The sequence below is a fragment of the Harmonia axyridis genome, chromosome 4 (assembly GCF_914767665.1).
Source record: "Harmonia axyridis chromosome 4, icHarAxyr1.1, whole genome shotgun sequence".
In the NCBI taxonomy this organism is placed as follows: Eukaryota; Metazoa; Arthropoda; class Insecta; order Coleoptera; family Coccinellidae; genus Harmonia; species Harmonia axyridis.
In genome coordinates this window covers 34,240,235-34,384,413 of record NC_059504.1, presented here as the reverse complement: position 1 = coordinate 34,384,413, position 144,179 = coordinate 34,240,235, and the positions used below count along the sequence as shown (strand labels likewise).

Genomic DNA, 144,179 nt, shown 5'->3' with positions numbered 1-144,179 from the left:
TGGTTCACCTCGTTGAAATGTCGTCCATGTAGGGGCTTTTTTCTTCATCTTTGCAGTTTTTCTTGGATTGTCTGGTGGTTGTTGACAATTGCCCCTTATGCAGTTGTAAAGGTGTTGATTCGTCTGCTTCACACAGAATGAAGATTATTTTTATTATTACCATTGCATTGTGGGCATCTCGGGCTGACTTAAATACTATATTATTAAACGGGTCAATCATAATGTTATAGTCATTATACTACTTTTTTGCAAGAGTTGGCACCAAACGTTCCACATTGTCTTCACTGTTGCTTCTTTATATTCGATCCCGTCTTTCTTTATCATATTGACCAACAATCTTTCAGTATCAACGTCTATTCTTCTATGCTACTATGTTCATTCAATTCATATTTTCATTTGCAGCAAAATTCCATAAGTATATCCCAAATATATTTGGGAATATATTCTGTACTTTTGTGAATTTTTTTGTTTAGCGCATTTATACTTTGTAATACTTTGAACATACGCATTGCCAAAACGTAACATTCTGAAATTTATTTGGAATGATGTTGTCTAACCCAATCGTCTTGTCATAGTGATTGATAATTGCATTGATTGCAATTATCAGTGTAATGTTGACATGATTGAGTGAAATTTGTTCCATATGACACAAAATAACGATATTTGATTGATGATTGATCGTTAGAACTGTCAAAATATTTTCAGTGTAATGTTGAAATGATTGGGTGAATTGGTTTCATATGACACAAGATGACAAAATTTGACTGGTTGTTAGAACTATCAAAAAATTTTTCAGTGAATATTCTGAGGTTGAATAATCACACAAGACTATGACGAATAGCCCACTATTATTTTCGGATTAATTTTATCGAAAGTATCTTGCATGTCTAGACAATTTGATGGGACCATGTGAACATTAATATTTCGAAATATTTTGAAATTATTTTGAAATATTTTTTGATTATTATATTATTTTAATTAGATTTGATCAAAGGATCAGGAACGATTTTGGCAAATCGTCTGTAATTTCATCTTCAAAAGGAGCTATTTAGAAAATTCTGCCTTCATATCCTGAATAATCCAAAAAAATAAAAACTAATTGGGTTCAAAGAATAACCAATACAGAACTAATTAACTAATACAGAAACAAGTAAGAGCCTTGAATAAAAAATTTTTACAGAAATTTCGTTGTGGTTTCGTATTCATTTCATTGTTATGCGCTATTATTAGAAATTAAGTATTTGGAATGGAAAGAAGACCTGTAGAATATATAAAAAGTTTCATCAGCAAACTAATCAGCACGTAGTTCGCAGACTGTTCCTAATTCCCATAAAGTCGTTTTCTTTTGAACAAGTCGAAAATAATACCCTACCATCCTTATAGGTGATGATTTCGGAGCACTCTCGTAAACAAATCTTCCACTGCTTTTCTTTCAGGAAACCGAAAACCTACTTCAAAGTAGAATTCTATTATTAGGGCCTCTCAACTCCTCCAATGCGAAATCCCGAGTAATACGTTTCCAAATAACTACGTCTGAGATATTTAGGTCAATTTAACTGCTCAAAGATTCTCCCTTCATTTCCAATTTCGTCTCTTCATTTTGCGATAGAAAATTCATGACACAAAGAAAATTGTTGAGGGCCATTTTTGACGGTATTGAAAGATTCCGATACAACATTTAAGGGAGTGTAGAGTTTCTCGTGAATATTCACGATCGAGAGATAGTTTTTCAGGTTCTCCATACTTTCCTTACACTTTGTCTTCTACTCTTTTTCCTACAAACTTCCTAGCAACTTTTATAACCTGGTTTAGTTCAAATGAAAAATTAGATTGCTTTTCATTTTTACCAAACGAAGAGTTTGATGTTGCAAAGAATTTCCTATTTTTATCGAATAAACTAATTACCAATATCAATACAATTCAAAATTCATCAATCCTGAGAATAAGTAATACTCTACGATGATGATCTGGCTTTCGCAGGTTTGTACAATACTACTACAATAGGTATTGCCTTTTCATCATACTCCCGATTATCCTTAGAATTCTCGGAAATCGATGAACTGTCATCGAATGAAATTTCCGTTTTCAATATTTGTTTTCTTTAACTGATGTTGAAATGTTGTTATAACAATTTTTTTGAGTAAATGAAGTAGCACTTCAACAGCGAGGGTGGATTAAATGTTTCAACTTTTTTTAATCAATCAAATTCACAAATTCAAACATATCAATTCGAATGATTAACAACAAGTGTATTTTTTCACGCTCCGTACATAAAACGCGGAAATACTGAACACTCCGCAAAAACCAGAATGTGAAATTCGTTCCACATTTGTTGACAGATTAATTCATATATCTAGTAACGGAGCAACACGGTTCCAATTTTTGTGCTAAAAATAACAATTTTCATTGAAATTTTATTTTTCACTTGAATTTGAAGCCTTGCTAAAAAAAAAGTTGTATTGTACACGACAATAAAATCTGTTCTCTAAGATATAATACAAATTTATAGATTTTCACAATGAATAACAATTTTTTGCCCACATACGTGCTTAACGACTGCTTTAGCATATAATACGCGTTTTATTGGTGCTCCACAATTCTTTCAAATAATCATTCCTTGTTTATTAAAATCAGTTATGAATAATTGTCACATTGGAACAGAAAATTTGAGTTTATTTTCCTGGAATATTTAAGAATAATAATTATTTACGATTGAACGGATATCTTGAATTGTTCTCACTTATAAGATTTGCATACATCTGTTTCTTTTAATCGATAGGCGTTGCGAACTTCCTTATCAAAATATCTTACCTGTTTATTCACATCTTCATTTTCCGTGATCTTCCCTGTATTACATCAATTTTTGATATCATCCCATGAAAGTGAAGTTTTTTCAATTCCTCTATTTCCCATCCCTTATTCTTGCGAATTATAACTCTTTTCTTTTGTTTCTACAAACCATTCAGTTCGAAAATGGCCAATATTTCAATGTGTGCTCTGGGAAAACGAACTTTAGACGCTTAGACGATCATTTCTTGCCCATGTTGCCTGAGAATATATCATTTACAATGTGTTAACATCAACATGAACCTGAGCGATCTTGAATATCTCAGAGACAATAACAAGTCACTTGTTCGGGTTGCAAATCACGCAGAAAATTGAAAAGCCCTTCTTCCTCAAGCGTTTCTCGCACTCAGGCTATTGCGGATGGTAAAGATGCCCCAGGCGAAGCTATACAACTAAACATTTTGAACAGATGCTCTTAAGAATATATGAGACATCAGGTGCGAATTCGTCCCTCAGTACGAATTGAAAAATTGTCCGGTGACATTATAGACAATGAGTCCCAGTACAATATTCTTATGAAATTAGCTAACTATCATTCTCTATTAAAAGAACATACATCGACTTTAAGTGATCATCAGACTGTGTGATAGTGGATCACACCAACCCAGACACCAACAGACTAGAAAAATTGGAAATGCAGTCGAGGATGAGCTGCGTCATTGGAGTTCGTCTTCAATCTCACTTGGTTCACAATATCGCGATTCAACAGAAATGAACGAAAAACTACACATCTCATGATATGATGCTAGGCAATAAACAAGTCCCTTCTGATCTCACTCGGGAAACGATAACAGCTGTAATTAAATATTTTGATGCAAGAGCAGAAACCGGAAAGTGTAGTACTGGACCAGTCCAGGACATTTTTTCTCACTTTTCTAAACTACCAGTCATTCACAAAAAAAAAGTTCTGGCGGAAATAAAAGATAAAATAGATAAAATAAATAAAAAATAGATAAAATATCACCCTGTAGATTCGCATTAAAAGTAAGAATATCACATCATGAAAACTTTAAATTGGAATAACTATGCCAAATTAAAGTTGAAGGGAAGGTGCTATGAGAAAATCGTTCACCCATGGGTGAACGATTTTCTCAAATAGAAATAAATTCCTTTAATATGTTATAGGAATTTATTTCTTATATTGATCCGAAAAATCTATTATATTCGTTTGTACCTCCGATTTAGGAACACCCTGTATAGTAAATTGAAAACTGGTGTCTCCTCAAATAAATTGCAATTTGAATGAAACATATTAAATTGTAAAACACAGCATAGACAATACTAGAGAGTATTAAAATTTGGTGACCAAAATGATACAAAGAAGCCGAAAACAACGGGTTAGTGTATACCGATTACGAATGCAAAAATTACACATGGCAAAACAAGGGTGATACCTATAAAATGGATAGATAAAGGAAAATAATAAACCTCGGTCATAGACGTGCTCGTTGTGCAATAAAACTAATCATCTTGAAAGCGATAATAAAAACATAAACCATAAAAGGGTCCGATTTTTTGCTGTTCTGTCGATTTTAAACAAAAGTAAATAGATTATTGGTTCATTTTATGGAAAAATTTTTGTTCTTCGTCTTTGAGCATTCTGAAATTTTATTTTGGAAATATTGGGGAGGCAGGGTAAGTACCCCCAATCCCCCAAACCATTTCGACGCCCTTGCATTGCAAAAGCTTCGTACAATGAAAATCACTTGAAACAATAACTCATAATATGCCTATTGTTCCATATAAACAACATTCAACATTATGTGGATAGTACCATAAACCAACATTATTCCAAAATTAACAAAAAATTAAATATAATATAAAAATTTATCATTAAATATTCGCACTTATCTTGAATACTGCATTCCGTGTTTTATCATTTTTCAAGATATATTGAATTCAAATGTTATTTATTCTCCGAATGGCATCTGCAACGAGACCAGTGCTGTTCTAGACATGAACCGACAAGATTTGGGCATCCTATATGTAGGTCGATAAGCATAAATGGGTTCGGATCACAGATTCGTTCTGTACGTTTTTGTCGAGTTGAATTTTTTGGCGTAGATGTGTTGACCATATCCCCCTAAGAAGCCATCTTTGATGGAGTGATATTATGAGTATTTACAGCTACTGCCAAAGGACTCAATAGGAATATGGATATTTAGTTATTGTTTCCGACTTTCGCTTGTGTCATAACCGCGAGAAATGAGTCTACTGCTCGACAAAAGTTAAGGGAGCTAAAAAAATTTTGAGACTGTTTCAAAAGTTCCCTTTTTGTTCCACCAAATCTGAATCTGAAGGTTTACTCACTTATCTAACTCATTCTTCTTCCCATTCATTTGTAAGTATGACAGTTTCAGGTGAAAATTTATTTTAACTATTTGTAGGACAAAATTAGTTAATTCAAAAAATTGCAAAATGAAGTTCAGTAAAAAGTATGACCTTCTTGAATATCAACTACAGCCTGAAAACGTTTTTGCATACTTTCAATTAGATTGTTTAGTTCTTGGAGTGTATTTGGAGGTGATTGATGAGAATTCAAATACCTTCATAGCTGATTCCGAGCGTGTTCAATAGGATAGGTCTGGAGATTGAGAAGGCAGGGCTAAATGTAGAATTACATGGATTTCCAAAGCTTTATCGACAATTCTCTTACGATGGGTATCCTGAGACGAGCCGTAAATGCACCATGGTTTGTCAGCAACGTAAGGATACATGAAGCTGCAAATACCATTCCTAGACGATCATATAATAGACCTAAGCTCGGACCTAAGTGTGAAAACCAAACATCGTCGGGCACAGATATTGTGTAATAATTTTACATAAATACTTTTATTGGCAAATTGCCAACTGCTAGAGCAGAAAACAATAATTCCCCCATAGGTTACAATGAGAAGAAGCAGTAACTGACTGCAAAAGAGAAATGGAAGGAGTGACTTCTTATACATCAAAACCAAGGAATTAGCACCAATAGCAACATGAAACAAAGGAATAATACTGTCAGTGTCATTCTCTATGTAAATCTGTGCATTCATGTTAGCATCAATCAGCAACAATTCTGTATTTCCGTTGAAACAAATACTTCTCAAGAATAATTGATGTATTTCAACATTTTATAATAACGGCAAGATCTTTTATTCATTTTTTGTTACCGCGATTTTTCTCCACGTTTTTTTTTCGTGAAATAATATACCAAAAAATCTACAGCCAACCAATACCAGCCTGTCACTCTGCAAATTACCTCAGCACATCGAGAGGTGACAAAACGTATTGATCCCATTGAGAAAGAAAGGAAGACAGGAATAAATATGATTTACAATTTCCACTCAGGAGGAATCTCCTTCTACAAAAGGGAGAAACGGCATCGTAACATGGAGACATATGTGAACATTAATGATGTACACGGCAGGATCTGACGTTTCGGGGGGATCCATATATATACCTATATTCAGTAGGAACGAAGATTAATCACTTATGGGCCGTTTCTGTCGATCCGGCTGAAAGCAGAATTGATATAGAGGTTACCGCCGGGAGAGCAAAATGTAGAACGCGGCAAATCTTTTCTCAACTTCGTATTTTCTGCATGAGCGAGTGGAAAATATTGTCGAGAGCCATCTTCAGGGATTGAAGGTTAGGATTCTACCCGCCGAGTTCATTGATGGACATTCTTTGTGCCCTCTTGACAAAAGGCGTGATGGCTCATTCCAGAAAATTATTCTTCCACGATATTTAGAATTCGATCTGAAAACATTTTCACAGTGAAATTGGGATTTCACACCAACTTTTCAATTATGTAAAAAAAACTGTCGAAAATATTCACCATCCAACAACAATTTTCCTGTGTGAGTTATTAAGTATATCAAAATCATCTCTTTAGGAAATTTTTCGATTCTATTATAACTGACTTTTTATTTAGTTCGCTATATTCAAAAATCAGCATAAAACAGAAAGGATTTTTAGGGATAGATCTGCTTTCACTTATCTATCACAACATATGAATTATAGGTACTGGGTGTCCCGGGAGAAACTGTGCCTACCCTTTTCGGAGGTAGAGTACGACTAGGTGATTACGGATTATTATTATTATTATTAATCATACAATTGAATACCGAGTAGAGCCTGCCAAGCCTATAAAACTCACCAAAAAATACTTATATACATACACATAATTCAAGAAATAACCAAACAACAGAAGCAATATACTAAAACTAAAAAAAAGCAGTAAAGAGCACAAAAATTAATCAACACCGATACATTTCACTAAAAGTTAACCTTCTCACATATTTATAACATCACTGGTATTGCAAACAATAGAGTGAGGTTCAGCAGAGATAAAATCAAGTGGATTGAGTCACAACAGAGCTCTTGTAAGAGGCCACTCGACGTCACTCATGTTGAAATCACCAGCGATAAATATATTATTTGCATTAGATTTTTTTTTGCCGAGAGAGAAGCCAGGTGTACAAGATTGTCCATTCCTCGAAGTGAGCTACAAGCTCCTCGATGAAGAAACACCAAGAGAAGAAACGATGGAGGGCTCGCCATTTTTATATTTAATTGTGATATTCTTTTCACCTTTAGCGAACCGCTTTTTGAGTTCTTCACGAATTCGGTTGACTTTTTCAACTTGCTCGCGTGATTTATCATCAGAAATATGGTACTTCTTACGGGGCAGGACAACCTAAAATCAATCTTCTATTTTTCAGCACTTTGAAGGGTGTATGACAATTCCTGAAGCAGACCTTAACTGGTCGACGGTTAATACTAGCTCTACCGATTCTGGTAACTGAAACAACAGTATCACATGCATAATTATCGATAGCATTCAAGATTTCTTTAACCACCTAAACGTCATCAGCATCATTGCCTTCAGAGATGTTCTTAAATATGATATTGTAGGATCTCTTAGGCCTTTCCAAGATTTCTGCCGAACTAACACCATCAGAACTACCTGAAGCAACTCCACTCACAGAGTTACTCGCAGTGACAACCATATTGCCAATTTCTCCAACCTTTGACTTTAGGGATGACATTTCCCCCAAAGCAGAATTGTTAGTTGTGTGCAAATCTGTTATACTCTGCTGACACTCGGAAATAGCGGAATCATGCTCACGCAGTAAACTGGAATTTCTCTCGATCTGTTCGGAACATTTCTTTATCTGTTCACATAGGTCAGTTTGAGTATTTTTTATTAATTTGATGTCTTCCGCGATTTTATCAAGCTTTGAAAGTTTTTTAATCATCCGACATACTAGCTTTTTCAGCAGCAGAAACGCCACCAGAATTACAAGAGTAGCTACGCAACTTTCTCACCGTATTCCGACACGAGGGGCAAGAAAATCCTTCTCCCGACTTGTATTCTATGTCCTCAGACTTCAGGTTGACACAATTTTCATGAATATTTCCCTCCTGTCAAAAATTCTATGTATATGGAGAACAATTATCGAAAATTACAGCGACTATTTCCCTCGTCGTAATTTGCACCAATCAGAAACGCGCAATTTTGAATTACAAATGGTTTCTAGGTGGAAAAACTGTTTGGCAGGACCTGTCAGCAGTTTATTCGCGTTTACCCGCGGCAAAACTTGACAGTTGTTGTCACCAAAATTACAATACATAGGTAATGCATGCAGAATAATCTGTTACTCAGGAAATAGTCTTGTCAAATACCATTCGGGCATCTAATTTTTCCTGTGAAAAAAATCGAAAAAACACATTGCAAAGTAATATTTTTTGACAAAAAGCATTCGTGCAGGTGCAAAAATCCTCGTCTTCGACTCGGATTTTTGTTGCCACCAGCACTCGTGCTTCTTGTCAAAATATTACTTAGCAACGTGTTTTTTCGATTCTTTTCGGAAAAATTAGATGCCCTTATGATATTACTTACGATAATTGCATTGTAGGAAGAACAGCCCTGCGATAATTGCACTGTTCATAGATGCATAGTTTCTATGCATCTTACACAGTTCGAATCTATGGCAATTTCATGTAATGTAACAGTTTATTCGGGATATATTCCCCCGAATTACACTCGTGCATCAAAATGACCGGATAATTTCGGATTCCAGCGTGTTGTCTTTGAAAAACTGCATTCGGTCATTTTCATTTTTGGAGAAAGAGCCCGACACCGAAGGTGGAGGGTTTATTCTCTTCGGTTCATACATTTTTGAAGCAAGTTGGTCATGAAACAGGCATTTTGAGTGAATTCGCTGATGTTCGGATAGAGATAGACAGGGAAAAAACACTTTTCACTTTCTGAGGCCGACCAGAAAGACTTCGATCAGAGGAACACAGGTAGGCCTAGGAAAAAGCAAGGTTACCCCACAAAGGAAAATAACAAAGTTATAATACAATAATATTTAAATCAATGGAATTTATGTTCAGCTAGAAAATGAAAAAACATTAACTTGTATGTTCTTCCTTAATAACCGGGCATCGACATGCTTATCAGAAAAAGGCAGATGACTGGGTACATATGGATATTATTTACGTTCTACTTACCAGGAAAAATGAAATTGAGTTGTTTATAATTAATAATTATAAGCAGTAAATTGAAACATATTACCACACAGAACAACTCTGAAACTCACGTGAACACCCCTATAATAATAATAATAATAATAATAAAATGGTTTATTCTGTAAGCTACAGGGTATAAACATTTAGTCACAGAGGCGTGAGCCTGTACGTGACTTCTAAATAAACAAAATATAATGCAGTAGCCAGTATTCAAATAAATTCACAAATCAAGATCAAATTCTTTTAACATATTTCAATAAAAATATAAAAATCAACAAAAACTCAATAGCACAGTAATGATCATGGATAAGTGCCCATTCTATACATACAATTATATACATATATTATATCATAAACTCAGGGGCGCACTCATTCGGTCATGTCTACTATCAGCTACTCGGTCATCAAACAACACTGCATCAAAAAGCTCATTCTCAATTTCAAGTTACATCAATATACTTATATGGAGGAAGGTTGAATCCAGTAAGTAATTTATTCATTTCTCTTCTAGCAAAAATCAGTGAAAAATGGTGAGCGTTATTGGGGATTTATTATTGAATTAAAATATCTTCTGCCCTTGTCAATTACCCAATTTTTCAATCTTTTTCTCTTCTTAATGAGTGTTGTGATGTTCTTCAATTCTTTTGGAACAGCGGCATATATTCTTGGGGCCAGATAGGCAAAGCATCTTTGGCCTATACGTTTTCCTGCTCTTGGAGTAAGGTATTGATTCGTCTTGTTCCGTGTTTCATATTCACACTTAGTTAATTGGAGTTGAATCTTCTTTTCACTTATGCCATTTAAAATCTGCTGTACAAATAATTGGTGGGGATTCATGACCCTGGAGACAGTAAACAATTCATCTGATGGATACAGAAGAGGCTTTCCGTAGATAATTCGTAGCAACCATTTCTGGATCACCTCAACCCTCCTCATATGACAACTATACGCTCCACCCCAACCTATTATCCCATATGCCATTTGGGATTGACATAAAGCTGAGTATACCATCATCAAGCTTTTTGTATCCAAGTACTTCCTGAGATATCTAAACTTGGTAAGTAAACATCTCAGTTTGATCACCAAGATATCTATATGCTTGTCCCATTTTAGATGTCGATCAATTGTAACTCCTAGATATTTTATATATTCAGTTTCGGGAATTGATGTTTCGTTGTCAACGTCCAAATTGCCCATATGTGGAAGTCCTGATTGATAAGCAACAAATGGTAAATATTTTGTTTTCTGCAAATTTATTGTTAATTTATTCTCTCTGAACCATTGCTTTATAATTGAAAGATCTCCCTCTGCTTCTTTTTTCAGTTTTTTCCAAGTACTATCTTCGTACATTATGACAGTGTCATCTGCGAAACTGATAATTTCTCCTTTTCTTTTCATTAGTAATAAGCTGTTCATGTATATAATGAACAAAATTGGTCCCAATACTGTCCCCTGTGGAACCCCATATTCAACAGCTTTCCCTTTACTCGTATGTTCATCTATCTTCACAAATTGGGTCCTATCTGATAAATAGCTTTCCATTAATTTGAGTGCTTTGCCCCGAAAGCCATTGAGGTAAAGTTTTCGCAATAGTTTTTTGTGCGATACGGTGTCGAAGGCCTTTGCAAGGTCGATAAATACGCACAGACCTACCTTGTTTCCATCCAACCATTGGTAAATTTTCTCCACTACATTTTTTATTGCATCCTGTGTAGATTTGCCCTTCCTGAAGCCGTATTGATTATCAGATAAAATTTTATTCTTCTCCAAAAAATTAACTATACGCACCTTTAATAATTTTTCCACTATTTTAGACAAATTAGATGTTAAGCAGATTGGTCTATAATTTGATAAAGAGGTTTTATCTCCCGACTTGAACAATGGCTTGATCACACCCACCTTGAAAATGTTCGGAAATTCAGCCGTCTCAAAACACATATGTGTCACCTAAATACAGAAACCAAAAAATCCCCAATAAATTACTCCAAATATCACAAGAATACTGCACAATACAAAAATACGTGTATGGATTGACTGCAAAAAATTAATATTTGACTTTCCTAAGAAAGTTACAGGGTGTGTTCACATATTCATGGAAATAATGAAACCATTATCCTCGCCATTATCAGAACCAAACTTATCGGTGGAATTTACTGAAACTTGTACTTACTTACTTTTTCAACATTCTTTATTAGTTAAATTAACAATATTATCAAAAATACTTAAATTACTAAAAAAATAATTTCCCAAAAAACTAGACTACTATGTTTTTTTTTTAATTGATAAGAAATAATTTCTTTCATATTCTGTCTGCTAGACCACAAGTAGGTAACAAACATGTTTAGAAATAGCTCATTTTTATTAATCTAAAAATGAAACAAACTACAGGGTGTTACATTCAAACCAATTGCCGCTAGACAATAAGTATTTTTGATAATATTGTTAATTTAAGTAATAAAGAATGTTACGCGTTACTTTATGAGCTCACACAAAACTATTGTATTTTTGTCCACCCTGTACCAATTGGAATCAACATGTGATACATTTTTGGAATCAGCTAAGCTAGAGTAATCCGAAAATTGAGACAAAAATATGACGGTGACGTCATTACTCGAAAGTAATTCACCCTGTATATTAGATTATTATTTTAAAATACGGTAAATTAAAATAAAAAATAGATGTGTTTCAGGATTATTCCTTAAAATGGTCTGTTCAGCTAAAAATGAATTTGTTCCATACTTTACGGACACAGTGCATATTAATTATCCTGATTCAATTTAACTCACCTATCAATTTGATAATACTTGAATATTTCTAAAAATATTTAAGAATTATCAAGTTGATAGGTGAGATGAATAAAACTTACTACCTTATAAGTTGAATTCAACCCAATGATTTCCTTATTTTAGTACATTTAGGTCCGTTTTTTAACTACCTTTTGATGTCGGTTTTTGTACTCGTGGAATTATAGTAAGATATGCGTTCCTTTGAAAGCATTATCAAGGAGGCTTCAAAATCTGAGAACAATGGTCTGCTTGTATGTAGGTACCATTAAATCCTGATTCTCGACGAACAAATATAAGGCATATTTACTCTATAATTCTAAAAGTACACGGGTAATTTCATAATGATTACAAATAAATATTTTCAAATTCGAACTACTCGTTGGTTAAAGATAAAAAGAATATAAGTACGTTGCAACACCGCTTTTCAAACAGCTGATAGCATTTGACCTTGGATTAAATTCGATCCGTAAACACTGTCGATTTTCATTGTTTTTTATGAAATTAAGCAATTTTTCGCAAAAAAAAAATACTCGAAATATGGAATATGTGTTATATTGAACGAGTACAAATGAAAAAATCCCCAGGAGAAGGTCTATTTTAATAGATATCCTCACCTACGAGGTGCAAACTTTGTGAATTTTTTTCTCAAAAACTAATGAAATTATAGGAATGCGAATAACATTTTCGTGATCTGGGACTCAAAAATAGTAAGCACATATTTTTTTTCGTAAGCTTTTATCAGTTCTTTTTCTCCCTTAGTATTACCCGTTCGACATAATTATGTAATTACTTAATGCGAATTTACGAGTAAAATATGACTATGAAATATCAAATCGAGAAATGCTTTTCAGGAAGAGGATTGGATAGATAATATGGACAGACTCACTTTTTTGACGACTTGAAATGAAACGTTGTTCTTCAAACCCTGCTTTGTTTGATTCAAGATGGCTGTTGCGTCTGACTGGCGTCTACTTTTCGTGTGTAGATGAAATGCTGATTACTGCTTGATTCGTGTGGATGAACTGTTGATTTCTGCTTGATATTCACTGATTGAGACTTTGTAACGAGAACTGTACGAGATTAGTAGGTACACCTTTCTTTATGTTAACGAGAACTCAACTATCGATTATGAATTTCTGGCACTTAATCCGGTTCGATTAGGACCAATTTGTTACTTGGTTTGCTTTGAAGGACCATCCTTTGCTAGGGATTGAAATAAAACGAGGGTTGAACTGTATACTAACTAATGATTTTAACTTTCAGTAGTTGGTGGACGAGCGTGAATTCGTAACTGAACTTACTGAACTACGCGAGTACGCGACCCCTTTTGTGCAACTATGATCTTTTTTTTTCCAGCGGCGTCGACAGCGTGGTCATTTTGCCGCGTTCTATTTTTATTTTATTTAGTTTTTTAAACATTATTTCATGTACCTACGTCCTATATCCTGTGGTTCATTCCAATTATCCTCAGGTATTTTATAATTGCATCGGTGTCCTTCAGTGCCTCTTTAATATTATCCGGAATTTTTAGTTGTTCGCGTATAGGTTTGGGACGTTCGCATCTAAATAAGTGATCGGTCGTCAGGGTAGTGTTGCAGTGTTTGCAGTTCGGTGGTGTCAATCTATTGAATAAGTGTGAATGTGTAAGATGAGTGTGACCGAGTCGTAGGCGGCATAACACGGTCTGTTCCCGCCTATCATGCCTTCTTCGATAAGGCCATTTTTGCACTGTGGGTTGGATTTCGCGAAGTTGCCCATTATATGTTTCCCAATATTCTTGCCAAGCAGCGTATATTGTGTTCGTAATGGTAGTTTTGACATCTGCGTAGGGTATCGTGGTTCCCTCGTCTACTTGTCCAGATATAGCTTCTTTGGCAGCGTTATCTGCAAGCTCGTTTCCGGGGATCCCTACGTGGGCTGGGATCCAAAGAAATATTATCTCTCTGCCTGTGTTCTCAATCTCCACCGACACGTCACGCACCCTGCTGATTCTCTCATCAGTGTTGAAAGAGTTCTGAAGAGCTTCAAGGGAACTCATAGAGTCTGTACAAATTAAGTTTCGTCTGCTCGACGTCAGAAGGCAGTACAGAGTTGCCTGCCAGATGGCGTACATTTCCGATGTGTAGACACTACATCGTTTGTCGAGCGTCCAAGAGTGTGCTGTATCACCAATGACTATGGAGGCGCCCACGCCCTCGTCCGTCTTAGAACCGTCAGTGTAGATAATGAGATCTGGGTCTATCGCATTGATTTCGTTGGCAGTTAGTTTTCTTAGAGAGCTATTTGTTAAATTATGTTTTCCCCATTTATGAAGGGATGAGTTAATTTTGAGGTTTCTGCTCATCCATGGTGGTGGTGGGGAAGGATATGTTGTACTTCTCCATAAGTTCAAGGTGCCTTATTCTCAATGGTCTCGTACGTGTCGGCTCAGATGAGAAATTGTTTGCTTCGTGGAATAGGTCATTGTTTACATGCTCTGGAGTTGTGGCCGTTTTTGGAGGTTGTAATAATGTGTGCATCTCTCGGCGAAAAGTCAGAGGAAATGTGTTCGCATCCACGCGAAGTGCGATAGTTGGGCTCGTTCTTAATGCACCTGTTGCTATTCTTAGAGCTTGGTTCCCTATTGTATCTAGTTGGCTTAGGCATGTGCGTCTAGCTGATGCGTATACTACATCACCGTAGCTGATTCGAGCTAAGATCAGGGAATTGTATTTCTGGAGTAAGTTTTCTCTGCTTGCACCCCATCTGATATTAGACAAGCACTTCAGCAAGTTCATTGCCTTTGTGCTCCTTTGCCGTAGGTATTGTATGTGATCTAACCATTGAAGCTTTATGACCTTAGGATCTACTTTTCTTTGGGTTAAGCCCTTTGAGAGCTGGCGTAGTACCGCTCGATAGTTCGTACATGCAATATAGGCATCTGAAAATCTCAGAGCATTAATAAGAGGAATGGAAATCGGCTCTCAACATTGTTGGCATCAAAACAAGAAGCTACGAATATTGGCCCAACATTCGTAGCGTAGCTCCTTGTCTGACGGTCGTCCATAGCAGTGACGTAACGTATTTTGATTTCTTTCGAAATAATCAATTGATGCTCAAAAATAGTTCAGAGTGTGATTTATTTATGGAAATTCTTTCGTAATTAGAAAAGGTGAATTTTTTTCTCAGTTTTATGATTTAGCCATTATGAAGTTAAGAAAAAAAGATTTCTGATAATTATTTTTCACTGTACGAATTTCAATTTAATTCTCAAATTATTATTTCACATTTTTAAAGAGGTGAAGGGCAGTAGGAATTCGCAGAATTTTTTTTTTGTTGCATTTTCTCATATAAAATATTTTCTGTAAATCTCTCGAGGATCTGATTTCACGATTTATTCAACAATGGATGGTGGGTTCGGCTGGTGGATTTGAATTGGGTTCTTTCAACTCTTTCAAAACATAATGAACTAGTGAAAACTATTTTTCATGAACAATGATTTACTGAAAAATTGTAGGTAAATTGTCTTAGGCCCCATTTTGTATTTTCAGAAGAAATATTTGATTAAGCACTAGATTAACTACTGAAATAAGAGAAGAAAAATAATAAGAGCAGTCTCTCACAGAGAAGGGAAATAATATTTTTACTGTTGAGAATTTGTGGAACAGGGGCCAACGCATATACAAGGTCCTGCAATAGTGCGTTAGGCTTCCATAGCTGCCAAACCAGACGTTTTAGGAATTCACATGAAAAGCATTCCCTTTGTACTTTCAATTCTGAATCTCTGGAAATTATTTTCTGATATACAGGGTGTTCCCAAATAAAATTATTGGTATTCCCAAATAAAATTATTCAACGAATGAGTGATTTTTCAAATGGAACACCCCTTATATTCTTGCATATTTTCAATGCCCTTCAATACCTCCATCATGATGCAAAATATTAGGGATATTTTCTCAACGGTACGGATCTTATTCAGAAAAAAACTGCAAAATTTCGACGAAACAGTAGTTCGGTAAAAGCCCTTTACCGATTTCCAGAAGCGATAGAAATATAAATTTGATCAGAATTTCTTTCAACTTGAGCATTTGCCTAGTCATCATTCCTAAATGATCAACCAGCAGGCACGAAAAATGACATTCCAACCAAAAATTTCAGGAATAACGAACATAATAACTAACGAATATTTCAAAAGAGTCACACAATGAAACCAAACTGAATGACCCATTATTGAAATTTGAATTTGAAACCTATTTATCCAATTATATTATGGTTAGGCTAAGGAAAATTTAATCGAATAATTTCATAAAATGTGATAAAAAAGTATCATCAGTATACCCTGAAATAAAATATAAAGAATTTCAAAGTACATGTTCAAATATTTCTAAAGAATTTTACCAATATTGGGTAAAGGTACCTTAGTTTTGAATATTTCAAAATGATAAATTCAGTATGATTTTTTGATTGTCTATTATAGATTTTTTGAAAAATCAATTTATGAACAACTTGTCCATTTGCTGCATACTAATTGGAAAATTTTATTTATTTTTATTTATTTAATAATTACACCATTCTACAGCCTAGGCCAATTACAGAACAGAAAAATAAATTTACATGAAATGAAACTTAAAACTTATACACTGAAAACAAAGAACATAATAATACCCAAAACAAATTGAATGGAGCAAGGCTTGAGCGAAAAAAAACCCATTGAGAATAAGCTCATGCCTTTTTTTTTTTTCAATATTTTCTTATATTATGAAATGACCATATTTTGTCTTGAATGTAGATTACTCATGAAATAAACATTATAACTATTACTATTACTATTACTTATTACCCACAGTGAAGCTGTGATCCCAGAACAGCCCTCCTTATATCAGATTGATTACAATGAAGAATATCAACAATATCCTGGATGATCATGTAGTCATGACATATACGATACAGAGGCGAAAAAAGGAGGACGTTAGAGCGTGGAAAAGGTAGATAAAATGTAGTTGGGCTGCGTACAGGCAGTCTAGGAACATGAAGATCAACTAGTGATAGCAAATAGTCACAGTCAACTAATGAATGATTTAGATTTCTAAGAAATAGTATACTTAAGTAGGTACGACGCCGCTCTAGAGAATAAACTTGGAATCTACTCAACAGCTGATCATGTGGTATACCACGGTTTGGATAAACACCATCGAGTATAAAACTAACGTACTTCAAGAATGGCCTCTGTATATTTTCTGAGCCTCTGATATGTACATTATACCCGGGGCTCCAAACTACTCATCCATACCCAAACTTTGACCTCACAAGCGCATTGAATAAAACAAAATATGTCCCTATATCCCGGAACCATCCAAAATTTTTCATTATGAAACCCAGAGTCTTTAAATGTTGTATTTCATTATTTTTAAATAATCTTAATCCTTCAAAACATTTTGGCATGTTTTTCTGTATTTCAGGAAAATCTGGAAATGTTATAACGAAACTTAGAACTCTACTTAAAATGAGTAGCATTTAATGAATGTATCTTTGGCACAATTTTTGTGAAATGCAAAAAAACGAGATAATGTCACATATGTAGGATCACATATCAATTTGGTCAGTACTAAAACTATACACTGATGGTTGGACGATGTGATCTTTGATCACTGTGAACAGATTGTACTGCTCCTACTATTGTATCAAATAGTTTTATTGAGCAACAAGTTTTTTTTGTTGATACTTCTTTGTCTCAATCTTTCAGATCTACAACTAGAACATTCAGGTTCTTTCTTCGTAGTAGAAAATCCAACAGGAATATTTCTGGAAGGCACAGCATTCTTTTTCAAAAACTTTGTGTAGAACTGGAATCTGTAAACGATTGCCCCCATAAATATAACCCAAAATTTCATGTGTAATCCGTACTTACCTCGATAAATGAACGGTTCATTCATTTTTATTGTCACTGGTTTACCCATTTTGAGTTTCAGTTGCCATGCTTTTTGCACAATATACTATACGAACGCCACAGCTGACAAATCACAGGCATTATAGTGAAATGGAGAATTTTCACAATTTCACAGTTCAAGTTCACATTTTACCAGAAAATAAAAGGAAATGAAAAACAATAAATTTAAACTAACATTCCCTCTTCAAGAACAATCCATAAGTAATGTTTTTTTGTTTTTAATAAATGCCTACAAAATAATTGGAAATAGTATCTAAATATTTAGCATTAAATTTACTTGACCTGTCAAGTAAATAAGGTAAAAAATATAATTATATAAAATTAAAAACCAATTTAAACGTGTTACGGTTGTTCATGTGAATACCATCAATTACACAATTATCAATCATAACATATTTTTCCATCGATACCGTTTGCAATCCCAATCATCGAAATTAGATAGTTCAAAAAACACTGAACAGTGCAAATTTGACATGAACTGGAATATCAAGTAAACTCTATTGAAGCAACATAAAACACAATAAAAAAGTATTTTAATAAATATTCTCTATCAGGTGGTTCAAATATCTCAATATTGTTCAAAATTAAATTTCCCAAACAACGAATGTAACGTACAACACAATATCACAAAGCACAATAAATTATTCTTCTCTGCATACAGCAAATGAAAAATTATTATGATGGCAGTCTTTAGGGTTTCCACCTTTGTGTTCATCAACAGACGCCATTGATGTGCATTCCATGTACCTATATATCTTCTTTCATTACAACTTTTTCAACAAAGGCTTCGGGTATCAGAGGTCTCGGATGAAAAATAGAAGCGGAGCTCTTGATGTAATTACCTGAGTGCAATCATTAGTCGTCACTTATTCTACCGGTTTCAGCGAGTTCGCTAAAAAAAAGATTTTTTGAGTAATCTGAAAATAGGTATCGAATCATGGACTTTATTGATATTAATGTTTGGGTAATGTAAGGAACATAGTAGAAGGAAGAAACTATTTCCTCATCGATGTTGCGTATTTCATTGATATAATGCATTAGACTTTAATACAGGGAGACTCAATAGTGCCCGATCTGTCCGTTCAAATTTTGACGGAATCGACAGTACTTAGCGTGTAAGCTTAAATTATTTTTGACTACAGACTGGTCTAAAAGAGCTAGAACAATATACCACCCTGTTTTTTTTTTAATGCTAATCTCAATTTTTTATATCATACTTATAATTTCCATAAAATTATGATTTCTAGAAACGCCACTTGTCAACATTTATTTGTGTTCCTTTTTGACGGAGACACTTTTTTTTCTGAAAATGTCATATCTTGAAAACCATTCGATATAATTTCTTTATTGAATTCCCAAAAAGTTTTCAAGTCTTCTGCACTGCTATTTCTCAAAAATGACCTATAGAAAATGCCAAAAAGTACTTTTCTTCAAATGGTACGCTTTGAATATTTTTTGCCTGTCAGCCTAGTCAGTATTCTTCATTTTTTTGTCAGACAACTATTTATTCAGGTGAGGATTAGTGGATACTGATTTTTATATAGTGTAGAATTTAGTAGGGAAGACTGGGAAGGGTTGATACAAGGGGAGGTTTGATACATGTTCGAATTTCTCGTCTCGGTCCTTCGAAGAAGGCGTAATCGCGTGAAGTGCTCGAGGAAGTGCCTTTATGAGTGTGAAAATAGTGTCAGTAACAAATCTATCAACGATCGCTTCACAAACAAGAGTTTTTAAGCTTAAAATGTGTTTCCTACATATTCGATGTAAAAATTTGCATTACACTACTGCAGTAGTACAGATCTTCAATTTGATATAATAATATATTCACGTCCTATATTTTCTAAATTTGTTTTCTAGGGATGTTTGAAACAGTTAATCCCACCTCAAAAGAAAAGTTTTAAACAGAAATGCAAAAACAAAAAAAAGGTGTTTGATGATTTGGATACTGAGGACGAAAATGAAAAAGATTCATTTTCTGATGAACGCCGACAATAATGAATTGCAGTAGATACAAGCTGGATCGTCAGCTTCATCAAAAAATGGAGTGCCATTCAGCCTGTGCAAGTGTCAGTAGTAAAATATAAATTTTTAATTCGAATCATGTACGAATTAGGTAGTGTTATGATAATAACAGATTGATTTCTTATTGTATCAAACCTCCCTTTTAGTGTATCAAGCCTTCCATATATAGGGAGGTTTGAGCTCGGGTTTGAGACACTTTGCATCGACAATTTCAAAAACTCATAATCAAGATCGAAATTTCCATTTTCAGTTATTAAATATTGCTGAACGTTCAAGCGAAGTCCTCAAATTTCGCTCTAACATAAATGGATTGGTAAATGTTAAACACAAATTTTATATTAACCATTTTGTAGAAAATGTATCAACCCTCCCCAGTCTCCCCTATAGAATCTTGAAAAAAATATTAAGTAGAGGTAATCAGCACAAATCTATTTGTTCATTTGATGAAATTTGTTTTTATGATTTCTAGAGTTCAATTGGTCGAGTCTTAAGTTTTTGTATTCAATGGGTCAAATTTGAAATTATGTCCTGTATCTAAAAAATGCCGTGTTCCTTGAATTTTATCCGAAATCGTTTTCCAACATATTCTTTTGGACAAGTACCACTACTTGTTATTAGATGTATTGTCTTTCTCATTCGCAGGGTATTTCTGAAAAACAACTGTTCCAAATATTTCGTGATATCTTGGTTTCTATTCAAGATTCTAAAACATTTATTTGAATAATTTTTATGGTTTATGGGTTTTATTCTTCAAGGAGAAATCGGAAAACCAATAAGGAAACAGGTAATTGAAAAATCACGATAGGGTTGGGACCGCACAAAAACATCTAAATGCAGCATTAGGAAAAAATTATTGTTATTATATTAAATTTTGAGAAAATCCCACAAGAAATTTAGAATTCCTTTCACATTTTTGACTAGAGATTTGCAAGACACTGTATATGGGTTCAAACTATTCGAGCACAATTTCGATGCTTATTTCCTTTAAGGAGTGTAAGATATAATTCTAGTAATAATAAACGGAGTAAATGCAGTTTTTATAGTTTTATTATTTTTAAGATTTTTGTGGAATAATGAACCCTTTGAGAATTGTACAGATATTGATGACCACTCATCTACTAATACTAAAAATAAACTTATTAATCCTATAATTATACAACAAAATATTAAACATTCAAGAATCAAAAATATAATTTTTATGTACAATTTTTACATGATACATTTGATGAAAGTAATGAACTCACAAGAAACTAAAAATGATTGTTATGTACAATTTTTCATGGGAATTATCTTCTTCAGTCACTTTTAAATAATTCTTCAATCTCTTCATCTTCTTCCTGACAACCTTCGAATAAAGCTCTTCCAGGTGTGGTGTGCATGAAACTGCGATGTCTTGGAGTAGATCGATTCACCTCATAATTACATAATTCAGCTACAATTGATTGCGTAGCTCTCAAGCCGGCATATCCTTTAATAAATTTTTCAAGGACATTCTTCACTGATATGGCATTTTCTAGTTTCTTTTGGAGCACTTTTGTTTTTTTAGTTTCATCACATTTCTTCTTTTCCAAATCGGATCTACATATTTCGCCATTTTTCTCTTTTCTTTTCATTTCTTCTGAAATTTTTCTCTCCAATTCCGAAATTTGCAGTGATTTTCTTGTATCCTTTAGTAGTTTAGCTCGTTTTTGCTTCATAACAATTAACTGGTGTAATTTTTCAATATCCATATTCACAGATATTTTATAATGTAGAAATATTATTGTTAGCGAAACTTCCAGGAGTACAATAACCGTACTAGCCTCTCTTCGATATCTATTTGCTAGATCAGCTTTTATTATTCTGATAAATAGAAAGTAGTGAATGTTCAATTTGAGAACGCAGGTAGGGATGGTTCTATAGAATGTTATTCTTCTTCTTCTCATGATTAACTACTCTTTACCACATTTAACAAAATTGTCATCATGATAAATGATGAATAAACAAAATGATTGTTCGGATTGATTTATAATTGAAAAAATATAAATTTCTGAATTAATTCTATCGAATGGATCTTTCTGGGACGAGTATAACATATATTGGGACAGATCAATAATAATTATTCAATTGCTGTCTAAATTTGATTTCTCGAGTATGCATCAAGAAAAAGCTGTTTCATGTTGAAGCATTGGATTTCTCCATATGATGTATGATATACTCGATGAAATACGTAGGACGTTCAATTGTGCATTTCATTGAATAGATAATGTAATAGGCTTTCTATGAGAAATAAGAAAAATTCGGCAAATTTCCATTCACAGTGTAGATTTCTTTTGAATACCTTCTAATGTTTATGATACTCATAACAGATCATGAAACTTTTCATCGTTTTAGAGATATATGTAGAGGAGATTGAGCGACTTTCAAATGAGCAACCCTATTTATGACTTGATTACAATTATGAAATAGACACAAATTAATTATATCTTGAAATAAATGCAAAATTTTTATTTATGAGGTGTCTCATCAACAGAATGAAGCCAAAAACTCAATCTCTCTCAAACGGATGATATTTTGGAAAAACTGGTATCGAGATTCTCTTATACAAATCTGCGGCTAAAGAAACCTCGTTGAAAAATATTCAATTTAAAAATTGCTTACTCTCCTCCATATCTCTACAACGATCATTGATTTCTTTTGAGTATTACCAGTGTTTTCCTGATTGTAATTGTTATTATTATTATTGTGAATGAAGTTGTTATTATTATATAAACCATAAAAATTACTGAAGGAAAATATTTTGTAATTGTTCGAATATCTCGAAGATAAACCAAGATTTAGCGAAATAATTGAAACAGTTATTTTTCATAAACGCCCTGTAACTCGAGAACGAATCAAGATAGCTATGATCTGCTTTCTGATACCTTATTATTTAGGCCAATTGAAAAGTCCCTGGTCTGATGCACAGATGACGGCGCTAGTGTAAAACCATATTATTTTTAGTTAGTACCATCCTTCAAACGATACGTGTCAAAATTTGACAGCAGTTGTGAGTGTAGCAACTTTTGTATTTTGAGAAGAGATGGACAAATGAAAAATTCGTGTGCGTATAAAACATTGCTTTTTGAAGGGAAAAAATACAGTTGAAGCCAAATCTTGGCGTGAACGGTTTTGGGGTTTGGCCAATGAAGTGGATAGTCAGGTGAAAAAATCCGCAAGAATATCAGGCTGTTTGCGTGATGTAATATGGAAAAATGAGTACATGTCCACTGAAAGTAAGACACGAATATACTCACTTACGCGGCTGAAACGAGAGCAGAGACAGCAGAAACCATGAGAAAAATGAGAACGACTGAAATGAAAGTATTGCGAACAATAAGAGGGATAACGCTGAGAGACAGAATACGCAACACGGATACTCTACGAGAGTTGGGAGTACAGGATGTTGTAAGATGGGTGACAGAAAGGCGCCGCTTTTGAAGGGATCACGTGGATAGGATGGGTCCAGATCGAATTGCAAAGTGGACCAAAACACAGAAACCAGGGACTTGGTAGGCCCCCAAAACGTTGGTACGATAGCTGGACGTCAACATGGCAGTAGGCTGGATGACAGAATTGACAGGACTCCGTCCTATTTCAAGAGGAAGAAGGAGAAGAATGAAGGGTTTCCAGGGTCGGCACCAGAAAAATCAACCATCATTGATTGGTATGCTGAGTGTAAATGTGGTGAAATGAGCACCGAAGAGGGCTAACGCAGTGGACGCCCAAAAGAGGTTGCCACCGACAAAAAAAAATCAAAAATGTTCAAAAAATAATTTTGAATGAGCTTTAAGTGAAGTTGATCGAGATAGCAAACATTATTTGAGAAAGCTGTGTGCAAAATGAGTGCCGCGCGAGCTCACAATCAATCGAAAGCAACAACGTGTTAATGATTCTGAGCAGTGTTTGAAGCTGTTTAAGTGCAATTAACTTGAATTTTTGCGTCGATATGTTAGAATAGATGAAACATGGCTCTATCATTTCATTCCGGACTCTAATTGACAGTCAGCTAAGTAGAATGCACACGGTGAACCGAATCCAAAGCGAGAAAAAACACAACAGTCAGCTGGCAAGGTTATGGCATCAGTATACTGAAATGCGCAAGGTATATTATTTATTGATTACCTCCAAAATGGCCAGAGCAACAACAGCGATCATTATATAGCGTTATTAGATTGTTGGATTGGATTGAAGAAAAAAAAAAGCAGTTTCATCAAGACATTGCGCCGTGTCACATGAAAACAATGGCAAAATTGCATGAATTGGGCTTGGAATTGCTTTTGCATCCACCGAATTCGCCAGATCTGGCGACTTTTTTCTGTTCTCAGACCTCGAAAGAATGCTCGCTGGAAAGAAATTCAGCGCCAATGAAGAAGTAATCGCCGAAACTGAGGCATATTTCTAAGCGAAAGTCAAATCGTACCACAAAAATGGTATCGAAAAGTTGGAAGAACTCTAAAATCGCTGTATCGCCCTCGAAGGCAACTATGTTGAATAATTAAATCGAAATTTGCCAAAAAAAATTGTGTTTTACTATGATAGACCGGAAACTTCTCAATTGGCCATATCATCAATTATTTCGCGAAAAACGAAAAGTTACCGAAGATAAAATTTTTTCCTCGTCAAATTGAAAAATATTGAATTACAACAATGTGGATTATTGTGTAGGTATAGAAATTATGCGAGAACAGCATAAAAATTGGTGATTCATAAAAAAATATCTATATCTTTATCACAAAATGAATATTTAGAATTGGATGTGACGTCAATCCACTGCATCAATAAAAATTGCAGGCCAAAAAACACTTATTCTCAATAAAGATAAAGAAGAGAATCGAAATTTATCTTCATACCAAAAAGACATGTTTTCTGATTGGAACATAAAGTCGAGCTCACACCATTACAAAAAAAAATTGAACAATTCTGAAGAACCAACATACTGTAATCTACCACATCAGTAACATTTCCCGCACAATTCCGATTCAAATTTCTTTAATAACACAACAACGCTCAACGGAAAAATGTAAATTTTCTCGCGTAAACTGAATGATGTTATCCGTAATCTTTATGGTCGGGACAATTAAGGGAGATTAATATTGTCGCTTGGCGCTTGTTGTCTGAATGTGGAGTCTCCCTAATTAAAGACCAGCCGTAGCCTGTGAGAATTGAGGTCCCCATTTTCCTTAAGAGCGCTTTTCAAATATTGAAGCGCTCCATGATGAAACCCCTCCTTGTTCGTCATTCACTGCAACTTTATTTTTCGGGAGAAAATTTGAATAAGAAAGGAGTAGACATAAAGGACTACATAGGTTCTACATTTAATATAAAGCTTGCAAAATCCCAAGCTCTTTTTAGCGAAATAGTATCAACATCCGTGTATACAAGTATGCAGACTCGAGTCTTTATGTTTTCATTCAACATCGGTTTATTGTTTCGAATAAAAGCGAAAACCTGAAAAAACTAGGTACGATTATTATATTTCAGTTACTTCATCTAGAGGAAAAAGTGTTGTATATATCATTCCTAAACTTATACAATTCAGTGTCGGTTTGATATATGTTTGGAAAACTGAGCTGCATGTCAAACATGAAATGCAATAGGTAATCGAAAATAAAATGACAGTTATTATTTTTCCTTTCTCAATCTATGTCACTTCTAAGAATTACAATTAATTCAATGCACAGTCTCTTCTTCAAATTTCACATATTTAATAACTAGAAATCGAAATTTGTGTAGCAACTGTGTAGCGAAAAAATTGTAATGTATATTTGAAAAACTGGGAATATCATAATTGTCTTAAAATTAAATCTTCTATAGTATGTTCTATGATCGATTAAGTAGAAATTCAAAAATTTGAAAAGAAACTCAAATCATTATACAGGGTGTTTCCTAAACATGCGGCAAAAATTCAGGGGGTTGTTCCTTGGACTATTCTAAGCATGTTTTGTCCTTGGATGATTTTTGAAAAACCTCTTTGTTTCGAAGATACAGGGCGAACAACATTTTTCATATTTTTAAAATTAATAATAGTTTAAATAAAAATGCGTACTGCACTGTGTTTACTAAGTAGGTACAATTTATTTTTAAATTTGTTTAACAACATTCCAATTACTAAAAACGGCCAGTTTTTTGACTAAAAATTGATAAGTGCAGATGGTAAAGGAATACAGATTAAACACGGTTTTCATTTGAATTCGTTTTGTGATGTATTAGCAATTAACATTTCATCTTTGACTATTATGAAGGGTTCGGCAGTCAATGAGGAGAAGATTGGATGCTTGTATACTGGCTAGAGGTGGTCATTTTCAACAGTTTTTGTATGTTGAGTTGAATTTTCATGTAATTTTTCATAATAAAATGTTATTATCTGAAATTTTGTTTCCCCTATATCTTCGAAACAAATAGGTTTTTCAAAAATCATCAAAGGACAAAATATTCTTAGAATAGTCCAAGGAACAACCCCCTGAATTTTTGCCGCATGTTTAGGAAACACCCTGTATATTCTTAGGCGATCCATTTCGAATTATTATTATTCCATGATCAGGCCACCTGAAAATATACATTAACATATATAAGATTTTTCAACATTATATTCAATATTCTTTTTTAAGGATTGATCTTTTTTATTTTTTTTTCATAAGTTGCATACTCTTAACCTTAAAAATAAAAAAGATCAATCGATAAAAAGAATATTGAATATAATGTTGAAAAATCTTATATATATATTAATGTGTATTTTCAGCTGGCCTGATGATTGAATAATAATAATTATCCGAAATTGATCGCCTAAGAATATAAAATTAAGTGTGTTTTCTTTTTTTTAATTTTAATTTCTACTTAATCGATCATAATTATCGTTTCATATTCGTAAGAATCTACATCTAATTTCTTCGACAAAAATCGAAAAAATACGTTGCTTAGTAATATTTCAATAAGAATGACAGCTAGTAGTAACAAAAAATCGAATCGGAGACGGATTTTTGCACGTGTACGAATACTTTTTATTTAAAACGCCATGGTTCATGATCAATTGGCTTTAGTTCTTATGTCAACCGAATTTTATAAGGATAGATATGGATATGCAAATCCGGTACCAAAATACACCATACCATATTGTGTGCGTTGAAGAATGGATAAATTAGGATCTTCTTCAACAATTCTCTCCAGGAAATCTGTTACACTTTCCTATTCTAAGTCTCAGCTAATTTGTTGATATCCTAAGATTCCCGGTATATCAATTGTAGCCAATGAAATTTTACATATGGATGAGATTACTCACCAAAGAACGAATGGATTAATTCACTCATAATTTTTTGATATATTTCGAATTTCGATGAACTGAAACCTTTGTAGAATAATATTGTTAGAAGAATGGTAGACCCTTCAAAAACTATAAAAATATAGTTCAATATAGGTGATAAAAAACAAAGGATCATCTTTCTGTAACACTGAATTATTAATAACCTACCGAAAAACCAATACTGGATAATGAGCCCTATTTTGTAATTCGAATAGAAATGAATTGGATCGTAATCTGAGAAATCGGTGTGTTTCACTTCTATCGTGTCCAACTTTGGTATTCTGTATCCAATTCGCCTTCTAACGCCAAATGTAATTCGTAATTGATATACAATTCCATAGTAATTCCACTTGAGTTACCTATCGAATACAAATTCGAAACTATTCCGATGAATTCATATTCGATCTATACCATCTCTATTCGATTTGAAGTTATAGAATAGGGCCGAAAACGCGAATAAAACTTGCATTATTGTCTAGTGACTGTCGAAAGTGTAAGTAAAGTAATTTTTCTTTATACTTACTGAATATATCTAAGGGGTTGTCCATGAATCACGTGAGGCTTGAAAGGGGGGGGAGGGGTTTGATAAAAATCACAAAAATATCACAAGGGGGAGGGGGGGGGTGTAGTAAGATATCACGTGTATTTATTTTTTCGTCAAACGCGCGATTTTTAAACAAATATTAAGCGGCACGGCGCGGCGTGTAGTGACCTTGACTACATTAAATATATTCATGTACTAGTACAATACATGTTTTTCCTATGATTACACTCTTCGTTTATTATTATTGTTATGGCAATCAAAAAAAACTTGCAACCTAGTGTAGACATTTTTATTATGGTCCTTAATTTCAGAAGAAAGATTATAGTTTATACCTGTATTTAAATGAAGATAATATTCAGAAAATTTTAAGATTCGTTGTAGTTACTAAAAATACACGTGATGTTGAGAAGGGGGAGGGGGGTGGTCTTAAACCTCACTACGTATCACCAATGGGGGAGGGGGGTTAAAAAATGCTAAAAAAAGATCACGTGATTAATGGACAACCCCTAACCTAAAAGTTTTTCGAAATGAACATGTTAGTCCAGTTTTCACAAATACTAATAATTATGAAACGAAACGAAACGTAAAAAACTGTGACTAAGTGAATTTTCGATGGAATTAATTCATGCACCATGAAGAACCGAGAGATAGATAGAACAGAGGTCGCTTTCATCCTAATTCCTCATTTTCCTTCACGTTCTTGAAAAAACAGAAGCTATTGCACCCTTTTGGAGGTGAAATGAGTTAGTCCTTGTATTTTCCAACCTATGTCAAATGCTCAGTCGTGGATGTTATGCTGAATATGTATTAATTTTCCTCTCAGTAGAGCGTCTTTGGCCACGTCATGATAATTTACTAATGTACCTAGCGCTAAACGTGTAGTATTTTGATTTGATTTCATTATACACTTCTCAGGACGTATCTGAAGTACCTATGTCCGGATATTTAATGTACAGGATAGACTCGAAAGCTAAAATGAAAATTTGTGAGGCCGATCTGCACTTTTTTGGTGTGGTTGATATATTCAGTTTGATGGCCTGAAATGACATTAACAACCAAATTTGAATTAAACTCGTAACGGTTCGGGAGTAATATCTGAAACAGAGTTCTGTTAAAATCAATAAATCACTCTGTATCTCAAAGATGAAGTGCCATGCGTTTCTCGTAAAACTAGAGATGTGTCAAAAAATTGAAAACCTTGAATTATGACTCATTATCGTCGAATCTGCAATGGATGGAGAAGTTTTGGGGATGCAATGGACAGGGTGTTGAATGAGTCATACGAAAGTTATTAATTGAGAAGAAATCGGTCGAATCGTACAGGGTCGTACAGTCGTGCAGGGTCTTAATTGAAACCCCCAAACTCAAAAAAAAATTATTTTGAAACTGCCTTGACTAGTAAAAACTTCTCTTAAAATCTGACTGTCTTCTCCGGTATCACCCTGACATATACAGGAAGATCGATAACGTTGAGATTATTATGAAAATTGAAGAATTGAAAAACAGATTGCCTTTTTCAGAAATCTTTATGAATAATCAAGGCTTTCATTGCAGATGCAGGACATTTTGGGAAGTCTAAATCAATGTTCGGAATATGTCTCAAATATACCTATACATATTCGTTCACGATATATTAGGCCAATTGAAAAGTGCCCGGTCTGATGCACAGATGGCGGTGCTAATATTAAATTTATATGATTTTTAGTTAGTACCAACCTTCAAACGATACATGTCAAAATTTGACAGCAGTCCGACCATTAGTGTGAGATATTGTGTTGTGAGTGAATCTACTTTTGTTATTTGAAAAACGATGGAAAATAAAGAATTTCGTGTGCTGATAAAATATTGCTTTGAGAAGAAAAAAATTCAGTTGAAGAAACATCTTGGCTGTATGAAGAGTTTCCGGGGTCTGCACCAGGAAAATCAACCATCATTGATTGGTATGCTAAGTTTAAACATGGTGAAATGAGCACCGAAGACGGCGAACGCAGTAAACGTCCAAAAGAGGCTATCACCGACGAAAAAATCAAAAAAGTTCATAAAATAATTTTGAATGACCGTAAAGTGAGGTTGATCGAGATAGCAGACATTGTGAAGATATCATCTGAACGTGTACATCATATAATTTACGAATATTTGTACATGAGAAAGCTGTATGCAAAATGAGTGCCGCACGAGCTCACAATAGATCAAAACCAACAACGTGTTAATGATTCTGTGCAGTGTTCGGAGCTGTTAAATTGCACTAAACTTGAATTTTTGCGTCGATATGTGACAATGGACGAAACATGGCTTCATCATTTCACTCCGGAGTCTGCTGAGTGGACTGCACACGATGAACCGAATACAAAGGAAAAACACAACAGTCAGCTGGCAAGGTTATGGCATCAGTATTCTGGAATGCGGAAGGAATAATATTCATTGATTACCTCCAAAAGGGCCAGACCATCAACAGCGATTATTATATAGCGTTATTGGATCGTTTGAAAGATGAAATCGTTAAAAAACGTCCCTATTTGGAGAAAAAAAGGTGCTGTTTCATCAAGACAATGCGCCTTGTCACAAATCAATGAAAACTATGGCAAAATTGCATGAATTGTGCTTCTGCATCGACCGTATTCGCAAGATCTGGTCCCCAGCGACTTTTTCTTGTTCTCAGAATTCGAAAAAATGCTCGCTGAAAAGAAATTTAGCCACAATCAAGAAGTAATCGGCGAAACTAAGGTCTATTTTTAAGCGATAGACAAATTGTACTACAATAAGGGTATCGAAAAGTTGCAAGATCGTTATAATCGCTATATCTGATTTTATTATTCATCATGCCTTGTTAAATAATAAAAATCGAATTTTGCCAAAAAAAATTTTACTATGATAGATCAGGGACTTTTCAATTGGCATGTTAGAGGCTGTTTCATATATTTTATCTTGAACTTTTAATCGGCATTAATTTTGTACGCCTCTATGGATTTTCATGAAAATCTCAGTGAAGTCCAGTATTTACTTCAAGTGACTTGCAAAACCTGTAGGTACATCTAATTTTCAAAATGCGAACTTATCCTCAAAACTAAATGAAATACGCTATAAAACAAGGCTACTGGCAATACTCCTTATCATTATCATAACAGGCGAACCTCTAGTGAGCCTCTGTTCATCGTGTTTATTTGCAATAATTATTAGAATATTATATTAGGTTGTGTTGAGAGCAAATAAACTTTATTATTAATACTCCTTATCATTATTTTATATACAATTGAATATCGGGTTCAATTCACAATAAACACGAACCTGTGAATCTCCGAATATTAATAATGAATAATAATAAATCGATCCATTGAATTACTTTATAGAATTCTATGGAAATTTCAAGATACGAGTTTAAGGCAATGGCCAATATTCGCCTCTATAGTGACTTATCGATAGCGCAGATCTGGACTGAGAAAAGTATATTTCTTTATGTTACATCAAGCTTCTTGTTGAGACTTACCTTATGAAAATGAACAATTTTTTGTGCAATCTTCAACTCTCAGGTAATCAAACAGTACCTACATTACGGTCGGATAAACAATGTTCATGATTTTAACGATATTTTCGACAATTGGCCTTCAAAGCGTTAACTATCTTCGACATCGAAATTACCGGAATCAACGAAACCAAAATTGCGTGTGATTGGCTATTACAATATCGGGATCAAAAATATTATTTACATTTTCATTTTTATCGAAGAAAAACTGTAACTGGATTTATATAACGCGGAAAACAAACAACTGTAACTTCTATTGGAAAAATAATGGATTTCTTTCTACTGTACCATATAGGACGTTTATTCGTGAAACACCGTGTATATATATGGAATTGGAATGAATTGGTAAGTTGTCAAAAGGAGCAATCAATCTAATACGATCTCTAGACTGTTATTTGACACCACGAACTTTTTCACCGCGCTGGAAGCTAACAGGTTGTTTTGGAAAAACAGTAAGTCATGATAAAATAAATGATATTTGATAATCTTATTTACTTAACATTCCATTTCTTGCAGGCATTCATCACTCCTCTCACAAAATTCACATTCCAATTTTATATTGAAAGTATGTTGTTTTATTTTAAAATTTATAAGAGTTTGTAATAATTTCTGAATAAACTTTCTTTCTTATGTTGGCACGAAATCGTGTAGGAAAAACTACTCTTATCAATTAATCTTCAAATTAATTTAAATGAGATATGATTACTTCAAACATAATTTGAATAGGTAAGGAGAATTTTCGACCAATATGAACAACTATTCAATGATTCATCAATGCAGTCAATTTGGATTTCAATAAAGCTAAGAGTTCGGGACCCCTGTATATGTTTGTAATGTCAAAGCGTAATATAATCAATTCAATCGACTAGTTCTGAAACAAACCAGAGGCAAACAAGGGATGTATCAGATTCGTCAGTTAAACACCTCCGTTGGCTTAATTATGTTCCACTTGGACGATGTTCGGGGAATAGTTCATTAGGTGCGTCCGTTATCATCTAGTTAGTTTTGACTTCATATTGTGAAACTGGGTTGCTCAATTTTCCATTTCGTAAAAGGCAGAGTGACGATGTCTCCGGAATTTAATAAATCGCTTCCAATTTATATGGATCGACTTTATGAAGCAGCAACCAATTATCGTCTGCCTGATTTTTCCTCTTCCTTTTTTGTTACCTGCTATTACGAGGTCTGGCTATTGAATAACGAGACTAGTTACGAAAAAGGGTTTTTTTATTTAAATTATTCTACATTCGAATGCCCCCCTTCAATATACTCCTCTTTCCTCGCCACACACCTTTCCATACGTTTTTTCCATTGATCGAGAAGCAGTGCTGAAAGTCTTCTTTGGTGAGGGCCTTCAGGAGCTCTGTCATTTTTTGGTTTACCGCTTCCATCGACTCAAATCGGGTCCCTTTCAAAGCAGATTTTATCTTCGGAAACAAAAAACAGTCGCAAATACTGCTTCACATATAGCTCGTTATAGGCAGCAGGGCCGCCGCCAGACATTTTGACGCCCCGGCAAAATAAAATTTCGCCGCCCTGCTTTGCCTTATTTATCTGAACTTTCTTCAAAGGAGCCTCTATTATTTCCCTCAAGGCATTTTTTCAATTTAATTCGAAATAGTATTTTTAACTTAAAATCACCTTGTCAAATTTATCAAAGGACATTTTGCCGATTTCATCAAAAAAAGTCCTGAATTGTTTGAAAGTACGAAGCTCTATAAGTCTATAGAAAAAAAGACGACGTACTTCTTGAAGGTGCATTTTAGTAACTGTTGGTATTTCCATAACTCTAGTTGAGAGCACCTATTGATTTGAAAAAAAAATGGCTCTTGGTAATTTTATTATTTTACTACAAAAGGTGGTATTTTCAATAAGAAAAAATTTGGTGTCACGAAATATGTCTTGTTTTATTAACTGACTGCGCCCCTAAAATTTGGCGCCCCGGCAAAATATCCGGTTTGCCGGTACTGGCGGCGGCACTAATGGGCAGGTGCGTTGTCCTGGTGCAAAATCCACGAGTTGTTCTTCCACAACTCAGGCCGTTTCTTATGAACTCGTTCTCGGAGTATTGCCAAAACTGACGAATAGTAAGTATGATGGACAGTCAGACCCTCTGGAACCCATTTAATTATCACGATACCGTTAATGTCGAAAAAAAAGATCAACATTACCGTGAATTTTGATTTGGACATCCTTGCTTCTTTGATTCTAGGCAATTCAGGCGTTTTCCAAAGTATCGATTGCCACATTGTTTCAACATCGTATTGAGTAATTCAATTGTTTTTTTAAAGCAGGGGGAATCCATTTACAGACGAACCTTATCCAAAGGAACAAGTGTGAGGGTTCTGGCTGATCAAGAGCGAGAATACTTACTAAACCTAACCTGCTGCTTCTTAGGTTTCGGGCATAAAGCCTATAAACCATTTATCTCTTGGTCGGATAAATTTCTACTTGCACACTATTGTGCTGAGTTATTCGGGAGTCATTTTTATTCGGATTGTTGCTTCAATTTGATGTATTTTCTTGAGTTTCCTATATATTTAGGTCATCGTTTCGCAATTGATCCCTGGGTCTTTTGCGGTAGGTATTCATTCTTCTTGCATCTTCGGCAGGGTCTAAGGGTAATCAATTAATCTTCTCAATTCTTCGTTGGGATGTTCTATAAATTTTTCGAATATTCTTTCGGCTTTTTTCTTCATGAAGTCAGTTATATTGTCCCATTTTAGGTCTCTGTGGATTTGGATGTTTCTAACAAACCAAGGGGCATCCATTGCCCATCTTAGATATTTATCTTCCGTTGATTGAATTCTCTTGATGTGGTTCTTTGCCGCGTATCCCCAAGCCACTGAGCCTTACGTGAGTTGGGGTCTGGCAACAGCTTTAATTATCCTGAGTTTGGTGTTTATGTCCATTCGGCTTCTTCTTCCGATGATTGGGTATAGACGGCTCATCGCTTTGTTGCTTTTATCCACCGCATACTTAACATGTTGTTTTCACGTTAGTCCCGTATCCATGATCACACCTAGGTATTTTGCTTCTTTTTGCCATTCAACTTCGTTGCCGTCAATTTATAATTTTTCCTCCATTTGTAATCTTCTCTTTTGTAGTAGTATAGCTTGGCTTTTCTGTCCATTCATTTCAAATTTTCCATTTAATGCACCATTTGGTTATTTCATCTGCTGCTTCTTGTAATCTTTGGTGTAGGATATTTGCTCTTCTGTGTTTGACTGCTATTCCTGTGTCATCCGCATAAAGGGTAAGCAAATTTCTCGGATTCCTTGGTATATCATGGATGTATATATTATACAGGAGAGGTCCTAATACTGAGCCTTGTGGGACTCCTGCTCCTAAGTGTCTTAGCGTTCATTTTTCATCTTCTAATTAACGTAGAAATTTATATCCCTCAAAAAATTTCTGATGATTCAGCACATCTTAATTGAGTATTCGACTGTTCTCATCTTATAGGCTAGTCCTTCCTGCCATACTCTGTCAAATGCTCTTGTTACATTTAGTAGTAGCAGCCTAGTAGCTTGTTTGTTTTGAAAGCCTTGGGTGATATACTCTGTTAGTCGGAGAAGTTGTTGTTCAGTTGAATGTTTATCTCTGAATCCGAATTGTTCTGTTGGTAGAATATTCAGATTTTCGGTTTCTTCTTCGAGTCTCTTAGCAACTACTCTTTCTATTATCTTTCCTAGGGCTGATAAAAGACTAATCGGCCTGCAGTTTTGCGGGAATTTTCTATTCTCCCCAAGTTTATTGAATACAATCACTTCGGCTGTTTTCTATTGGTTTGGAAAGTTATATGTTCTCATTACTGCGTTTGCAATGTTAGTTACTGCAGCTATCCCTTTTTTGGGCGAATTCTTCAGCATGGTGTTTGTGATTTTATCTTTTCCTGGCGCTTTCCTTTTTTCCAGTTTCCTGATCAATTCTTTGATTTCTGTAGGAGAGGTTGGATTCGTCATTGTCTCTTCTGATAGTGATCAGACCGAAATCTTTTTTAACCTTTCAAAGATTATAAAAGGATTACGGAATTTGAATTTGAATCGTACGTTTCGAATTTTGAAATGATATATCATATAAACACGCAATGAATTCGTGAATTATGTCTGACGAAATCGATTCAACACCACCAGAATTAAGAGAAATTGCGAAAAATGTTGCAAATCATTTCACTATATCCAAATTATATTATATTGACAATTGACGTGTGCAGAAATTAGATAGCATTGGAAGTCGGTGAAGAACACCATAAAACGTAAAATATAACTGAAAACTGCAATGAGTTCATTACAGCACTATTTCTAGTACTGTAATGAACTCATTAGGATACTGAAATACGGGAAATTTATTTCTCTAATTCTGTGGTTATTCCGTTCATTCTTCCACATCTTGTAGAACAAAATCGTGCGAGAATATATCAGAAGCGCACAGTTTTCATGGTTATATTTTATTATTCTATGTTGGCACTCGGAACTTTCCGCTACGGCTTTATCTGTCAATTCATCACATTGCCTTAAAGAAATCAGTTCTGCCAACCAACATTTTTCAATGCAAAAATCACTAAATTATATTTATGGAAATATTTCATTAATTTCAATGAAAATGCAATGAATTAGAGAAAATAATGTATAATACTCGTACAGAAGGCTCATTCTACCACTCGTTCATTCCAAAACTCGCCACTTCGTGGCTCGTTTTTGAATTTTGAACTCGTGGAAGAATATCAATGCCTTCTGCACTTGTATTATAAATAACTATTAATGCATTCGCTCCTTACTTGGCATAATCATCATGTATTACATTCTGAAAAGATTTCTATTGGAAAATCTGAAAAAAGAATCTAAACTTACCTATGTATGTAAGACTTTTGCAGTCATCCTGTGAGTTCCTATTAAAAATGAATTGCTTTTGATTGTGCCTGAAATATCAGAAGGCAGTCTTCTTCAGTTCTTTTCGAAGTATTATTCAAATTCGTTAAAAATTTATACATTTCGGACCAAATTTGATGTTTATGTTCTGCATGGATAACTTTTTTTGACAATAATATTTATATTTTCTTGAATCTAGGAATCTGTTGTAGGTGAGAGGAATCATTTCGTATAATTTTCAGAATGAAGTCTGAACCAGAAGGTTCACATTTGTCAAAATGGAAGTACTCCGAAGTTACTCATTTTTATTTGAATATAAAAGCTCCTAAATTTAAATTGTATAGCTGGAATGTTTAGGTATTACCAGAAAAAAATAAAAATACCTTTTGGAACGAATAATTTACTGATCCCAACGTAAAACAATGAAATAACTTATCCTATATTACCATAATGAATTTTAACGATATTTTAATTTGACTTTATCACTGATATATCCATTTAAATCTTATATCATTAAACCTTCGATAACGAAGAAAAGTTTAGAAAACCATTCATATCACATTCTTCTTCATAACGCTTTGAACTTTCACTCACGTAACTGTACAAACTTTTGATTAAACTCCACCTCTTTGCACATAATCCCAATTCCATCAATAGATGAAACATAACATCACTATGAACATCAATAGACTGGAATTCTGAATTCGAGAAGATGCCCCGAAGAATCCGTACAGCTTCTGGTTGTTTATCAAGGGTTCCTCAGTTAGGGCGATAATCTTGGTTGTGTTTCGGAATAGAGAAGCTGCAGCAGCAGTCATGTCTGATGATTGTAAGCAAGCCAACTCGAGGTATGTTATAGTTTTATTTCCAATGATCTTCTTGTCTAGCGGCAGGCGAAGTTGTACAGTTGTGCTTTCGAGCTTCACTTCGCCATCTTTTTGGTAGTATGGAGTTGGACGCTGGGTCAATTCTCGGATGAAATTTTTTTCCACCTGGAATTAAAAGAGTGATTCATTTTTGATATCCATAAGAAACTAGAGGATTATTCATTTTGTTGTTCCGAAAGCAAACCTGAATGAAAAATTAAATTAGAATAACGATCAGATGTTTATTTCAATATACACACATCGTCAAATGTCTTGACCCCCCTAGATTTCTCAAAGAATAAACAATCTATTGATGGAATTGAATGTTTTCCTCTACTTCAACTGCAATATATTTGATAGAAAATCTTCGTTTGTTACTCTCTGCTTTTTGCAGGATGAGACAAAATAGGAATAATGAGAAAAAATCTAAATTTATCGATTATTTATTCCTGATTGATAGATTTATTCCACAACTTTATCCAAATTCAATAGTCCGTATTACCACCTCTTCTTTCAATCAACTGCCCAATACGCCTAGGCATCCCACGAATCAAGTCATTAATGAAATTTTCAGGAATTTCGTCCATTCTCGCTGAAGGGCTAAATTCAATTCCTGAAAAGTTGAAGGTGGGTTTTGGCGATTGGATATTGCTCAACCTAAGTAATCCCAAAGTGCTCAATTGGATTCATATCTGGTGAGTTTGCGGGCCAGTTCATTCTCTGGATATTGCTCTATTGAAGAATGTTTTGAACCTTTCGTGTACCGTGTGGTGGAGCGTTATTATCTTGATAAATGAAGTTATTCCCAAATTTGTTGCGCAGAGAAAAAAAATGATGTTTTCTACGTAGATGGTTACAGTCATTGTTCGTTCAACGATAATAAGACGGGTACGGCCAACGAACATTACACCCCCAACACATTATTGATCCGCCATGAAAGGGCTCAACTCCCATGCGAAATTGAGTCACTCTAGTCTATCTGGACCACTACAAACCCTTTCTCGTCGACTATCACTTTGTAAACCGAATCGTAACTTGTCCGAAAAAAGTATGTTGCGCCATTGTGGTAAAACCCAGTCTTAGTGGTCTTCTGACCATTGCCGACGGGTAGCTCTAAGTCAAAGTGATAGCCCTGGAACCTGGAACTCTTAAGGGTGTTCAATACCTTGTTCATACCACTGCTATTTCAGTGCTAATTTCAGTGCATTCCAATTCCAAAGTACAGGTCGGATTCATTTCATTTTTTGAGTGAACAATGACGTGATATAGTGAACTTGAAGATCCCGTCTCGATTTCCAAAAAAAAAATCGATAGTATTCCGCAAATCGAACTTTGAAATTGAACACTTTCTTTAAATGACTATTCAGCTTCAGAGAGACTTCTCATTTCAAGTAACTCATCCACAAATGTTCAGTGATATTATGTGTTTTGAATTGGTGCAAAAATTTTTTTAAAATTGCTTGATTTGCTCTAATTGTAGATGTTTTTCATATGGAATTATGCTTTTTGGAACGCCTCCCAAAGGTTTACGCCTTTTTGCAACATGAACGCCAATAGAATCTTGGACTGTATTTTATGGCTCGAGATGAATGACACTTTTATGATTTACGAGGGTAGGGTTTCTCTGATTGGCTAAAATTGTGTACATTACTAGTTTATGACAATATTGCACTGAAGAATAGGGAAAGGTAGAAAACTTGTTATGAAATCATTGTTAGAATTAGAAACGATACTGTTCCTAAAATATATACCTATGCTAGCTGATTTTATTCGTAATGATGTCTGGAGAAGTACATTTTGAGCGCTTAGTATCATAAAGAAAATTTCAAAAGTCATAAAGAAATTAAGATGAAAAAAAGGTATCTGGATTTTTGCCGAAATATGGAAAATTATTAATATTTCAGAAATCTGACAAAAAATTCTCAAAAAAAAAAAATTCTTTTGAAAAACTCCCTATTCCCGAAACTCTATCTACAATATTTACTATTTAAATTTAACCCTGAAAATAGGCAATTCTTGATTAAGAAAATTTTATCGTGCTTTTCTTGGGAAATAGACGAAACAACGGATGTTAAATATTTTTGTCAGATGTCAGTAATTTTCCGCTTCGTTCGAGAAGGTAAAATATCCGAACGATTTTGGGGTTTTTTCGACACACAAGGATCTTTGGTTTCTTCTTGGATTAGTGTTTGAAACACTTTTATCCTTGGGCTTGGTGTATTCCCCATAGGATGGGGGGAGTTTTGTGGGCGTTACTACTTTATTTTTTCGCCTTCAGTGGTGGAATTAACTATGATCTCCCTCTTCGTTTAGCGCTAATTTTGGCCGCTTTATTTTTGATGACTCCTCTGGGTCGTAATTTAAGGCCTGTGCCAAAGTGGGGTTGGTGTGGGACTCGAATTTTTCCAAAAGTTTCTTGTTACGTCGTCTTATTTGTTTAGAAACTGTGTCAATTTTTAGATCTTTTCTGATGTCATTATTCCGGATGAACCAAGGGGCGTCTGTAATTTTTCTGAGGGTTTTGCTTTGAATTACTTCAAGTTTTGATTTATGACATTTGGCAGCTTGCCCCCAAGCAGTGGAGCAGTATAGTATCGACGGGACGATTACCATTTTGTACAACCTCAACTTGTTGTCAAGGCTGAGTGTGCTCTTTCTCGCCATCAGAGGATGTAGTTGTATATTTTTCAGCGTAGTTTTTCTTTTGATTTCTTCGATGTGATCCTTCCACGTAAGCTTACGGTCAAAGATCACACCAAGGTATTTAACTTTGTTACTCCAAGGGATTTCTTCACCATTTATTTCGAGTTGATCGCTCGGTAGAGCGGCTTTTCTGCTGAAAACGATTGCTTGCGTTTTCTTTGGATTTACTTTGATTTTCCATTTCTCCATCCACTCCAGAATTGAATCAGTCGCTGATTGGAGGTATCTTCTTCCCAGATTCAAATTTCTGGAGTGGGCAAGCACAGCGGTATCGTCAGCATAGGTGAAGATTTTCGCATTTCCGAAAACCTTTGGAATATCCGATGAATAAATATTATACAACTTCGGCGAGAGAACACCTCCTTGGGGAACCCCCGCTGTTATTGGGGTTTTAGCTGATCTGCAAGAGCCAATTTTGACTTGAAATGTCCGGGATTTGAGGTAGCTGTTAATAAGTCTTGTGACTGCTAGGGTAGTGCCAGCTTGGTTCATTTTGACAATCAGACCTTGGTGCCACACTTTATCGAACGCCTTGGATATGTCGAAAAATGCGGCCGCACTGATGTGTCTCATATTTATGTTATTGATCACGTTTTCCGTTAGTCTAAGTACTTGCTGTTCAGTCGAGTGTTCTGCTCTGAAGCCGTATTGTTCATCAGGGATGGTATTGTTGCTTTGAAGTTCTTCTTCGAGTCTTCTAAGCACAATACGTTCAGTGAGTTTCCCCATGGTGCAGAGGAGACTAATAGGACGGTGACTTTGAGGAAATAAAGGGTCTTCACCTTGTTTAGGTATTAGAATTACTATTGCATTCTTCCATGCTTCAGGGAAGTGCTGAAGGCGTAAAATGCCGTTTATTAAATTAACGATATTCTTAGTAAATTCTATGGGGCAGTTTTTCAAATGAGAATTTGTGATACCGTCTTCGCCAGGAGAGCTTCTTTTCTTGAGATACTTTATCTCTTCAAGAACTTCCTCTGCGTTGGTTGAACGGATCGTTGCGTCGGATTGTTGGCGGATGATTCTTCTTGCCTTTCTTTCAATTGATTCCTCAAAGTCAATGTCGTCGTCGGGGCTGCGGTTTGGGGAGAACTGTAATTGAAGTCTGTCTGCGAAGACATCAACTTTTTCATGGTCTGTATGAACAATACGGCCTGGTCCATGTAATGGTGGAGATCTATTTGTCTTGTTTTTGAGCCTCTTGTTCAGGTTCCACATGGGTTTGTAGTGGGCGTTGCTATCGTTGCAGTCTTCATTGATTGTTTCCAGAAATTCCTGCCAACTATCATTTTTGAACTTCTGGATCTCATATTTGACTTTGTTGGTCAAACGATTAGCTTCCCTCTTGTCCCTTGGGTCCAGAGTTCGTTGGGCTTTTCTCAGAGCTCTGTTCTTGAGTTGAATCAGCTGTTTGATTTCCGGAGGTAAGCTGTTCTTATCCGGGGAGTTTTTGATTTTTATTTTTGTCGCTTCAGAAATGGCTGCTTGAATGTCCACTGTCAGTCTTCTTGTGGCACTGTTAATTTCCATCACGGTCTTGGGCTCTTCTAGGGGTTGGGTGTTCTTGAGCAGGTCAGTGAACTTTCTCCAATTTATTTGCTTCTCCGAGTGTTGAACTGGGATGTCGTGCCAGTCTTCCAGCTCTAGAATTATCGGGTTGTGATCTGAACTCAGGACTGTCTGCGTATGTACTGTGGAAGAGTATTCTATATTATTGAGGAGAAAAACGTCCAGCACATCGGGTCTCCCTGTCCCGTAGTGCGTTGGTTGATCCGGACCAACAACCGAGTAGTTGTTGGAGGCTGCATGCGCGGCAAGAGTTCTGCCTCGTGTCGTCGTGGTCCTCGAGTTCCATAGACGGTTTTTAGCGTTAAGATCACCACCAAGGATTATTCTGTCAGATGAGGGGAATATCTGGCTCAAATCAGAAGCAAGGAGGGGTTTACTCGGAGAGTTGTAGGCGGCTATAATTGTGATGGGCCTGTTGTCGGACATCAGGATGTTCACTGCTGCGTGCTCTAGATTTACAATGTTGAAATTGGGAATCCGTTCGTGATGGATATTTTTCTTCACTAGGACAGCGACTCCACCGTTTCTTCCTGTGAGGCGGTCACTTCGGTAGATGTGGTAGTTAGGGACCGACAATGTGTTGGCTGGCTTCAGGAACGTTTCGCATAAGAGAACGACGTCAAATTTTTCTTCTGCAACGTAGTCCCTGAACTCCGGGAGCCTGTTCACGATGGAATTTGAATTCCACGCAAGCACTTTTAGAGAGTGCGGCTTCATATTTATTGAGGCTACTGGCAATCTTGGTTAATAAAGATGTGACTTGGGCCAGCATCTCCGTCATGTTTGGTTCTTTGGTTATGATCTTGTTTTCAGTCTTTTTCGGGGCCACTTTGGAACTGTAGGACACGCCCTCTACAACTTTGTTAGAGTTGAACTTCCTTTCCTGAGTTTTGGGCTTCTTTGAGTTGCCCGGGTAGTTCTTGCAGCCTCGATAATTGGCTGGGTGGGGTAGGCGGCAGTTGGCGCACACGGCAGGAGTAGTTTTTGGTTTCGGACATTCGAATGACCAGTGTTCCTCGCTACATTTCACGCATCTTGGTTTCAAGTGACATGTAGACTGAGTGTGGCCAAAGCTTTGGCATCTGAAACATTGTTTGAATGTTTGCCTTGTTCTTTGGGATTCTACTTGGATTTTGAAGAAACCTAGATGGGACAGGTTGAAAATTTCTTTACTGGCTTCGGTGCGGGGAAGTTTCACCAACATCAATGGGAAATAGTGTTTCCCGCCTTCCACTCTCCTGTATAGTTGGGTTGTTTCGAAAACTTCGAAGCCCCGTTTCTCTAATTTTTCTTTGATCGATTTCTCGGTTTCATGTCCGGGAATGCCGCGAATCACAACGCGGAGTAGCTTGTCATCAGGCAATGTATAGGAAAAATACTCCTGATCGTGTTCTTTCAGACCTGAGGTCAGTTTTCGATGGTCGTCAGCAGTCTCAGGGAAAATTTGCAACCCTTGATTGGTCTTTTTTGCAAATTTTATTTTTATTTGACGTTCGTCTGCCATCTTTTCAATTGACGGGAATGAATTAGAGTTCCTCACCTTGATTGGAGGAATTCTTGGGGGGGCTTTGGTTGGGATTGGTTTTAGTGCTTCGGTGAGGGGCACTGATTTCCTTGGCATTGGCGGAAATTCTATTTTATTCAGTCGGGGGTTACGGGGGGAACGATTTTCGGTTTGAGTCTCTGGTTGGATTACTTCCATTTCTTTATCCTCGAGGATTGAAAATCGGTTTCTTATTGAAGTCGTATTGTTCTCTTCTTTTTGGCCTCTGAATGACGAACCTTTGGGGGCGTGGTTGTTTTGGGTGTTCCTCTGGGTGGGGGTTGCTGATGTGCTGCCATCTTTACCGGTTTCGCTGTTGGGGGCGTGGTCAATTTGAGAGTCTTCATCGTCTGAGACCATGGAGACGTCATCAAGTTTTTCGTTGACTTCAAGGTCTGAAAGGATTTCAAACCTGTTTTTTGTCTGAATTGGGGAATTCTCATTAGATTTTGGGAGTGTTTTCTGCCTTTTCGATTTCCTTGACCTCCTTTCGGGAGTTTCACCCGTTGGGATACCTAATTTTTCGCCTAATCTGATAAATAATGTTCTCAAAATTTTTTCGTCGGAAGCAAAGTAGTCCAAAATTGTCTCTACTTGATCTGCTGTCGGCTTGACCGGGGAATTACTCGTCGTCGCATCCATGACTGTCTCACTCGCGTTAGAGACGGTGGAATAGATCAGGGTTCTGATCGAACCCGCTCCTAAGAGCGTTTTTCAATGGGCCTGTTTGCTTTACAACAATCACACTTGAACAACACAGTACACTGAAATTACAACATACACAATCACAAAAAATAACTCACCAGTGGGCTGGGAAATCACTACTCACTGCTGACACGTCTTACTCTGTCGACTAATCTCACTCGACACTCACTCACTAATGTCTCCTGGGGTTTTTTTCGAATGATATTTTCAATACCTTGTTGGACAATTTTAAAGATTTCAATTTAGCGACTAAATTAGTAGGTCAAACATATGACGGGGCAGCTGTGATGGCGGGGGAAATTAATGGGTTACAAGCGCGAATAAAAACAATTGCTCCTCAAGCACTATTCACGCACTGTTATGCACATAAATTGAATTTAGTGTTACAAGATTCGACCAAGAAAATCAATGAGTGTCGCGTGTTTTTTTCGAATCTTTCAGGATTTTCGTCGTTTTTCACTAAATCAAGTAAACGCACTAATATTCTAGAGGAAATTTGCAAAAAAAGATTACCCTCTAGCTCGGAAACTCGTTGGAATTTCAAATCTCGCGCTGTAAAAACAATATTCGATAAGAGAGAAGAATTAATTGAAGTTTTTCATCATATCAGCGACAATTTAGATGAATGGGATGATATTACAATACGTGAAGCTACCGGTCTGAAGAAAATGTTGAATGATTTCGAATTTTTGTTCATTCTCCACTCTTTTAATTTGATTTTTACATACACAGATCCCGTTTTTTCTATAATCCAGCATAAGTTATCAGATATAACTTATTGCAACGCCAGAATCACTTCTTTATTATTGACTCTGAAAAAATTTCGCACAGAAGATGAGTATTTCATTCGCTTATATTCAGAAGTAGAAAAACTCCCAGAAGTAATGCCACCGAGTGCTAGACGTCGAAAACGTAAAATAGATTCCGAAATTCAGCTCACGGATAATTCCTCAATGAAACGGCTTTTTTGTGAAATTCTGGATTTAATTATAAGTCAAATTGAAATAAGGTTTAAAAACATTTCATCACTTCATTTTTTGGAACTAATGAATTTTAATAAATTTGATATATATGTTCGTAATTTTACGGAGTGTGGCCGACCCACATCTCGAGGGCACGAGCCGTCACTGGTCAAATGTCAAATAATCATTTTGAATTTCAGTAAAATATCAGAAATTCTCATCCAAATAAACAAACCGACAACAATAACCTAATAAATCACATGTCTTATATTCCTATACCCACTTTTGTGGTCTCCAAAGGCGCATAAAATGAGAACTCAAAAGCTTCTCGAATTTTTCATTCTAGAAATCTCAATATGCACTATTTATGATTTTCTCTGTGAAATCATACACTCAGAGATAATCATATATTTTTTTCTATTATCCATATTCGATATACGTCCATGACAGTGGTTCATTGTCATTTCTGTATTCACAATATTTACAGTAATTATATTATTTAGTAATATATAACTAAACAAATATAACAAATTTTCCTTCTTTTGAAGAAGTTTTCCAAAGAATTTTGCTTACTCATAATAAGATTGTGATATATAAGGTTGTTACATATAATGGATATTCCTTCTGGGGGGTATATATCCCCCTTATCCCTCCCCTAGGATACGCCACTGTATCTTAACTGAACTGAATTTCTAAAGTTTACAGAAACACAAATTTACTCTTTGCTGGGCTTCATCGAGAGTTGAGATTTTATTAGGGGCAATAAATACCAAACAGGCGGTTCTTCAACTTGAATGGGTGTGCCAGGTACAAATCTACCAAAAATTTTCGGGTAGCTCCATCTAGCGGAATTGCAGTTTCAGCGCAAAGTAGTCTACAACCTTAAAGGTCTACTTGCCCTTGAATTTGAGGAATGCAACCGTCCTTTTATGGTACTGGTTGAGATTACCTGTCTAGAGGTCCTCAAAAAATGACTTCGAAAGGCTGTTACAAATAACATTCGATTCCTTCTAGTGAAATTTGCGATATAATGTTCTTCCCTTGTAGATGTTACTCTGGGTCGACCAGGCAGCAGTCTCCGGGCAACGCTGCCTTTTTGAAGTCTGTGGAAACTTTATGCAATCTGGTGGTTCGACAAAGCTTCTTGATGTAAGGCTACTATTTTTGCCCGGTCAAACTGGGAAATTGTCCAGGCATTTTCCATGGAATATTCTCAATATTACAACTCTCGTTATTCGTTGAACACTGATAAACTGTACAGTAAAACTGTAAAAAGTATAGGCCAATCACTCAACCACGCCAAATTGCACAAAATATAAAGACTTTTTGTGGATGTATTGGTCTCATAACAAGAGGATTTTCACTACCACATATTCGACATATTTCTTGTTTACATAGCTACCGAGTGAAAAGTATGTTGGACGGTTATGTCGATCATAATATGAATGTAATGCACGAAGGTACTCACTACAGAATGACAATTTTCCTCAGATTGACAGCAAATATTGATTTTGCAGACAGATATCAATCAAAGTATTACTTTTTCTGTCTAGGCAGCAAAGTGATCATTCTCAATAGTAATAAAACATTCGGCGTTTTCTGACAATCAATATTTTCTGCCATCTCCCTTATTTCTAAAAGAGTATTTTCATTATTATCATTTGAACTGGGGTCGTTTATTTCGGTAAGCCTTCCGGGAACTGCGACCATGCAGATCTTTTGTTCACTTCTAGAAGAGTAAGTACTTCTGACTCGCTATCAATGTCCATAATATGAATTTATCCGATTTTGTCAAAAAAACTGTCAAATATTCCATAAGTTATCAAATTATAATTATTATGGACATATACATTTTCGTAAGTAATTGCACAAGTGCATCAAAATTACCGATAATTTTGCATGACAGCGTGTTGTCATAAAAACTGCATGAGTTCATTTTCATTTTTGGAGAAAGAGCCCGACACCGAAGGTGGAGGGCTCTTTCTCCAAAAATGAAAATGACCGAATGCAGTTTTTCAAGGAAAACACGCTGGAATGCGAAATTATCAGGTCATTTTGATGCACGAGTGCAATTCGGGGGAATATTTCCCGAATAAACTGTTACATCACTTGTCAAACTGATGTAGAATGGAATTGCCATAGATTCGAACTGTGTAAGATGCATAGAAACTATGCATCTATGAACAGAACAATTATCGCAGTGCAGTTTCGCTTCCTACAATGCAATTATCGCTGTAATTTTCGATAATTGTTCTCCAGATACATAGCATTTTTGACAGGAGGGAAATATTCATAGTAACTAACCATTCCAACAATTGACATTTCTATCAAATTTCGTTTCAGTTTATCACTACAGGAAAAATAGAAAGATTGTGAGAATTGTTATAATTTGCAAAAACAATATGCTACATATATCATTATAAAAAATCGGAGGAACTATTTTTTTTCGGCAACCGTCCGGGAAGTGCTCACTTCCCGGACGCTTTTTCTCTGAGAAAGTAGCATTTCCCGGCCTAGTCCGGAAAGTACGTACTTCCCGGACTAGGCCGGAAAAAAATCATAGAATCCATAGAAACCGAGATAACGGCTGACAGTTCATATGAAATTAGTTGTCAAAAATTTGCATGTTTTTTTATCGCAATCGCAATAAAATATGGAAAGCAGCAGCGATAGTGTTATTTTACATGGTTGCCGAAAAAATATTGTACGCAACACGCCCGAAAATGTTTTTTTTTGGACTCACAGACTTCCGAATTTTGTCTATTCGTCCAAAAAAACCCTATTTTCCGGACTTGTTACGTAAATTACTATTGTTCAACTCGGCAGCAAAGTAGATTAACTGCTTGAATATGAACTATCAACCGCAGCAGTCAATATACTACTTTGCCGCCTAGTAAAGCAAATAACTGTTATAGTAAGTTTTCACAATTCTCACAAGTTCAGCAGTTGATAAACGATTCATATTGTTAAATGGCTAACATTGAACTAAACATGACGTTCAGATGACAGTTCTGTTTGACATATTATGTCATTGAAACAGTCTGTGAAATCCGAACCACGACATGGATAACCCAGAATCATTAGAAGTGAACATAAAACTCACAATCAATTTTTGACTTACTGGTTTATTGTTCAGGTACCAAGAAATGATCGGCTTGGGATCTCCCAAACCTGATGTGCAGGAGCCCTCCAGATAGTCTCCAACTACGTATCTATCTTTCATGCCTTCTATTGTGGGGTTGTTCCTCGGAATTACTGAAAAAAAAATATAGAGTTTATTTTCGATCAGACATAACATAAGTTTTTTGGGGGATCAATTTGAATGAAGGAATTCGAAAACGGCATCAGCTGTTATATATGTGGAAAAAATATCATGATCGAAATAATATTCTGTAATTATCAAATTCAATTTATACGAATAACAAAGAAAAAATGCTGAAAGTGTTCAATCTATATTGGCGAGGCGTTTTCGTATTTCGAAGTTGCTCCCTCTCTCTGAATATTGCAATGTATTACCCTATGTCCTACGTGAGCGACTAATGTTACGACGCGAGCGACGCCAATTTTATGTACTACGCGAGCGAAGTGAGCAGCGCGACTTTTTTTGTCCTACGTTGAAATCTACAAACGCGACACGACGCGACATAAATATAGTAGGGTTGGGATTGTGCATTGCGGAAGATCAGTCCGTTGTCATACGCTTGTAGAGAAACAGTTATAATGAGGTGGTCAAGAAAACGTAAATTATTCATATGTGAAAATGTGGCTTTGAAAATGCTAATTGTAAGACGCAGAAAAATGGGAAGATAGAGAAATCCAACAAATAAAATTTTTTTGGAACGAATGAATTTTGGAGAGTTTCACCACTTATATAAACAATTTAGGACTTCCACAGTTATCGTAGATTGCTTCCTACAACATTTGACTATATAGAAACAGTAAAAAAAAATCTAAGAAATACGTTAACCTTTACTGAATTGAAATATTTTTTTCAATCTGCATGGATACATATTACATATAAATAAGATTTATTTATTATTACTCATTGATATATTAACCTCAACTATATTTATTTCCTTCAAATGGATATTTCTTCAGCATCATTAATATAAGTTATGCGTAAATAAATGAAGTGGAATAATAAATGATGATTATTGGTGGAATTTCAAATAAATTATTTATTTCCATGAAACTAATATTTGTTTGACCATAGATCCAATAAATGATTCATTAACTATAATGTATTTTCGATAATATCAAATAAACACTTCTCTCAGTGTATATAACACTATAGTTAATTCGTCAATCTTACTTGTTTCACCCAGTTCATCGGCAATTCTACTCCATTCTCTATCCACCAACAGTCGATTATGATATCTTTTATCAGTCTTGTCCCAGAGTATACTGGAATTTCTAGCAGCCAGTATTAAAACTTCGTTTAAATCATTCATTGTAGAGCGGTCATCATCAAGAACTACTGAAGTTCGCGCGAATTCCACTTGGAAATATCAAATAATTTGATCGCCGACAGAGCGCGAAACAGTTTTACGACCGATACGACTGCACGTAGGACAGCGCTATTATATTCCAAGGTTTGATATATCGCGTTTGGTCGCGTCGCTCTAATCGCTCGCATTAATTCGCTCACGTAGGACACAGCGTTAGTTCCGGAAGCACTAATGGAATCATCAGTAAGGTATTCAGTGTTCATTGCCTTTTACTCTTTCAAATTCATAATGGACTTTGCCGAAGAACGGTTGGGTTTCATCCCAATGATTCGATCTTCCGAGGGATGTACAACGCACGATGCCATCTCTAGGGCGTCAGTCTAGGGCAAAGAGTCATTACTATGAAATAACCAAAAGATAGAAAAAATTATACGTATGGGGTTGATTTGCATAGCATGCTAGACTTCGCCCTGTATGTCATGATTGCCAAACATATTTTAATCCTGCTTTTCTGAATAAAGACGTATTTTTTCATTTATGGTTTATTAAGCAGATCATCGAATTAGAAGCGAAGATGTCGCGAGTACGTGGTATAAGTTGCTTCCGTTGTTTAAATAAAATTGATCGATATGACGATACAATTTTGTGCCAGAAATGTGAAAATAGTTTTCATATCAAATGTGTGAATATTTCTATCGAAGTATTCAATGAAATGCGTGAAAATGGATCTGGTGGAAGTTGGATCTGTGAAAAATGTTCACTGCCAAGTAATTCGAGTTCTTCCTTCACTGATGACCGGGAGGAAATTGGGAAAGCAAAAAATCCGATTGAGAATGCTGTTCTGGAGGCTTTGGAAAGAATAGTTTCTCCCTTGTATTCCGAAATTGTTGAGTTGAAAAGTTTGATTATTTCTCAAAATAAACAAATAAACGATCTTATCGAGGAAATCCACATATTAAAGGAATATAAAAACAATTATCTGGTAAATGAAACATCTGAAGGGAATACCGTCAACGATTCGAATGAACACCGTACGGATTATTCTATAGACCGAGTATCTCCAGTGATCCCACCTACAGCACGGGAAACTTCTGACGTTCCTGAGTCAACCGATGACTCGAGAAAAGATTCTATAGACCGAGTATCTCCAATGATCCAACCTACAGAGCGGGTAACTTCTTACGTTCCTGTATCGGCCGGACCAATGCCGGTCGTACACGTCGATGGGGGACTGGAGTCAACTCAGGCTTCTTCTGGTGCAGGAGATTGGAAGATCGTCAATTATGGAAGGAAATCTAATTCTAAAATAAAAAGTAAGGAGAGAACTGCTGCTAAAACAGAACTGAAAGATCGAACATCAAAAAAATTGAACAAACCAATTATTGGCTCCTTGAATTCGAGTGCACTTGTAGGTGTTCCGAAGAGGAGATTGTCCCATATTCATGTCTCCCGGCTGAGTCCCTCAACGACAGTTGAGGACTTGATAAAATTTTTCAATAATGGTATTCCTGATCTGTCGTGTGAAAAATTGAATTCTAAACAGCCCGAAATTTATGCATCATTCAAGCTATCATTTCCAGCTGAATTCCTAACACAGATTATGGCACCATCCTTTTGGCCGGAGGGTATCATGGTGAACAATTTTTTCGTCGATCCAACCAAACAGCAGTTAAAATTTACGAAAAACAATGTTAAATCTGGCCTTAGTGTTAGTACAAATCTGAAGATCATCCAAATAAATGCCCAAAGCATTGCTAATAAAGTGGCTCGTCTTGAGGTCTTTGTTGATTCTATTCGGCCGGATTGTGTGAGTTTAGTGGAGCATTGGTGTTCGAGTGAGAGGATAGGTTTTATGGCTCCGGTTGGATATCGAATTGCTGCCCATTACTGCAGGCCCAATCGAGAGCATGGTGGAAGTTCTTTGTTTGTACGATCCAGTCTCCAGATGCTACCCCTAAATGTGGACAGATTCTCCATCGAAATGCATTGCGAAGTGTGCGGAATCAAGATAAGATCTGGTGAGCTCCTCTTCATTGTGCTCAGTGTATATAGACCACCTTCAGGTGACTACCATTTATTTCTGAAAACTATAGAGTATGTTCTAAATTACTGTGCTACTATCTCTGATGTTATCTTTCTTTGTGGCGATCTGAATGTAGATTATCTTGTTGATGATACCAGGAAGAAGCTCTTGAAAGATTTGTTTTTAAGCTTTAATTTAAATGTAGAATCTCTTGAGCCCACAAGGGTATTTACTGATAAATGGGGTAATACATCGTCCACTAAGGTGGACTACATTGTTAATAATTCTTTACAGGGAAATGTCTGTGTAGATGTCAGGGAATCGTTTATCAGTGACCACAGAGCTGTGATTCTTGACTATTGCTCACAAAGCGGGTTCGACCTTGATAATGACTGTGCCAGGGTCTCCAGATGTGTCTCGCCGGACAACCTAGAGTACCTTTCTTTGCTTGTTGGGCAGGCAGATTTTGGGATCATATATGGTCACCAATCGATTGACACTAAGTTTGAACATTTTGTTTATATACTTAAAACGCTTATTGACTTAGCTTGTCCTTTAAGGAGGAATCATTATTCAGTTTGTAAGAGACCCACATGGATAAATCTCGATGTTCTGGAGGCCAGGGAGCGCCTGAAAAACCTTCACTGGCTCACTAAAAATTTGAGAACATCAGATTCGAGAGAAGTCTACAAAACTGCAAAATCCGAATATTCCCAGTTAATAAGAAGAACTAAATCGAATTTTTACAAAAACATCATTCTCACATCCGAGAATTTAAACAAAACTGTTTGGCATATGGTTGGTCATGAGCTTGGAAGAGATAGTGGAAAAATCAAATCTTTATCCATCATTCAGAATGGAGAACGCGTTTCGTGCCCAAAGCTTCTGGCAGAAGCATTTGGAAAATATTTCACAGAAGTTAATAAACAGTCCATTCTTGACTTCTACGGGAACGATATCTCGAAAAATTGTACCACTCAGAAATTGCTCAACTGTAGCTTTTATTTCTTTCCGGTGACAGCGGATGAGGTACTGTCAATTATAAGAAGTCTCAAGAACAGCAAAAGCCCAGGGCTAGATTATATCTCGGCGAGAATTCTCAAATCAGTGGAGCATTCCATCTCGGAACATGTGGCACATCTTATAAATTCGTCTGTGTCGGCTGGAATATTCCCATCTATACTGAAGCAGGCCAAGGTCATTCCTGTACACAAGAAAAACGCCGAGGACAACATTGCTAACTATCGACCTATATCCATTTTGAGTCAATTATCGAAAGTTTTTGAAAGAATAATGCACCATCGTATGAGTGAATTCCTGTCTAGATTTGCAGTGCTGTCTGGGAGACAACATGGCTTTAGAGTTGGTAGGTCCACCCAGACGGCATGCACTGAATTCGTAGAATTTGTGTACGGTAGTCTGGATGGGGGTGCTCATGTCGCGGGGATCTTTTTTGATCTTTCACGTGCGTTCGACTGTCTTCAACATAAATTCATCGCTGATAAATTATACCAAATAGGTTTTAGAGGCTGGATTGGATTCTGAGCTACCTCTCTAATCGTTCCATATATGTCCATGTAGGGGAACACGTTTCTACCGAGTATGAGAACAATCTTGGTGTCCCTCAGGGATCAATTCTTGGGCCACTTATTTTTATTCTATTCATGAATGACTTGCCTGAATATCTTGTTGAATATCTTGTAGAGTGCATTCTGATTCTCTTCGCGGATGACACCTCTTTTGCTATCAAGGCTAATAGCCTAATCGAATTAATATCTAAATGTGAGATGGTGATCCATCTCTTCAATAGGTGGTGCAGAACTAATTCACTCATCATGAATGTGGATAAGACTCAAGTGATCCGATTTCGCTTACGGGATTCGTCATCAGTTTCGCCGTTGGTTCTCAGTACTCAGGGGGGAGCTCTGAGATCTCTCGAATGCATCAGATTCCTTGGGTTGTATGTAGACGAGTTTCTGAGATGGAATTTCCATATTGAACATCTAGCAAAAAAATTGAACCGGTCTTTTTACGCCATTCATCGTCTAAAACACTCACTACCCTTGGATGCATTAATAAATATATACTACGGTATGGTAAACTGTCACCTCTGTTATAATATAGTTTTATGGGGAGGGTCTTCTGGTAGCGACCGAGTTTTCATTGCCCAGAAGAAGATCATAAGATTAATTTTCAATCTGCGTCCTCAAGAGTCCTGTAGACCGACATTTAAGAATTTTGGAATACTGACATTTCCATCTCTTTACATCTTGAACTGTCTCCTGCATGTAAAATGTAACATCAATAACCTTATGAAATGTTCTGACTTTCACGAATATCAGACAAGACATAGTAGCATCGTCTGCATACCACGACATAACACAAGCAAATATGAGACCTCCCCTACTTTTGCAGGAATCAAGTTTTACAATCATCTTCCGAACGAGCTGAAATCGCTAGATATCAAAACTTTCAAAAAAAAGATCAGATGTATATTAGCTGATAAATGCTTTTACAGCACTCAGGAGTTTCTTTCTGACTCATTGATTTAATCCTTTATATTGTTTCTTGTAATGTCAAATTTTGCATCTCAAAGTTTGTAACTATGCTATTTTTTTTCCTGATGTTGACTTGTCCTATACATTATTCTGTGTCTTAGGGATCAATAAAGAATTGAATTGAATTGAATTGAATCACTAAATGTTGATTTTGATATTGTTTATTAATTGAAGGAGGACATTTTTGTCAATACAAAATGATTTGAGTAAAAATGTTTCCCTCAACTAAAATACCTGCTATTTTTTTATGGTAATCATACAAAGAAATTCGTTGACTTATTATTTATGGAATATGATCACAAAATAATCAAATTAATATATAAATGGAACGTTCCAATGAAGAAAATAAATGTACAGCAGATGCTACACTTAGGCACTTGATCATCACAAATGTAACGTGTAATTCTTTTCCACTGATTTTCCGAACAATCAACACACTTTTTTGAATAGGCCCTTTGATGTTCGACAAACAGCTCAATTTCTTGACGTAATTTATTCTAAATAGACTCTCTTTTGAGAGAGGCCCTGAAAAAGGGTTCAAAAGATCAGCATTCTTTTGAATTCTGTTGGATTCATCCCAATATTGAAGAAAATTGATTTTAATCTGAAAAAATTAACCGAATCAAAAATTGAAGTCTTGTAAAATCATATTCTCAAGGAGATATAAATATAAATTATAAATATGAATTTGTTAATTCTGAAATTTATCTCAGGATCAAGTCAGTATTATTTTGGGAGGTGATAATTAACCATACAACTCCCTAAAATGACATCCTTGACTTCGCTCAAGGAACATGCTTATCGATATTTTTAATGAATTCATTCTGATTAGTTTCTTTCCAGTGGATATACCTGAAGTCAATAAAAATTTCATATCGAAGGGATAACTTCCGCAGATTTTAATTATGTGAATATTGGAGTGGATGTAATTAATTGTTAACCTTAGTGTAATTAAATAGAATTTCACTAATAAGTTTTCTCTAAAATCAGTAATTCTCATCGTATAATTTGCATCAGAGTGGTTGCCGAGAAAACTCTTGAGTCTTTCAACTTCTTGAGTTTAAAACACAAGAGGAGTAAAATTAATCATTCATTGATGGAATCTAGCAGTGAACCTTTCAATAAGAATTGAATATTCTCTTTTTCTGAGAAACTAACAAGAGTACTACTCATTTTTGGCCACATTCTTTTGTTTTCCAGTTATAAGCGAAAATTGGAAAAATGGCGATATCGAAAAAAAGTTATATATATCTCCGCTAATATTGATGATAGAGCTTTTTTACGTAGAATCCAGTGGAGTGCTCGATTTTTTAACAGGATTTTCAATTACAATTCTATGACCCAAAGTTATATTCTTTCAAATGGAAACACTTGATTTCTATGCCATTTTTTGAGAGCACAATTTTTCCTGATTCCAAAATTATATATCATTGTATTGGTTGAATCAATATGAATAAAAGAAAATGGTCAAAATCCCTCTTTTCATCTAAGACTTTCAATATTTCTATGGTAGGTATCAATTGTTGATGAGCACAGAAAAATTTAATATCGTATAATTACCACAGTTGCCTTCTATAGTCTTTTCATTTTCATGCTTTTTACTTACTTTATTTTAAGGCTCATTTTCACGATGAAAGTGACGATCACGATAAAGTGATAGTGACAGTAATTTCCGCAACAACTTTCATCATGTAAATTACTCGATAGTTACCTACTACCGAGAGTGCTGTCGCACTATAATCGCTCTATTTTTCTGTCCTCATCAACAGATGAAACCATAGAAATATTGAGACTCTTAGATGAAAAGAGGGGTTTTTGACCATTTTTTATTATTCATATTGATACAAACCATACAACGTTATATATTTTTGAAATGAGGAAAAATTAAGTTTTAAAAAATGACACAAAAATCTAGTGTTCCCATTTGAAAAAACATTACTTTGTAAATTGAAATCCTGTTGAAATAACGAGCACGCCACTGGATTTTACGTAGAAAAGTGCCTCTATAATATTTTAATTCCAAAGTTCTTGCATCAATTGTAGTGGAGATAAATTTTTTTCAATATCGCCATTTTTCCAATTTTCGCTTAGGTATAACTCGAAAACAAAAGAAGGTAGCCAAAAATGAGTAGTACTCTCGTTAGTTTCTCAGAGAAAGAGAACGAGAATGGGGTATCAGATTTTGTCTTTCTCCTCTTGTTTAAAAGTTGTAGTGCTAAAACATCGAAATTTGCCCACACTGTACAAATGTCCTTATTCAAAACAATATTTTTTTATTGAATGATATTTTTCTACCCAAAAACACCTTCAATCCCTTCTGAATACAAGATACTGTATAATATATATCAAACATTTTACTCAGAATGTATACATGCGCTTCGCGACGGTGGAATAACTAGAAATCCAATTACCCTGTAGCTGAAACGTGCAAAAAAAAACTCGTAATGTAATAAACTAGAGAACAAACAGTGTTACTGCCATTTAACTAAAGGTCCTGGGTATAGGGGTACGCTGGAACGATTCCGACAACGACCCAAGATCTCCGAGTCTGTGCAACGCTAGTCCCAAGAAGCAAACATCATCACAATTGCAGATGATTTCAGTGTTCGGGTCCCTATAACTTAATCCAATTCCAGACAGGGCAATGTAGGATGCACGCTTCGGAAATTTTACGTGGTGAACACCCACCCCAAATGAAATAATTCAAGCCGATGAATATATAGGGTTGAGGAAAACTGCTGAACCCTGAGAACGAATTATAATTCATGATTTATTATTTCGTTATTCAGTGGTTCCCTTAGAAAGCGGGATATATTCATTGACTGTGCTTTCTCACATCCTCAGACACTTGGCGTGTGATACATCAGCGAAAATGTTTTCCGTTTCATTGGTAATGCTCGCCTCCGGATATGTCATTGTTGATAAAGATAACAGATATTTATGGTCAGGAAACAAATTCCTGTGAATTCTTTTTGTGGCGCTTCACGAGGTTTTTAGGGAGGAATAAAATTGAATAGATGTTCGATACCCTTGAGCTATTTAGATAAAGGGTGTTCCGGAGCAGTTTCCGGCTGTTTATTGTTTATATTTCTCGTAATGCATTCCGTTAGGTATTCGTGTTATCAACAGCGTTCGGAATAACAACAAAAAACCGTGATGTGTCAATTTGCTACATATTTGTTATATCATCTCTATAATAATCGCTTTATACAAAAATACAAGTTATTTTCATTATAATATTTCTATCGATTCTTTTAATTCAGATAAATATCCTTGAAGTGACAATTCAAAACGAAGGGTTATAAAGATAAAAATTAGAAATTGTTGATGGCATGAGCTGGCATTATTTCCGTGAAAGATGACAATATTTATGAAATCAAATAAATTAATTTTATGAAGTTCCTAGTTTATTCATGATGAAAGATATGATAAATTAAGAAACTTCCAAGAAGACTTCAGAAAACCTTGAAAGGAACAGGAAAAGTTTATAAAACGTATGAAGTCGGAAACATTTCGAATATCTTTATTCTGAACCTACTTACTATACAGGATGTTCCTGAATTAAAGGAACAAAATGAGACATTCCTTGCTAAAAAAAAATCCTATCAACATGGGCCCGCAAACGCTCTGTTTTAGAGGTACATGATTTTTTTTGAAGTCCTCCTTTTTTTGGGATAATTGAACGAGTGCATCAATCTTTATGAACCATTGCAATAAATCCGTAAAATAAGCACTAAAACTAATGATTGATTCACTCATCACAACTTACCGACTGGATTTCTATAATAATTTAATTTCTTCAAATTTTTTCATCGAAATTAGTGGAAGATACGATGAAACTTGTTGGGAGCACGAAGTTATTGAACTGCGATGTTATAGAGAATTATTGGTATTTGTAGGAGATAAATGAGATAATTTTCAACAATTTTTGTCAATTATGATATTGCACTTCTAAGCCAATTCTCTCAACTCTAAGAAATTAAGTGCCAAATTGACATATACGCTGAAGAAACCATTGAAGATGCTCACCGCAATTTGAGCCGAAACGTTAGATGAAAAACATAAGAAAACGACTAGGAAGCACGAAATCATCTAACTGCAGTGTTGGAAAAAATTTGATGGAAATAAATCATTTTTTGAACATAAGGAATATATATTTCTAAAAAAAAATTCAATTCAGAGTATGTAGACGATAGCATCAGAACAACTTCTTTCCTTTCATTATTTTTCCATGTTCCTAAATAAGAACGTTTTTTTTTTCATTTTGTTGGTCTTCAAATTCCAAGACGATCGTATACTATTGTTCCTTTTATTTCTCGAATTCAATTCGAAGTTTATATTCCTTGTAACATACCAAAAACCCATGAATTTCAGCAAGTAGTTTCGAAATAAGGATTGGAATAATGATCCATAAAACCTATCGTTGGAAATTACTCTTCAGCAGCTTGTGTTCTGGAAATTGGGGAATTCTTGATTTGCGATACATTCGGCATGAGGAATATTTTTGATTTATTCGAACTCAGTTCTTTGAGTTGTTCATTGAAATTGAGTCCGAAGAAAATATTATAAAATCCATTTACATTATGAAATATCGAATTGAGATATCGGTAAACTATAACGGAACATTTATAAAGAAATATACATTTACTCGAGCTTTTAGGTGGCTAATACCTTATTTATTCTATTTATTTTCAATATTTAACTGAGACCAGTGGGGTTGTTATGACAACTTATAACTCTGAGAATTCTATTTCCCACCATGAACATGTTTTAAATAGTCATGTTATATTTTTCTATTGGAAATTCTCGATTATGATATTTTAGTTGATGTGGAAATCATTCAATGGATAAATTACAGGAATTGAATTAAAGTCAAATAGAATCAAATTACCTATGCAATATAGCGATGAACGAAAAAATTAGGGTAGTAGAGGTGAAGAATAGTGATATTTTTTCTTAATAGTAGGAGTAGATAGTGAATATTAGGATGAATTAACTGATGAATGAAGTGACATTAAAAAATTTCAAAATGAAATATATGAAGGTCTCTTGTGTAGACAAAGGTCAATTGGCAAATTCTGAGTATTTTAAACGTTTGTCTGATGGAGGAGTCTGATTAAGATTTAAAATCGTCAGGAGAGTTCATCAATTGAAAGTGTTCATTTTTCAAACGGATTTACCTACTCCTGATAAATTAGTGCAAGAATGTTGACAGCAGCATTTCATTCAAATTTTTTAAGCTTGTTACAGAAATTGGTGGTAAAAACCCTGAATAAGTTTTTCGTAAAAGCTCTAATCCTTAGAGAGTTCTCATAGAGTTATAGGAGAGTCGAAATAAAAACATGAAATAATAAACAAAAAATATATTCCCCACAACTTTTAAAGAACAAAGCGATACAATTATTGCACCTTTCAATACATATGATCAATTGATAATATCAAAAACTGGCTCGTACTTCAAGTATTTATTTTTAATTTTGATAAGTCCTTGTAAAGTTTTCGGCTAGAGAGCAATCTTCAGTACCATCGTCCAAAATACGTTATTTTCATCATCGAAGCAAATCCACATAGCATAAGTGCTCAAAATGCTGATAGCGAAAGATGGAAAAACAATGACAATATTCAACTTAAGAAATGAATATTCCAAACATCTTCAGTTGAGTTCCTCCTAATGCGACAGGATCGATAGACACAGATCATATTTTGTACCTATATAACATCCATTAGGAATGAGGTAAAGGTAAGTACATGACTTGCTGATAATTAAGGCTGTCAAAGGTATTTCCTTAGTCATCAACATATCCACCTCCATAGAAAAAACTGTGAATTTTTCTCAAACAAACAATTTCAGGACGTTGGATTCGTTCCCCCAACCAGCATTCATCAGAAAATTCAAAGTCTACATTAAGGTTTACGATGAATTCCTATCTGACTCTCAGGCCTTAAGAACCTCATCTCAAGCAACCCTAATGTACCAATGTTAATGAGAAATCAGTGCAATTTCACACCTGGATATACCTAGAACTCCATTCAATTTATCGAAAGACTGAAGGACACGAAATTGAGCAGAGATTGTTTGATGATCGCGCTCGATGTTACCAATCTGTACACATCTATCCCTAGAGATGATCATGTGAAAATTGTTGAGCGATTACTTAAAGAACACCATGTTCCCGATAAAGTCCACGTTGATTTTCCCATTCTTTTGAATTTCTGCCTGTCACATGATTATTTTCTATTCAACAACAGATTATACAAACAAAGAGATGGTTTGGCAATGTGTAATCCTCTTTCCTCGCTGATGCCTTCATGGATCATGTAGAACAAGGGATCCTAACATCGTTCGGACACGGGATCCTACATTGGTCAAGATATAATGACGATTCTTCCATTATATTCAGAAAATCGCATGATGAATTATTGAACGATATCAATAAGATACATCCCAACGTTACTTTTACCTTGGAGCTAGAAAACTCAGGTTCCATTAACTTTCTTGGCTTGACCATTTCTAGAGATGATGGTTGGTTATCCTTCAAAATTTACCATAAACCGATGGGAAAGGACAGCATGATACATTCGGCCTCCAATCTCCCAATTTCCCATAAAATCTCCGCTTTCATTTCCTTTACTACTGTACTCCTATCCATCCCCTTGAGTGAATCAGATTTCAATATACAGGGTGAGTCAAAAATGTGTACAGAGTTGTTTGGGGGTGATAGTTCATTGAAAAAAGTATAGTTTGATGAATAAACTTATTGTCCAAAATGCATATTAAGGGAGATATATCCTTCCAAAGTTGATAAAATTTAAAGAATTTCTCCGCATAACTTCTCAACGGTGAATGCCACCAAATTGAAATTTCATGCATAATGTATGTTGTTAAAATACTTTTATTATTACATTTCTGATATCTGAATTTTCTTCGCTTCATGATATGGTTCTATTTTCCACCCAAACTAATAAAACGAAAGAAGTTGTTTGAAAAAAATCATGACTCGCCCTCTAAAAACACTTTTTATAACAATATCAGAAATGTGGAAGTGTAATAAAAAAATGTATTTTAACAACATAAATGTATGCATGAAATTTCAATCTGGTGGTATTCACCGTTTAGAAGTTATTAAAAATTTTTTTTTTCAATTTCATCAACTTTGGAAGGATATAATCTTCCTCAATATGCATTTTGGATCATAAGTTTATTCATCAAACTATACTTATTTTTCAATGAACTCAATCGACCCCAGAAAGCTGGTTACACATTTTTGACACACCCTGTAGAACTAAACATTATAAAACAATTCGGCCACAACAATAGTTTCAACCCCAAAACCATCGACACCTTGGTTATTGAAGCGAAGAAATTTATTGAATTCTACATACCTTTCTGTTGCTGAAGGCGATTCCACCAAAAAAATCATCTCCCTTCTTTTTATTGATTACAAAATCTGAATTGGATCAGCAATGATTTTGAGGTGAACTTGCCCGGACCCTCGAAGATAGGGTCATATTTAATTTTAAGTCTGATACTTGCACTGCTTCATACATTGGTAGGACTAACAGACCACTCGAAACAAGAATACAGGAACACCTGAGATACCCAAACAAATATACTTTTGGACACCACATTTCGTTCAGCGGACATTAGTCCAGCCCACATGAGAATGCGAGAATTTTGCTGCAGACACGAAGAATTATACAACAGCTAAAATTCTAGGAGAATGAACAGAGTGAAGATGAAATATTGGTGAATGCTTGAACATACATACAAACTTAAATTTGAACAAAAATTACATCCCTTGCAAGAGGTTATGATCGCTTTTGTGTGCAGCCTACCTCTTTGTTATGCTTTTTTCCTTGTTTCTAGTGCCTTCATTTTGTGATTTTTATGACTACACTTTATGTTCCTATTCTTTAACATGTCCGATTCATACATCGTTCCATATTTTATAATTCTTTGTTGTTGTTTTGTTTTATTTATATTCGGCTGATTACACTATTCTCAGACTGAGGACATTCTTCGCGTAGGTCATATTCCTTTGTGTTATTGCTTTCAACTTGGTTGAATGTTTGATTGTCAATGTTCTTCCATCTTTCGCTGTCAGCATTTCGAGAACTTATGATATGTCGTTTGGCTTCGATACTGGAAATAACGTATTTTTGACGAGTAAGAAGCTGGCATACCGAGGTCTTAAGTTGTTGCTCGAGTCAACTCCACTCTCAACTCAACAACTATTTTTATTTTTAGTGGTACTGAAGATGGCTGTCTAGCCGAAAACTTAATACCGCGTAATTAAAATTAAAAACTTAAAGTACAAACCATTTCTTAGTATTATCATCACATACTCAACTACACGGCCGAAATATCCAAGAAATATGATCAATTCACCGACACATTGCGACTGGTGCGACGGAGTTTCGAATTTATTACTTTTTGCGTGATGAAAACTTGTATATTTCAGTCCTACTCCAGCTCAAGTATGTTCAATGAGCTTGAGGTCGAAGAGAGCAAACCAGAAACTTAAAATGTAATTTCGCAGCAATCGCAAATTTTGAATTGTTTCCTTTTTCGAGGACGGGTGCAATATATAACCGTAAAGTAATTTCGAGGTATGAATGGTTATTTTTCGACTTAGACCTGTTATTTCTAGAGGATTGAAAATAATTCGAATTATCGGAGATTTAGCGTTAACGAGGTTCCAGTTAACCAGAGTCCACTGTATAGGCTTCCTAGTTGTTCGTTTCTCAAAAACCATTCTTCCACATTAATTTATATTCGGTATTGTAATACTCTATCCGCCGAAAAGGTCATATTCACGCGAGAGCAACGCACACCGTAAAATTAGAAACGGTAAAATTCCTTTGCAATGTTCAATGTCCTATCCTGAGTACACATATTCCCCCAAATCAAGGAAGTAGAACGAGAAATATTGAGGTATTTCACGCTTCTGAATGAACAACGCTAAACGTCAATTCATACCAATTTTCATCAGCATCCGAGTAATAGAACGTGAAATATGGAAATGCTCATGTTCAACGCAAACCCTTCATCTAGAAAAGTTGCATTTTACATAGGACTATCTATAAAACTATATATCTGTAATTTTAGAAACCCTGTAGATGCAATAAATAAATTGCGAAAGCTTGGTAAAGAAAAAAGAGTACACTTTTTACCCAGATGATATCTGAGTCTTAATACCATTAAACAAATACACTGATCAACAATTGCTAGGGATCACTTACGAACTTCTCTTCATTTGTATTTTTTTCAAGTTATCTCGTGAATATCTGTACATTATATGTTCTCTAAGGAAAAAGTAAGATTATAAAAGTTTAATGAGTCTACTTGATGAAGGATATTTAATATAAATCAAATAATTTGACAACTATTGTGTCTAATCCTTCACAATAATATATCTATATGATATATTTATTTTAATTTATTTTAATTAGTTAACCGTTTACTTAATTGATACATTTTTAGTAATTTTGAATTTTCTTTTGGTTGATTATTAAATTTGTCATTTAAAATTGGAATATCATTCCAAGACAAAAATAAACTAAATATATCATATAGATATATTATTGTGAAGGATTAGACACAATAGTTGTCAAATTATTTGATTTATAAAAAGTAAGATGTTTTGAGATGATTATATCAAAGTCTTCCTCACTTCATCGGCTCTTGTTCACAAAATCGATTATTATCTGTAGGCTGTTACAGGTGGAGTGAAAAGCAATGTGGTATTTGTTATTAAATCTGTTTTTTTCTCTCGTTCAAACACATAAGGTGACAATAATTGAAGAAATGAGAACAATATCAGCTTATCAGTCATGCCGAGAAGACGTTTGGCTCCTGTGCAACTGGACCAAATCATACGGTGGATACAGGAAGGTTTGTCCCAGCGAGAAGTGTCCCGGCGGTTGAATGTTTCGCAAAGTGTCGTGAGTCGGGCTTGGAATAGGTTCATCCAAAACGACTCAGTAGCTTATGTTCATGGGGGAGGTCGGCAGCGCAGTACAACAGCTGCTCAAGATCGTCTTTTGTTCCTCAATGCTAGGAGAAATCACACTTACCCGGCGTCGCGGCTTAATAGATCACTGAGAGTAGTAACAGGAGTTCTAATTTCGAACCAGACTGTAAGACGACGACTACATGTTCGTGGTTTGAGAGCACGTAGGAGGGTACAACATCCCCGTTTGAATAGGGAACACCGGGTTCATCGACGGCTATGGGCTGAGGAGCACCGCAATTCGACACTTGAAGATTGGAGCCGATATTTATTTACGGATGAGTCTAGATTTCGTTTGGTCAACTCCGATGGACGTATTCTTGCTTGGAGGGAAAGAGATCGAAGGTATGCAGAACAGTTTATGGTACCCACAACAGCTTTTGGCGAAGGTTCTATATGTGTATGGGGAGGCATTTGTTTGAACCAACGCACAGAGTTGGTTGTTCTGCTGAACACCACCATGACCAGCCAGAGATATCACGATATGATTATTGAACCCATAATTGTTCCGTTTGCGGCTGCCGTGGGCGAGAATTTCATTTTAATTGACGATAATGCCCGTCCACACCGTAGTCGTCTGGTTAATGAAGCGCTAGAAACTCATGCTATTGATAGGATGGACTGGCCAGCTCGCTCTCCGGACATGAATTGCATCGAACATGTCTGGTCTGAGATGTCTAGACAATTGACAACCTTAGAACAACCGATCAATAACCTGGAGGACCTTTCTAACGCTTTACGGGATATTTGGACTAATTTGTCCCAAAATTATATAAATCGTTTGATCGAAAGTATGCCTCGTAGGGTAGAATGCTTGAGACGAGCTTGTGGGGGACCAACTAGGTACTAGCTTAACCGAAACTTCAGCCTTCTTGTGGTTTCATCATAAAATTTTTATGTTATTCAAACACAGAATTTTGAGTGTTCCTAATAAAGTCTTTTTTTCTCTCCAACTTTCCATTTTTTCATTCTTTTCTCAAGTGAACCATATTATCAACTGAAAATACTCTGATATCTGACTAAATTTATAATCTTGGAGCGAATATTTCTGAAATAAATTTAGAAGAAGTAAGTGATCCCTATCAATTATTGAGCAGTGTATTTATACATATATCTTAATATCTATAGTATATCAAACTGAATGTTTCCATCGATTTTCATAGAAGAGTTAAGGCTGTTTCAAGGATGTGAGGTCGTGAGACAAACCAGAAGTATGAAACGCATTTTTCGAGTGGAAATCTGGGATCTTAATTTGTTTTCATTCTATGAAAGTATTCACACAGTGATTTCCTAATGTGTTTGATATTATTTTTGAAATTTTCATGATTCTGAAGACACCAACTTTTTCTTTTCAGAATTGTTATGCTAAATTTCCAGAATGTATTATGAGTAGGTAGGAATATATATTTCAACTATAGACTCTTGAGCCCAAAATTTGAAGATTTAACCCAAATCGGCCAAGTCAACCAGATGAATGTTCTTCCTAAAACAGTGTTCCGTGCATGATTTAGTTCATTTGAATCTCTTTCTTTTCTGCAGCAAAAAAACATGAGAAGGATTCCATTATGAATATTAGTAAATTTCCGATTCAATTTTTGATCATTAGATCTATTAGATTAAGTGTATCTGTAATCAATATCCCAAATAGAGTCGAATAAGAATGGCCACTAAAAATTTAGATCATCGTGGGTTAGAGTGGTAGTCGATGATGAAAGTGCTTAAAATTAGGACCTAATTATGTCGTTAGTACAAGATCTGGAATTTATAGATGTAATTTGGATTACTATTACCAAGAAAACTACTACAAAATGAGACTTTGCTTAGTGGAAACACTGAGACACCCTATCAATTCCTATAGACAAATTTTAAGGTTATTTTACATCATTAATATAAAAGTTGAAATAGAAATTTATATAAGTTATTTGAATAATTCATATAAGGTGTTTTTCGAAATGGTGGGCATTTTGCATGGCGGAACCACTTGCTTAAAGTTAAGTTATAGTTAATTCACGTTAGTGAACAAAAGATCTGCATGGTCGCAGTTCCCGGAAGGCTCACCGAAGCAAAACGACCCCAGTTCAAATTCACGTTTTGAGTATAGAAGCTCAAATTTACATACAATTATTGACTAGAGAAAGCATTCCACCAGACAATGTTGAGTAACTAAATATTCAGAGTTGGTACTCAGAATTCTCCTGTCACGAATTCATCAATTATTTGTCAAATTTGATACACATAAAACATTAATGTTCTGGGAACCCAGATTTTTTAATGAAGAAATCACTAAACAGTAGGAGAGATAGGAACGATAGATGAAGAACAAAATATTATTGAATCAATTTGAACACGTGAGTCTCGGAATAACAGTACATAATCTTAGTAAACTTTTTTTTCTCTCCAGTTAATATAATCAATAATTTTATGCCGAGTATTCAAAGTGAACCATTAAATGCTCAACAGAAACCAGAATTTAATAAAGCTATTTACCTGCAACTGTGATGTTATGGGTCTGCGATGCCAACCTAAACGTTGGCGCCTCTGTGGATACCTCACATCTATAAGCTCCCGAGCTGAACGTTCTGGATAAATCATTAAGTACCAGATTGCAAGATGTCATAGAACACTTCGTTCTGGATACGTCAACATGCACGCCAAGAACTTGGAATTGAAGCAACTGTTGTTGACCTGCTGGGCTGTATCTGAAAAACTCGTGGTCATCTTTGTACCATTTTACGGCATAAAGATCTTCTCCACCCATATCGAATTCACAGAAGAGGTTCATGTTCTCCCTTGGATCTTGGATCAAAGGTGCCGTCATGTTCGTGAGACGTAGGGAGAGACATTCTGGAAAAAAAAATTATTCAGATATGTCTTCATAATGTCCGTGATGAAAAGAGAAGACATCGGTAGTGACTTTGGAAAAGAAATAATTTATTATATCAACAATTTCACGTCCTTCGCAATGTATATAATAAACAAGGATAATGGGAAGTACGACAGAAAATGAAACAAAACTTTTTAACTGAGCGACGTTTCGTCTGTATATTCAGACTTCTTCACAGCAAGAATACAATAATAAACCATTACAGAATTTTTGAAAAACTTTAGGCGGTGACTCACCCTTAGTTAATTGTTGTCGTCTAACGTCTAACAAAACATTGAACACACGGTGTATACATAAAATTTTGTCAAGAATTAACAATTTAAAATAATAAATTAGAACAGAAAAAGACATCACCTTTGAAAATATGAAATGGAAAATTCACATTTCAAATGGCAACTTCAACTTATGAGCAGATGTATGATGACACAAAAACAATAACAATACAGGTTGAAAGCGAAACAAGGTACACATGTTCATGTTATTCTTTCTCTCGGTTGGTCTCTATTCAATTTGTACAAATTCAAAATATTGGAATAAATAAAACTCAAGTTTTGGGTATCATTTCTGTCATTTACAGTGGGGTTAATATTTATATATATATAGCATCTCACTGATGCACCTTTTATAATGATCACCCTCATTTCTGAATATACAGAGGAAACGTAGCTCAGTTAAAAAGTTGTGTTTCACTGGCTGTCCGACTTCCTATTATCTTTATTATATAATTTATTATACTAATTATTCCTGGTGTCTCACAGAATGTCCTTAGTATAGATTGCAGAGATTATATGCTCAAGTGTCCTTAAAGATACCACTCATTTTTTTCGAAAATGAAGATTTTTTTTGCCTTCGCTAGTAACTCGTCAGTAACTATTTGTAACACCGAAATTTTCGTTTGTACCTCAAGGATACTGGTAGAAAATTATCGCATTCCGCTGGGGTGCTAACATCACGATATTTTTCGATTTTTCTCGTGACAAAAATTCAGTCCATAGACAGTATTATAATTATTTGTAACACAAAAATTTCCGTTTGTTACCTAACCTAAAATGGAAAAATTTAGCAACCACTTTTCAAAAATTCCAATTTTTTTTGGCTTCCGATAGTACCTACTTCGCTTGTAACTATTTGTTATACAAATTACTTCGTTGGTAACTTTAACTATATGAAGAAATTAAATTGTGAATTGTGGAGTTATCACCCGTTTTCTCAATAATTTCTTATTTTTCTTTTGCTTCCGATAGTACTTCGTTAGTAACTATTTGTAATGAAAAACATTTTGTTTCTTCATTCTACATTTTCGAAAAAGCGCTATCTTTGCTGCCAATCTTTTTATACCAAATTTAAAATTCAGAAATGGAAGGAGGTCACCCTGTATACCAGGATATGGAACTATTCAACAAAATCAGTACCGAAATTGAAAATTATAAATAGGTAGACATTTTCATATCTAGATTGAGTAAAATTTCATTAGATGAATGTAATTATAGTTTGAATGAATGTCTGCTGAAGTAAAGTTTTCCATATTTCTTCAATGTTAGAATGAGGTTTGTTCTTAATTTGTAGGCCTGTAGCTTTCGCTGATGTTTAGAAAACACATTCTGAGTTTTTTCCTATCACTATTCCCAACAGGAAAATAGTCTCATAATTAAGCTATATAAGTGCCATCTGCAGGCACAATTATTAATCACCACTTTCTCTCAGTTTCTTAGACGTAAAAGGCTTAAGTAAGTTTGATCTCTGAATTGGTGTGTCTACTCATGTACCGGTGACCAAAAGATCAGAACCCTTGATTTGAAGACATACTGAAAATCTGAAATCTGATGATACTCGTACATGATCTGATAGCAATCTTGTAGTTTTCACTACAAACATTTCAATTATCAGATCTTCTATCTGTAAGAAAGGAGAAATTTTGAAAAACAAAAAACCTGCGGTTAGATTGTGGTCAGATTTTGAAAGCTCCTCTGAAATAGCGCCTCCGGGAAAGACTGGATCAAAATATGTTTCAATTGTAAGTTTTCAGTGTTTTCATTCAATGTAAGCTTGGGATTTGCCTTCAAGATCATTTCAAAGTAAAGTACATTTTTTGAATAGAGAATATACATTTTTCTCTGCAGAATATTCTCAGAAAATCGGGAATATTTTGTTTTTTCCGTTTCATCAAATGAATTTCTCTGGAGATGTGAAGTATATTATGTTTAAGATGATCAGGATGAAGTGATTCAAAGTTGATTCTCATAAAATCATCCTTTTTGTATTCCGTATGAACAAATTCAAAAATTGAAACAATTTTGTTGTTCTGATTTTATTTTACCGCACCGCGATAATAAAAACTCACCGCATGCCGAATGTTGAAATTGATACCACTGCAAGAAGATGTTTCAGAATGTGCGTAATTGCATACCTACAATTTTTTTAGTTTATTCTTGATATTAATTTCTTTGTACTTATAATCTTTTCTCGATAATTGATGCTTTTATCAACTATCTGAGACTTCTAACAGAGGATAGAACTGTGCATTGCTAATCATAAGAAAAACTTTTGAAGGTGAAATGTGCTAATTTAATTTTTGCTCGATTCTTCCAATAACAAATGAATTTTCGGATGTGTTATTTGTCTTAATAGATACTCACTTCCTCAAATATGCTCAGTAGATCGTGTGTAGAAGATTTTCATCATAACCATTCTGACCATAAAACACTGCATTTCTCCCTAATTGTTCATTTTATGGCGAAACGTTATTACACAAACAATGAGATTATCATCTAAAGAAAAAAGTGTAAGTTTATATCCTATTCAAAAAATCTACTTGACCTTGAAATGTCCTTGATATCAAACTATAACGTCACATTAAATTCCAATATTTGATGTACTCCTGAAGACTAAGATATTTCACTAGAATAGTTATTTATAATACAAGTGCAGAAGGCATTGATATTCTTCCACGAGTTCAAAATTCAAAAACGAGCCACGAAGTGGCGAGTTTTGGAATGAACGAGTGGTAGAATGAGCCTTCTGTACGAGTATTATACATTATTTTCTCTAATTCATTGCATTTTCATTGAAATTAATGAAATATTTCCATAAATATAATTTAGTGAATTTTGCATTGAAAAATGTTGGTTGGCAGAACTGATTTCTTTAAGGCAAATTGATGAATTGACAGATAAAGCCGTGGCGGAAAGTTCGGAGTACCAACATAGAATAATAAAATATAACCATGAAAACTGTGCGTTTCTGATATATTCTCGCACGATTTCGTTCTACAAGATGTGGAAGAATGAACGGAATAACCATAGAATTAGAGAATAGTTATTTATAATACAAGTGCAGAAGGCATTGATATTCTTCCACGAGTTCAAAATTCAAAAACGAGCCACGAAGTGGCGAGTTTTGGAATGAACGAGTGGTAGAATGAGCCTTCTGTACGAGTATTATACATTATTTTCTCTAATTCATTGCATTTTTATTGGAATTAATGAAATATTTCCATAAATATCATGTAGTGATTTCTGCATTGAAAAATGTTGGTTGGCAGAACTGATTTCTTTAAGGCAAATTGATGAATTGACAGATAAAGCCGTGGCGGAAAGTTCGGAGTGCCAACATAGAATAATGAAATATAACCATGAAAACTGTGCGTTTCTGATATATTCTCGCACGATTTTGTTCTACAAGATGTGGAAGAATGAACGAAATAACCACAGAATTAGAGAAACATATTTTTTGAGTTATTTAAGTGTATCTTTCAAAATGGGTTACCCTGTCAAGGTCGGTTTTTCGCCACTCACGTGTGTTTAGAGAATATTCGATACAGAAAGACTCGACGTGAAGATTACCGTGAGTAGTGCAGGAAAAACTGTTCTGCGAAACGACAATTCTTATCGTCAGGTAGCCGGTATTTGAGTAGGCACGTTTAGATAGGAATAATCTGGAATGCATTCCCAAATGGAGGCGTTACCACATGGGAATAACAGAACATTAACGACGGATGGCTTCCTGGTGGCTCCATTTAACTTGGCTAGGTTTACATATTATCTGAATACTGTAGAGTGTAATGTCTTCTTGTCTTTCATTTCGATATTCGTTCGAAATAAGTTGCTCTCGACCACAGGGTATTTCATTATAAACTGGACAATATACAGGGTGTATCATTCAAAAGTTTCCACTCTCAATAATTCAACGTATCATTCAACATTGAATTCAATGAATCAGAATTTGTGAAAACACTCCAACAGGTCGATTTTTGATGACAGGGGTACATGATATGGGATACAAAGCTTGCTTCTACTAGCAACCCCCTGGAGAGGGTTGCAACCCCATCAGGAATTTGAAAAGGGGAAAGTAGGTAATTTTGTAGCACAAATGTATGCATGGATTCGAATTTGTATGAACCTGCAGTTTGTATTCTATAAAATGATTATTTACAAAGCTGCAGGGTGTTTTTCTATGGAATTATGGTACCGATAAAACTAAATGAAACAGAGATGTTCTAACTGCTCGTATAGTTACTATTACTCCGTTGAGTTGCTGAGTAAGCTAGATTTTCTCGTACCTCGCCCGAATGCTAGAACCAGATACCTTTTCTATGTTAGTACACCAAGAACTAATTTGCTTTTGCAGTCACCACTTAGATATGCTTGTTCCGTTGTTAATTCTATAGCGGAAAGATGTGATCTGCATTATCAATCTCTAGATTATATCTGTAATTTATATTTAAATGAAAACATCTGAAGTTAAGATGATCACACATGACATTGTATTGTATATGATTTCCATTTCTTTCTTGTCTTTTATTTTTTTTTTCCGCGAGGCCTGAAAACTGTCTGTTGGGGTGTATATGAGTTGTTTATCTATTAATTGTCATTGTTTTATTGGATTACGTTCATGATATAGCTTATTTTTTTCTTTATAAATTGTTATTAATTTCATATTGATTATTGTTTTTGTATTTCCTGTAATTGGGTACTAACCTGTAGGAAATAAAGACTTATTATTATTATTATTATTGAAAGAAAAATAGCGATGCATACGTTTTCGATTCTTCATATCACTAATTGTCCCATCAGCTAAAATTTTTTCACCAGTTTCGCTATGATCGGCCGAGAAGGTGCTTCACAACGACCGTAGAGTGCTTTAGTCTTTCAAACTGTGAATGCAAAATATTCACAATGTAGTAAATTTTAACAATTTCCATGCGTTCCTGAAGCGAGTTTTCATTTTTACCAATGGAGTAGTTCTCACTGGTCAAATGGCAAAAGTGACAACTGCCCAGATAGTGGACTATTCAAAGTTTAGTTCACTAATCGAAAGCAATAACATAGACATTGAATTTTTAGGTTTTTCCCCCACCACCGCTTAAAGTACCGGGTGAGAATACGAAAACTCAGAATGGCCATCATTACAAAGCTTTCAAGCTGTTAAGTTAATTCAGGAATTATGTTTAGTGAAATGTTCTTGCTGCCGTACTGAGAATATTCTAAGATAAGCTACTTAATTATATTCATCATAGAGACCACTCCTCAATAGGAAGTATAGAAGATGCATTAAATTTTTGGTTTGCAATTAAACCTGAGATATCTTATTTTACAATATTTCTTTATTTTTCTTCTGTGATTTAACCCGGAATTCATGGTTCAAATCCAAATGAAAAAATTGTTTTATCTATATATTTCCTTAAAATTGCATAAATAATTCGTTCTTGAAATTTATTTGGTTGAAGGTGATCGACTTTGCATTTTATCATTATTAGCAATATTATTCACGGAGTATAAGCATTTATGAGAATGTGAGGAGCATCTCTGCGTATCTCGTATTTTACACTCCTACGTGCATATTGATCCGAGTTACTCCTGAGAGAAATGATATTATTCCCTTTCCATTGATATTGAAGGATTCCTAATGGAATTTTGTTCTTTATGATATGGGGGAAAATATTTTCTCAGCTAAGGAAATTAGAGGTACATCAGAATCTACTTACCTGGAATTGTGAAGATGATCAGGGTGAGCAGGACCGTGCCAGGCTTCAACCATGAGATATATCTGTTATTAGGTTCTAACATCTTGGCAGGAGGTTTTCACGTTGTTCAATAATTAAACACTGACTTGGATGATACAATTCCCCCTGATGATATGGTGAATATTTCTAGAGTTTATTTTAGGAATCACTTCTGAGAATTAGTTGAAATTATTGTCCAACTTGAGTTACATAACTGTTGTTATTTCTTCTATTCTGTCGTTTATGGAGTCACTTTGCTGTAAAAAAAAAATCTCATGTACAAAAAAATGATAATATCCAGATGGATCAGAATATGATATAAGAAGAATGAAACTTTCAGTTTCAGCCACGAATATAAAAATCGAATGAAAACAATTTAAATTGAATCGATTTTAGTCTGATTTTGGCATACCGTTTTTATTTTGTTTATTATTTTATAATATTTCTTATTGTCAAAGATGGCTGTGAATGAGATAGCTATACGAGAGTTAAATTTACTCACAAAGAGCAAATTAATAGAGATAATTTTAACAAAGATGTTACCTGATATAAAAGTATGTGAATCCACTCGAAATCTAATTGAATCCACATTAGACATTTTCCAAGTCGAATCTGATGAAACAAATAAGGAACAGCAAGATATAACCTATAAGTTAGTTAGCACCGAAAAGGACCTCAAAGGTGCAAATGTTGAAATTGAATATCAAAAACGACTCATTACAGAAATGGAGAGATCAATCAAAAATCAACAATTAACTATTTCATCACAGGAATATTTAATTAGAACATTTAAAGACAGTGAAAACGTTGAAAATTGCGACATTGCCATTATTCCCGTAAATTCGCAATATTCAAAGAGTCGAGCGGACAATATTGAAGGTACATCACATAAAAAAGAGATTTCTTCAGAAAATGTTAACCAGTATGGCAACACATGAAATAATATTGTACTACAAAAGGAGGATGGCAAACATCCTGATTAAAGATCAAGGTTCTCACATAAGGAGGCTCCCGCTGTACAAAATCGCGTCGATAAACAGCCAGATAATATTTCCAAACATAAACAAATGGTAACCTCCAATATTTCGCAAGTATTGAATGAGTCTACATCCAATGCACAAAACGAATGGAAATTAGTGAATGATAATCGCAAACGGAAACCTCGGAAGACTGCGATTTGCACTGGGATTAATGCCCCAAAACCAGGAAATACATCAATAATTACTGGTGCACCTAGAAAACGCTGGTTATACCTTGGTAAAATTGCAGGCAACATTTCAGAAGAGGCAGTTTCGGCATACATTGGTAATTTAGGAACTACGGCTAAAATTATTGTAAAGAAATTGAATACAGTAGGATCCAACTCAGCTTTCAGTTTAGGCGTCCGAATGATGAAGTTTTTAAGTCATTGAATGATAAAGATTTTTAATTCCCAAATTTTTTTTCAGAGGGGGACAAAAAATGCAAAGACTTAAAAGAGGAACATAATAAATTCAGTATTCTCCATATTAATGTTCAATGTCTCCGTAATAAAATTGAACAGATTGAATCTGCAAATATTGATAAAGATATAATCTTATTTAAGTGAACATTGGTTGGCAAATAACGAATTGGAGCAGATTAAAATAAATAATTATAGTATTATTTCTCATTATGCGCGTAAGTATCATATTCATGTGGCAGCCGCTGTTAAAGATTTTCATGCGGGTCTTTTTACACCGAACAATGATATAAATTCAATGTCTGTAGAAATGGAACTCGAGGTGTGTGCAATACAGTCAAAAAAATTGAAACTAATAATAATAACTATGTATCGTGCTCCACTGGGTAGCATTGAAAAATTTATTGATTTGACTTCGAACATTTTAGAGAGGGTAAATGTCCGTGATTCTAATGTTTTTGTATTGGGAGACTTTAATATCAACTTTTTAACAAACTATCCAAACAGATCTGAGATGACTGACCTTTTTTCTACATATGGGCTTCATAGCATTGTAATGTCATCGACTAGAGAAATTGCATGTTTGGACAATATTTTTACTAATATTTTTGAGTCCTCGGGATATGTTGTTGATCTTGGTTTCTCTGATCACTTTGCTGTAGAAACAAGTTATGTTTTCGGGGAAAAAATAAATAGAGCCAGTGATCTGTGTAAACCTATTACTCAGTTGGGTTCGAATATGATTCATCTCCTAGTGAGAGATATATGTTGGGATTTCATTGATAATAGTGATATCTGCATTGATGAGAAGTTCAAGATGTTCGTCATTCTCTTGAAAAACTGTGCAGATCTAGCATTCTCGCAAAAGAAGTATAAGCATTGTGTTGATATGATGCCAGTTTGTTGGTTCAATGATGATTTAAGGTAAATGAGAAAGATATTACATTTTTATAGAGATATTGCTGCAGTTGATGGGTCAACTAGCGTTAAAAAAAATATAAAGACTATCTGAAGCTATATCGATCTGAGCTCAAAAAGGCAAAAAAAGAATACAATGATAATTACCTTCGAGAACGGAACTTTAGTCCTAAAGCGATTTGGGACGTGGTAAAAGAAAGTACAAACCTATTGAAAAGGCGTAGACAAATTGGTAGCAAGTTAACACCTAATGACTTCAATAATTCTTTTTTACAGTCCCTGAAGAAATTATTGGCAAAATTCCTCCTTCTAAAAAATCATCTGCGGATTTCATTCGAGATTACTGCAATTCTAGAGGATCTGGGTTGGATGGTATTCGGTTTGCTTTTTCTCCGGTATCTGAGATCAAAGTAAGAGATGTAATAATGTCACTAAAAAATAAAAGTAGTCGTGACTTACACGGATTCAACAGTAAAATACTCAAGAGTTTAGCTAGTGAGATCATTAACCCGCTAACAAAATTAATAAATTTCTGTATAAGAGATAACTTATTCCCAAATATACTTAAATTGGCCAGAGTAGTCCCTGTGCACAAAAAGGGTCCCGATGACTTGGTAGATAATTACAGACCGGTTTCAGTTATATCTGTTTTCTCGAAGGTTTTGGAAAAAGTAATGCAACAGCAGTTAACAACATTTTTTGAGAATAACCACATCTTTAATAAATCTCAATTTGGTTTTAGAAAAGATCTCTCTACAACAACTGCTATTGCTGAACTCATGAGAGTAGTGAATGAGAGTTCAATGAGGGCGAATACATAGGGGCACTGTTTTGTGATCTGAGCAAAGCTTTCGATTGTCTTTCCAGGGAAAAGCTTCTTGACAAATTAATGTTCTATAATATTGATCGGAGTGAAATAAATCATATTAATTCCTTTCTCATAAATAGGAAACAGTGTGTAGATCGCAGTGGTAGTATGTCTGATATGTGTGATGTTAAATGTGGTGTACCTCAGGGATCTGTCCTTGGGCCACTTCTTTTTATTATTTACATGAACGATCTTGTAAACAGTGATGAGGGCGCCGATTTCGTCATTTTTGCCGATGACACAACGGTATTGAAAAAAGCAAAATCTAAGGAACTTTTGGTTATTAACATTAACGAAGCATTTTATGTAGTTTCGGATTGGTTTCATAGCAACCAGCTCAATTTGAACGTAACTAAAACAAAGTTTATGTATTTTTCAATGAGAGATATGGAGGGAATTGCTTCAACTGAACCGGGTGTCTATATAGATAGCAAATTATCTTGGAATGCTCACATGGATAGCGTTTGTCAGCATGTATCATCTTGTGTTTATGCATTGAGAACATTGTCTGGTGTAGATTCGAATACAGTGTTAAGGAATGTCTATCATGCTTTATTGAATCAAAGATGTCGTATGGTATATTGTGTTGGGGGTCATGATGCAAATGTAAAGCGTCTGTCTATTCAGTCTACAGAGGAAAGCTATCAGGGTAATAAGCCTGCTCGGTTTCAGAGATGATTGTAGGAATGCTTTTGAACAAAATAAAATTCTTACTGTCCCTTGTTTATACATGTTGAAATGTTTGTTATATGTGAAGTATCATGTGGTTGAATATAGGACAAACCAAGTTGTGCATGATCACGGTACATGTCGAAGAAGGCATATTTATACCGATTTCCATCGAATCAACAAAATGAAGTGTGGAGTAACATATTACGGGCCTAAACTTTACAATAGGCTGCCAACCGCTATGAAGATGACTACCATTGAAAAGTTTAAAGTTTCAGTCAAAAATGTTTCTATTCCAAAGATGAATACTTCTCTTGTGATTTTTCTGATTTTCAGGAGTGATACTTTTGTATATTTTTCTTTTTGATTTGTAGTTTGACGTATGTAAGCATTTTTGTAATGTATTAGCATGAATAAACTATTACTATTACTATAACTATTGATGAATTATAATGAATCCGTTTTTTCTCGTCCATGTTTTCTTCAATTTTTTTTTCAAATTGTCTAGGAATGGTGAAGATTCTATACCTTTGTGACACTGTTCATTGATATGATAGTATCATACCATGGTGCATTCAGTATCTGTTTGTTTTTCGATGTGCTTACCAGCATGGTAAGTCATCATCGTCTGTAGTTAACTCCTCCACATACAGGGTAATTTACCAGGATGACCTATTAGACGTTTATGAAAAACTAATTGTAATTTTGAGCGGAAAATTCGCATATTGAGGTTCGAGACAATAATCTTTCTCCCTCAAATATTTTCAGATCTCTAACACTTCCTGTTTTACCGGAAACAGACAACCACTTCCTTGTTTCAAATGGCACACCTAGAATATCTGGCGGCGGCTCTGCCAATACGTAGTATTGAAATACTGTTTGAGGTTTGGACCAGAAACGTATAATGTGTTTATAAAAAGATCATAAACTTGGACAGCTCAATTTCATCAAAACTCAATATTTTCAAAATTTAACCTATTTTTTTTATTATTTCAGTCGATTCTACGTACAAAACTTGTGGGGGTCGAAATTGTCATCAAAAAAGCTATTTAATGATACAATAATATACTGGGTGTGTCAGTTGAAATGAGAAATAGTAGTCTGTTTCCGATTTAACCGAAAGTTGTAGAGATCTGAAAATTTTTTAGGGAAAAGAATAATTTTCTCAAACCGCAATATGCCAATTTTTATCTCAAAGTTTTGATTAGTTTTCCATAAATGTCTAATAGGCCATCTCGGTGAATCACCTTGTATATGAGGTAGAGAATCGGCCCAATTATTGATCCTTGGGGGAGTCCTGTTCTCATTAGTCTTTCTGTTGATTCAGTTCCGATTCATGTTCATTATTAATGTTCTATTTGTCATGTAGGATTCTATGGTGAGTTCCATATTGTTGGTTATTCCCATTTTGTATATAAGGAATTCATGCTAGACTTTATCGAAATCTTCGGGAAAGTCAGTGAACACTTCATCTACTTTCTTCCTTTTTTTTCATTAATTAATTATGTATGACTTTCCGTACTGGTTAGTCGTCGAGTGTCCGGATTTGACTCCAAATTTTTCTATCAAAAATTATAAACATGAATCAGTTATTTTGCCTTATTGGCAGTCTTCAAATTTGGTTGAACCTGTGAGTTCAAAATATTCCGAAAAGAGTTCGAAATTAATGGGGAGGCAATTCACAAATTATTTTGCCAAATAATAACATCTCAAAGATTTTTCGTTCGTCAAAAAAAAAGATCAAAACATTCTTCCAATGAATCAAAAGATAATTTGTAGCAGGTAATTGGATGAAAAATTGAACATCCATAGATAATAGAAATTAAACTATAAAAATTCTACTCATCAGAGGGAAACCCCCATTTGGTACTGCAAAATATGAAAATTAAAAGAAGTAAACAGGAAAAACTTCCCTGGAAACTTATCCAGTCCGGACATATTTCATATCAAAATTGATCAAGGGCCCTGGACTCATTTCCATATAGACGACTTGGTTAATAATCAAAATATTAGATGCTGAAACCCGAAATCCCGGTCATCCATCAAAGAGGTTCATCCTGTCGAAGATTCGTTTGGAAGGGAAGCTACGTTCTAGCCGAAGAACTTTCGCATCCCAATAAGCTTTATACCAACTCATTGTGGAATATCTGAAGTGAAAATCCTATTCTTTTAAGACGTGAGTTATGGAGATTTAGCTTTAGATAATCGAGGTTAGGCTGTAGTAGCAAATAATCAGTTATAATATTTGAAAAATTCATCAACACCTCCCAAATTATTTAGAGATGAATATCGAAATTATAACACCATTGTACCAAAACCTTCACTATCTTTTTTTGTTATATCCTTTTTTGTTCAAAATGGAATTCCAAAAAATATCCGAAACCAACCAGAAGAAAACTCAATTATGGGAAATTTTACAAATTGAGTGAACGTTAATGAATTGAATAATTAAATCAGCATAACGACATACGTATTTTTCGGATTTTTTCAATTTTTTATTACAAGTTTTTTTAGTTAGTGCCTCGCAGTTCAAAAAAAAAATTACTGAATATACAAACTTCCATATTCATTTCATTATCTTGCATGTGGGATAACCTTAGGTGGCTAACTGAAAGAAAATATTTCTAATTCAAAGTGATCAAATATTGATTAAAGTCAACATCAACCACAAAATATTAAATTGTTATTTCAATAGTGGATGTTGATTTGCATATTCATTTCACAGTAGAGTTAGAAAGAAATCAATGACCTAACCTGTTGAGATTGCTATCTCTGTATATCCTAGCAGGGAAACTTTTTCTTTTAGGTAGCCTACGATGTTCTGGAAGGCAAGTTGAAAATTAATATACATTGTGAATTCAGTAAGTTTCTTGAACTATAGGACACTGACTATAAGAAGAATTGAAATAAAAAATTCAAAATTCCGAAACGTATACTTTATCAAGTAGACACATTTCCTTCCTTATTCAGTGATGTTTATCTAGTACCTACATGAATAGTGGATATTTTCATTTTGCATAAATATTTCACAAAAAACTACCATCAAATAAGTAAAATTCAAAAAAGAAACAAGAACACAATTCTATCAGCATAACAGCATAGCACAATCGAGTATATTTTTTTGTTTCAAGCCTTTCTTTCTCCGAGTTAATTTTGCTTTTCAAATCATGGGAAGAACTTTTTGTTTCGAAAAATTTTATATGGGAAAAAAAGAAGGAATCCCTGACATGAAGTCAGTATTCCGTGCGCTCAATCATCCAAACACAAATTCCACTTTGGTGACAACAGAATTTTTGATAGGTAGATTTAGTCTCAAACATCGCTCTTGAATGAACGAGCGCTCCTGACTTCACGTCAATGTTATCCTTTTTCATTATTATTATCATTTATTGTAGATTCGAGCAATAGCTTGAATTCACAATGGTTCTGAAGTAGCTATTGACAGGATATTTGCATAATGTTTGGAATTGTTATTCTAATTATAGACGCAACTTCATATCGTTCGGACCTGATCGTCGCTGAAAGCTTGAAATTGTAATCTTGACTGGTTCGGTTTTGTAGTCATAGAAAATTTTTTATTCCGATTGAATCTGAAGATTTAATTTCCTGTAACGAAATGATCAATAGTTAAGTGATACAATACGATATATCTAATATGATTCAATTATTCCATTAATTTATTTTCACAAATATCAATTTTTATAATTATGTGCAATAATAGTATATTCTGAAACAAGTTGCAGCATTTTCTTATATTTATTTTGATACAAACCATACGATGTTATATATTTTTGAAATAAAAAAAAATTAAGCTTTCAAAAAATGGTACAGAAATCTAGTGTTTCCAAACAAAACTTTGGGTCATAGCTTCGTAGTTAAAAACCCTTATGAAAATACGAGCACGCCACTGGATTCTACGTGAAAAAGTGCGTGTATAATGTTTTTATTTCAGAGCTCCTAGCATCAGTATTAGCGGAGATATAAATGTTTTTCGATGTCTCCTTTTTTCCAATTTTCGCTTATAACTCGGAAACAAAAGAAGGTGGCCAAAAATGAATACTACCCTTGTTAGTTTCTTAGAAAAAGAGACCTAGAATGGGGTTTCAGATTTTGTCTATTTCCTCTGGTTTAAAAGTTTTAGACCTAAAAAATCGAAATTTGCCACCCTGTACATCTGATCAAACTCCCAACTTTTCATTCGACCCACTCACGCTACAGTTTTTCAGAACGACTGGCGCCGAAAAGAGACGCCTTGCAATTAAATCAAGCAGTTCCAACGGAGGATCTTCTTCGCGTACATCAGAGACGTCCCCTCATTTGATCTTTTCTGGATGTCGTTCCGCAATACACCCCAACTTCCTCCACCTTAACGAACGCAAAAACGCATTAGGGAAACATTTCGGTCTGAACGTTGCGGAGATCAACCTCAGGAGAATGTCAAGCCCCGGGACCTCGTTGAAATTTCATCAATTTTTCGAGGTAAGCCTGCATGACGAGGTCAAGAGCTCTGATCCGTCCCGTGCACCGTCCACGTCTGAGATTCATTCCATATTCAGTCCGCATGTGGGAAATATAGCGGACAAAATGCGTTAAACATTACCGCTGTTCGTCTTCACGCTACAATGATTCGGCGTGTCGTAGATGGCCTTATTGTGTTTTTCCTATTGAAAATTCCGGCTACGCGGAATTCTGGCTGTTCCGGCAGTGAAATGAAATATTTTAGCATACGTATATTTTCCTGTACTATAGCGGAAAGAATTACAGGGCCGCGTTAGTATTCAGAATATTAATCAAAAGCAGTACCTAACGTAACATACAGTAATAATAAGGGGTGAATATTTTAGATAAATTCGAAACAACAAACAGTTATTCTTCTTATTCTTATGATTTGAGGATGCTGACGAAATGCTTTCAATTGAATTAGCTCACCTTGAACTGCCAGAAAACAAAATATTTATTATTATTTGAACTGGGGTCGTTGTGGCTCGATAAGCCTTCCGGGAACAAAATATTTAACCTTTTCCTCCAACAAGTTGGGACAACCAAGGCTAGGAAAACAAATCAATGATGAACTGCTCATCCCACCAAAACAATCAACTAAATATTTAGGAATTCTTATTTATGAGCACCTTAAATGGGATATGCATGTATCCTATCTAACAAAAAACTGAGGGATATTCTATGTAAATTTAGGTACACAAGGAAAAGTATAAGCTCTGAAAGACACATGCATATACTATACCACGCATTGCTTCAGTCGCAACTTACGTATGGTATTATTGGATGGGGTGGTATTTTGGATGTTCATAAGATAAGCATGGATACTCTACAAAAATGTATATTGAAAGCGATGCATGGAAAAAATAACATTTTTGAGTTCTCGAATATATGAAATTTTCAAGGTACTTGATATAAGACAAATTTATACCCAAAAGATTATTTTAAATATCTACCAGAACAAAATAGGTACCCATCGAAATGAGATAACACAAACATAATACTAGAACTAGAAATAATTATGCAAGCTAAAGAGTGGAAAAAAGGATTGGCCAAAGTTGTTGTACACATATAGCTTCAAGAATTTATCCAATTGTACCGCAGAAAATCAGGGAACTGAGAAGTGTGAACAAATTCAGAAAAGAAATCAAAACATGGCTTATAACATGTTCCATAGAGTGATCAATTCTAGTTGAGATTTAATTGGGCAAATCTATGTAGACTGGAATCACCCGAATGCAGATATCACCGGCTGAGTTAGGTTTCTTCATAAATTCCTGAACGTGTACCATAGTATAAGGAATTCCTTATACTATGCGTGTACCTACCATCGTTGAAGACGATACACACCCGATATTGGGAGAAAAAAATACGGATGATGACCAAGAAAATGATGATTTGAATAAGAATTGAAAAGGAATAGATGGTGAAATTGTTTATTTTAGTTTTCTCTTAAAGTGAATTCAATTTTGATTTAAAAAATCTGTACACAGTTGTCATTGAATAACTCATCAGTATTTACTTAAGTTTATTTGCAGTTTTTGATCCAATAAATCTTATATTATATAATTTGACCCTATTTAGTTATTATAAACATAAGCTTCTCTTCGTCTATTATACCAGATGAAGGGAAACTCTTGACAGTTATCCTATTGTTGAAGGTTGGTGATCCTTTATATACCACAAAGGAGTGTGAAGACTGAATTTGACGGGTCATCCTAGAAGGGACCGCCAAAGGACTGTTGATTTTTCAGAAGAGCATCGCCTTCGAAAATATCTATAAAATAGAGACAGATCGCTAACTTTTCTACGGTGCTCCAGGGTAGTGAGAGAGATAGTAAGCGAAGCATCACCGACGAGACGAATTTCCCTTTTTTGGACAGAATCACACAGCTCCAGAATATGTTTAGGTGCCCCACTCCAAATATTGGAACAGAATTCCAAGACAGTTCGGATCTGTACCTTATAAATCACATGTACCAATGCAATTATTAAAATTTTGTAAGTTATTCTTATGGAAATAATAGAATTTCTTCGAGATTTCTTCACAATGAGAACAAACCATGTGGTTCATTTCTATTCAATTTCAAAATTGTACAACGAGAAAAAAATTTTTTGAATGCTAAATTTCAGTACATTTTTTACAGTCCTCCAAATATTACCAAATCAACAGAAAACGCTTTTATAAAATAACCTTATATTATGTATTCTCAAAAATTGAAATATTGAAGATAACAATAACGAAAAATCATCTATTTCAACATTGGAAAAATCCAAAATTGGAAGCAGTGAATTTCTCAAATATTATGCCTATAATTTTTTCAAATTTAACTAGCAGAAGTCGGCTTATGACAAATTTGCAACGATTTGATGTCTTCCTTTCAATTCTGGGTAGAAAACTCTAACATGTTATTCTTTTTTCATTTTTCCATTTCTGTCATCCCCGAAAATTTCAATATTTTCTTCTTCTGCCCATTAGAGTTAGATACTTTCGAAGTCTGGATCACCAAATTGAACTCTTTTGTATGTAGATGGTATACCACTGCTTATAAGAGTTCAAAACGTATGAACTATAATCACCAGAGTCCAAAAATTGCCCCCCGAATGTAAGGAGAACACAATTTGACTACAGACACAAACACCGTAGTCCGGTCTCACACATTGCTCCATCATTTCAGATCTTATTTTCTTGCAAACCGTTACTAACAGAATATTCTCCTTGCACACAGAAGATGAGACCATTTCAAAGTAATGAAGAGATTTTTATAACAGATTGAAATGGGGATTAGTTGGAACGAATTGAATTTTTGCTGTCTCACAGACCGCACTACGGCGGTTAAGGGTTAAAAGAACGTCGACTTTTTAGAGGAAATGAACTCATCAATCCAATCAGTTCAAGTTTAGAGGGGACAAAAGTACCAATTACTCTGTTTTAGAACTAATTAATCAATTTCACAACAATTGACAGAATAATAAAACCTTGGCTGTATTTCTAGATCTTGAAAAAGCATTAGATACGGTATCTCATTTGAAGCTATCAGAAATATCTGAAAGAATTGGCATAAGAGGGAAAGGATATAAAACTATTCATCAAAGAGAAAACCAATGACAAAAATCATACAGCTCTTACCTCATGTTGAGAGCCGGTGAGCCTCAAATTATGGTTTTGGAACCGATTCTCTTCTTCATATACATACAGGGTGTCCCGTAAAGATCACGTCAAACGGAGGGAGAATGTAGATCAAAGGATAACCCACCTACTATGACAAAATTCCCATTATAAAAGTCTTCCGTTTTCGGGATTTTTTTTTTTTTGAAAATAATGAATTTTTGCCCCTTTCAATAGTTTTGTCCTTACGGTTGGTACAATTTTACATCTTTTTGGTTAATTCTTTCAGTAAAATATTGCTGAAGAATGCTTTTAACGTTTACGTTAAAAACATCCTCCGAACATTTTAAAGGGGGGCTATGAGAAATATTTTTATTGGAAATTTTGGTAGTGGATTATTTTGTTCATGAAGTTCAGCCCATCGTAGTGGAAAAAAATGTACCGAGCTACTGCTGCACATTACACCAATAAATTGTCTATTTCATAGTGATTTCAAAGAGGTATCACACAAGTCATTTGTTATTCAAAGAAAAAAGATATGGCTGTTTTTATCCAAATGGGTACGTTTCTAACAAAATCAAGTTTGTCAATTCTGTTAATAAATCTTCGATATTGCATTACTTAAACGGTAAGACTTTTATAATGAGAATTTTGTCATAGCAGGTAGGTTATCCTTTGATCTACATTCTCCCTCGGTTTGATGTGGTCTTTACGGGACAACCTGTATATCAATGAAATTCATCAAGTGATGAAGTTCTCATATTTAGGGTTCATTCGTGATTTTTTCGATTACTCCTGCTGATCAACCAGATGTTGGAAACCTTGAAATTCCCTCAGCCCAGGTCCATCGCTAGTCAAACTGCCGCTCTAGACAGAGTCCCAATTTACCGCCCTTACAGAAGCTAACTTACAGAATGCTAAAAATTAATATTGGATAATGGGGGTCCAAGGCACCTTCTAGCGTTTCTGGCAAAAATACAAGTCAATTCCTTGCAGGGGGTTTGGTTGGATTGGTGAATTTGTATTCATAGATTCAGTGTGGAAAACTCCACACTTTTTATGAGAAGTTTTCTAGAAGAGAAAAAATGTATTTCATATGTAATCATTTTTTATGGATTCAAATTTGAATAGAAAAAATGATTAAGGAAACGCGAACAATAATAAACAATAAACGTGGCCAACTAAATACTTATGAATTAATGATGAAAAATATTAATCGAATTCAGGTTTCAGATTCTTCTGCTGAGTTTTGACGTCATACAACGCTCGAACATTTCTTTTTTTTCTTTGATATGATTAAATACATTTAAAACAACCGAATGATGCAGATGAACCATTCCTTTTAATTAGAATTGATGTTAAAGACATTCTCGTCTCTCGATGCAAAGATGTTTAAAGTAAGTGAATTTGATAAAAAAAATCATCCGTGAAATTTGTTGGACTGAAAAAAAAAAAATAGGTATTTACTAAATTCTTTAAGAAATCAAGATCACTCCAATAAAGTGGATAATGCCGCCTTTAATTATTTGCCGCCCTCCATTATTTGCCGCCCCTCTAGAGTTTCGATTTTATAGAAAGCTTGAACATTTTGTTTTTTTTTTCCTTAAGATTATCGAGTGAAACGATCTGATGCGGTTGAACCTTTATTATAAATTCGAATGTCATCACGCCCTTAACTAGTTAATCTGATATGAAAAATATAATATTAAATATTATAATGGAATGTGGTGTGAAATAATAAAACTTCTTATATATCTTATGAAGGATAAGTTGGAAATGGTGGAATGGAATCATTCCGCGTATATTTTGCATTCCATTTCGAAAATAAACATACTGATCTGAGGATTGAAAAGAAAAATGATCCAGAAGCCGCCCCAAGTGGCAATAAAATACGGCAACGTTTAGTGAAGCAAACACCGACAACTCTGATGCATGTGTCTTTTTTTATCGTCAATTACTCGTAAACAACACTATAAGGGAATTACGCAACATCTCGATATTTATGAGTATAATGCGGCACCAGTGATGGTTTTTGATGTTAATTACATTTGTCGTTATTCCTTCCTGTTGTTGTTGACCGAATTAAGTCTCATTCGATACAATGACTTTCTACACATGTGTTTTTTGTTGATTAATTTTGAAAGGCCACTTTTGAAATTTGCCGCCCAGGTATGAGTATCAAAAATCCGGAAGAATAAAATATTCAGGAGTTATTGTAGATTGACATTAAAGATGTAACCACATCATCAATTTGCTATGCGGCAACGTGAGGAAATTATATTATAAATTTCATATCCTCAGAGACCTCAATTGAAATGTAAATGCCCAATTTGAAATACTGTAGGTATTCCAAGTGCCTTTATTTCATGAGTATGATAGTGCCTAGAAAAGGAACAATGCTGATAGCTATCCGACAAACATTTTCGTTATACAATAAGGCTAGGAGAAATTTATATTACAACTAAAAAATTAATTGACTTAAATGGTTTTGAATTACAGTTCAGAATTTGATCTTTTTCCCCCTATTTATCTTAGACATATTCCTGGTTATGAAGTTCGACAAATTTCTCTCAATGGAACACAATGAGTATCCATATTGATTTATTTTTACTTTAAACCACTCAGAAATTATATAAGTGATATAACTTTAATTTTCATGATAATATTATATTATTTATTCAAGTTCAAGTATGAGATGAAGTCAACCAGCGTTTTTATTCTATACCTTTGAACATACTATTTTATCCGCAATTTGTAATCCTTATTGATCACAAAAATACAAAATCTACAAAAATAGATTAAAATATGTATTAAATCTATTTTATAAATGAGGTTTTCGTTTCCAATGATAAATTTTGAAATCCTTCAAAAATTTATTTTATGCAATCGTTCTATTTGAAATTGATTTTCATGGAGAAAACAACTATTGCCGAAAAATTTGGCACAAAAACCCATTTAACCTCAAGAAGCCGATCTATAAATCAAAGGAGTACTTTGAAGAATTTGTTCATTATTTTCATTTTTTTTCTGAAAGATAATTATCTTTCAGAAAAATAATGAAAATAATACTTAAATCAGTGCAAAAAAACGTGGTAAATTCAACTAGAGATGTAAGATTATAATCTTACATCTCTAGTTGAATTTACCACGTTTTTTTTGCACTGATTTAAGCATTACATCCGAAGGTATTTGTTCTATTGTGAAAATCTTGTCGAATAAATGATATCTTTGCCCATAGATCGTATGAGCCGATTTTCAACAATCTCCATAACATACCGATGGGATGTGACCTATTCCTTTTCGGACATTGATTTTTAGGAATTGTAGTATTCTTCGACAAGATACGAAGGAACTATTTGAGATCGGCATGAAAAAGTAATTCGCCGTAAAAACAGGATTATGTGCTGCATAATATAAGCCTGAAATATGCATTTTAAAGACATTGAAGTCTTTTGTCACATCATCAGTAACATAAAACCACCAAAAAACTTGTCACGGTTTATTAGCTTTATTGGCAAAAACCGACTAGGTGTTCTGTAAAAATGGCCCTGTCAAATTTGTTTTCCTGTTAATTTCGAAACTGCAGTTTCGATCGATATGAAAATTCGAATTTTGATGAAGAATGATTTTTTCTTGCCTAGCGCATAATTTCAAATTAATGATTTGACCGTATTCCGAAAATTCATAAAACAGATATTTTTGTGACTACAGAACCTATTAAGTTGAAAATTGTATTTTCATATGAAATAACAATTTAGGGCTGTGTGATTAATTCCAAGCTAATCACATTATCAGAACCATAGTCAATTTGAAAGGAATATTGGAAAAAGATATAACCAATATTTCCGTTAATATAAATCTGATCGGGTTGCGATTTGGATATACATATAAATAGAATAATAATTTCAAGCTTCGCTCAAAATATCATTTTGATAGCTTCATGAGGACCATAGAAAACTCATACAGAATATCGCATTAAATTACTCAATAATTCCATAACAGCAGATCGAGTTTTGATTGTGCACTTGAATATAAAATAACAATTTTTTGTCAAGCTTACCCTCAGACAAAATTTTATATTTTCTGCGTCATCATAATTATGGAACATTCAATGAGAATATCGAAAAAAATTAGGAAAGCAAAAACATTAGGGGCTATTGAGCGTTTGTTAATTCATAAACCGATTGCACCCTTGAAAATCACATAAGGTAAAAGCACCAGTTATAGTCAGTTTAAGCCAATTCACAGATTGATATTTCTAGTAAATCTACATCACGATCACAAAAGATTTCAAAATTTTGATATATTCTCCTCAGAATCTTCATTTTATGAAGGATACAAACTTTATCCAATAAAATTATGTTAAACCAAAGAAATAATCAAAATAATAAAATGATAGGATTTTACCCGGTAATCGTCATACCCAACTTAGACCTATCCTAGTATTCGTCACAGCAATGTCGGAATGACCGTCAGTCAGAAAGGATAAGGAAATTGAATCAATAAACTATATGAAAAACAGACAATCATCGCAAAAACGTACTATTCTAATTTTTCTTTATTTGCAAAGTGAACAATTAAACTTCTCAGGACTCTTAGAAACTCCAGCGCATATTTCATGGATCCAACATTTGCAGGATAAACATTGTATCATATCTTTCTCAGGTTCCTCTTCACATATTTTGCAATATCATCTTGAAGAAACATTTGTTTTTCTCTTCGTATCCTTACACAGCTTCTTTTTTCCTGCTATTTTCTTCTCATGTTTTTTGTTTGCAGTTTCTTCTCTTTTTTTTTTCTTCAATTTTTCTAATTTTGTCTTCTTTTTCTTGTTCTTTCTTGGAAAAATACTGTTGCCATTCCATGGAAGTTGCCACGGCAGGCACCTTTTCTTTATTTTTTTTTCTTTGAGGATTCGAACTTGTGGTAGATGTGGAAGGCCAATATAAAGTTTTTTTAAAAGGTGTTGGAAATTCTTCCATTGTAGATTCTTTTATAACGGCTTCTGATGGTGGTGACTCGCATGTTGGTAGTTTCCTTAATTTCTCTTGTGAAGGCTGGTTGTATAGTGTTGCAGAAAAATCACTTTCCTCTCGATTTTCCTGTTTTTCCAAGTTGGGTTCTGCCATTTGGAAATTTGTTTTGCTTTCCTAATTGTTTTGATAATATTTGAACGCTATCTAGAAGTTGTTCTTTAGTTACTGGAAAACGAACAGATGCTAGATGAAGAATCCATTTTTCCAATAACATTTCCTCTTCGCTGGATAAAATGGAAGGAGGTCTCATTTTTCTTATAATGGGTGTTTTTCCTCTTAATTTGTCTGATAATGTCATTCTTGGTACTTTGAAAGCCTTCGCGGCTAAATATGTAGGATTTCACATGAGAAGCAGCCACAAATAGATAGACATTCCATTTTCAACAGCCAAAAGAGCTAAATGCATATCATTTTCCGAATATCTGAACCGCTTTGATTCCATTTTTCTTGCGTATATCTGAAAAAATCAGAGTTCGTCAGGTATAAGTTCCTATAATCGTCATAAGATTTTAAGCTTTTCAATTCGACAAGTCTTTCATAAAACACTATGACGATTACTGATCCTCGTAAACTTTGGAATTTCAGCATAATTATATGAATAAGAGCTAAGTTATTGTGTTTGAACAAAGTTGTTTTATGCAACTTTGATCTTAACGATAAATGTCCCAGTATTCGTCAACTTCGACGGTTACTAAGACATATTCTATCTGTGATGTACCTGTGTTCGTCACACTAGAATTACTATGTTTTTCGGTAGCTTACTTCCGAATTTCATTAGCAATAACGTTATTTGTTACTTTATTCCCGAAATAATCAATAAAAACTTCATTTTACGGTATTGGGAATCTATAGTAGCAATAATAACCCCATCTTTCAGATCATCTTGCCATAACCTGCAGATTCAACATGATAGGAGATGTAACAACTAAATACAAAATTATAACAAAACGTAATGTGAACGAACAATCACTTGAAAAATTTGGCATAGAACTAAGTAATATTGACTGGTCGGAATTATATCAATTTACTGATAATGAGGTGGATGGTAAGTGGAGGTTTTTTTCCACAATTTACAACAACCTATTTGAAAAACATTTTCCACACATCAATATAAAAATAAGCTCATCACAAAAAATTCCATATAAAAATGATAAGAAAATCCAGGCAATAAAAATGAATTTAGATATATTATACACAGCATCTAGAACAAAACCAGAACTAATGAACACCTATAAAAAAGTTAAGAAGGAATATGACAACAATATAAAGGAATACAAGCAAAAATACCTCTCAGACAAAATCAATTTCTCAGACAACAAAACAAAAACTACATGGCAAATAATAAAGAACCTAACAACAGAAAATAAGGATGAAACCTATCCAGCCATACAACAAGGGGATCCCATCAGACTTGCTAATGACTTCAACAAGTTCTATGTAAATATGACTCCAAACAACACAACAAATCAGCTGGTTGAAGAAAAGAAGTCCACAATAATCAAGAGGGTAGAGAAGTCGATGTTTATATTCCAAGTGACACCTGAAGAAATTATAAAGACCATAAAAACAATAAAAACAAATTTTTCCAAAGGTTACGATGAAATTCCCATGTATGTCATCAAGAAAACAATACATCTAATCTCGGAAGTAATTGCACATATAATGAATAAATCATTCATAGAAGGTGTATTTCCGGAAGCAATGAAGATGGCAATAGTTAAGCCAATTTATAAAAAAGGAGATAAGGATGATCTAGGAAATTACCGTCCAATAAGCATGTTATCATCATGGTCAAAAATATTCGAGAAGGTATTAGCAAATAGGTTATTATCTTTCTTCAACAAAAATAAAGTATTATCTGCTCATCAACACGGATTCATAAATAAAAAAAGTACGGAAACAGCAATATATGAAGTAACTCTTGGAATTATGACCGCTGTTGACAATGGCCATATACCACTAGCCCTATTTCTTGATCTGACCAAAGCATTTGACAGTGTGGACCATACGATACTACTGGAAAAATTAGAAAATTATGGCATTCGAAATAATCAGCTGAAACTCATGAAAAGTTATTTGCAAAATAGAAAGCAAAAGATCCTACTGAAAACAAATGAGTACACATGCACATCCAAGGAACTAGAAGTATCGATGGGAGTAACACAGGGAAGTATTTTGGGACCACTGCTTTTTATAGTGTACATAAATGATCTTCCAGAAATATGCACAGAAAAAATTCAACCAGGCGTCAAACGTCCTTGCGAAACCTTTGCAACCATTTATGCAGATGACACAAACATTGTAATAACAGCTGAGGAACCACAGACAGCAATAAACAGAGCAGATACCATCTTAGGCGAGGTAGAAAAATGGTGTAGAGTCAATATATTGAGATTAAACATGATCAAGACGGAATGTACTATCTTTCACACTGAACGAACTGGCCACACAATACCTGAACAGCTAATACTAAATAATATTGAAATTATTCCTTCTGATAGTGTAAAATTTCTAGGAATTTGGATAGATAAAAACTTCAAATGGAAAAAACAAATAGAGAGCCTCAACAAAAAACTAAATTCTGTTATTTATACATTAAATGTAATGAAAAACCATGTTCAGAAGAGTACAATAAGCATTCTGTACACAGCCACCTTCCAGTCTGTCATGTCATATGGAATAATATTCTGGGGAAATAGTGTATTACAGAACAAAATATTCACAACTCAAAAACGAGCAGTAAAAACAATATGTGGTATGAGATATAGGGATTCATGCAGGGGTGTGTTCAAGAGAGAGGGAATACTGACCGTCACTGCAATATATGTAATGAGATGTGCTATGTTCTTGTTCAATCGTAGAGAACTGTTCCAGGAGTATGAAAATAACAACAACACAAGAAAAACAAACCCATATATATATATCCGAAATACAAATTGACCCTGACACAAAATAGCCCAACATATATGTGTATAAAAATTTTTAATGCTTTACCAAGGAGATTCCATGAGATGAGAAATCTAAAAGACTTGAAAAAAGAGCTAGCTGATTTCCTGATATTCTGCGAACCATATAACATACAAGAGTTTTATGAAGTGTGCAGACTTCACAAATAGTTGAGAAATTTGATGTTTATTTTCATCTTTATTGGAAGTATGTTTCATTGTAATTTTCATTATGTGAATTAAATTTTATGACGTCACTCTTACCGCAGAATTGTAAATTTGCATTAAGAAATAAAGGGATTATTATTATTAATAATGTTACCACCTACCTTAACAGAATTGCTTAGCAGACACTGTAAACCGGTACTTTCTCAAACTCGACTTTTTCAACCCTGTTAAAACAATAGTGTTACCCACATTATTGTAACTAAAGTAGATAACACAAAATAAGCACATTTCGAATTTTAAGCATAATTAATCAATTAAAAGCTAGATGTCTCTAGATATTTAATAAAACGGAAAATTGTGTAATTGGGACGAATACTAGATCACTGACGATCACTGGTTCCTTTACCTTACATAGATATATGAAACAATGTGGTCTTCAAGAGTGCAATTGGCTCGTGAATGACGAGCGCTCTTCTGACGTCTCATGGGTCCTTTCCTGATTTTTCACGTAAGGATCAGTTCCGTTATTTTTTTCGATAAATATTAATGAATTTGTTTACTAAATATGTGTAAAGACTAAAAAAATTCGAATGAAAATAAACAAAACAAAAATAAAAGTCATGTTGAATATTTCCTCAATAATAGGTACGGGATTATGAAATCTACAATCAGCTGAAAAATTGAGAAAAATGAATCATTTATAAATTTTTAGCATTTTGTTACTTTCAAAAATCATAACAATCAGGTATTAATTGTTTCCAAACGGTCGGAGTTGAAATATGCCTTTGATCGGAACTTCGACCATTCTTGATTTTTTTATAATTCTGGTTAGGCTATTAACAAGACTATTTCCCTTGTCTTAATTTGCACCAATCTCAATTTTTAATCAAAGTTGGTTTCTTAATGGAAAAACTGTATGACAGCACTTGTCAGCCATTTTTAGAGTGTATCTGCGGAAAAACTTGACAGCTATTGTCATGAAAGATTGCAATATCTTTGAAAACAAATAATAATGATCTCATGAAATAGTGTTTTCAAATACCATTTAATTTTTCCTGTGAAAAAAATCGAAAAAACACAATGCAAAGTAATATTTTCTTCACAGAAAGCACTCATGATTTTTGGTAAAATATTACTTAGCAACGTCTTTTTTCGATTTTTTTCGGAAAAATTAGATGCCATTATGAAATTACTAACGAATATCAAACGAGGCATCACATTGTCATTTTACTTTCAAATGCAAGATTTCATCTCTATTGAATTTTGCAAAATTTTCAACTGCCGATTACGCTCATTAACAAATAAAGTGCGGCAGTCAATATACGAATTTACCCTCTAAATTTGTAGTTTATATGTCTTTCCGTTCGAAAGTTATCGTGTATACGGCCGGAAATATGAAATTGTTGAATAAATTCGTCAACAGTGAGTCGAACTTTATCGATTGAGACCATTCCCAGCTCATAATTCGAGAAAACAGATTTGTGACGAAATGGAGCGATCAGTTCGGGGAACGAGTGTTCTAGTGTTATATTCATAAAAGCTCATTTCCAGGGTAATTGTTCAAACTTTTGAGTTTAGAGCCGAGTTTAGACCGAAACACCTTCAACAATGCGGAGTTCAATTGGCGGATTGAAAGAATGGAATCAGTAAATAACAAATAATGAGTTTCAAGTTCTCTGATACATATAGGTAACCGAGAGAAATGAATGCTAATCAGAGCTTTGTTTTTGTTTAATTTTCGAAAGGTTCTTGCATTATCAAGCTCACAAAGCCTCTGAAATATCAAACTCATCAACTACACTCCTTATTTAATCCAAACAAAATTTTGTCTTAAATAAAAAGAAACATAGGATCACATCCGAAATATAACATTGGGATTGCCATTTTAAAATTCACATCGTCAAGAGACACATTCGTAATTTATAACTTAGTTGCTCTGAAAACCATTTCGATAATAGGTTTCGTGAGATCCGTAGAAATATTTCAGCTACCTAGTAGATATCCTACGAAACAATATAGGAAATTTAGCGAAAATATGCAGCCATCTAAATATTCTATGCAAACGCATAAAATCCGGTCTCTAGTAATGACAAAACAATTACATCATATTAATGGAAACGCGATATCCATTTTGTTCATTTCCTTCTTTTCATTTTGTCCTTTACAATGTTGTGGGATCTTTGAAATCTTGAGGCCCTTCAAATACTGATGGCCAATATCTGAGTAGAAAGAATAACACCATCAGTAGGATTTTATAATTTCTCAATAATAGGAGAATAAATGTTATACAAGGTGTCTATAGTACTTGATCGGTCGATAACTCGTGTAAAATTTGGGCTAGGAGTATGATTCAAATTTTGAAGGAATCGACAGTGCTCAGCGCATAAGCTTCAATTATATTCGACTTTACAAGCTGGTCAGAAAGTGGTGGAACATGAACCAAGTTTTTTAAATGGGAATGCCTAATTTTTATATCATACTCATAATCTCCATGAAATTCTGATTCCGAAATACCACACTTGTCATAATTAATTTGTGATACATTCTGACGTAGGCACTTTTTTTCGAAAAATTTCATGATGATAAATAATAAGGTTCAACCTAGAGATATTATCTTAACAACGTTCGAGATAATTCTGAAAAGTTTTCACGTCTTCTGCGAAATAACATATCACTCTACAGGTGGTCCGAAAGACAACGCGATTTTTTAATAATTACCATTAAAAAAAGTCAATGAATCCATTCATTTAAATGGCATGTCCTGATTTTTTTTGTCGGATATCCTAATAGGTAGTCTCCATTTTTTTGTTGAGATATGTTGTGCCTGAAATGAATAATTTTCAAAATGCTTTGCACTTCATGTTTTGTATGGAGGATGGTAGTATACTTTCCACGCATACGGTAATAACGGATTTTACTCAAATATCTCCAATTCCTACTAATGATATCAATTAAAGATTAGCCAACTCAAAAAAAATATCAAAATATTCGTTAGTTCGCGCGGTCTCCATTTCATTATGTCGAAATGAATGTTTCCAAATACTTTGGTGAAATCATTGATTTGGCTTTTCCTCAATTGATAATATTATTATTAAGTAGAGTCCATCAATTTTATCCCTTTGAAATTATATGCGTCGAAATTATACTGCCAGTCTGCGTACAAAACATGAAACAATACAAAAACTATCTACCAGGATATCCGACAGACAAAAAAAATCAGTGCACACCTTTCAAAAAAATGGACCTATTGACATAATTCAAGGCCATTTTCAAAGCAAAGTTGGCTGAAGTTTCGCAGAAGACGTGAAAACCATTTAGTTAATCAATTGAAAAAATAATAATACAATTATTTCTAACGGTTATCAAGATATGATCTGAAATTTAAACCATTGTAACTATGAATTTTCTCTAAATAAGTAAAATTATTTAAACTTATGTTTTCAGTGATTTCGATTCCATCAAAACTTGAGTAATTCTCCTATCCCAAAATTTACGAGTTACCGACCGATCGAGCACTATGAAATGAACCTGTATATTGTACAGTAATTTCATATCTGTTGTTGATTATTGAACTATTCTTAAGACGACAATGCTTTGTTGCTGCACCCTCTATCGGCCGCTCTTTAGTGCAACCTACAGCGTCTGCACCTACGTTTAATACATTTCGAAGGTCCAATCCTTGTTAGCAATATAATACCTGTCAACTAAATAATTTCCACCTCCGACGCGAAGCAAGCTTCTGAGTAAACAAAACAAATAGAATACGCTCCAAATTTACCCCTTTACTCAGTCGCAGCTGTTTCCTATATTATGCTCGAAATCACATTCAGGATCTTCCCTCTCTCCAAACAAGAAATCTTTCTGCTTGGTGACATACCGACAATCGTCTGGCAGTAGTGCTTTATTGAACCCCCTTGAGTTCAACACGTTACTAATATTTATTACGAAACTTCGCTATGGGGCGCTCCTCTTAAGAATTTCAGTTCAAGGGGTAGTTGATATAGTTGAGGACTCAATTTTGATTTATCGTTTTCGACAACACACTACTGGGTTCGTTCATATTAAACCGAGTATTATACTACAAATGAAATCATAAAAATTAGGAAAAAGGAATGACGTCAGAAACTTTTGAAAGCTCGTTTCTTAATGCTTTCGTATAGGAAAGCATATACTGATAAGTTTTATTGTGATGGCATTGTTGTGGGTTATTTTATCGCTCAGATGATAGGATCATACCAAATTCGGCATTAACATTTTTTTGTTGCGACTTTGAGCTGGAAATTTTTATTTCTAGTGAATTAAGAATCTGTTTCTTTTCCAATATTCGTCATAAATTTCAATGATTCTTTTGGTGTGATCAACTCAAAATCATGCTCGGAACTTGAAATTTTCATCTTTCATCTACCCTCTGAATCGCAAATAAACCTTATTTAAATATTCTCCTTGAATTTTCGATGGGTCCGATAACGGCAAAGTATCTTCATACTATAAGAGCTATGCCAAAACTTATTGATTTGTGATCGAATTCTAGGTGTTGAGGTAAGCTTATTCAAATAACTTCATTTTCAAACCAAGTTGGCAAGCGCTTCAATTCTGAAATTTGATTCGTGATAACATAGCAAATATTCATTTCTGTGGTTTTTTTCAATAGAGTTGCATTCAGCCAAAGTACCCAATTTTTAGAATTTCACAGATAATTTTTTTTAAGATCAAATCACCCGAAAATATCTCTGCACGAGAAAATATGTGGAATAGTTCTATTTTTCAAATGGGTCAAATATTCTTCAAAAGTTTCTGGTCATAAAGAAGAAACCGGAAGATTTTGATTGAATGTTGTGTTGGGAGAAGATTCATCCTATCAATCAAAAATATCCCCGAGGACACACAAGAAACCAAAGATTACACTTCCCTAGGAAGTACGCGTGCGCGTAAAGCAAAACATTGACTGGCACCGAGATTGTGTAATAATTTTACATAAATACCTACTTTTATTGGCCAATTGAGTATGACTCATTGTGTTTACCGACAGATACACTTGAATTTGACAATGAATCCGTCATCAGTAAGTCTTTTTAGAACCGCAATGAAATAGACAATGTATTCATGAAATTTTCACAAAGGTCTCAACTTCTCAACTCCTACTTTTTTTTTCTAAATTAAGCAAGATGGTAGGAATTTGCGGTATTTTATCTCATAGTACAGGTAGGGGAGAGCGGGGCTGAAAGTGCCGCGGGTAAATTGTGCCGACGCGAATATCTCGTAAACAGAAAGAGATAGATATAAGATAGCAGTTATTCACGTAATGCCTAACAGTCCGGGACATGCGCATGCCAGTTTAATTCCGTCCGCCGAAGGGACAGGGTGTCAGTGCATGTGTGTGTATTCGAGCTCTACGTAAGTAAATATTTTCGTCTCAATACTTTTTGGTCACAAGCTGGCATTTTTCGTCCTTTTAATATGAAAGTTTTAGTAAAATGTTTGTCGTTTATCCTAGTTTGTTATGCAGTATGATTATAATGCTTAGAGCGCTTTGATATTTATATGTAGGGCAAAATATCACACTCGCATAAACGGGGTAAAATGTGCCGTTCATGGGGGGCTGCTTGTGCCGCGGCACAACCAACCCCACGGCAACCTTCATTGTTTCTGTAATACTTAAGTTTATGCGAGCACTTGTGGAAGATATAAAATACTTTTTGCCATGATACTTCATCCTGTATTTATTGTCTTTGACAGAATGAGGAATTACAAGCGGAAAACTCAAAGGGGAACTACATCCCAAGATCTTCTAAAAAGAGCGGCTGATGCAGTCATCAAGGATGGACGTAAATTAAAAACAGTTGCACGTGAATTGGAAATTTGCCATACAACTCTTCAAAGGTATGTCAAAAAAATTAAAAGTGGACTTACTCCTTCGGTTGGTTTTAAATCTAGAATGGTGTTTAGTGAAGATCAAGAGGCACAACTGTCTGAGTACATTTTGAAAAGTGCCTCTATTTATTTTGGTCTTCTACCAGAAGAAGTACGACAACTTGCTTACCAGTGTGCCGTGAAGTTTAATGTTCAACACATCCCACCATCTTGGCATACCAATGGTAAGGCTGGCAAGGATTGGTTTACAAACTTCCTGAAGAGGAACTCTACTCTTGCAATAAGAACACCAGAAGCTACCAGTGCCGGACGCGCGAGCTCGTTCAACAGATATAATGTAAATCAATTTTTCGAAAAACTTGGCGACTTGATTACAAAATATAATCTTACTCCTTCACGTATATGGAATTTGGACGAGACTGGTGTCACAACTGTGTTAAAACCGAAAAAAATTTTGGCTGAAAAAGGAACAAAGCAAGTAGGAGCAATTGTTTCATCTGAACGTGGAACTTTAGTCACTGTTGAGCTAGCGGTGAGTGCTCTGGGAAACTCGATTCCGCCGATGTTTGTTTTCCCGCGTTTGAAATTTAAGGACCTGTTTATCCGAGGTGGTCCTCCTGAGTGTATTGGGGCTGGTAATCAATCCGGTTGGATGACAAACAAAGAGTTCTTAGTGTTTATGGATCATTTCATAAAGCATACTAAGCCTAGTCCTGATGAACCAGTGTTATTACTACTAGACAATCATTCATCTCATATTGATATTGATGTGATCGAAAAGGCCAAGAAAAACTCTGTTATATTATTATCATTCCCACCACACTGCACCCACCGTCTGCAACCCCTGGATGTTGGTGTCAACGGCCCATTCAAAGCATACTGTTCTAAAGCTCAAAACAACTGGCTGAGAACTAATCCCGGGAAAACTATGAGCATTTATGAAATACCAGGTATTGTAAAATACGCTTTGCCGCTTGCAGCAACTCCTATCAATATAAGCAACGCATTTAAAAAGGCTGGCATTTGGCCCTATGACCCAAATATCTTCACAGACAAAGATTATGCGCCGTCTTCTGTCACTGACCGCCCGATGCCAGAAAATCGACCCTCACAAGATACAGACCACTTTCCTGTCCCTCTAAACAATCAAGAAAGGACTGCTGAATATCTTAATGACTCAAATAATGTCGGCTGCAATATAGAGATTGAGACTACTCCATCAATTCTACAGCAAAGCGACTGCAGCGTTGAACCATCAGGTAATCCAGAACATGTGGGACGTCAATGCTCTCAGGAGACTACCCCTTGTTGCAGCTTCCAACTTCCTCAATCATCAGCTGATAACAACGCGGGAGATGAAAATACAATAATTTTCTCACCAGACCTCATAAGACCACTGCCTAAAGCACCTCCTCGATTAGTTGGACGCAATAAAGGACGTAAAAGAAAGACAGCTGTTCTTACGGACACTCCAGAGAAGGATGCTTTGGCCGAAGAACATGCTAATAAAAAGAAGAAAAAAGAGATTGAAACTACAAAGAAGGGTAAAGGAAAATGCACGGGACAAGGTAAACAAGCAAAAAGAACGACTAAGAACCCCGCTAAGAGAAGAGTCTTGCAAGATGATGACACTTCTGATGAGGAACAAGATTGGTATTGCATCATATGTTGTGACGCATATTCTAATTCTGCCCCTAGAGAAAAATGGATTCAATGCATAGAATGCAAGAATTGGGCCCATTCACAATGTATTGACGATGAAGAAAGCCCAGCATTTGTATGTCCAAATTGCTATTCTGATCAGTCATCTATAGAGTAACTGGTTTTGTTTTCTCTAAAAGACCAAATATAAGTTTTTTAATTTACAATTCGGAAGAAATCTTCTTTATTTTTTTTAATGTAGTCCTGAGAGACTGATATATTCAATAATTGATCTCATTTGTTCAAAAATAAGTTCAAATTGTTGACTGAAATGTGTTTTTATATTTGCAATAGCTAAATAAGTAAAGATATTATGTTTTTCTTTATTATTATGCTTATTGTTATATATAACTGAATTTTAAGTTATGTTGATTAGTTAAAAGTATAAGCAATAAATATATTGTTGAAAAAAATTGTGTTTTTAAATCCTAAATTAATTTTCATTCACGTAAAACACCTTTAATTATCAACGGCACAACCGACCTCAGCTACGGCACAACTCGCCCCAAAGTGGGGTTGGTAGTGCCTTCCCGACTTTGCTTAAAAAAATGACCTTTTCTTGAAAACCATTGAAATTGTGTCAAATCTGTGAGTGAATTCTTATTGTAGATTAAATTTGGCTTATGATGAACTACTTCTTTCAGAAATAGTACTTTTCTTATCCGAATCATATGAGAATTTGTCAAAATCGGCACGTTCAGCCCCGCTCTCCCCTATTTGAGAGTAAAATAAAAAAAATACCCAAAGAAATAACAAGATTTGTGATCACAGCATTGATATTAGTGAGTGAAGGTGCACTTTTTAGAAAAAAATGAAATTGTTCGATATCTCGAGAACTATGATATTTTTACTGAACATAACGTTACATTTTCTGGTCGACCATGACCTACCCTATTCGCCAGTACAGGATTATCCATTAATTACGCCACACCCTGTATATAAACATTTTTGTTACCTACAAGACTAAATTGAAAGTGGATATCTTGTACCTTTTTGTGTCTGAAGATAGTATCAACCTTATCAAAACTTTCGTTGAATGCTTATAAATATTGAAGAGTGGCTTACTAGAATCACTATACTATTTCAATAGAATATTACATCAACTATGATGTTGAAAAACTTCATGATGAAGATATCTTCTTTATCATGAATATGCAAAACACACTTGAAATGAACTGACCTAATTATTACTTTCAACTAAGGAAATGCAGAGTACAGAGGATATCTATGCTACAAGCTCGAGGATAACAAGAAGAAAAATGAAATTTCAGAACGTTGAACAATTAAACCTGAACGAATTCACCATAATATGTTCAAATGCTCATTCGTGAACCCAGTAATGGAAAACCTATATATTCCTTCTGTTAATGAAAGCATCCAGACAGAACTACCTCATCAATTCCTTATCATTCAATTAAATCGAAGGATCATTCGAGAAAATATTGACTCATTATAGAAGACATTTCATAAGCTCGGCTCAATCGCGAATTGAAAGAAAGGATATTTAAATCGTAATAATTCCAACAGACGGCTTATAGGCCAACAAACGACAGATCTATTGTTCGCAAACAAGGCCCTGTAATTTAATCTCTTCGAATCGACCACCCTACAATTGGAATATCCTTCAATCATTACGCCACAGGTCATAGCAATCCGTTCATATTTTCCGGGCAATAAAGTAATCCGATTAATCACCACCATCGTTGGAGATCTACCGATGGCTGTTATGGGGATTCCGGTTATTGGTAGTAAATATTTCAATCTCCAGGACGATATAAGTGTGCTATTAATCTCGACCACAAAAATGATTGAATAAATTAATTTCTTTCGATAAAGAACGATTGCAATGGATCATTTTCTTCCGAACGATTATGAAATATTTTTTGGAAAAATCAATGGAATCTATGCAAAACAAATTTCATCCCAAATATTTCTGTTCAACTTTTCCTGAAAAAGTGAAAAGTAACAAAATCAGTGAAATCGGTATATGAACATTCTTTATTATTGTGCGGAAAAATGACACCATCTAGCATAAACAACAAATTCCATAAAGATATTAAAGAACACATTCTTTCAATGAACTTAGTTCTACGTATTCAGTATAAATATTAATTATATAATATATTCGCTGCAAATTATGACATAGCTAATGGAATGAAGTTGTTTTCCTCGAAATAGTTAAACTTGAATTAATTCTTTTTTCAATCAGTCAGATATATTCATTTCTTCTTCTTGCTAAGTTGTCCTACATATTTACATGAATATTGGGCGTTATTTGTTATCGAGTGTTTCGTGATTTTAAAAATAAATAAAATTTCGAATGGACGTAATTGTTTTTCTGAATGAAATTTAATTTTTCACAAAAACCCAATATCGAGATTTCGACATTTTATGAAAGCTGAAAGTTTTTCTGTGCATGTCTCCTACACAGGTTAAGACGACCAGCGACTATAGAGTTTTGGTTGAGGTTACTTTGGCAGGTAACATGAGTAAAGGTGTATAAAATAGTACCATAAATTCGTTGAACTATAAAGCTCAATTCTCATATTTTTTTCGGGATAATTTAAAAAAACTTGTTATCTATTGCCGGACACCCATGACAGTTCCTACCTCCTGCCAGACTGCTTAACGTTCATAATTACAATTATACTTTCGTTAAGTATAGTATAAAAGATAAATTTTATATATGTCACTAAGACCGAAAGTGCTGGTCAGCCAGGCCGTGTGCCACTGATCGGAATAAGTCCTATTGATTGTCCGAGGGAGCAACGTCTGAAGAATACAGTAGGTAGTGTAGGACTTCCCTTCTCAAAGTTCCCAAGTATGTCCTTACCACTTTCGCACGCAACATGGGATCGATCATTGTCATGCTGTAAAATTACTTTATCATGACTCTCGTTGTATTGTAGCCGTTTGTCTCTCAATGCTCTGCACAAACGCATTAATTGCGTTCGATATCTATCGCCTGGGATTGTTTCAGTCGGTTTTAACGACTCATAATACACTACGCTGAGCTGGTTCCACCAAAAACTGAGCATGAGCTTGGAAACATGAATATTCGGTTTGGCCGTTGACGTGGAAGCATGGCCGGGATATCCTCATGATTTTCTGCGTTTGGGATTTTTATAATGAGCCCTTTTTTCGTCTCCAGTCACAATGCGATGCAGAAATTACTTCCGTTTTTGACTTGCAAGCAGCTGTGCACAAGCAAACAAACGCCGTTCAACATCTCTCGGCTTCAACTCATACGGCACCCAATTTCTTTGTTTCTGAATCATTTCCATGACTTACGCGCGTTTTGAATTGGCTTTCTGCGTCACTCCCAATGATCCTGCCAATTCTTGTTGCATTTGACACGAGTCTTGATCAAGGAATACCCCCAATTCTGCATCTTCGAGAACCTTTTCTTTCCACCGCCATGCTGGTAAAAATCACTGTTCTTGAAGCGTTGAAACCACTCTCGGCACGTTCTTTCACTAATAACGGCCTCACCGTAGGTATTGTAGAGCATTCGATGAGCCTCAGCCGCAGATTTCTTCCTATAAAAACAGAAATTAAAACCTCCCGCAAATGACGAGAATTTGGCTCGTAAGTTGACATGTTTAATCGAGAATAACTTTATGATACAGACAGAAATTGATCAATAATTCCATGGCGTTATGTTTACAAGTACTTAAGCTCATCGTATGACGTCTACGATCTATTTATTTTGACTCCCACTTGCCGCTACAGTCATCTATTGCAAAACAGCGTAAGCAAAGTTGTACACCTAATATTATTACATATATGAAAAAATTTTAAATCGTTCTCAATTTATTGATGTTTAGGGGTGCCTGGCAGGGAGTAGCCTTAAATTTTGGGTTGGGTCGCCATTATGGGCTTCAAGTTTTTTGATGGGACCATTTCGTACATTTTCTGCTTAAAACGCATATTGAGTGATACTTGGTTCCATTGGGGGGGGGGGTGTTCATGACCTCTTTGAACCCACCCTGGGACCGAACTTGACTGCCATAAGTGTATTTCATACACCTTTATTACTTCTTACCTACCAAACCTAAACTCTATAGTCTCTGATCGCCTTAACCATTGTAGAAAAAAACTTTCAGCCTTTATAGAATGATGGAGTTCTAGCAATCATAGGCTCTTAGGCAATAAAAACTGCAATGATTTCACGTCTGAATGAACTGTTCTGTGAGCAGAAAAACAATGTCAGTTTCTGTAGGTTCTGCTTGTAACCAATGGAAATAATAATTTCAGGCTCTATAATTAGCCAGAAAATTGGAGTTGAAAAGGCCGTTGCTAGAGATACTTTTATTTGAAGATACCAGATGAATTTTTCAAGTTGAATCAATTAAAAATCCCGAAAAGACAACATCTCATGGAGAAATGTTTCGAATGTAAAGTGTAAATGATTTCGGGGAGGTCGTTCCGTTTTGATACGCAACCTCTCCCATTCACCATTTGTTTTACCCTTGTATAGGGAGGAGGCAACATAATTTCATGTGTGAACCCCTGTTTTTTATAGCAGATCCGTATTCTACGGCAAAAGTACAAAAGTTTTGTATGAACAAGTTTTCTCGATTAGTCACAGATGGCCCTGCGATCGAATTTAAATTTCTTAGAATGATCTTAATATATCCGTTCCATTAATAATTCACCTGGAATTTTAGTCGTGAATTGTTTTAGAACGATGGAAAATGTTCTGCGCATAAAGATAGACGGCTTGACGGAAATTTCTATTAGATTCCAAATGAAAGGAATTCAATTGGATTTTATTCTTTTCTGTCAATTGATACATCCTTTTCAATTACTGGGAAGTTTTTTAAAGCAAAAAACGTGAACAAATAATTTCGCCATCTTTTTGAAATCAAGAACTTTTTTATTCCAGTTCAGAAGATTAGGAACTCTTGTCTATAGGTATGATAATAAATATCTGAGCGTTCGGTGGAGTTTGAGGGAGCAAATTCCTTGAAAAATATAACGCACCATTTCATACAATGAAGATTCACATAACAAATTTATGGCTGAAAACTTAACAAATATATCGAACAATATTCATGTTTTCCTAAAATGCATCTGTAAGTTTCTTTCCGGAACTCAAATGAACACATCAGTCGATACAAAACATAGATTAAGATATTAGAGATAGTAGCGACGAATAATAGTGATATGAGGTCGAGTCCTGAAAATGCCCTGAAGAAATGTTTGGAAAAGGCTGAATCATTGCACGTCGTAGAAAAGGATGATAAATCAGAGGAACGTTTGAGATTGCTTTACTCATTCTGAAAAGTAGTGAAATCTCAAAAACGCTGAGGAGGGAGTAGTAACTTTGGCTTATCACGAGAAAACCACGTGGTATAAACCCCTCTTAACTCGTTAATTTTTTCAATTCTTATGTAAACTAGAGCAATGTAATTTTTAGGTATATAGGTTTACGTGTCATGTATAAGTGAAAATCATCTAACTACTCATATAAGGATATTTTTTCGGAAGTCATACAACGCTCGAGACCCAAACAGATCATTTATATCACGATGTCTAATTTTTTGAATACTAAGCCAGGAATGTTCTCAAACGATAAGACTTTACTCACTGATGACGAATCCTAGATCAAATTGATTTATGCCAATCTTTCTGGTTGTCAAACCCATAATACTTGAACGGAAGAACCTAGAAATTATTAATAAACAATTCATTTTATATTCAGGGGTATTTCTCAATTCATATGATCATTTGGTGTACTTTTCTCTCGACTTTTTTTAAGCTATTTTGAGTAGTTCTCGAGTTTTGCCTTTTATCGGAAAAATTAATGACGAAGGGCTAAAAGAAATTGTGTATTTCTCGAGCGCAATGTATAACATAAAATGTATTTCGAGGAATATATACCAGTTGAGTTTTTTGAATTGAATCATTCAAAAATATCGAAAACAAAACATATTACAGAAAAATGTTTCCAATAGAAGGTTAATGGTCATGATGCGGAAGTGTCAGAACCTCTTTCATTTAATTCCTCTTGTGGGGGCACGAGGGTCAAATTTGGAATTTCATCTGGGACCCCTGTTTTTTATTACAGATTCGTATTCTACCGCAAATAAAACAAGAGTTCTCTACATTGTACGAACATTTTTTTACGAATCGTCACAGATGGCTGTGTAATAGAGTTTAAATTTTCCGTCTAAACGACCTAAATGTATCCGTTCCATTAATCATCCACATGAAATTTCAATCGTGAAATTTCCAACTATTCGCTGAAAGAATCAGAAACATTGTGCACATAAAGTTAGACGACTTGGCGGAGATTTCTACTAGATTCCAAATATTTTCTTTCAATCGATACCTCCTTATTTGTGGCAAGTATTTTGAACCAAAAACATAAAATTTCGCCAATTTGAAATATTCAATCAGGATAATGTTCAGCTGCAAACGTCCGAATTTCATGGTAATAATCCGGGTAGGTACGTTAAAATCGTTCAGACGCAAAATTTAAACTCTAATACAGCGACTATTCGTGAAAATTTGTTCGTACAATATTTTTGTATTTTCGGCCGTAAAATACTGATCTACAATAAAAATCGGTGTTGCCATTCGAAATTCCCAAGTTAATCCCCATACCTCACACATGGGGGAATTATATGCAAGAGGATCTGGCAAAAGTGGACTTCCCCTCAAAATCATCAACCTTTTATTGGAAACGATGTTTCCTTTTCAAAATTTTTGACCCGCATTACAGGGTCTTCCTAAATTGTAGGTACAAACAAAAATCACAGATTCCTCGGATCATTTGAGAATAAAAGTCCTATAAACATGGGCTCGTAAACGCTTTGTTTTTGAGGAAAAGAGTGCTGAAGTAAGATTTTTTTCAAGTTTTTCCTCATAGCACCTTTTCTTCACAAGATATTCAACTTAAATTTGGCACAGAAATTTCATTTTAAAGTTATCATCTTGTGATATGCTAATTTTTGATACAAATCAACAGGGTGATATTTTATCATTCCTCCAGAACTTCTTATTGGTGGAGTACTGGTAGTTTCATCCAGTACTACTCTTTCTGGTATCTCGTAGTTTCGTAGTATCTGCTATCGATTTCGAGAAAAATAATTCTCCAGTAATTAACAGGAAATTCCAAATTATTATAAGGATCCAGCTGTGATGAAAAAATTAATTGTAAGTTTTGGTATTTATTACACACCCAATATGTAGCGAAGATAAATAAGGCATCGATTAGAATAATCATCACATAAAGTGGGACTACAAAAAACACCCTGTAAATCGAAAACAAAGAATTGTTGTTCCATGTTTATAGGAATTTTTGGATCCAAGGAATCTCCCATTTTTATAACTTCAAATAAGAAACACCATGTATGCATTATATTATTATACAATAATTATTGGTCACGAACTCCTCAATATTTTTCTAGATCGCAAGTCAATGGAACACCATCTCCCCCCGAAAATTTTTTTCTAACTACAACCTTGGGCAAGGTTAACTTATTGAATGGATAAGATCCAAAATAGAAATGCTTTCCAGTTTACATTATCAATAATAAAAATTTTTCATTCAAATGTGAAATACCAATTTCAATTCACATTAATCACATCTCCAGAATCTGAGAAAATACAACAAGAATAACGGGAAAAACTGGAAATTACACTGAATCAAGATCCTTCTGAGTAGAGATTTTGCTTGAATATGTGAAAAATAATGTCAAGATCCGCGCATAGTTTCTTGTAGATCGCGTACTCAGAACCAAAAAAAATACAACCAGAATATATCCAACAACGTTAAAATTTTCGATGTCAATGTATAGTGAAAGTTTAAAATGTTATGCAGAATTTGATTTTGATCAGAACTCGAAGAGAATATTGAAATAAAAATTGATTCAATATTTCCGTAACAGAAGACTCTACTGTGTTGACATTTGTTTAAATGAAAGCCGAATTTGAGGAGAATGCATCACCAATCCTGTCATCTGTATAAACCGCTAAAAATGGCATCATATTAAATCAAATCACTATGAATTAACATTCCTGTGGTCTCCAAGGACACAATAGACACATAAATGAAAAAGAGTGCTCAGAAGCTTCTGACATCAAGTCACTGTTTCTGTAGAAATGTTTTACTCAGTTAATTTATTTCGTATTTAAAAGACTGATAATAATTGTTTTTGCACCGAATTTCCGAAATTCATACGTATTAAAGTTCATAATTTATTATAAGACAAAGTTTTGTAGGAGTTATTTCATTACGACCTGAATTGGGTAGGATTCTCTTGAATTCAGACCGAAAATACAGAAGGACGGACAAATAAGAACGGTTTTTTCCGATTTCCCGCATTTTCTCATCTAGTTCCTATTCTTTTTTTATCCCACCGAACGCGAATAAGGGATTTCTGTTTTCATTTCGTGAAGGATAATGGAATAAGCGGAAACTTCGAACTCATTAGAGCAGGCTGGAATCTTGTTCTGGATGTGGAATCCACGAAACAATTTTTCCTTCTTTTTCGTTCTCTCAAGTCAAACCGAAATGTAAATCAGGTTTGTGTAGGAATACCAAACAGCAATCCTTAATTGTAAGTCTCTAATCAGAGTTCATTTAACGATCTGGGAATAATTGGATCAATTTAATAAGAGGACTAAACATCACATTGTATCCTGTCGCCCTTGTTAATTTCAACCAATTAGCCTAACACTCAATGAAGATGTTTCGGATTTAAAAATTGATTATCCTTGTATGTATGTTGACCGGCTGAAATCCAATAGATCCTATAAATCCGAGGGTGTAATTGGAGCATGAATGACGAGCGTTTAAAAGCCTAATTTCAAGTCAGTGCTCTGTTAATTTTTTATATTCCTATTGAATTTTCTATGGTTCTGGATGAGCCATCGATATGAAATATTGCACGATGCTGGAAATTGTCATTTCAAATATAATTACATAATATGACTCATTCTGATCATACGAAATATTTTGGGATACCTATTCAATATTGCATATTTCATGTTACATAAATTGTCGAATAAGATTTTTTTACGCACGAGGTAGTGTGTGGGCGAATATAGCTTCATTCAATTATACGTCAGTTTTTTTCCATTTTTTGTTTAGATACGTTGAATTTTTGCTGAATTTACTATTTTGCACGTTTGTATCAATGATCACATCATTCACCTTGAGAAATAAATAATATTAAAAAAACAGATTTATTGTTAATCAAAGTCTTTCAGTTAATTATTAATGTATAGTCTTGCTTCAAACTATTTATACCTTGTGAATGAATTCATATTTTTTAAATAATTTTTTTGCAATATTGCACAAATCCTATAATTATATACATACATCTCAGATCAATGCCCACGCAAATATTAGGTATTTATTTTCAATTATATATAATAAATTATATATAATTTCATTAGTTATTGGTAAGATGTCTAAAAACATGGTGAATGCACTCGTCAAATTTTGAATGCAATGACATTCGACCAAATTGAAAATAATAGTTTTAGTTCGTGGCGGCGCCGCAATGTCATACTTGTCATTTCGATCTTTTTTCTGTTGTTTTGATTGGATACATTAATTAAAACCCTATACTGACGTGTTAAAAGCGACGTGTAACCTAGTATGATCGTGCAAATTCGTGAAACAAAACACGGAACGTTTACTGGAAGGAATTCAAATATTTGTAATAGAGAGAGTTTATTGGTATTTCAATTACAAGAATTACTTCCATAGATCATAACTATAATGAAAGATATACATATAGGTACATAATGGCACAAAACTCGTAAATAATAAATAACAAGAATCTTAATTTGTTGATAGCGCTACCTACAGTTGACATAACGAAGCTTAACTAATATTCTCAAAATTGGCAAAACAAAAGCTAATCAGTTCATACACCTGGTTTTTAGACATCTTAGTTATTGGGTTATATTTTTCCGTGTTTCTTCTCAAATTTTCTATGGTTCTGATCACACAATAAAATTTGCTCGAAGCTTTAAATTGTCATTCTATATTTTTATGGGCGTTTTCAGCAGAAAGATCGGTATAGCGTAAAAAGCTCCGCTACTGATAGGTATCAGTTTGGTAACGTTAGTATTCTCTGCTGGACGGGTTGTTCCTTTTCTTGACAGCAATAGGTTCTGTGGGTCCTTCTCGAAGGTTATGTTGTGATGAGAGACAATTTTCTGTTATAATATCGATTCTAATTTCCAAGTTTGCTTCCGGCATTATTACTATTTTATTCTTCAATATATGGGAAATTTATTCAGAGTAACATTGCAGAATGTAAATAAAGGTATTTGTTTCAGTGTCCTTTATTGCTATATTTGAAATTTAAATTTCGTTCCAAAGCCATTGTCGCAAATGTCACTAATGTCAGTTACTCAACATGTTACCAAAAAGTCGCTACCAAAGATGGCGACCGCTCCGTAGCATACGCTCTGTATCGGAAACTGATAGAATGCGTTCAGCGAAAATTCATAGAGTATTCACAACTGTTGAGTCTGCTGAACGCGCTCAATGAAAATTTTCATTCCGATAAAGTTTTGAAATTAAAAGGAATACAAAATTCCGAACGAATATAATTTCAGGACTCCCAATCGGCTTTTGACAGCGGCATTCGAGATATGAACCTATTTTGAAAATGTAACTTTCTGGTCGTTCTGTTGAAAAGTTATAAAATGAAACTTATGTTTGTGATGAGATTTTTGTCGTAGGAATTTGATTTTGCGTGGGTTTTGATTTAAATAATCTAATGATAATGAAATTGAGCAATGAAAATTAAATTGAAAAGAATAACAATTTATTCAATGACATTTAAGGCCACGTACTCTTGCGTTTCAATGGATGGAGATTGATATACTCACAGAAAGGTTCAAAAATTATGAAATAATCGAATATGAATGAATAGGAATTTATGATGTTATGAGTATATGATTGTTTCTCAATTGCTACAGAAATCATAGATGTTAAACCTTCTGATCTTGTTCAATATTCTAGTAAGTACAAATTCAGTGAGAAATAACGAATCTGCTCTAAATATTAGCAAAAAATATAAGATTATGAAAAATAAAGATGTGAGCACTAAATTGTCATTGTATTGAAAGAAAGCGAACACTGATCGTATCGAGATTCACACTCGCTCAGAATTGAAGATCACATATAGACAATACATTTAAACCTACAAAAAATGATAAGATGATATTCTCAAATATTGTTGGATAATGTTAATCATTAGATATTCATTCTTAATAGGAAAGAAGAGCATTCTTCAATATTTAATTTATTTTTTCAAAATAAATATTCCTCTGATCTTCATTCTCAAAATCAATTTATAGTATTTGTTAATTCGATAATTTAAATGCTTCAATGCGTGAACACCATCTCCGATCGATTCCAAGAAAGAATAAACCACTATTCGTCAATATAATTCGAATCGAATTGTATCCGAAGATAAAATCCCATTTTCATTTCACTTCAACAATTCGAAACTGTTCTCAAGGATGGAAGCAAACAATTCCAATAAAAGCGTTTGTCCCGGGTATTGTTACAGTTTTATACATTTGGTATTGACATGTGATATCGAAAACTGAGGAACATTTCAGTTTGAAGTACCATTTTAATTTGACGCTAGTTTTTTCCAATTTCCAGATTTCACAGAATCTAGAAGAATCAACGCAGTCTGATATTATTTTTCCACAAGGCATTTGACAACGCAAACGTCATCTTTTTCGAGAAATGTCTTTTCTTCATCTATCTTTTATAATGAGAAGAAATTTCTCTTTGTCTCTAATAACCATAGAGTATTAAACACAGATAGAGGGAGTATACACAATTTTTACATGTCCCCAACATGGTTAGATTACGTTGTCGTATTGTGATATATTTTCAAATTCACAATTTTACCATAACGTTATGAATGTAGGTATATTATATTGAATGAAATATATTTACTTTAGTATTTCCCGATCAAAAATGCAAATTTGAATATTTGGATTATTATATTTTTTCTAATTGTCGAATTTATAATGAGCGGAATATTTATTATTTTCTGTATCTACCTCATGAAATCGAAGGTTTGCCAACTTTTGCTCTCCTAGTGTCATCGGTTGTTTCACGTCGTTTGGCGCGCTTAATGCTTTTTTTTCTGAATTTCTGATATATTTAGGAATTTATTTCAATATATTTTAGTTAATATGAAACTTGGATTCACTATGGGACATAAGAAGTGCGTTCCTTATGGAGAAACTCGCGAATTGAGTGAAATATCGTATCACTGATATGTTGTCATTTTCGCGCGTTTCAAGACAAATTTGATAGTTCATGTTGGGGACAAAATTTGCTTACTGAAAATGGCATATGCTCCCTCCTCCTATGTTTATTACTCTGAGCTGACTAAATAAAAAAACGCTAGCTCTGCCAATTATTAACTACAAATCAAATATGCATTGCTCAGAGTATCCAATGATAACGAGTAAATGATATTTTTCATTTGAGAGAAAAATTTCCTAAATAATAATCGTATGTTATCGTGAAGCAGCAAAAATGGAATAAAAAAATGATTGTAGCGATTTTTCATGTACACCACCTGAATTGCAAGCGTCGCTTAAGTCGCGACATTAAACCTATCGCCAGAAAAGTCTCGGGGGAAGTATGAAAAGCAGTGGGAACTCTTTATCACATGGTGTTATTCAGGGGAATTTGAAAGCTACACTGAAAACCTAATGATGGTTTACTTCAGTGAAAATGATAAGAATATGTACTCTGCTACACTTTGGTCGGTGTATCCAATACTACGATCTGTGTTATCTGTGAGAAACAATAGTGACATCAGCCATTATACGAGGATAATAGCATACCTAAAACGCCAATCTGTAGGATACACACCAAAAGAAATCAAGAACTTCCACCACTTCTACAGCGAAGGAATACATCGTGGAAAGCATAAATTATGACATTGAAACGGCACAGAAAATCTTTGGTAAAGGTGAATCATCTGAAGTGCTAATTGTTGAATCAGTAACAATGACGGAACATTAAATTTCAAACTAATTTAGACTTTCTTCAGCGTCTGGAATTGTCATGAAAATTTGTAAAAACAGTATTTTTAATATGTGGAATGGCAAACGCGGGTAACTGTTCATAAAAGAAGCTCTTTTCTGTGAGGGACTGCCCCTATCCTTTCATACTTTGTATTTTTAATTTTTATTTATCAAATTAAAAATTTGGAAATATGTGAACTACTCGATTGTAGAAGAGATTCAAAAAGATTGCCGCATGATGAAGGAGTCTGTTTCAATCGGCAATATATTATTTTGCGCTTCAAATACAAAAATATTATTTCTGTCGAGTAAGCGGAAAGGAGAAGGACGAAATTTCTCATTATTGACTCGAACCAATTCATTCAAATCCTGGATGAAAGTAAATGGACATCAGTTAACTAAATTCATATGCCTCATTCGAAATTCAAAAAATATCCTCAACCTTTAATGTACTCACACAAAATGCTACTTCGTTATATGAATGCAATTCAGAATTCAAAAACCGCTGCCTTCCAACATTCTATGTGACCAAAAATACTTCCGTAGCAATAAAAATCCTCGAGCATGAGTACTGCAAATATAAATCCAAATGAGAAATATTGCACCCGAAAGACATATTTGGAATTTGTTCCAGCGGGATTCAGAGGTTTCGAGAAGAAATGTGTCCATTTGTGGTTGGATCGCATCTATCCATTCAAAAGAAGTTTGTGCGGAAGAATCCATCCTGTTGCCTTAGGGGCTCGTTTGAGAGAACTCATACGGCAACATTTTTATTTCCTGCAGGAAATAGCGATCGGTATCATAAATCTGATGACTTTTGACGTCTTTTTCCTACCATACACAATGAATTGACGTAGAAATTATAGAGGACATGTTTTGATCGGTACATGTATTTCTGAAATAGATTTTTCAGATCAAAGGAAATGCCATTTTCTATAAAACGAATACTAATCTGATCAGAAAGAGACACTTCTTGTTGTAGGGACCAAAGCGTTTCATCATTTTATCGAATTTTCAATTAAAATTGATAAGATAGGATTATTTGAGACTCACCGATGAATAATGATTGAATCCAATTATGCATTTCCTGAATACGAATAATTTCGGAAGAGAAGACCTAGTTATAAGAAATTCCTATAGTTTGAGGCCCGAATTCATTGGTTACTTTTGTTAATGGGAAGATTAATTCAGATCGATCAGGAAATGTATGTCTAAAATTTGTCACAAATGCTGTAAGTAACGATTGTTTGGTCTGTTTTGTTGTTCTGACATGTGTCAGAACATGTTGTTGACATGTTTTGTAAATATCAGTGTGTTCGACACGTTAATTTTCGAGATTGTACTATTAAAGTCTTCAAAACCTTGTTAAAGTAGGAAATTTTGTTTATTTGTAATTACGCTAAATTTTGAGAACTCATGAGAATCGTATAAGAACATATGGAATTTTTACGTGTATAATAAACACCTGGAGCTTGGTTCGTTTCTCCCGACTCACTCTGTATAAGGAAAGAATGAGAAATTAATCATTTGAAAGGCCCGCTTTAAAAGATTGAAGACTTTCCTCTAATCGTTTCATCTCATGTGTTGGTTTCTCTTTGTGAAGGTATATCATTCAAGTAATACTCATTTGAGATTTATTTATTAGATATGTGCCATAGATTTACTCTAGACAAAATCAATTTGGGATTTAATTTTTGGTGGTTCATCATCCTAGAAGGTTATTTAGGTTCGTTAATGATGAAAATCCGTTCAATTGATTTGAAGTTATACTCATTCGGAATATTGTTTCTTCAAATGAAATTAAAGAAAAACATTCCTTCCGATTGAACTGAACTCTTAATCAGTTATAGTCTAGTGAAACGAATGTTTATGCAGAAGTGTATAATTTTAAGATGAAATAAATTTTATGATGTTGATTATTGAAAGAGGAAGAAAACTGATGTGACTTTAGTGTTTAAGTTCTTATTTATTATTCGGTAATGGAAAAATTAGTTCAGTATTTGTTTCATTTGTATTGTTGTTTCAATTATTGTATTTGGTTTTCGGTTGATATAATCATAATCAAAAGATATTTAGTACCAGAGAAAAGATGATTATGATAAGAAACATTATCAAATGTACTGTCAAATTTTCCAATATTTCACATTCAAATTTTTTTACGATTATCACAATATAATGAAAATACCGAAAAACAAGCAATTTGTCGATAAAGATCAGATTTTTCTAAAGAAAATTTGAGGATTTTGAACAAAGATGATAACGAATTCGTGGCTAAACATCCGACAATTTTTTAGGGAAACTAGATAATGACCACATTTACTTAACTACTTTTCATCGGTAAAAGGCATCAAATATAATTTACAACAAGCATATATCTAACGAAATCTATTCTTAGAAAAATGTTGATATTTTGATGAGACTTTTTTTGCCAATTAGATAGATATAAAATAACAAAGTTCTTCGCACAAATGTTTCAATGTTCACAACAATTATTTCGTAACACTGGGTAACCTGAAAAAGCCATAGTGCTGGCGGATGAATTATTGTAGACATTGAAATATTCGTGAAAAACTTCGATTCGTTTCATTTGAAATCGAGTTTAAAATGAATTCCCATCGAGTAAAGAACGAATTCTGTGAATATAAGATACAAACTAGAATTCGATGAATGTCTCAATTCATTTTAATTCTGATGAATTAATTGAAAAGAATGTAATATGAAAACGATGCATCTCATTCTATGTTTATTCGATTTTCCAAAAATACAAACATAATGTTTTTCGAAAATAATTTAATTCGGACTTACTCAACTCTATGAATTATCCAATAGTCAGTCACGGTAGAATGATCCTGTAGTTGATAAGCAGTTTTCATATGGATTTTTATTCCCATAAAATATTTCAACATGCTTGAAAATAAATTCACAACTTGTTTATTGAATATCAGATATTTTCCCGCTAAACAAACTCTATCCTGAAAACTCCCACTAGAATAACCCTTAAAATGTCCAAGTGTCTGATCTCGCAAGGATAACGTATCAGGAATGGCCTCCAGTGAGAGAAAGGGATATGCACTTTTAATGAGATTTACGAAGTTAATTTGTCCCTTGTGAAAGCGTGGTGTTCATTGAGGTAGAAGTTGACAAGTGACGATTTGTTGCAGTATTCATACTGACGACCTTGTAGAATGCTGTATTTTCAAGGTGAGAGAAACTCGTTAATGAATTTTAGTGTTTCGGTGTTTGGTTATGTCAGTTTAGAGATTTGTTTGGGACATCGGTTGATATAAAGGGAATATTTGGTTTCACTGACACCAATACCTTATAAAAGTTTCATTAAATTTTTTGCTTTCAGTTTGGGGAATTATCACTTAAACGAAATTCGATTGAAGTGGAGGAATTCGAATATATTTTAGAATTAAAATCAATCTGCTTTATATTTCAGAAGTCCTCAAATATGCAAAACTTAAGAATTGAATAGGCGACAAACAAAAGCTCCTAGAAATACCTTGTCTTAGTTTTTGAAGAAGTTTATCATTCGTTGCACCTTAGCAGTTCCTTTTTGAGGTGAAATCCAATACATTCACACAAAAAGATTGAAATTAGTATATTGAAATGGAAAAAATATCACTGAGTATCACGGAAATATTAAGTCTTAAAGATCACTTATTAAATAGTTGATAAGTTAATATCGTACTCCTGATTGTTTTGAAACTATAACATTTCAATATTTGGTTTCGAATTCAGAATTATTGGCTGAGAACTGGTTTCTAGGTAGATATATCAATATACGATTTTTTTGAGACGACAAATGATCAAAAAAAGCTTAAAAAACATCATGTTTTTGCAGAATCCGATGAAGAATAACATAAAACCTGCGAAAACCCGTAGAAATTTAATAACTTCTATATTGTTTAAGCAGTTGGGAATCGGTTATCTTTATATTTGGGAAATTTCAATACCGCAAGTGCAGAACTACTTGAAAATATTTTTACTGATATAATTCATAATGAATTTCTAATCAAAAATTCTGTATTATAATAGGATGAAACGGCTATGAATTTTTTTTATGCGTGAAGGTACATCACTGATAAATTCATTCAGTCGGATCTTCGAATTGAATGTTATCAATTCTGTATGAATGGATTTCTTCTAATATTTTCGAGAACTGCGTGGGAATTTTTGCTGTATTCATTGTTTTTTCTATGATTCCTCATTACTCTGAGAAAACAGGTATAAATTACCATCCTGAGATTGAAGTAGGTAAAATTTCCACAATTTGTCGAAATGTTTGATATTGATAATATTGTTGAATAGAACGTCACCTGAACATTCACCAAAGTAATGAAACAGTTAGAAGAATGATTTTTACCCATATATATCAATAGTATATATAAAAAATTTATTATTTCAAAGCCACGCCCCCTTCATAAATTATCAGTATTGTTTCATTGCTAATATTGAAATCCCATTCGTTTTTTGTCTATTCATAAAATACAATCGTAGTTTTTCTCTATTTGTTTCATGAGAATATCTACCAGTGTGAAATAAATATTCATTAATTTCAATGAGAAAACTCGATATTCGACCAAAAATCAAAAAAATATTTGATTTCCACGGTTCCTCGATTCCCTTAATTATATTTAAAGCATATCCTGAACAAAGTTATCAGAAAATTTCATAAATATCCATAATATTTGAATATCAATACCATTAATTTTTTGTTTTCCGTAGAAATTTGTTAACAATGATAAAATTCAAATATTAATTCCTTTCCTACTTGAATCATCAATTCGTATCAAAAAATCAAAAAGTTTTTCTTCAGAAAGTCATAAAATTGACGACTTTGAGTTGATCAGACATCAGTTCATCTGCTCCTTGAATGATGAACATTTCTTCATATTACATATAGAAGTGCGAATAAAAATTCAATCTATGACAGCTATTACTTTCAGATCCCTCAATTGTTACAATTCGTCAATACAGATAATTTTATAAAAAAATGAAATATATCTATATCAAATCGATTCATCTTCTTTTGAAATTTTTTTTACAGATGATAAAAATCTCTATTGTTTTCCTTCTATACTATATTTTCCATCCGCGCCAAAAATTAGAAACCCAAAACATGAAAAATTGAATGAAATTAGTTTTCGTGAGTTTGATTAAGAAAGGAATTGGAGCGCTGAAGAGATTACCAGAGCTGAATACTTCAACAGATGCCTTCATGTCTTTGCCATCGGATGAAGAAGAAACGGTTGAGATTCTAACATAGTGAATGGAGAAACTACGCATCCTCACAAGAAAGGTCGAAAGTTCAGAGAACTCCAATTTTTTTTATACGAACAAATTAGACACAACAAATAATTCCTTTGAAATCGAACGATCGCATTCTTCTTATTTCAATTCGACTAAACATCGTACGTTATCACCCTGTATATAAAAGAAAAAAAATACTAACAAAACCGCCTTTCCATCTAGCAATTCGTCGCTGGGCGTGGAACCACAATAATAATAAATTTTCACATCCGAAACAATTAAACACACTGGCGAAATAGGAGATAAATTTACGGCGGAGCAATAACGAATCTTCTCTGGAGGAACGTCGCGACGCTTGAACCGCGTCCGGACGTAGACTGAACTGACGCTCGGGAGCGTTCTAGGTGGGCGTGTCCCTTCCTACGAGAAGAGGTAGACTCCGGTGCAGTACAGTTTCCGGGTGTATCTCAGGGTGAAAAACGGCTATCTCGATTTTTGGCGGAGTGAAAAGGAGAACACCTGGTTACTGATAATTGATGACATCCTCTTATCTGATGAGGGGGAACAATTCGGAAAATTTTGATCCATCATGCCCGTTGTGCCGGCCTACCGGAATTTCTCCTACTTGCCTTTGTTTCCGGAATTTGGAATATTAATGACAGGACGGAAAATAATTTTCCATGTCGGAAGCATGCTGACAATTGATTTGTTTTCAGGAGGACTTACACGGTCCCTTCTGCGAAAATTGATCGACTTTTTTGTAATTTATGAGAGATTTGTAATTTATTGAACTCGATTGAAATTGCGGAATTTTCACGAATTATATTTTTTCCTCATCAACAATGCCACATGTAAAATCAAAGTCAACTAATCTTATACACATATTTTTTCAACACTTATATTTTCAACAGTTTAAAAATATCAATTCTCACTAAAAATAATATTTAAAAACATTTTTTGTTGAATATAACGGGTGTTCTTTTTAGAGGTATTAAACTTTAAGTTGGCAATACTGTTCAAGTTGGCGCCCGATTCAACAGCTCTCAAGTGATTTATTCTCAGTTTGGTTTGGCAACTCATCATGAATAGACTCACGCCTGAATAACGCTTGCAAATAGTGCAATTTTATTTCGAAAATAATGGTTCTGTGCGGAATACGTATTGCGCACTACGTCCATATTATTTTGTTTAGCGATGAAGCGCACTTCTGGTTGAATGGCTACGTCAACAAACAAAACTGCCGCATTTGAAGTGAAGCTAATCCTCAATTGTATGTCGAAACACCGTTACATCCAGAAAAACTGACTGTTTGGTGAGCTTTATGGGCTGGGGGAATCATTGGTCCGTACTTCTTCAAAAACGGTGATGGCCAGAACGTTACAGTCAGTGGTGATCGGTATAGAGTCATGATTACTAACTTTTTCATTCCTGAATTGAACAACCATGATGTCCAGGAGCTGTGGTTTCAACAAGACAGCGCAACATGTCACACAGCTCGTGCCACAATCGATTTATTGAAAGATACGTTTGGTGACCGCCTAATTTCACGTTTTGGACCTGTGAATTGGCCTCCAAGATCTTGTGATTTAACACCGCTAGACTACTTTCTGTGGGGCTATGTAATGTCATTGGTCTATGCGGATGAGCCACAAACCCTTAACCATTTGGAAGACAACATTCGCCGTGTTATTGCCGATATATGGTCACAAATGTTGGAAAAAGTCATCGAAAATTGGACGTCCAGATTGGACTACATCCAAGCCAGCCGTGGCGGTCGTATGCCAGAAATCATATTTAAAATGTAATGCCACAAGATTATCTTGCGGATAAATAAAATTCATGTCAATAGAATAATTCATCGATGTTTTATTGCCATTTAAAGTTCTATAGCTCTAAAAAAACACTCTTTACCATGTGACCTCTAAGAATGATGGCAACTAGGAATTCGTGAATGATATGAGAGAATCACAAAAACATAGGTATATAGATAGGTTAAAATTTTATTTTGTTGAGGTAAGAATCAAAAATAAATGTGTGCGTCCCCTAGTCTATCAGATTCAAGCTGATATAATTCGCAGAAACTTATTCTTGAGGAAGTATAGACTAAGAAAAATTCTAGAGGATTACTGACAATGACTTGCGCTGTGGAAGACCACATGTATGGCTAAGGAGATCTCAAATGACAAATACGGGTAGGGTGACCTATCGTTTCAAAGGTTTTGCAATTATGTGGATGAATTAAAAAAAAAGTTTTAAGACAATTGTTTCAAACTAAGAAACTAGTTGGAGATGTCTCCAAACACATTTGGAAACCTGGGCTCATTCGAATTCTAAATAAAGGGATTATGATATTATTCAATATTCCCTTCTACCTTAAATATTTTTGCACTTTCGGGTATACAGGGAATGAAAATAGTTTTCCAGAAAAAATTATTTTTTGGGTTTGATTGGGGTTTATTTATTGGCTTTTTATTCAGGAAACAAATGTTATGGTGGAATTCTGTTCACAATTTTGAACACAATATTTGAAACATCTGTAGATAATCACATTCCTTGAATTTGAAAAAATTATTAACATTCTCACTTTCTTCAACAAATTCCAATTATCAGAATTAAAAAACCATTGGGACACATTGTATAAGATTAATCAAGATGGTAGGTAAGTTGAGATGTTTATGGAACATCAAGATGTATATACATATAAAGGGTGTTTCTTTTCAAACTATAGAACTTTAAATTGCAATAAAACAACGATGAATTATTCGATAGACATGAATTTTATTTATCCGCAAGATAATCTTGTGGTATTACATTTTAAATATGATTTCTGCAATATGACCGCCAAGGCTGGCTCGGATATAGTCCAATCTGGACGTCCAATTTTCGATGACTTTTTCCAACATTTGTGGCCGTATATCGGCAATAACACGGCGAATGTTGTCTTCCAAATGGTCAAGGGTTTGTGGCTTATCCGCATAGACCAATCACTTTACATAGCCCCACAGAAAGTAGTCTAGTTAAATCACAAGATCTTGGAGGCCAATTCACAGGTCCAAAACGTGAAATTAGGCGGTCACCAAACGTGTTTTTCAATAAATCGATTGTGGCACGAGCTGTGTGACATGTTGCGCCGTATTGTTGGAACCAAAGCTCTTGGACATCATGGTTGTTCAATTCAGGAATGAAAACGTTAGTTATCATGGCTCTATACCGATCACCATTGATTGTAACGTTCTGGCAATCATCGTATTTGAAGAAGTACGGACCAATGATTCCACCAGCCTATAAAGCGCACCAGTTTTTCTGGATGTAACGGTGTTTCGACATACACTTGAGGATTAGCTTCACTCCAAATGTGGCAGTTTTGTTTGTTGACGTAGCCTTTCAACCAGAAGTGCGCTTCATCGCTGAACAAAATTCGCTTATGAAAATCAGGAACAACGGCAATCTCATTTTGGGCCCATTTGACGAATCTACGCCTTACTTGATGATCGTTTGGCTTCAATTCTTGCACGAGTTGGATTTTGTAAGCTCACAAACCAAGATCCTTTCGCAAAATCTTCCATAAAGTGGATGGACACAGATCCAATTCCTGTGCTCGATGGCGGATAGACTCATTCGGGTCTTCCTCAATGCTACGCTATACAGCAGCAATAGCTTCTTCTTTACGCACCGTACGGCGTCTCTGGGGATGCGAGTTATCGATAAGAGTAAACGTGGTGCGAAAACGTTCCATGGTTAATCGAATTAACTGCTCTGATGGACGATTTTGACGACGATAATATGGACGTAGTGCGCGATACGTTTTCCGCACAGAACAATAATTTTCGAAATAAAATTTCACTATTTGCAAGCGTTGTTCAGGCGTGAGTCTATTCATGATAAATTGCCAGACCAAACTGAGAATAAATCATTCAACAGCTGTCAAATCGGTCGCCATCTGGAACAGTAATGCCAACTTAAAGTTATATACCTCGAAAAAAAACAGCCTATATATAGAGAATTCGAGAAATATAAACAATATTTTTGGACTTCGGACATCACCTGAAAATATATTTGACGCTTCCTTTATTTGAAAGAAACGTGAAATTAAAGAATCGAGTTAATCAAAAAATTACCTATGCTTGCTGCATTCAATTATAAGTAGGAACAAATACTTTTCTGTGTCATCCAAAATGATCTAAAAATTATTTTTGCAGAGTATGGCTTCTTCTTCTCGATGTGCCATGCTCTTATTGAACGTTGGTTACAGGGCCCCCGCAACCGCGCGTGCAACGCGTGCACCGCACGCGGGCGCCACTCTAAAAGGGCGCCAAAACCTCTTATAGACTGCATGAAGAACCAAGGGACCAAAGGTTTTCGAAAAAGATTCTTTCAAATTTTTTTAACAATTTTTTTTTTCCAAACTTCTTTTTTGCAATTTATACAAGTTTCCGAACGTCGCAATCGGCATGAAATAGCCAGATATTGGTTTACAAAAACGCATACTCGATGCTAATCCTAGGGCATTTTTTGCGCCATGTGCTGCACACAGCTTAAATTTAACTGAAAATGATGCTGCTAAGGTTTCAAATGAAACAGTGGACTCTTTTGATATTGTACAAGAACTTTATATATATTTCTCTTCATCCACAAGAAGATTAGAATGTTATAAAAAAGCATGATCCTCAGTTACATCTAAAACCCCTAAGTGATACTAGATGGTCAAGTAGAATTGATGCTAAAGTTTTATTTTATTCAAATATGTTATAGCCTTTTAGAAATAGCAGAAAATGATACTTTTAACATGGAAACTAGACATAGACATTTCTCTTTTATTAAATATTGATTCTTTTAAATTAATTTGAAGTATAATAATTTCTTATGATGTTTTATTCCAAATTAATATTGTAAGCAAAATGATGCAAAGTGTAGCGATTGACATTAAAGTGTGCCAAAACTATTTGAAGAATTTAGTTGATCATTTCAAAAATTATAGGGATGATAATGTTCTCGTGTAAAAACTTGCGGAAGCTGGAAAACTAGCGGCTGCTCTTGAGATGGATCAAGGTTTTTCTCTATTATATACTGTAAGACGAAAAAATAAACCTAAATTGTTCGATTATGAACAGACGGATGAGGCACCTCAAGATCAAAAAATCGCTTTCAAAATAAATTTCTTTTTGAAAATAATTGATTAAACACTAAGTTTCTTAAATAGTAGGTTTACGATAACGTTTTTTGTTTTATTTGTGATATTCTTAAATTAAATGATAAATATCTCTTAAAATGCTGTCATGCTCTTCAACAAAAGCTAACTGATTAGGAAAAAAAGAGGCTGACGTGAAAGAAAATGATTTATTCAACGAGATAAAAGCCCTAAGATTGTTTTCATTATCTGAAGCGAAAATCCTCTTGAAATTCTACAATATATTTTCGAAAATAATCTTACTTCTTCTCTACCGAATCTTAGTATTGCCTCAAGAATCCTTCTCACTTTACCTCTGTGTCTGTTGCTTCTGGTGAGAGATAATTCACTAAATTAAAAATAATTGAAAACTTTTTGAAGTCTACCATGTCATAAGAAAGATTTTCTGGATTGGCAATCTTAGATTCAGAGCAAGAGATACTCGATAAAATTGATTGATTGATTTCATACAAAATTTTGCAACAGCCAAATCTAGAAAAACATCCATTCAATTTCTGCATTGATCCTAATTAAATGTTTTATGCCTTTATGAATAATTTATAGAAGAATACAGCTTAAGTTTTGAAACACATTAAAAATGTATTATGTTACAACTAACACCATAAAGTTCTTAAGGCAATGAAGGTTGCTGATAGATTTTCAACCATTCCACACTAAATTCTTAACAAATCAAAAAAAATTTCGATTATCAAGCAGTACTTTTCTCCACCTCCCCCCTTTAAGGGGCGCCAAAATATGTTCCGCACGCGGGCGTTGATGTCCCTTGCGGGGGCCCTGGTTGGTTATCATATTGGCAATTAAAACTTTATTTGCGGCTACTCTAAATAAGGCTGCACTCGATGTGTGGAACCAATCCCGCAGAGTCTTAATGAAATGATTATGATGTCTTACTAAAACACAATCTATTGGCTTTTGAATAAAGTTTTCTAATGATGCACCTCACTATAACATAATAAAATGTAAAAAGTTCATTATTAGAGAAAAACACTCAGAAGCTTTTATATTTGAAATTCTACGTTGCTTAAAAGTAATTAGCTCCAATTCATTATCGCTATGTTATAAAGCAGACTTTCTGAATGTGTTTCACTTTGTTTGAATTTTACACACTTAACTCCAATGAAATCTCGTTAAATTTTCTGAGAATAAAAAAAATGTTCCTGGTGATGAGGTTTCCATAAAATGCTATAGATCCCTATCATGATCAACTTCCTTTGCATTTCAAAACTATGAAGTGAATGGAAATTCAAAATAACTCATCAAATAAAAATTCCATTCTTATGGTAATTCCTATTGAAAATTCCATTCATAAGATGCTAAATAGCGGATGCGCAGGTACAAAAATATTCTTAACTATTCTATGGCGATCGGATGAAATATGTTATATTGCATACAGGACAGATTGAGTCTCCTAAAATTTAATATTGATTTTGTAGATTGCGGGTGTTTTTTAGTGATCAATCTCCGAACAGATCGCTTTATTATTTCGTCATAGTGTCTGCAATTTTCGAAGTTTTAGCCGTTCTCAAACGTTTTTTTGTCACGGAAATATACTTTTATACGATATTCTTCTTGAATTCTTTATGATTTTGGTTACGTGATCCGCATAAATTTTGCATAAGGCTTGAGATTTTCATTCTTCCCCAATCAGCAGACTTTGAAGTAGCCGGAAAAAAATATTTCGAAGGGCCACTCAGAGAGCCCCTAAATGTAAAAGCATTTTGCTCATAACGTCACTAACAAACTTGACTACGGCATTCAATCCTAAAAAATCTCTTTTAATTTCAAAGTTTGTAGGTGTTTCCGATCGAAAGTACTTTTTATATACAGACGGGCAGAATTAGTTGAGGACGGCCGTATCATCAGCGAGTCGAACGTTTGAGAACGGCTAAAACTTCGAAAATTATTATTAATACACTGTGATGAAATGATAGAGCGATATGTTCGGAGATCAATCACTAAAAAATTGAACATCCGCAATCATCAAAATCAATATTAAATTCGAGGATTCTCTATCTGTCCTGTGTGCAATACATCATTCATCCGATCGGCATTTAACTTTGAGTAGTTATTGTTCTGCGCATTCGCCATTTTGCACCTCGTACATGGAGCTTGGATTTAGAATGTCATCATGTAAATGGAATTTTGACATAATGAGTTCCTTTAAAAGAAAATTCAATTCGTGGATTTGGAATGTCTAACTATAAATAGGAACCTATAGAATTTCGTGGAAATCTCATCACTAGGAACATATTTATTTTCCATTCTTAAAAACTATTATAGAATTTGATTGAAGTTATGTGTGTAGAGTTCCAACGAAGCATAACTGAATCATATAATCTGCTTTCTAACTTAGCGAGAAGAAATATATAAATAATTTTTCAATTTTTCATTTTTTAAATCATTGATTATATTCATATTGACAGGGGTGACGTCTGTTTTCGAGTTATATTATACAGTGTTTAATTTTATATATATTGACCTATAGGTTTTATATCCACCTCGTACTACCTTATAAATCCATTTGAAAAGTATTGAAATACATCCAAACTCGGGATCGAAACGTCTAAACGTTCTAAAAGGATTTGTTTCATTTGGACTTTCCTCAAGCCACAAACCTATTATCCAATCTGCCATACAATAGCGAAATATCTTTCCGGTACTTTTCTAATAGCCCTCAAGATATCTTTGGCAATTGGACCTCATTTTTCAGTTATTCTGTTTTTTTTGAGTTCTGGTGGATCGTAAGAGTAGGATTAAGAAGAAAATTAGAGAAAGTGTTCAATTGAAGTTAAATCTTTTGATATAAGCGGACATTATGTTGATTCTCTCCAACCTATCTACCCCTTATGAAACATTTCATCTCTTATTAGGCCAATTGAAAAGTCCCCGGTCTGATGCACAGATGGCCATGCTAGCATTAAATCCATATGATTTTTAGTTAGTACCAACCTTCAAACGACACATGTCACAATATGACAGCAGTCCGACCATTAGTTTGTGAGATATTGTGTTGTGAGTGAAGCTACTTTTGTTATTTGAGAAAAAATGAAACAAAATTTCTTGTGCTGATAAAATATTGCTTTTTGAAGTGAAAAAATACAGTTGAAGCAAAATCTTGGCTTGTTGAAAAATTTCTGGGGTCTGCACTAGGAGAATCAACCATCATTAATTGGTATGCTAAGTTTGAACGTGGTGAAAGGATCACCGAAGACGGGCGAATGCAGTGGACGCTCACGAGAGGCTGTCACCGTAGAAAAAATCAAAAAAATTCACAAAATCATTTTGAATGAGCGTAAAGTAAAGTTAATCTAGATAGCAGAAATTGTGAAGATATCATCTGAACGTGTAGATCATATCATTCACGAATAATTGTTCATGAGAAAGCTGTGTGTAAAATGGGTGCTAAGCGAGCTCAAAAGCGATCAAAAGCAATAACATGTTAATGATTCTGAGCAGTGTTTGAAGCTATTTAAGTCCAATAAACCTCAATTTTTGCGTTGTTATGTGACAATGGATGAAACATAGCTCCATCGTTTCACTCCGAAGTCCAATCAACAGTCATCTGAGTGGACTGCACACGATGAAACGAATCCAAAGCGAGGAAAAACACAACAGTCAGCTGCCAAGGTTATGGCATAGGTATTCTGGGATGCGCAAGGTATAATATTCATTGATTACCTCCACAAGGGCTAGACCATCAACAGCGATTATTATATAGCGTTATTGAATCGTTTAAAGGATGAAATCGTTAAAAACAGACCTATTTGAAAAAAAAGGTTCTGCTTCATCGAGACAGTGCGCCGTGTCACAAATCAATGAAAACAATGGCAAAATTGTATGAATTAGGCTTAGGATTGCTTCGGCATCCACCGTGTTCGCCAGATCTGGCCCCCATTGAGCTTTCTCAGACCCCAAAAAAATGCTGAAGGAAGAATTCGTTCTTGAAAAAAAATTTAACGGTTCCTATAAAATTTCCATTTTTCCATTATTTCTGCAAATTTAAAAATCTCGAAGCTGAATCGGCAACTGATTGTTGCATCAACTCAAACTATTGGGCGTTAAATAAATTTCCGTCAATGAATATCGTATTCTTTCTTTAATATAGAAGTTGAGAATATTCTATTCAAATAAGAACATGAGAGTAGCAGCAATCTAGATATAAAACTATAGAGGGCATGTCCTCATAGAAATTGAGTAGCAATAAACCAGATTCACTCCATTTAGTACTCAACGTTAGGTACAGAAAAACCCAAACATTGAGAAAAGCCAATTCAAGTGATAAATATACTGTACGACAATCGGCATTCAAAAACGTAAGTTATCCCTCTTGAGGTCTCTGAATAGTAGATATGTACGCATATTCTTCTTCCTATCCCAATGCATGGCAATAACTCATATCCAGTATAATGTATTTCCATCGGTGGGAGACGAAAACGCCCGTATAATAAGTTCCACAGAAATGTAAACAATAGGCCGAGGAAAAAAAATAGGAGAATGTTGATAAAGACTGGATATTTTATATATCTGTGGATCCAATTGAACGAAATTTTTGGAAATCTATAGTATGCACATTGAAATTTTCAGAATAGGCTCAAGGTTCGAATGAAACACTCTTCAACAGTTTTATATATGGACATGGATCTAATCTGATCGTAGACATTTAGTTTTTCATCATATATGTAATAATAATTCTACAACACCTGGTTTCGTAAGTATTGAATACTAACTGACAAAGAAACTGCAACACCCATCAGAAGGAGTTGTTTGAATTTAATTTTTTTTGGTAAATCTAGATAGTATAGTAAGAAGTAAATGATTGAATTTGGAAGAAAAAATCGTGAAGGTTTTTCATGTGGACAATTTTGAATATTGAAGTTTTTTAAATTTTATCACAACACACTAGCGGTTCCAGCAGATCTAAAGTCGATGTTTAGTTGTTGTTAAAATGCCTAGAGCACGTGTACGCGGAACTTATCGCCCGCTAAGTGAATTTGAGAGAGGGCGAATTCTTGGTCTATGGAAGACAGAATTTTCATTTCGAGAATTCGTTAGCCGTACGAACATCAATCCAACAACTGTTACGAGATGTTGTCAAGCATCGTTTGATAATGCCCAAAATTGAAGAAAAGTAGACACCGGACGTCGAAGGGACACAAATGGAGTTTAAGATTGACGTCTAAGACTTATGGCCATCAGAAACTGATTTGCTACAACTCGATCTTTGGCTGATGAATGGTTAGGAGAACAAGGCCATCCTGTAACTGTCCGAATGGTTTACCGCCGGATAAGGTCATTTGGACTGCAGCATTATCGATCTCATCTTGTGTTACCTCTGACGGTTGAGCATCACCAGCAACGATTACAGTGGTACAGAGAACGTCAGCATTGGAATGTGGAATGGCATCAATTCGTCTTTTCTGATGAATCTCGATTCTCCTTGGGTGCACATGATGGCCGAAGAAAGGTTAGAAAGACGTGAACCTCCGTTTGATGTTGAGCGTCATGTACACCGGAAAGTAGGCGTTATGGTATGTGGTGCTATTGCACATGCAATTAGGTCACCCTGAGTCTTTATTCGAGTTCTTTCGCCCAATGACATGTTTGGAACATCATGGGTAGAAGGCTTGGAAATTTACCTCAGCCCCCACGGAGTATGATGGCTGTGAGACATGAAGTACAGGTAGCTTGGGATAGTATCCCTCTAGAAGAAATAGACCATCTTATTGCATCAATGCCGAGACGTGTTGGAGAGTATATTGATAATCGCGGTCGACAAACACATTATTAACAAATTTATTGAAGAAAAATTGTAAACCCTTCGTTTTTTTTCTTCATTTCTCAATAATATACTCCTTGCTATACTATCTATGTTTCACCAAAAAAATCCGACTTTGATCCGAATTTATTGTGATATTCATTTTTGAATCGAATGATTGAAAATCTAGCGTTGAAATTAACAAAATAGATGCATTAAGTGAATTAGATATAGAATTTCTAAATACTTCATCTGTAATTATCCTATTTGCTCAAACATTAACCGAAACTTTACCCCCTCAGAAATCTAAGGATATATATGAAAAATATTTCACTCATTTATGAGCTGGAAAGCAGCAAAGAAGATGTGCTTCTGGCATATTTTCATGATTTATCAATGACATGGAAGGATACATTTCAAATTCGATACGACATCGGATAAAAATAGCAAATACCCTGATCTCTTCAATAACTGGCTCTAAATATGGTTTCAATAACTGGCTTGAGCAAGCTCTCAACCACAAATATACGAATACGCATATGAATATAACTAATCTTTTGAAAAATACGATATAGAGAGTTCTTCACGATATATCTCCATTTTGGTTGATATTTGTAGTTTTCTCACTCAACCCTGTGAAAAATTCTGGTTAGTGGTTAGTGTTCTAGAGAGTTCTTCACAAAATACCTCCATTCCGGTTAAAATATAGTTTTCTCATTTCAGTCTGTGTGAAAATTCTGTTTAGTGGAACTTATGTATTTTGGTCTCCCGCACAAAAAATTGAATTGAAATTTTTGGCGTCCGCACTAGTTTCATAGATTTGGCCCCTCAAGTCATAAAACGGTGTTTTTCTTCAGAAAATTTAGCTCAAATATTTGTCTTTGTTTTATGAATATAATATACACATCCTAATTTAGCGAAAACAGTTTCAACACATTTTCACAAAAGAATTAAGTGTTTAGTAACAAAATATCATTCATCTTACAAACCACACAAAAATATAACTTTTGACCGACAACAGAAAAATTCGATAGTCGTCTATTAAGAGGTAATATTTTCATGGGATTAGTAATAAGAATGATTTTTTGTTCACTTATTGGTGATTTTATATAAAAATATATTGAAACTTGTTAAAGATGAATTTGGTGGACGATAAATTTCGAATTTTTACTTTGAGGGGGGCATCTTCAAAACTAGTCAAAATCACCAAAAATTTAATTTGAATGTTTTGTTGTTCAGGAGACCAAAATACGTAAGTTCCACTAAACTAAATTCTTTCACAGGACGTAGTGCGCGATAACTATACAGGGTGTTTCCAATTTAGACGTGAATATGTTAGTATGATTCATTTGCTGTCGTGATAACCAAATATTAACAGTTCACGAGATATTTGAGTTTTTAAGTTTTTCAAAAGATTTCTCACCCTATTTCATTTTTCGTCATTTTCTCAAACGTTGACCAAATTTAATTAAAATTTTGGATTATTTTCTTCGCCAGCGAGAAGTCTGGATCTAACACCGTTAGATTAGAAGAAGCATCGAGAATATTGAGAGTGAATTTCAGGCGGAAAGTAACAATTGAATGAATAAGAAAGAAGGCACACATGCTTTCATGAGAAATAGTGGAGTTCATTTCGAATATAAATTTCTACTGAAATTTGGAGAAGCACTTTAAAATTATACAATTCGGTACTTTCCTTTCTTTGCTTTTTTCTCCTTTCAGATTTTGATTTGAAAGAAGAAAGGAAACTTTTTTAAGGAAATAAAGAAGCAATTTGACATGTATTTAAGATAATTCTATCATACATCAATTGTGGAATTCGAAAGTTTCAGGCAAATTTATATTGGAATTTCATTTTTTTATATATACCAACTTTTAAATCATACTAATTCTTATTCAACAGCTACTACAGCATAACTTTGCTTCTTTTATCATATCCTTTTCTGATGAAAATATCCTGAAATTTAAATCTAACATGCTCAGCGTAGAAAGAATCGATGAAAAATGAAGTAGGGTGAGAATTTTTTCGAGAAACACAAGAACTAAAATATCTCGGAAACTGTTGATTTTCAGTTATCAATAAATATGGCTAAATCGTCAGCAAATGAGTGCTATTAACACCTCCTTCGAAGGTCACGTCTAATTGGGATACACCCTGTAACTATTTTTACATTTTTCTTCAATTCTTTTCTCAATGAATATGAGTATAATTATGCGATATTATGTAAATAATGTTTTTATTTATTGCTTTCTATTAGCTTTTGTTTTTAATAACTAAACAAATCTTTAGATCGGATTTCGCGGAAAAGCATAACAGTTTAAGTCAAAAGCCTTTTTCTCATCATTCGATATCAGTAGCGCCCTAGGTAGTTATCCGTTTTTCCCACCATATTTCATAAAAGTTTGTTTTATATTTCCCGAGAAATTACAAAATTTACGATTGTATTCATTCCAAAAGCTGCAGAGCAAATTGGCTCTTTTAAGGTCGAAAATATTTGTATTGTTGAACAGTGCTACTCGGATATACATTCTACTCAAAGCCTTTTTTCCGGACTCTTTTCATTTTGAACTATCTTGGGAGATCCATTCAAGTTACGAGTGGGATTGAAGCTAATCGATTTCAACTTTATAATTACTTTTTCTCTCTTCGAATTAATTCCAGTCGAAAATTCCCTCCATTGTATTTCTCGCAATGAATTTTTCACTTAATTTTAATGAACTGTGTTTCAAATCACTCCAGATATCCACTCGAATAGAAAATTGGAAGTATGCAAGAAGAATACAATAAATATTAAGTTGTTGAATTATTATACTTGCCTGAAATTCATTCGAATTACGAAAAAAAAGCCCTGTCGACGGTCTTTTCAATTCTGAAGATTCATTATAAGAATTAACAAACCATAAGTAATGGAATATTAAACGATACTCTTGTTCCGTCGCGGAAAAGCATTTTTCTCGTCTTCGGAAATACAAATAGAAGCAGAATTAATAGCCACTTTGGCCGGAGTGGGATATCATTAGGGGTCGCAAAGAATACAACTGTGGTTTGTCTAGTGGAACTGTGGCAACCCGCCTTCTTCTCGATAACCAACTCAGCGCGTTTCAACTCCCCTAACACTGCCAGATGGCAATGGGGAAAATTTTCAATGTGAAACGTTACGTAGTCGGCTACCTAAGTTTGTCAATCGACCTTGTTCTTATCGCGCACATTGAGAACCGGGATACATTTTAACTTTTCGTATTATCTATCTGGGTGTATAGTTTTTTTTTTAACTGGTGTTGTATGCATTTTACGAGATGTCGAAGTTTTTCCGTGACCTACGTTTTGTACCCCTTTCGCTAAAAAAATTATACACATATTATTGTTTCTCTTTCTGATGGAGTTTAGTTGAGTTTATTCTATAGCAATATATTCTCTGAATTTGACCCAGATACTTTAATGGTGTTCACTACCTTTCTTTCCACTATAGCTTCTTCAATCCAGAGGTCATTTTGATTCTGTGCAGAAATCGCTTGATCGATTTTTTTAATTTATTGAAGAAACCTTTTTTCACATTTTTTTTTTATTAATTTGAAAATCTAAAGGTTATTCAATCTCAATCTCAATTATTTCTGGGGCTAAGTCATGTGCTTTGCAAGAGGTGCATCGTTGAAAAAAACGCCATCTAGGAAGAACTAAAGGGTGTTTTTTTTCGAAGTATATAACTTTGAGTTGGCATAACTGTTCAGATGGCCACCGATTTAACAGCTGTTAAGCGATTTACTCTCAGTTCAGTTTGGCAATTCATCATGAATAGACTCACGCTTGAACAACGCTTGCAAATAGTGCAATTTTATTTCCAAAATAATGGTTCTGTGCGGAATATGTAACGCGCACTACGTCCATTTTATAATCGACAAAATCGTCCATCAGAGCAGTTAATTCGATTAACCATGGAACGTTCTCGCACCACGTTTACTCTTATTGATAACTCGCATCCCCAGAGACGCCGTACGGTGCGAACAGAAAAAGCTATTGCTGCTGTAGAGCGTAGCACTGAGGAAGACCCGAATGAGTCTATCCGCCATCGAGCACATGAATTGGATCTGTGGCCATCCACTTTATGGAAGATTTTGCGGAAGGCTCTTGGTTTGCGTGCTTACAAAATCCAACTCCTGCAATAATTGAAGCCAAACGATCATCAAGTAAGGCGTAGATTCGTCGAATGGGCCCAAAATGAGATTGCCGTTGTTCCCGATTTTCATAAGCGAATTTTGTTTAGCGATGAAGCGCACTTCTGGTTGAATGGCTACGTCAACAAACAAAACTGCCGCATTTGGAGTGAAGCTAATCGTCAAGTGTATGTAGAAACACCGTTACATCCAGAAAAACTGACCGTTTGGTGCGCTTTATGGTCTGGTGGAATCATTGGTCCGTACTTCTTCAAAAACGATGATGGCCAGAACGTTACAGTCAATGATGATCGGTATAGAGCCATGATTACTAACTTTTTCATTCCTGAATTGAACAACCATGAAGTCCAGGAGCTGTGGTTCCAACAAGACGGAGCAACATGTCACACAGCTCGTGCCACAATAAATTTATTGAAGGTGACCGCCTAAATCCACGTTTTGGACCTGTGAAATGGCCTCCAAGATCTTGTGATTCAACACTGCTAGACTTCTTTCCGTGGGGCTATGTAAAGTCATTGGTCTAGGCGGATAAGCCACAAACCCTTGACCATTTGGAAGACAACATTCGCCGTGTTATTGCCGATATACGGCCACAAATGTTGGAAAAGTCATCGAAAATTGGACGTCCAGATTGGACTACATCCGAGCCAGCCGTGGCGGTCATATGTCAGAAATCATATTTAAAATGTACCTAATGCCACAAGAATATACGGATAAATAAAATGTATGTTAATCGAATAATCCATCGTTGTTTTATTGCAATTTAAAGTTCTATAGCTCTAAAAAAACACCCTTTACTTATATTCGATATACAGAGAGTACCGAAATCGCAAAATCGCAACATCTTCTACACAATATTTAATTTTTTTAGATACGAAAATTAGGCTTTGTCTAGCTGGTCCATAGAAGGTATCAAAGGTAATATACAGAGTGGTCCAACGAAAACACCTCGATTTTCCGGCTTTAAAAAGAAAATGTGGAAAATCGCTCAGACCCGTCAATTTCTTATTCTTATTCGTAACTCCAATACCCTGACGGGGGTGAGTACAATTACTTTATTTTCAATAGGAATAAGGGGTGTTGCCATACCTCATTTTGAAGATCTTATCGAGTACATAAAATTTCGCTTCAAAATTTCCATCGATAACGAAATGACAGGTAAAATAGTGGAAGGCTACGTACTTTTTTGATAAGTTTATTAAATACATGAAGGAGGTTGAAGTAACGGGGATAAAAAAAGAAGAAAAGTTGTTCCCCTTCGAGGCAGAAATTGACGGGTCCGAGAGCTCTTTCATATTTTCATTAAGTTGGAAAATCGACGTGTTAAGTTCTCGTTGGACCAACCTGCATAGAAATGTCATTTTCACTCGTGTTCTTAAAAGAATTCTAAGATCAATAAGGAAGCAACACTTTGCTAATTGGAATTTTTTTCATAATATTTCTACCAGCACTTTCATTCCGTAACTGCTACGAGAACGACAACGTCAAATACGCACCTGTGATTGGTTCATTATCATTGCTAACACTCAGCAACGATATCTGCCATAATTGAACCTATTTCGGCTTCTATGTTTGAACTATTTTCAGAATCGGATGAACAATCATTTATGATTTATGAAGCGCAGCATTCTTGATGGATCTGTTGTTTCTTCGGGATTTTTCCTCGTGTAGGTATCTAAGGTATCTAACAATCGTGTTTTTGTTGATAACAAAACTTGTAGTTTCAAAACGTTGAATAATGGACTTTCGCAGGGGTCGGTTTTGTCTCCCATACTTTTCAGTTTATACTTGTTTGACATTCCTTTTACCTTATCTGAGCAATTCATTTATGCCGATGATATTGATGGAACAAATATTTTCGTGATTGGCGTTTATGCCTTAATCTAAATTAAACTGAACTTTTCTATTTCCATCAAAACAATTAAGAAAAATATTGGAAGTAACATTCAATAATTCCGTTCGAATCATCATTAGATATACTACCTCTCTTGGAGTTCAGAATGATTCTTCTTTGAATTTCAAGGTTCAGTTGGAAAACGTTTCTATGATAACTATTAGTGGAACTATTAGATCTAGACCTTTACATTAGTTACCAGTGTTGTCACATACTTCCGCCTTATATTCTCAGACAGGTTGCAGTCAAGAAATCTTGGGATGAATTTCATTTCTACCGAACTTATTTGCAATTGTATCTTCTATATACTAGAACCGCCAGAATAAAGTCACGCAAACCTTTATGGATTTAATACTTTCCTTCAATCTAATGAGAGCGATATTGAACTTTGGAGTTCGGAATGTAGTTCTTGTAGTGTATTCAGTCTTATCTTTGATCGTTCAGAGAAAGTTCCAGATTTCAATCTTCCTAGGAAAACGACTAAGGACTGGTCATGGTCTTTGCGATGCTCTTTAAATGGTATTCATTCTATCGAAAGCCCACAATGTGAGTGTGGTGTAGTAGAAATTATTGACTACTTAGTGAATACTAATTTTATCGAAACAGTAGTAAGAGTGATATATTGTGAACATTTCATGAAAAACCTATATTGTTCATCCCTGCATAAAATTAATTTCCATAACAAAATGATTGAAAAATTAATATAATTTATTGTTTTGTAACTGTTCATTCGTATAAATTTCTATTTTCAATCTATCATTTTTTGTAACAGCAATATAATTTTTTCCCTTCTTTTGACTTTGGATATTCAAAAAATGATACATTACGAAGAATTGATTTTGATCCTTTGAATTGCATGATTCGGTTTCAACTTTGAACCTGATTAGCTCTGAAAATTGATTTAGTTTTCGTCCTAATTCACCAAAATCCTTATCCTAATTACTATTAGATGTAGGTCTTTGCTTCCGCCATTTTGCAATAGATGACTATAGCGGTGAGTGGTAGTCGAAATAAATAGATCGTAGGTGTCATACAATAAGCTTAGGTATTTGTTAACATAACGCTATCGAAATATTAGTCGATTTGTGTCTGCATCAAAAAGTTATTCTCGATTAAACATGTCAGCTTACGAGCCAAATTCTCGTTATTTGCGTCAGGCTTTAATTTTCTGAAACAGAAAGGATATCGCGTGTGTAGTCAAACTTGAACAATTTTATCTCTTTATTGCTTCAGTCAAGCTTTCGGACAATAACTTGTCCTTCTTCAGGGCTACTGAAAATTACATAAAGTTGTAAAACACAAACAGAAATCAATACAGCATAACTTACATCAATGTGAGTATTAAATGTTAAATTTATTACAATGTTCATATATAATATGTAACTTGGCAGGAATAACTATATTTTACTTGATCTTAATATAGTTATTCCTGCCAAGTTACATATTATATATGAACATTGTAATAAATTTAACATTTAAGACTCACATTGATATAAGTTATGCTGTATTGATTTCTGTGTGTTTTTTACAACTTTATGTAATTTTCAGTAGCCCTGAAGAAGGACAAGTTATTGTCCGAAAGCTTGGCTGAAGCAATGAAGAGATAAAATTGTGCAAGTTTGACTACACACCCGATATCCTTTCTGTTTCAAATTATAAATTGTTAGTCGAGATTTACAAGTAGTTAATATTTAATTTTCTGCTTTAATGTGGAGAAATCTTCGTCAAAGGCTCATCGAATGCTCTCAAATATCTATGGTGAGGCCGCTTTTAGTGAGAGAACGTGCCGAGAGTGGTTTCAACGCTTCAAAAACGGTGATTTTGACGTCAGAGACAAGCATGACGGTGGAAGAGAGAAGGTTTTCGAAGATACAGATTCGGGGGCAATACTTGAAAAAGATTCGTGTCAAAAGCTACAAGAATTGGCAGGATCATTAGGAGTGATGCAACAAGCTATTTCAAAACGTCTGAAAGTCATGGAAATGATTCATAAACAAGGAAATTGGGTGCCGTACGATTCAAAGCCGAGAGATGATGACGGCGTTTGTTTGTTTATGAACAGCTGCTTGCAAGTCAAAGACGGAAGAAAATAAGCTTAGGTGTTTGTAAAAATAACGCGATCGTTAGGCGATTTGTGTCTGCATCATAAAGTTATTCTAGAATGAACAAGTCAGCTTAAGAGCCAAATTCTTGTCATTTGCAGGTTTGAATTTTCTGCTTTGATATGAAGAAATCTGTGGCTGATGCTCATCGAATGCTTTCAAATACCTATGGTATTTGAATACTTGAAATAGAGCGTCGTGCTTTCAAACAATGCGGGACGTTTTTTGATGAAATCGACAAAACGTCGTTTGATAAATTTGACAAGGAGATTTCAAGTTGAAAAATACGATTTTATATGAAGATGCTACTTTAGAAAAAATTTATATAATTTAAGTAAATCAGGGTGGCGAAATTTTATTTTGCCGGGGCGCTAAAATATCTGGCGGCGGCCCTGATGACGATATATGTCGGCGATAACGGAAACCCAATATTAAGAGCTTTAATTCCATATTTCAATCGAAATTCATAATAAAATCTAAGATTGTTCACGCGAGGGCCCACGTGAGTAAACGGAGTTTGGGTGCCATCTGTCAGTTAGTTTGCATAAGTTCATTACTCCCTTCTGTCAGTTGTGTCTTTCACAATGTATGAACAACTCAAATAAATAAACTGTCACAAATTTTCTTGACAGCTATGCCGAAGTACTGTTAAGTTATAAATCTAAAGAGTGCAATGCATTGAAAAAAGTATGTAAATAATAGAAAAATATAGTAAAAAGTACGAAAATAATATTGAATTGGATATTTTCACCATGAAAATCGCTTCAAATTCCTTATTTTCTCCATCATCATTTCAATCACCCTCCACACAATCTCCCTAATACCAATTTCCTCAAGAGTTATCCAACTACTATAGAATGCACAAAGAGAAATACTCGAAGATGTAGAAAATCAATAGATTCAGGTTCTGATCGAACACCTGGAACTGAGAGGCTAATATTCTGTGTAATAAGTTATAAACTACTTGACAGCAGTGACCACTGACCGGCCCTTCATTTAGTGTTAGGGTCTGTAAGGTGGTTTAATCGACGTACTAAACCGTTCATAAATACCACACTGATTATAAGGAGTCCTGCAGAACGAAGATGCATTGCCGTCCTATATTAGACTTCCCTTGTCGGATGCGAGGGAGAAGGTAATGGGTCTAACTGAAATTTTGGCACATATTAAAATTGGTATGTGTTTTCCAGTTGAATTCAAGACCGGTTTCACCCATGGGTAATGTTTTTCATCTACGAATATATCCAGGAGAAAGCCACAAAAATAAACCATAAACTGATATCATCAAGGTTGTTTCATATCAAGAAGATTCAATTAATAATAATTATAGTGCCTTTATTGAAAAAAAAAATAATAACTAATAATAATATTGACTTAAGGTTTGGGATAACCAAGGTAATATTCGGATAATGAGTGAAATTTCAATGAACCTTCAACAAATCTAAAGACATATTTCAATTTGTATCAGTGGTATCAACTACTTCAAACGCCTTCGTTTGAAATTTCTGTAATTGAAAAAATCAAGATCGTAGTATAAAAATTTCATACTGTTCCTATTGACGTTAATATCAGATTTGTATGCAATTAATCGAGAAAATCCAAATATTTGTTTGGCACCATTGAACAATGTGAAAAATGAATATTCTGTTCAAATAAATCATTTACATTTCGTTTTTGAAATTGGCTTTACTGATTTCACCCTTAACTATATCCCCATTATTTCCTTCGAACTTTCAGCAGAAAGTTTAAATAACAATGAATCATATTACTCTTCTATCGCATGTTGAATGTCTTGGGAGTAATGGAATTGTTAATTTGAAGATTTCTCTTGTGAACCTGCTGGAGTTGTACAACTGGTTACAGTTACAATATCTATCACACACAGACAACCTATAGGTTCAGTTATATATAACTGAAAAATTTTTCCCAAAATCAATTTCAGCCATTTTTACTAATTTCATGAGGAAATTGTTCAAACTGTCTGTCTTTTCCCTGCCATCAAAAATTTGATCTTGCTTTCCGTTAGTTACGGTGACTTTCTTTAATATAGAGGCTGTTTTGTTTCCCGCTGTATTGTTTATTATTTTTCAAATTTTTTCTCATTTAGTTCTCACAATTTTCATTTCCACCACTTTAATTATGAACAGTTAATGTTTGATGTATAGGGTGTCCCAAATTTGATGCTCACTGAAAGCATCTCGAGAACTATAAGACTTGGAGAAAAAAATCTTCAAGGACCCCGATCCCTTTTTTCGGAATGATATTATATCAGAAAGCAGAACATAGATATCTCGATTTGGTCTCGAGTTACCGGGCGTGTCTGAAAAATTACTGTTTCAAATATTTCAATATATCTTGGTTTCTGTTCAATGCATAAAAAAATTCTAAAACTTTTTTTTTTAGCAATTTTTTTGTTCGTATCATACTCATAACAGATCATAGTAATTAATAATCACTCAAGAAATGTAGAGGAGAATTGGTGTTTTTCAAATGGGACACCCTTCATTTTTCAAGGCAGTTTGTTAGCTGCCGATTTGTCGAAAAACATCTTGTTATCGGTTTTTCAAAAATGTCATCCGTTTCAAAGATATTGAGTTCTTCATGTTCATTTTTTCATGGGACACCTCATATAATTATTCTTCAATCATTTTCACATAGATTCAATTCATTTTGTGGTCATTGAATATTGTAATCAAGTCATATACGGTGTCCCATTCAATTAGGATTCAATTGTGCTTTTAGAGACATAGAGGAGAGTTTATGTTTTTTGCGGGACACCATAAATATACAATGGACAGGCAATAAATTTTGTAGAAATAGAAAAAAAATTATATATATTGTGTTCCATAAAAAAAATCTCAATATCTTTGAAACGAATTACAAAAACTGGAAACGGAATGATTTTCGATAAATCTGCGTCTAAGAAACTGCGTTGAAAAATATATGGTGTCCCATTTAAAAACAACAACTTTCTTCCATATCTCTAAAACGATAATTAATTTCCTTGTTATGTATACAATAAACTGTAAAATTACTGAAAAAAAAAAAATTCGAATGTCTCAAATAGAAACCAAAATATTAGAAACGGTAATTTTTCAGAAACACCTTCAAACTAGAGAACAAATTAAGATATCTAAGATCTGCTTTCTGATCTTATTATTTCGAAAAAAGATATCAGGGTCCTTTAAGATGTTTTCTCCAAGTCTTTTAGTTCTCGAGATACTTATAGTTACCATCGAATTTGGGACACCCAGTACGTGTATGAGCTTCAAGGCTCAACTCAGTGTATAAGCTTCATACCTCACCTTACCCTAATATCAATTGAAAACATGAGCTTTTATATATTACTGTAATTACTCAATTCAAACCTAGGTATAATTTTTCGGACAATTGGTGACAATTTTTTCACTTAAATCGAGCCTTAAATAAAGAAACAATACACTCAATTTCTTCCTTCACCGTTTCGTCTGTTAGCCTCATTAGAGTGGGTTCGTACGACCATAGTATAAGGAATCCATTCTTTTTACTATGGTACGATATACCGTCGTGTTCGAGCATCGGAAAAGGTTCAGCGAAGTCAATGTTATGCTGGTAGAAGAACAAATTTCAATAGAATTCAAAACAGATCCTAAAACTCAATATAGCTTTCAGTAGACACGCGTAGGTACACGCCATTAAGGAAGGAGAGAAGAAGAATAGATTTCTGCCGATCTCCTAAACTGCGACATTAAAGATCCTGAGTACTTAGAACGCAAAATCCACGAGAGTCGATAGAAACTACCCATCCGAGACATTTCTCTTACAATGTGTGAACAGTGTCACTATTAGGGAAACTCGAATGGAGTAGCGTAGAAGAACTTTTTGCATGATCAACTCTCAATGCGTACCACTGGTTACGTGAGGACCATTTCCCTGGCCCGCCAGATCTCCAGAACTAATCCCATGTGAATTCTACTTTTGAAATCACGTCAAAAGTTTGATTTGAAATATTTCAGTGACAAAATTTTGGCGCTCCGGCAAAATAAAAATTCGCCGCCGTGATTTTCCTCATTTATACGAATTTTCTTTAGAGGTGCCTTTGTTATTTCTCTCAGGCATCTTTTCAATTTCATAAAAAATTGTATTTTCCATTTTAAAATAACCTTGTCAAATTTATCAAACGACATTTTGTCGATTTCATCAAAAACCGTCCTGCATTGTTGAAAAGTACGACGCTTTAATTAAAAGACTATATGAAGAGGCAACGTAGTTTTTAAAGGTGCAAAGAGTCTTGTTTTATCAACTAACTCTGCGCCCCTACAATTTGGCGTCCCGGCAAAATGTCCGGTATGCCGCTCCTGGTGGCAGCCCTGCTAAATGGCGGTTACTGTGACTGAAGTATGCCATAGGCTGCATAACTGCATAAGAAATCGAGGCAAGTAATTTACAAAGGACCTTTGGATGTTCCTAAGAAGCAGTGACGGCTCGTGCCCTCGAGATGTGGGTCGGCCACACACACATATATATATATATATATATATATATATATATATATATATATATATATATATATATATATATATATATATATATATATATAATTCGTAAGAAAATTATTGATCGCAATATATCTAATGGATAAGAATGTTGGGATGTTTCGATCTAGGAAATTCAGTGATACCGAAAGCTTGGATGATATAAAAGTGTATCACTGAATTTCCTAGATCGAAACATCCCAACATTCTTATCCATTATATATATATATATATATATATATATATATATATATCAACAATTTTAATTCCCAATATACAACAATAGTTATAAGTATGATAAGGGGTGTGGGAAAATTGATAAGTGTTATAATTTCACTCTTCTTTATTTCATTTAGTCGACGTTTCGATCCCGATGGGGACCTTCTTCAGGACTCTACAATAGCAATAGAAAACAGTCAAAAACATGGCAATCACAAAACATGTAAAAATAGTACATACCGAAATACAGAGTTGTAAAGATCTTATTTGAACACAAATCAATAGCTCTCAAGAAAGCAATGAACAAGAACATCAACAAATTTAGCGAAAAAAGATCTGATATTTCGTTAGCACAAGAGTAGAAATCAATTATCATATGTAAATAAGGTAAACAGAAAAATCAACAAAATGAGAGGTTGTCAAAAATGTTGTCAACCAGACTTGCCACAGAATACACGCACATGACAATTGAAACATAGAATAGCATGAAATCACACTTGGTCGCAGTAATTCACTCTCACCGAACTCAGAACAAATGCGATTATTGAAAGACTCCATGAACCGAATCCAATCCCCTCTCACAGAAATAGTCCGGAACACAGATTTCATTATTACGTTATCCCGACTGTAGAACTTGTGAAAATATTCATTCCATTTGATCCGTCCAATTCTCTGCCACCAAACTGGTCATAATGAATCAAATAAGTATAGATGGAGCTAATATTGTTTACATCCCTTCTGTAATTCATAGAACAAGTGTGTCGTTTAATATGGTACATCTCTAAGAAACATCTTTTCTTTCCACTAACTGCACATTCAAGAATTTTGGTGGAATCATAATCCATTGGGTGATCTTTGTCCCGGGTATGGTCTGCTAGGGCACAAATCTTATTTGGATTCTTGATGTCGCTCTTGTGTTGAGCAATCCTTCTCTTCAAAAGCTGAGATGTCTGACCAATATACACCTCACTACATATTGAACATGGAATACAATACACCACACCACTCATATTATCAACAGTCATCCTATCTTTCACTCGACTGTATAGTCTGTCAATTTTAAAATAAGATTTCGGAATCAATTTAATTTGTGTGGTCTTTAGGAGCATTAATTAACCTCCTAAAGACCACACAAATTAAATTGATTCCGAAATCTTATTTTAAAATTGACAGACTATACAGTCGAGTGAAAGATAGGATGACTGTTGATAATATGAGTGGTGTGGTGTATTGTATTCCATGTTCAATATGTAGTGAGGTGTATATTGGTCAGACATCTCAGCTTTTGAAGAGAAGGATTGCTCAACACAAGAGCGACATCAAGAATCCAAATAAGATTTGTGCCCTAGCAGACCATACCCGGGACAAAGATCACCCAATGGATTATGATTCCACCAAAATTCTTGAATGTGCAGTTAGTGGAAAGAAAAGATGTTTCTTAGAGATGTACCATATTAAACGACACACTTGTTCTATGAATTACAGAAGGGATGTAAACAATATTAGCTCCATCTATACTTATTTGATTCATTATGACCAGTTTGGTGGCAGAGAATTGGACGGATCAAATGGAATGAATATTTTCACAAGTTCTACAGTCGGGATAACGTAATAATGAAATCTGTGTTCCGGACTATTTCTGTGAGAGGGGATTGGATTCGGTTCATGGAGTCTTTCAATAATCGCATTTGTTCTGAGTTCGGTGAGAGTGAATTACTGCGACCAAGTGTGATTTCATGCTATTCTATGTTTCAATTGTCATGTGCGTGTATTCTGTGGCAAGTCTGGTTGACAACATTTTTGACAACCTCTCATTTTGTTGATTTTTCTGTTTACCTTATTTACATATGATAATTGATTTCTACTCTTGTGCTAACGAAATATCAGATCTTTTTTCGCTAAATTTGTTGATGTTCTTGTTCATTGCTTTCTTGAGAGATATTGATTTGTGTTCAAATAAGATCTTTACAACTCTGTATTTCGGTATGTACTATTTTTACATGTTTTGTGATTGCCATGTTTTTGACTGTTTTCTATTGCTATTGTAGAGTCCTGAAGAAGGTCCCCATCGGGATCGAAACGTCGACTAAATGAAATAAAGAAGAGTGAAATTATAACACTTATCAATTTTCCCACACCCCTTATCATACTTATAACTATATATATATATATATATATATATATATATA

The 144,179-nt window shown here is 34.5% G+C and overlaps 2 protein-coding genes across 3 annotated transcripts; one reads left to right on the top strand and one right to left on the bottom strand.

Moving 5' to 3' along the window:
- Positions 1 to 36,737: 36,737 nt before the first annotated feature.
- On the bottom strand, positions 36,738 to 118,524 carry LOC123677728. 2 transcript variants are annotated; one of them, XM_045614418.1, is made up of 5 exons: positions 118,348 to 118,524; positions 72,611 to 72,885; positions 66,231 to 66,587; positions 47,823 to 47,956; positions 36,738 to 37,345 (listed from the first exon to the last, which is right to left on the bottom strand). In XM_045614418.1, exons 2-5 carry the CDS (start codon positions 72,690 to 72,692, stop codon positions 37,004 to 37,006), a joined length of 915 nt encoding a protein of 304 aa, XP_045470374.1. In that variant the 5' UTR covers positions 72,693 to 72,885; positions 118,348 to 118,524; the 3' UTR covers positions 36,738 to 37,003. The 2 variants fall into 2 exon arrangements, with proteins under 2 accessions (XP_045470374.1, XP_045470373.1); XM_045614417.1 differs by lacking the exon at positions 118,348 to 118,524 and adding an exon at positions 73,172 to 73,423.
- LOC123677727 lies at positions 97,484 to 100,084 on the top strand. Its single transcript, XM_045614416.1, has 2 exons — positions 97,484 to 97,673; positions 98,016 to 100,084. Exons 1-2 carry the CDS (start codon positions 97,582 to 97,584, stop codon positions 99,967 to 99,969), a joined length of 2,046 nt encoding a protein of 681 aa, XP_045470372.1. The 5' UTR covers positions 97,484 to 97,581; the 3' UTR covers positions 99,970 to 100,084.
- Positions 118,525 to 144,179: the final 25,655 nt, after the last annotated feature.

What these genes read in the sequence shown, in the direction of transcription:
- LOC123677728 (XM_045614418.1), bottom strand. Translation starts at nt 72,692, where the DNA reads ATGTTAGAACCTAATAACAGATATATCTCATGGTTGAAGCCTGGCACG. An exon ending in GATCATCTTCACAATTCCAG is followed by an intron (nt 66,588 to 72,610) that starts GTAAGTAGATTC and finishes TTTTTTTTCCAG; the next exon opens with AATGTCTCTCCCTACGTCTC. An exon ending in CCATAACATCACAGTTGCAG is followed by an intron (nt 47,957 to 66,230) that starts GTAAATAGCTTT and finishes TTTTTTTTTCAG; the next exon opens with TAATTCCGAGGAACAACCCC.
- LOC123677727 (XM_045614416.1), top strand. Translation starts at nt 97,582, where the DNA reads ATGCCTAACAGTCCGGGACATGCGCATGCCAGTTTAATTCCGTCCGCC. An exon ending in TGTGTGTATTCGAGCTCTAC is followed by an intron (nt 97,674 to 98,015) that starts GTAAGTAAATAT and finishes TGTCTTTGACAG; the next exon opens with AATGAGGAATTACAAGCGGA.